Source organism: Juglans microcarpa x Juglans regia, chromosome 7S, assembly GCF_004785595.1.
Source record: "Juglans microcarpa x Juglans regia isolate MS1-56 chromosome 7S, Jm3101_v1.0, whole genome shotgun sequence".
Classification (NCBI taxonomy): Eukaryota; Viridiplantae; Streptophyta; class Magnoliopsida; order Fagales; family Juglandaceae; genus Juglans; species Juglans microcarpa x Juglans regia.
In genome coordinates, this window is record NC_054607.1 from 1,338,808 (window position 1) to 1,466,339 (window position 127,532).

General features: G+C 34.2%; 13 protein-coding genes and 1 non-coding gene across 20 annotated transcripts; 8 read left to right on the forward strand and 6 right to left on the reverse strand.

Moving 5' to 3' along the window:
- The first annotated feature begins 8,395 nt into the window (after nt 1–8,395).
- LOC121241431 (agamous-like MADS-box protein AGL80) lies at nt 8,396–9,196 on the forward strand. Its single transcript, XM_041139185.1, has one exon. The coding sequence runs from the start codon at nt 8,396–8,398 to the stop codon at nt 9,194–9,196; it is 801 nt and encodes a 266-aa protein (XP_040995119.1).
- Nucleotides 9,197–13,102: 3,906 nt separating this feature from the next.
- LOC121241381 (probable F-box protein At4g22030) lies at nt 13,103–14,496 on the reverse strand. Its single transcript, XM_041139129.1, has one exon. It carries the CDS (start codon nt 14,469–14,471, stop codon nt 13,221–13,223), a length of 1,251 nt encoding a protein of 416 aa, XP_040995063.1. The 5' UTR covers nt 14,472–14,496; the 3' UTR covers nt 13,103–13,220.
- Nucleotides 14,497–17,581: 3,085 nt separating this feature from the next.
- LOC121240248 (heavy metal-associated isoprenylated plant protein 4) lies at nt 17,582–19,812 on the forward strand. The gene is made up of 4 exons (XM_041137641.1): nt 17,582–17,912; nt 18,208–18,377; nt 18,936–19,023; nt 19,124–19,812. Exons 1-4 carry the CDS (start codon nt 17,759–17,761, stop codon nt 19,531–19,533), a joined length of 822 nt encoding a protein of 273 aa, XP_040993575.1. The 5' UTR covers nt 17,582–17,758; the 3' UTR covers nt 19,534–19,812.
- A 3,035-nt stretch (nt 19,813–22,847) lies between these two features.
- On the reverse strand, nt 22,848–24,153 carry LOC121241328 (AT-hook motif nuclear-localized protein 23-like). Its single transcript, XM_041139054.1, has one exon. It carries the CDS (start codon nt 23,904–23,906, stop codon nt 23,064–23,066), a length of 843 nt encoding a protein of 280 aa, XP_040994988.1. The 5' UTR covers nt 23,907–24,153; the 3' UTR covers nt 22,848–23,063.
- A 12,295-nt stretch (nt 24,154–36,448) lies between these two features.
- LOC121241589 (DNA replication ATP-dependent helicase/nuclease JHS1) lies at nt 36,449–48,691 on the forward strand. 2 transcript variants are annotated; one of them, XM_041139418.1, is made up of 34 exons: nt 36,453–37,133; nt 37,402–37,569; nt 37,642–37,878; nt 38,180–38,242; nt 38,488–38,697; nt 38,784–38,837; nt 38,921–38,982; nt 39,766–39,898; nt 39,973–40,083; nt 40,181–40,277; nt 40,512–40,594; nt 41,151–41,213; nt 41,396–41,551; nt 41,653–41,708; nt 41,814–41,871; nt 41,949–42,059; nt 42,149–42,205; nt 42,531–42,665; nt 42,756–43,010; nt 43,695–43,769; nt 43,912–44,033; nt 44,210–44,282; nt 44,382–44,486; nt 44,597–44,764; nt 45,295–45,364; nt 45,447–45,598; nt 46,535–46,612; nt 46,705–46,797; nt 46,952–47,089; nt 47,272–47,311; nt 47,412–47,485; nt 47,631–47,768; nt 48,046–48,165; nt 48,377–48,691. In XM_041139418.1, exons 1-34 carry the CDS (start codon nt 36,540–36,542, stop codon nt 48,533–48,535), a joined length of 4,308 nt encoding a protein of 1,435 aa, XP_040995352.1. In that variant the 5' UTR covers nt 36,453–36,539; the 3' UTR covers nt 48,536–48,691. The 2 variants fall into 2 exon arrangements, 1 of the variants encoding a protein (XP_040995352.1); XR_005935744.1 differs by lacking the exons at nt 47,272–47,311; nt 47,412–47,485; nt 47,631–47,768; nt 48,046–48,165; nt 48,377–48,691 and having other exon boundaries at nt 36,449–37,133; nt 46,712–46,797.
- A 614-nt stretch (nt 48,692–49,305) lies between these two features.
- On the reverse strand, nt 49,306–49,379 carry TRNAV-CAC. Its single transcript has one exon. It is a non-coding gene; the product is annotated as a tRNA-Val (tRNA).
- Nucleotides 49,380–50,858: 1,479 nt separating this feature from the next.
- LOC121241420 (WD-40 repeat-containing protein MSI1-like) lies at nt 50,859–55,183 on the forward strand. The gene is made up of 6 exons (XM_041139176.1): nt 50,859–51,416; nt 51,787–52,113; nt 52,543–52,695; nt 53,630–53,754; nt 53,954–54,049; nt 54,783–55,183. Exons 1-6 carry the CDS (start codon nt 51,072–51,074, stop codon nt 55,006–55,008), a joined length of 1,272 nt encoding a protein of 423 aa, XP_040995110.1. The 5' UTR covers nt 50,859–51,071; the 3' UTR covers nt 55,009–55,183.
- A 545-nt stretch (nt 55,184–55,728) lies between these two features.
- On the reverse strand, nt 55,729–59,670 carry LOC121241421 (ent-kaurenoic acid oxidase 1-like). The gene is made up of 8 exons (XM_041139177.1): nt 59,260–59,670; nt 57,419–57,896; nt 57,068–57,334; nt 56,894–56,983; nt 56,684–56,762; nt 56,439–56,545; nt 55,991–56,112; nt 55,729–55,853 (listed from the first exon to the last, which is right to left on the reverse strand). Exons 1-8 carry the CDS (start codon nt 59,511–59,513, stop codon nt 55,748–55,750), a joined length of 1,503 nt encoding a protein of 500 aa, XP_040995111.1. The 5' UTR covers nt 59,514–59,670; the 3' UTR covers nt 55,729–55,747.
- A 14,982-nt stretch (nt 59,671–74,652) lies between these two features.
- On the forward strand, nt 74,653–78,937 carry LOC121241405 (protein NRT1/ PTR FAMILY 7.3-like). The gene is made up of 5 exons (XM_041139163.1): nt 74,653–74,979; nt 76,374–76,500; nt 76,753–76,970; nt 77,084–77,649; nt 77,740–78,937. The coding sequence occupies exons 1-5, from the start codon at nt 74,947–74,949 to the stop codon at nt 78,617–78,619; spliced, it is 1,824 nt and encodes a 607-aa protein (XP_040995097.1). The 5' UTR covers nt 74,653–74,946; the 3' UTR covers nt 78,620–78,937.
- Nucleotides 78,938–81,765: 2,828 nt separating this feature from the next.
- LOC121241407 (NADH dehydrogenase [ubiquinone] 1 alpha subcomplex assembly factor 3-like) lies at nt 81,766–85,080 on the forward strand. Its single transcript, XM_041139164.1, has 5 exons — nt 81,766–82,025; nt 82,153–82,269; nt 83,538–83,572; nt 84,089–84,189; nt 84,855–85,080. Exons 1-5 carry the CDS (start codon nt 81,850–81,852, stop codon nt 84,939–84,941), a joined length of 516 nt encoding a protein of 171 aa, XP_040995098.1. The 5' UTR covers nt 81,766–81,849; the 3' UTR covers nt 84,942–85,080.
- A 1,070-nt stretch (nt 85,081–86,150) lies between these two features.
- LOC121241530 (ribose-phosphate pyrophosphokinase 1-like) lies at nt 86,151–93,147 on the forward strand. Its single transcript, XM_041139326.1, has 9 exons — nt 86,151–86,425; nt 86,592–86,774; nt 88,052–88,300; nt 88,989–89,132; nt 89,960–90,127; nt 90,610–90,679; nt 91,199–91,280; nt 92,264–92,423; nt 92,770–93,147. Exons 1-9 carry the CDS (start codon nt 86,300–86,302, stop codon nt 92,806–92,808), a joined length of 1,221 nt encoding a protein of 406 aa, XP_040995260.1. The 5' UTR covers nt 86,151–86,299; the 3' UTR covers nt 92,809–93,147.
- Nucleotides 93,148–93,286: 139 nt separating this feature from the next.
- LOC121241529 (protein PIN-LIKES 3-like) lies at nt 93,287–98,455 on the reverse strand. 4 transcript variants are annotated; one of them, XM_041139323.1, is made up of 12 exons: nt 98,119–98,401; nt 97,798–97,961; nt 97,472–97,651; nt 97,279–97,358; nt 97,057–97,181; nt 96,183–96,304; nt 95,672–95,911; nt 95,115–95,207; nt 94,613–94,713; nt 94,166–94,218; nt 93,845–94,033; nt 93,287–93,547 (listed from the first exon to the last, which is right to left on the reverse strand). In XM_041139323.1, the coding sequence occupies exons 3-12, from the start codon at nt 97,604–97,606 to the stop codon at nt 93,423–93,425; spliced, it is 1,263 nt and encodes a 420-aa protein (XP_040995257.1). In that variant the 5' UTR covers nt 97,607–97,651; nt 97,798–97,961; nt 98,119–98,401; the 3' UTR covers nt 93,287–93,422. The 4 variants fall into 4 exon arrangements, 3 of the variants coding, with proteins under 3 accessions (XP_040995257.1, XP_040995256.1, XP_040995258.1); XM_041139322.1 differs by lacking the exon at nt 97,798–97,961 and having other exon boundaries at nt 98,119–98,399; XR_005935732.1 differs by lacking the exon at nt 97,798–97,961 and having other exon boundaries at nt 93,315–93,547; nt 93,845–94,052; nt 98,119–98,455.
- Nucleotides 98,456–101,407: 2,952 nt separating this feature from the next.
- On the reverse strand, nt 101,408–106,922 carry LOC121241681 (protein PIN-LIKES 3-like). Of its 3 annotated transcripts, none has more exons than XM_041139555.1 (11): nt 106,728–106,922; nt 106,075–106,254; nt 105,756–105,835; nt 105,536–105,660; nt 104,814–104,935; nt 104,314–104,553; nt 103,749–103,841; nt 103,261–103,361; nt 102,375–102,427; nt 102,055–102,240; nt 101,408–101,617 (listed from the first exon to the last, which is right to left on the reverse strand). In XM_041139555.1, the coding sequence occupies exons 2-11, from the start codon at nt 106,207–106,209 to the stop codon at nt 101,493–101,495; spliced, it is 1,260 nt and encodes a 419-aa protein (XP_040995489.1). In that variant the 5' UTR covers nt 106,210–106,254; nt 106,728–106,922; the 3' UTR covers nt 101,408–101,492. The 3 variants fall into 3 exon arrangements, with proteins under 3 accessions (XP_040995489.1, XP_040995488.1, XP_040995490.1); XM_041139554.1 differs by lacking the exon at nt 106,728–106,922 and adding an exon at nt 106,514–106,711; XM_041139556.1 differs by lacking the exon at nt 106,728–106,922 and having other exon boundaries at nt 105,756–105,815; nt 106,075–106,216.
- Nucleotides 106,923–111,563: 4,641 nt separating this feature from the next.
- On the forward strand, nt 111,564–125,159 carry LOC121241312 (NAD-dependent malic enzyme 62 kDa isoform, mitochondrial-like). Its single transcript, XM_041139032.1, has 19 exons — nt 111,564–111,943; nt 112,489–112,585; nt 113,434–113,552; nt 114,123–114,290; nt 114,393–114,521; nt 115,395–115,455; nt 115,793–115,896; nt 116,005–116,088; nt 116,785–116,891; nt 118,109–118,220; nt 119,539–119,652; nt 120,255–120,320; nt 121,112–121,184; nt 121,286–121,372; nt 123,992–124,046; nt 124,125–124,196; nt 124,477–124,539; nt 124,649–124,763; nt 124,843–125,159. The coding sequence occupies exons 1-19, from the start codon at nt 111,752–111,754 to the stop codon at nt 124,915–124,917; spliced, it is 1,893 nt and encodes a 630-aa protein (XP_040994966.1). The 5' UTR covers nt 111,564–111,751; the 3' UTR covers nt 124,918–125,159.
- Nucleotides 125,160–127,532: the final 2,373 nt, after the last annotated feature.

Here is a 127,532-nt window from a genome sequence, read left to right on the forward strand (position 1 = left end):
TTATTATAATATTTATTAAGAATTTAAGGATGCCCGGTAATTAATTCATCTATTAATATATATAAGATACGGTTCATATATATATATATATATATAATATTATCTATTTGTTGGGTAATGCTAGATGCACTCATGAGTTGTGTAAACGTCGTGTATTCCTTTTGAAAAAATATGAGATCTACTATTAAAAAATTAATTTCTTCATGTAGATCCAAATTTACTTACTTTTTTCAAAAAGGGTGAGCGGCGCTTACGCGCCTTATAATTGCAAATATCATTTCCCATATTTGTCTCTTTGTATTAGGTCCTACATTTTTTTTTTTTTAAGTGAGACTCTAATAATCATATTGTGATTCATGTAAATGCTTAAAGTTATAATAATGTGAGGCAAGATTGCCTATACTTCCAAATCTAAAGGTGGGTGACCTATCCCGCCCGCCCAATCCAGTTATCTCATTAAGGGACAGGGGCAACCCACCTGCCCCAAGTGCAGTTGTATATGGGGTTAAAAGTGGGTCAAAATGTCGTAAGGGTTGGGTACCCGCCCACATGTATATTTCTAACTTGTATAAATTAAGAAACCATAGATCTAGATGTTACTCAGCCTCACAATCTCTCCTCTTCTTATCCCTCATTTCTTCTCATTATCTTCCTTCTCCTCCTCCTCCTCTTTCTCATTCTTTTTCTAGTCTCTTGAGAAAAGATCCACAACCATGGTCGCAGGTTTGTTGAAGACAAAAGAACCACAACCATGACTATGGGGTTTAGATATCAAATCTTTGATCAAATTTGGGATATTTACTCTCTTCTACGACACTTCACACTCCCAATCACGGGTTGGTTTTGCTTGATTTGTTTTCAAATCATTTTAAGTTAGTTTTGTTTTGTTCAGTGAGTCTTGATGTTGGATTAGAATGGTATAATATCCATTTGTCTAGCAATATGGGATGGGCATGGTTGAAAGAGGAGACAAGATAAAAAATTGACACCCCACCCTAGCGGGGAGGCAGGGAGTATTAGGGGAAAGGGCTAACTGACCAAGATAAGGTCATTTGGCTTACAATCATGCATCTACCAATTCTCTTGAATAAAGAAACAATTAATTGAAAATGCTGTCGTATTTTTCAAAGATTAGTTGTTCCAAGTTCAACACTGAATTATATATAGTTTCAACCGTTGAAGGAAATAATCATGATCATTAATTATAGTATCATGAGTACTATTGTTTCATGTTAAGAAAGAAGACAAGTCAAGCAATCATTCAGTCATACAAGAAGAAGAAATCACTAGTGCATGCACAGCAGAGGCACACTTCAAGTCGACTACACGCACAACAAAGGCAAGAGATGCACAATAGAGCAATGAAGAATCTTCTAGAATAAAAAATACATTTCTGGTAGGACAGGTGACAATTAATTCTACAATTGTGGAAAACAGTTAATTGTAAATTTCTCTATATAAGCAATGTAAAGGCACAGTAGAAATAAATAGAAAAAAGAGCAATTGAAAATTGTTTCATCCTTTGAGCATTCTGTCGAATACTTGATATACATTTTGAACAGCTATCACATTATGGTATTAAAAGCTCTTTGAAAGACTAACGTCTTCTTTTCCATTTTCCTGCACAACCAAATGGCGTCTGCAGATTCATCTCCCATGTCCTCTACACAAAATCCAATACCCATTGTCAACCCCACATTCTCAACTCTGCAAATCATTTCATCACAATCAAACTTTCCATTGATAATTTTTTATGGAAAGCCCAAATCGCTCCCTTCCTTAAGGGACACCAATTATTCGGTCATGTGGATGACACTTCTATAATGTCTCCCCTAATGTCTCCCCCCATGATCAACGATAATCCAAACCCTGATATTAGATCAGCTTGTCCTTTCGGCTCTTAACTCTTCTCTCTCTGACCAAATACTTGCACAGGTGCTCGACTTCTCCACTTCACAAGAAGTATGGACTACCTTGCAAAGCTTATTTGCTACGCAATCTTTGGCCCATGTGATGCAAATACAATATCAGTTAGCCACACTAAAAAAAGGTTCTGAGTTAATCACAAAGTATTTTCATAAAACCAAAACCTTAGTTTCATCTTTAGGAGCTGCCGGGCAACCTTTTTCTCTCTCTGAGTTTTTCATGTATCAACTTGCGGGACTAGGAACAAATTATGATTCCTTAGTTACCTCCATCACCGCATGAGCAAACCCACTTTCTCTTCATCAAATCTATAGCTATCTCCTCAACCACGAGTCCCGTCTTGCACATTAAACTCAAGCCCTTCTCAGTGAAAACCCTTTAGCCGCCCATGTAACTACCTCCAAATCCTCTTCCTCGTTCCCAACTTTCCATAGAGGCAAAGGTTCTCGACACTTTCCTGGTCGACGCAGAGAAGGTCGCACTAATTCGACTTCCTTTTTCACTCAACCAGATTCACGTCCATATTGTCAAGTCTATAATAAACCAGGGCATACTGCCCTTTCGTGTTATCATAGATTTAATCACAACTATCAGGCTTCAACTTCACCTTCCCTTTCAGCCAATATCACAGCTATAACCTCACCAACTTCTCATATAAACTCCTGGTTCCAAGATACTGCTGCCACTAACCATTTCACCTTTGATTTCAGTAACCTTAATCTAGAAGCTTCATCATACCAAGGCACAGATCAAGTGAGTATTGGAGATGGTTCCACTATGCCAATTCAGTACACGGGCTTTGCGCATCTTCACACCGCATCTAGCAAATTTCTGCTTTCTAAACTCCTTCAGGTCCCTTCGATTACACAGAATTTACTATATGTACGTCAATTTTTGTCATGATAATTCAATGTATTTTGAATTTTACTCTCATTATTTTTTTGTGAAAGATTTACAAACTCAAAAGGTTCTTCTTCAGGACACCATTAGAGATGGCCTATATGTCTTACCTGTAGATGTCACGACCTCACCCTCACTTTCGACTTCACCATAAGCTCTAATCGGTGAATGTACGTCATCCTTCCAGTGGCACCTACGACTTGGATATGCCACCCCTAGAATCACTATTTTTATTATTCGTAGTTTTAAGCTTCCAATTAACTCGAGCACACCGCTCGAGACTTGTTTACAAGCCAAGACCCATGTACTACCCCACCCATTATCACACTCTCGATCTCAACATCATTTTCAGTTACTTTTTCTAAATGTGTGGGGTCCAACCCCAGTGTTATCATCTAATAGTTGTAGGTTTTACCTTTCAATTATAGATGATCATTCCAAGTACATTTGGTTATTTCCAATTCAATCAAAATCGGATGTGTCCTCAATCTTAGTTGCCTTTTTGTGATATGTGAATAATTACTTTTCTACAAATGTTATGGCTGTCCAATCTGACTAAGGAGGTGAATTTCAACCTTTTAAATAAATTCTTCAATCTTGTGGAATTATTTATTGTATTACATGCCCTTACTCGCATGCACAAAATGAGACTGTTGAGTGTAATCATAGGCATATAGTTGAAACAGGTCTTTCTCTATTAGCACAAGCATCCATGCCTACTCAATACTAGTCAGAAGCATTTCAAACATCGGTTTTTTTAATAAATCAAATGCCTACTCCAGGTTTTGAAAAATAAGTCCCATTTTGAAATCCTTTTTCATAAAACTCCTGATTATAAATTTCTTCGCACTTTTGGCTCTGTTTGCTTGCCAAACTTACGTCCTTATAATCATAATAAAATGGATTTCCACTCCACCCTCTGTCTTTATGGGCTACAGCCCGGATTATAAGGGATACCAATGTCTTCATATCCCATCGGGCTGGACTTACATATCTAGGGATGTCACCTTTAACGAAGCTCATTTTCCATTTGACACTGAGCCCACCCAATTCTCTCGGCCTCACAAGCGGCCATTGTTCTACCACACATAATTTCCTCTGGGCCCTTCCCGACAACTCACATACACGACCCACTTCTTCATTTAAACACTCAGGTCGTTCACTTAATCTCTCAGCCCAGTAATTCACCTACTCGACATGTTCCCTCCAACACTCAGCCCGAATCTCCTTTCCCACAATCTGGCCCAAGCTCATCTTCCTTAAGCCTACAATCTAACTCGATATCCTCTTCCCCACATCACTCTCAGAACTTTACTCTTCCAGATTTTTCATCTCCACCAATCTCACTTCCTCTTGAGCCTTCAACTTCCTACCCCAGTAGATGTTGATCTAACTCACAACCTCCATCCAATGATCACTCGATCAAAGGTAAACACTAAACATACTCTCACTCGCATAGATGAGACTGCTCTTTGGCCTCAGAAGAAATCATCACTTTCACTCACCATCGCTGCTCGCACAGCCATTCCTGAAGAACCAACTTTTTACACAGAGGCCTTTAAATACCTAGAGTGGCGAGAAGCCATGAACACCAAATTTCATGCTCTTTTACACAATCGCACATGGGACTTGGTTCCCCCATCACCCTCCTTTAATGTTTTGGGACCTAAATAGATACTCAAAACAAAAAGGAAGGTTGATGGCACTCTGGAAAGATGTAACGTCTTGTAGCCAAAGGCTTTCATCAACAAACCGGTATAAACTACAATGAAACTTTCTGCCCATTAGTCAAACCCACTACAATTCGAATCCTTCTATCACTTGATGTCTCCTACAACTGGCCACTGTAACAATTAGACATATAGAATGAGTTTTTACATGATGACCTGGAGGAGGCAATGTATATGCAGCAACCCCTAGGGTTTGTGCATCCTGATTTCCCTTCTTATGTGTGTAAATTAAGAAAGGCCATTTATGGCCTAAAACAGGCCCCCTCAGACCTTGTTTTTTGAGCTAAGTATCAAGCTTTTTTTTCTTGGTTTTCAGGAATCAAAATCTAACACCTCTCTATTTATTTTTTGTAATATTTCTCATATGGTCGTTGTTTTCATATATGTTGATGACATTATTGTAACTGGGTCCAGTTCTCAATTAATTTCAGATTTCATTTCTCCACTTGGCATGTCTTTTCCTGTTAAAGACTTAGGTCAACTTCATTATTTCTTAGGCATAGAAATTTTCAGAAATAATCATAGTTTATACTTATGTCAATCAAAGTATATTTTCAACCTTCTTCATCATACCAACATGCATAATGCCAAATCGGTTTCCACTCCCATGTCTTCATTCTTTAAACTCACGACATTTGATGGAACCACATTTGAAGATCCTCACTTATATAGGAGTATTGTTGGTAGTTTACAATACTTAGCTTTTGCTCTCCCGGACATTTCCTTTATTGTTAATAAAGTGTGCCAATACATGCATAATCCTGAAATCCCTCATTGACAAGCTATCAAAAAAATTATTAGATATCTTAAACTCACTCCTAATTTTGGCCTTCATTTTTCTAAATCTTCCAAACTCTCTCTCTCTCTCTCTCGGCCTTTTCTGATACGGATTGGGCTGGTTGTCCTGATGACAGAAAATCTACAGGGGTTTTTGTGTATTTTTTGGATCACATCTTGTAACTTGGGGTTCCAAAAAAAGTCAACAATTGCAAGATTATCCACTGAAGCTGAGTACAAGACTGTTGTGAATACTACTTGTGAGATCTTATGGATTCAGTCATTCTTGATGGAACTTGGTATTTTTTTTATAGATCCACCAACTCTATGGTGTAATAACTTGGGTGCTACCTATCTGTCAATAAATTCAATTTTACACTCACGTACCAAACATGTGGAATTATATTATTATTTTGTAAGGGACCAAGTGGCTGCCAAGACACTCAATGTTTCCTTTGTGTCCAGTAAAAAACAATTGGCTGATATTCTCACAAAATTATTGTCAACACTCGATTTCAATTATTCCGATCAAGCCTTACCATTTCTCCAGTGCCGCTTGCATCGCGGGAGGCTATTAAGGAAAAAGATAAGTCAAGCAATCATCCAATCATACAAAAAGAAGAAAGTACAAGTGCATGCACAACAGAGACACACATCAAGTCAATTGGACGCACAATAGAGGCAAGAAATGCACAGCAAAGCAAAGAAGAATCTTCTAGAATGAAAATACATTTCTGGGTAGGACAAGTGGCAATTGATCCTAAAATTGTGGAAAACAATTGATTGTAAATTTCTCTATATAAGCAATGTAAAGGCACAATAGAAATAAATAGAAAACAGAGCAAATGAAAACTGTTCCTTCCTTTGAGCATTCTGTCAAATAGTACTCGATATGCATTCTGAGCAGCTATCACATTATTTCCAAGTATTATTTTGATATTCCCATTAATTTAATTCATAATTATTTGTGTTTTACTTAAATTTAACTTTATTAAAACAATAATATATATAAAATTGATATCTAGTCACTGTATCATCTTTCTTTTCTAATTACTTATAATTTTTATCGAGTTTCCACGTACGGTTTGTCTTATATCATCATGATCAATCGATCTTTTTATCAGGTAATATTCTATTTTATTTTGAATTTTGTCGTCTACAATCATCAATTACTTAAATGATTTCATAAATTGTCCCAAAAAACCTTTTTTTTTTTGTCTTAAAAATATTGTTATAGCAAATGTGACATTATTACATATCAACCTGCCGGAATAACGGAGATAATATTGAAGTTTATAATGAAAAACAAGATTTTTTCGTACCTTTTATTAATGGAGTTTAGAACTCTCCTCGCGAGTTCTTTTTGACGTGCAATTAATAATTAATACCATTGAAAGTAATATATATATATATATATAATTTGGATGTTAATTTCAACCTTGATATATCAATATATATATATATATATATATATATATATTCCAACAGAAAAGATGGATCGAGAAGATGATGATCTCTATATTAATTCTTAATTAGTCTTTTCCTTGTCATTATAATATGCATGGGATTAATTCCGTTCCCTTATAATAAAAAATACCGAGTGTTGAATGTTTCAAATTAGTTTTACAAAGAATTTTTCATAAAAAGAATCAATGAATCGGAGTTAACCATTTTGATCTGTTGCAATTAGTATGATCAGAAACAATTGAAGAAACGAAAGATTAACGAGTTTGCCAGCTAGAAACCCGAATTAATCCATCAGAAGAGCTTGTTATGGGAATTAGAAGTTGATTTTCTGGCGATCGAGTTCTCTGAGCTGCAACAAGCTTCCCGTTTTCTCTTAATTTTCTCCAAATCTCTTTCTTCAAGCGTACTGACTTCGATTGATTCGGCGGAAGAATTAATCCAGTGCAGTTTCTATACATCCAAGCACGATCCCAACTTGCCCACCATGCTCAAAAGCTAGCAGTACTAAACGAGCTGCAGTCACTGCAACTCTATATCGCTGGTTGTTATTTCATATTAAAAAAAAGTTACGCAACCAATTACATTAGTGAAATGTACAAAAAATACACAAAAGTGAAAACTGCACATAAAATTTTTGCTTTCATATATAGCATGTACTACATCATGTTAGAGAAGCAAATGCGCAAGATCGGTGCCATTGTAGCTTGATTGCCAAATATATATGGTGACTTTTAATTAATGACAACGTATATGTAATAATCCTCAATTTATTTAGCAAAATTAAATTGCTCGGCGCCAAGTCAGTCTCAGCTAGTATTTTCACTCATATTTCTTATTTAAGACAAAATAATAAAGTAAATAACTAATCAGTTTAGATTTTCTAGATTAATTTTATGGAAGGTTTATTACAATTCCAGCAGTAATTACTTTATAATTAGGCCATTCAGATTTTGCCACGTATTCTGCCTTCACATTAATTAACACTTGCAAACACTTCATTTTTCTTCAGTTTTTAGTATGTCACTTAATTTATAATTAATACTATAAATGAAATTTTAAACAAATTAGACTTCAAAAGAAGATAGACACAACATGTAGACACTGTATATTTGAATAATATAAATAACAGTTCGCATGAATCTCTATATATAATTTAATGTCTATAGACTCGGCAACTTAACATCATCAGATGGTCGCGCATTGTACGTCTGTCTCTTTCATAAAAATTAGAATGATGATATCGCGAGGATCCCGTCGTTTTGAGCCGGAATAAGATTTATTATTATTATATTATATTATAAATATTATTTATATTTATATTATATTTATTTATCCTCCAAACTCGACTTTATCCATGAAACTCAAAATAATACAAACATGTAGTTATAATGTCTAGAGAACATAATCAGAGACCCAAATACTTGTCCAATTATTTATGAGAATCTTGAAAAACAATAAATTGTCCAACCAATCTACCACATTAATACAGGCACCTTTTTCACTCTATATATACTATGCTTTTTTGGCGATAAAATTGTCAAACAATAACCCCATACATATTTTCCTTGAGAAATCATTTCCCTATAGATCTAACCATGACGAGAAAGAAAGTAAATTTTGCATACATAGCAAATGATAGTGCAAGGAAGGCCACTTTCAAGAAAAGGAAGAAGGGGCTGTTGAAGAAGATGAGTGAGCTGAGTACCCTCTGTGCAGTCCAAACATGTGCAATTATTTACAGTCCCTATGACCCAGAACCTGAGGTTTGGCCTTCCCCCTTGGGAGCACAAAGTGTGATTGCGAGGTTTAGGAGCATGCCTAACGCGGAACAAAGCAGAAAAATGGTGAACCAAGAAAGTTTCCTGGGACAAAGAATAACTAAATCCGAGGAGCTACTGATGAAGCAGCAAATAGAGAACCGAGAGAGTGAGATGACCCAAGTCATGTACAGGAGCTTGATTGGTGATCAAGGACTGCAGAATATGGGTGTTGTGGACTTGAAAGACTTGGAATGGCTCGTCAACAAAAGTGTAGAGGAGATTGACGAGCGAATCAAGTCGCTTCGAGAACAAATAATGCCTCCTCCCCAAGTCGTGACTGCAGGGAGGAGCAGCAGCCATGTTAATAGTACCGATGGGGAGAAATATGGTACTGAGGCCACAAAGAACAGAGCTGAGACGGAGATGGATGATGCTTATACCCCCAATCACCAGTCGTCAATGGATCAGAAAGCGGGTTATGGATTGAGGAACGAAGATATGGCAGTATCTCAGAATCCTCAACGGTTAGTGGAGTTGCTGAGGTCGAATGATCAGAACATGGGCGGTCATGGCAGGAATGAAGACATGCCTTTTGCATTTAACGGTAATAGTAGCAGTCTGTGGTCTTTCCCCTAAATAATCATGAAGAAATGCACATTATTCTGCCTCATCGTGCATGGGCAGATCATTTGAATAAAAGAAATATTACAAGGCAACTCAAGTACTAATACTTGCAGCAAATCCACAACAGGAATGAGTCAGACGCGTATGCCTTTCCTTTCACAGGATGATTTAGGATTTCCTATGGAGAAAATCTACTCATCAGCCTCCTCGACAGTACTTTTCTTTCTTTTTCTTAATTATTTTTTGTTTCTAATTAAAGTACTCTGAAATACTACAAGTTTCATATTTCCATTAGTACTATTTTATATTCATCTCGATGATATGATCATCCTTTGTTCCAAATTCATTAATATTCTTATTTTTTGTGATAATAATAAACCCTCTATTATATATATATATAACAACTCTTAATCCGACATATATATATATATATGAAATAGAAGATAATCAATGTCATCATATGGAAGTACAAATTGGCACCTTTCTATTTGTGCCTGACTCTTAGTTCATCATTTAATATATTAACTTTCCTATATACATGATCATGATGTATTCCTTAATTTATTAATTTCGTATAATTAGTTGTACTGTCAAAGCCAAGTCAATCTCAGCTAGTATTTTCATTCTTATTCCTTATATATGACAAAATAATAATGTAATTAATTAATCATGAGTTCGGATGAGTTGTCCTACATTAATTAATGACAACATGAATTAATTAATATTCCTCAACTTATTTCGTATAATTAATCCGCGTCTTACGTACGCCAAGTTAGTCTCAGATTTTACTCATATTTCTTATTTATGACAAAATAATTAATGAGTTTAGATTTTCCAGATTCATTTTTAAGGAAGGTTTATTACAATTTCAGCATTAATTAATTATTTCCAGAACGAATGAGAACGTACGTGCATGGGTCTTGGCAGGAACGAAGATCACATGCTTCCAATTTCATACCATAGTTATAATAACAGTACTTTGGGGTCTACTTTTGATCATTTCCCCTAAATGGTGAAAAAAAAAATGCAATTTCTGATTCAATATTGTGACACAATAATCTGAATAAAAGGAGGCAACACAAGTACTGGGACAGTCGAATGTGTATGCCTAGCTTTTTTTTTCTTTTTTTTTTTTTTCTAAGAAGAGGACGATATTTTATTGATAAACCCTCACTTGTGGCGGAGGAAAACCGTGGTTATAAACAGATACTTGAGGGTTACACATATGCCTAGCTCATTGGCTTTCCTTCAAAGAATTTCCTATTGATATTTTCGCAATTAATAATATTGATATCGTGCTGTCGAACCTTTAACAAAATTGATTGGGTTCTCTCCCTTTTATCATTTGCTACCAATCTCATGACTAATAATAATAATTGCAACAATGCACGTGATGTAACTCCGCCCATGCTTGGACCAGCCACCAAGTTGTCTCCTATATTTTTTGTTTAAATTTTAAGATTTATAGTAGAAAATAGATTAACAAAATAAATTCATCTAAACAACATTAACAAATATTATATGATACGGTTCATATATATGTGTTTGTATATATCTATCATGTATTAGGTCCTACATTTTTTTAAAAGAGTTAGTCTACAAGATACAGTCCCCAAGTGGGGACTACTCATGCAAGCTCATGTAATTATATTTAAAAAAAATTAAAATTACAATAATATCATTTTTAAAATGATAGTAATTTTTTTATTTTTACCATCATTCATCAATGGGACTACACACGTAATCTCTCATTCAAGACAGTAAATAGAATTTTGCTTTTAAAAATAAGAAGAGATACTTTAATAATCGTGTTGCAATTCATTTGAATGCTTAAATTTACAATAATGTGAGTCAAAATTCAAAACTTTCAAAACTAAGGGTGGATGATCTGTCCCACTAAGGGTGCACGGGGGGCAACCCACCACCCCAGTACTGTGCATGGTGTGGGTCTTTCTAAACATGCCGCAAGGGGCGGGTCCCTGCCCGCACATATATTTCTAAATGGTATATATAAGAAACCCTAGAGGCTAGATCTAGATGCTGCTGAAGTACTACATGCCCTCTCCTCTTCTTTTCCATCATTTCCTCTCATCGGTCCTTCATGATCTAGAGTCTCGAGAAAAGATCCACAACCATGCATGGCCGCAGGCCTGTTGAAGACAAAAGAACCACAACCATATACATTATATATGGTTGTGCATTGGTCCTGCAGATATATATCAAATCTTTGATCAAATTTGGGGTATTTAATTACTCTCTTCTTCAACATCACTACTTAATTGACATGCACACCCAATCACGGTACGTTGGTTTTGCTTGATTTGCTTTCAAATCATTTTAGGTAAGTTTTCATGTTTTTGGATTAGAATGATAGATTCAATTGTACGTTTGGCAATATGGTGAGATATAATCGATGGGCTACTCTATTTGCCGTATCGGCCACTAGGCCGATACAGGTACTATATATATTTCGTACGTACCGACCAATATTTCGGCCTGTACTGGCCTGTGTACCGGCCTGTACCGGTCGATATTTCGGTCTTAATTTTTTTTTTTCATTTTTTCACACTACAAGCTCAATTTTTTACCCCCAATTTAGACTAAGCTATTTATAATTTATATATATATTTATATATAATTTATTCATATATAGACTATTATTTTGAAATATAATTTATATACATATATTTATATATATAATTTATTCATATATCGACTATTCCGAAATGGTACCGGTATCGAAATATTTCATTCCAATGCCTTGACCGATACGGCATCCGGTATAGTATTCAAAACATTGCAATTAATTGAAAAAACTGCATACCATATTTTTCGAATATTATTAGTTGTTTTAAGTTCAACATGAATATTGAATAGTTTCAACGGCCAGTGAAGGAAATAATCATGATTAATTATATATACTATCAGTACTAGATATCGTTTCCAAGTATTATTTTGATATTCCCATTATTAATTCTAATCTAGCGCTACTAATTTCCACGGCTTGTCTTATATATATCATGATCAATCTTTTCTTTAAGTACTAATGTTGTGTTTCATTTTGAATTTTGCCGACTCCATTAATCATCAATTACTTAATTAATGACATCATAATTAATCGTCCCCAAGAATTTTTTTTTTTTTTTTTTGTTTCAAAAACATTGTCGTTGGGAACGTGACATATAATATATCAACTGGCGGAATAAATATAGCAGAGAATAATGAAGTTAATTATAATGATAAACAACATTTTTCGTATATACTTTCTTTTAGTCACGTTCCTCCAATTAGCATGCTGCAGGTTTTAACTTTTCTCCTCGTGATGATTAGTTATATTTGACGTACAATATCATTGAAAGTCATATTTGGACGTTAATTAATTTCAACATTGAAAGTCATTGAAACTCGCTTTCCAACAGAAAAGATGGAGAAGATCATGATCATCCCTATATTAACTCTTAGTTTATTTATATATATATATATATATATATATATATATATCTTGAAAACTGAAAGCGCATTCGATCTAATTGTGGTATTTTCCTTCTCGTTATATATATATGTACGTGTAAGTCTCGTGTTTTTTTTTTTTTTTAATAATTTTTTTATTTAGCTAGATTTTAGATTTAGACTGCATATATACCTAGAACTTGTATCGTTGATATATATATATAGGCTGGCGAAGAGTATTATATAGTCAACATTTCGGATAATCTAAGCCGTACATGAATTCGATCGGACCGACCATGCATGCATATATTTTTTTGGTCAGTCTGCCATGCACGTACATGTTCAGCCAATACCCGATCACGATTCATGAGTAACTTTCCCGTCAACTATATCCTCCAGGATTGTCTCTTTCAACGAGTGCAAGTTATAATAAAAACACTCAGTATTGAATGTTTCAACGTTTTACAAAGAATTTTTCATAAAAAGGATCAAAGAATCGGAGTTCAACACTTTATTTTACAATTAGTATGAACAGTAACAATCAAGGAAACGAAAGAACGAGTTGTTAGAAACCCGCTTAAATCCATCAGAAGAGCTTGCTTGCAAGTTCATCTACTTCAGTTCCATGGCTATGGGAAGAAGCTGATTTTCTGGCGAGTTCTCTGAGCTGCGACAAGCTTCTTCCCAGCTGCAAAGCCACCTTCATCTCAAGTACCTTTCCGTTTTCTCTTTTCTCCAAATCTCCTTCTTCAAGCGTGACTTCGATTGATTCTTCCAATCGGCGGAAAAATCCAGCGCAGTTTCTATACATCTCAAATACCATCCCAACTTGCCCACCATGCTCAAAAGTAGTAACCGTGCTTGCTAAAGCCCCAGCAGTCACTGCAACTATCGCTGCCCACGATCCATTGCCCACAAAAGCAGAGCCAACGGCAGCAATGCCGGTGAGTAATGGGCCTGAGACGGCTAAAATCTTGTTGATCTTCAAGGCCAAGTTGCCTAGCCTTACATAGTCCTCAATGTCTTTTGTCTTCACCACTTGGATAATTTCTCTCATTTCTACTTCCAGTTCCTCATTCCATCCATTCTTCTCCATCTTCATGGAATGCTTTTTGTGGCCTTCATTTGATTTGTTTTCCTCTCTGCACTGATTTTCAGGCCACCAAACGGCAGGTTCGAACGTTGCAGGAAATTTGTCAAGCATGGCTCCTAACAAGGGAAGTGGGTAGGCTTTGTCAAGCGCCAACACGTTTTCCATCACCTTTTTCACATCTTCCTGAGAAGGAGTGCGAAGAGCAAGCATTGTTTGGATTTGGGTCTGGAGCTGCCTGAACAATCTTGCAGCATTACGCTGTTCCTCAGCAAGCTGTGAAGGCTGGATTTTGTTCATTATAAGCAACATCCCGGTGGCTGCAGAATACAAGAGCGCGGACGATAACTTCAGAGCCAAAAGCGGCACTCCGGCGCCTCCCATCGCTGCAACACCGGCTAAGGTAGAAGCAGCTAGAGTTATCATATTGATGGAGTTCAAAAGAAGGGTGTTCCAGTTGTCACGTTGCTCCCCAACATTGCTGTGCATCTCCACTCTGTCTGATACGGCCTCTAAGACAGCATAGAGCTGGGAATTCACAGGACTACTACTACTACTACTACTGGAGCTGAACGATTTCAACTCGATAGGTCTTGCGTTCAGTTCCTCAACCAGATCTCTGGTTGGCATTTTTGGAACTGAGAAAGGAATTCTTGGAAGTTTTGGGACATGAATAGCAGCATTGATTTTATTTGAAGAGGAAGAAGATGAAGAGAATAGCAGAGTTGAAGTTTGTAGGGAAGCCATATGGATTGAGCTAGCTTTTCTGTTCTGTGTTGAGGGATGGAGGAAAGGTTGAGAATGGAGGTAGAGAGGATAGTACGTAGGGTTGTATTTATAGTGAAAAACTATAAGGAATAAAAAAATAAAAGAAAAGAAAGGGTCAGATGTGGAGAATATTGACTGGCTGAATGCATGGTTTGACTCCATGCCCATTGGCTGACCCATTCCCAAATTTCATAATTTTCAAGTTCAAAGTTCTCTGCCTTTGGGTCTCTCGATCGTAAAATATACTTTGTACTGTAATTCTAGGTTTCTCTCTGTAGTATTGCGTTCTGCAACAGCAATTTGACCAACTCCAAGAGGTCAATATCTTCAAGTCAAAGAACAAAACGGCAACTTTTACTGCATTCTCGCCGTGAACCTGACATAATTTGACCGTACTACCCTTAATCTCAAATTAATAATCAAGTATTTCTATCTTTTCTTTATTCATAATCGAAAGTCAATTCTATTTTATATTGAACAAAGATTTTTTCCCCACACTGTCATATATTATATTGGTACTTATCTTAGATGTGTATATTTTAATAACAAAATAATATTGGATAGTCTTAAAGTAGGTAGGTCTCGTGTATTTTTTTGTAAATATCATAATTTAAGCTCACCATTAAAAAGTTAGTTTTTCATATAAAAAATAATAGTTGCAATCGTGAATGCACAAGAGTCGTACAATCACTTTAAAAAAAATGAATAAATACGAGACTCACAAGAAAATTAATTAATTTTTTAATAATAAACCACACTATTTCTTAAAGCGACTGCACTAGAGGTGGACAGCGGGGCCCCACTCTAACTGCCCCACCCATCTTTCGCCCTGCCCCAGCATGGGCGGGCGGGCGGGCTACCCCTCTCCGCCCACACGAGGGCGGGGCCCCCCACCCCCATGGAGAAGGCCTAACGGGGGCAGGGGCGGGGGCGAGATGACCCCAAAAGGACCCTCCCGCCCCCCGCTCCACTCCATATATATATATAAAAAAATTATATATTTATATATATATATGTATATAGATATATACAAAAAAATTTGAAATTGTAATCAAGTCATTGGAATGCATTGACCTCCTAGGCCAACCATTATATAGGAGGCCAAGGCAATACGATAGTCATCCTTAAGTAATGACCTCCTATATAAAAATTGGCCTAGGATGTCAAGACAATCCAAAATCTAATTCTAATGAGTTTAAGTTATTTTTATAATTATAAATTTTAATTTATAATTTTAATTATATTATAATTTGGGTCTAAAAAAATATTTTTAGACCCAATGTTAGGCGGGGGGCGGAGCGGATGGGGTACCGGGGCGGGGGAAAAAACCCAACCCCCAAATGGTGCAGGGCGGGGTGCGGGAAAGGGTACCCCCGCCCCGCACCATGTGGGTATCAGCCCTAGACTGCACAACGTTTGTGCATTCCATAATTGTATGTAGTATTACTCTTTTCATATAGTTCTAGATTTACCTACTTTTTTCAACGAAAATCTAATAAACGTGCACATACTAAAACAAATAAATATAAACTATTTTTCTTAATAAAAAAACCCAAAACCGAACTAAGAAAATGAAAATCACGTTTTTAAGATTATTGCTCGGTTCATATATATGAAATCCCTCCTAAGAAAAATGATTTATTTTTATTTTTAACTCTTTTTTGTTTTTGTTTTTCTTGGTTAATTACAAGTTATTAGGTTAATCATGAGTAAATATTTTTCTCTCAAGATAATTTCAATACTTCCTATTATAATAAACATTATTGTTATTTTAGAATTATTTATTAAATTATCATAAAACTGCATCCTCGCTAATTATTTCATTCTTCAATATTTTAACAGTAGTACTGACGTTAATGTGAGATATTGGAACTTGTGGTTAATTAATTGTCGTTGCTGCCACCTCATCATGCATGTCATGCATAGCAAAGCACGTGGGGCGAATTGGCCCATACACGTACATATATATGTGGATTAATGGTGATGAATGAAACAGATAATAATTTGGAGTTGTTTGGGCCAGTCAGCGTTAATGTCCAATCCAAAGAGCCTGCCTATTTCAGCATAGAATAGTTTATATTAATTGTTTTGAACTTGACTTTTTATATTTTATTTTCCCTTTTTTTTATTTTTTATTTTTTATTTAAAAAAAAAAAAAACTTCTTTTTACAACAATTTTGTACACCAACCCAATTAAAGAAAATAGAAAATTAATTAAAAAAATTAATTTCAAAGTAAGACATTTGAACTGATCGTCGATGATGATCATTCTCATGTCAAGTTAATTGCCCTTAAAAGCAATGGAATCTGTCAAAAGGGGACTTGTAATTGGTCGACTCGGTCCTATCGGCCATGGTCGATAATATCAACCAAACTTTGGGACATCATGTACGACTACTACACCAGACATTAGAAGTTATGAATATTGTTGGTGTACGTGTGACAACAAACTTTAGATAATTTCATTTGAAAATTAATTATGGTTGAAGCTGTGTTTTATTATGACTACCATCGATAAAGAAATGCATGGTTGCTACTGAGTCAGTGTCGATAGATCAGTAGGCTGCCGTAGACGTCAGATTTAAAACTAACGTAGTAAAATGTTATAATTATGATCAGAGTTAAAGGTTTAACCAAATCAAAATTCAACAATTTTAATATTTTTAAATGGGATTTTTTAAGAGAATTATAAAAGATCCTCTTAATGGACGTTAGGGGTTGTGAAATCACCACCTATCCTAAAAATTTAAGCTGATAAGAAGAGGTAGATTTTATTATTTATTTTATATCTAGGGATAGTGACTGCATGGGATCGATTTTGTGGGAGATTATCTAATACGCCACGCTAAAATTAAAGAAATCACCTATTTCCTCTAATAATATTCCTACAAGTTAAGCTGCTTAATTGCTAGCTGGTGAAAGATAGTCATCTAATAATGTGCCAATCTGATCTACAAAGATCGAATTCATCCCTTTATTCCAAATATATAATCCTAGTTTTCTACATTCTGGTGAACTACTTTCAACAAATCCCACCAATATTATTAACGTGTATATGTAGCCTTTAAGCCTAATTATAAAGCATATGAAAACTTATCATTTATAGCTCTTTTTCTTGATCAGCTTTTGTACGTGCATTGAACATATATATCCGAGATGGTACTAATTATATATTGTGATCAATATATATAGTTTGATCGCGTTTGTTTAGATTCGCTCCGTTGTTTCCCAGTAAACTAGCTAGCTAGGGAGATTTTACAGCTAAAATGGCAGCGGAAGACGAAAAGAAGGAGAAAGAAAAAGATGGAAAGAAAGAGATCAAAGAAAAAGTGGAGGAAGTGATCAACGCTGTTTACAGAGTTAACCTACATTGCCAGCAATGTGCACGCGATATCAGTAAGCCTCTTATGCGCACACAAGGTACGGATGCATTCATTTCCTTCCTAATCGATCGTGTCCTTCTTGTACGTACGTAGCTAGCTAAGGTTTCAGTTTTCGATCGAGTTCTTATAAAATCGATCCATTAATTACCTTTGCTGGCCTACTTCCACGAAAGTGGGGGGAAATAGAGAAATTTTGGGACTGATGTGTATATATATATATGTGTACGTGATTTCAAAGTTTCCTTTCGGTTTTGTTTGGGAATGATCAAGCCCATATAAGGAGCCTAAAGCATGCAACAATATTATCATGAATGCATTTTCCTTGTGATTAGGAGTTCACGCTGTGGATGCTGACTTCGAGAAGGGTGAAATGAAGGTTAAAGGAGTGATCGACCCGATTAAAATGCAGAAACGAATAGAGAAACTGAGCAAGAAAAAGGTTGTGTTGGTATCACCCATAGTGAAGCCCAAGGAAAGTGTTACAATCGAGAAGAAGAAAGAAACTAAAGAAGTGAGTCATCATGTTGAATAATTAATTCTAAGTACTACTACTGCAATTAAATTCTTCTTTCTTCCTTGAATTTTTGAAAAAATGCATGCATGAACAATATTGGTTGTAACCAGATCAACTGGAATTCTAGCTAGAAACCAGCTTGGTCCAGCTTGGGGTCTTTTAATTTGATCTCACTGCAGCATGCATGGGATCGATCCAGATCTGGCCATTTTGCGTTCCAAGCACATGATTTGCCAGTTTCATTTCTGAAATCAACTTGCACGCATGTATTATCAAGCATATATGATCTAGACAACAGTACTTAATTCATATATAGCACCAAAATAGAAATATTATTCCAAACAACATGGAGGAGAAAAAGTAATGGAATCTGTGATTTATATATCATTAAACTGCATTGATCCATCTTGTGTTTCGCCAAAATAACACTACTCTACTCATCCAAATTAAGATACTAATGCATCCATTAAAAACACAGTAGTTTGATCTTCTGTTCTTATATACTGATGGAAATGTAAAATCTGGTCCTGTTTATTTGATTACAAGCCAATTATGCGCACAACATCGGTGAAAGTTCACATGCACTGCGACAAATGTGAGCAGGACTTGAAGAAGAGGCTGCTCATGCACAAAGGTAACAACTCATCATGAAATGAATCAAATAATTGAAAATCTAATATTCCATGATGTTGGGTTTTGAACCTTGTCACCCATATATGCACATTAATTTGCAGGTATTCACAGTGTTAAGACTGACATGAAAGCACAAACTCTGACAGTTGGAGGAACCATTGAGCCTGATAATCTACTATCCTACTTGAAAAAGAAGGTGAACAAACTTGCAGAAATTATAACCTCGAAACAAGCTGAGAAAAAGGAGGAGAAGAAAGAAAAGGATGATCAGAAACCCACCCAGAAAGCCGGTGATGGTAAACCCAAAGAGAAACCCACCGAGAAATCCGGTGATGGTAAACCCAGTAGTACTACTGAATCAACGAAGATTATAGAAGTTTTTAAGGAAGCTGATCAGACAAAGGTTGTGGAGGTTAAAGCCAAGGAGGGCAATGCTCCATATTTTATACATTATGTCTATGCTCCTCAATTGTTTAGTGATGAAAATCCAAATGCTTGTTCTGTAATGTAGATGGATAATGATGATCATACATATATATATATATATGTATATGTATATAGTGCTTGAAAGAGTACTTCTAACTGGGTGATATCGATACGTACTGTTGTTTTTGTCCGAAAAAGAGGGCTATATCCCGATTTTATATAATTTATACTCTCACTTGTAGATCAGGATGAAACCGAAACAGTACCTTCTTACAAAAGAGTTGGCCAATGATATTTAAAAGCTGTATAGTACTAGTACTGATCTAGCTTGTCACTTTATTGGGGATTCTTCCCAATATTAATTTCCGATGCAATTAATGAAATATGGAACAAGCACGTACAATATGCAACTTAGAAACAATATTCCAAGCATTATAAGCTGTGAATTAAAGATCATCATGAAACTAGCTACTATATATTTACATGTAATATTGTTAGAGGAGAGAGTTATATATAATACGGCCACGATCAAGCTGGTAGAGACCACATGAATATATATGATCAAAATGCAGGTTTATTTTTAAATGTTTGGACCCCAATGCAAAAATCCTAATCCAGTGTAGTATTTTGGCCCCAAAAAAACAATCTTTCTCCCCTGAATGATATTTATATCCTAGCTAGCTAGCTCCGCCAAATTCTTGGGAAAAAATGGAGGTCTGTGATAACAACGACGTGCAGCGCCCTCTCCCCGCCCCGGCGCAGAAACAAAATTAGTCAAATAGGTAGATTATATATATATATATATATATATATATAATATATAGTTTTGCTTCATGCAGGTCATATAAACTAATCGACGAAATATTGGGACAACAGGAAGTAGTATATAATTAAATAGAATATATATATATATATATATATATATATAATATAGAGAGGTGAAGAATATAATTTAGGAGTTGAAGTAAATTAAGCTAGGGTGAACGTACATTAATTATTTTGAAAGAACCTAAACGAAATATTTTGGTTATTTTCCTCTAAATAGATCATGTGCAGCTAGCAGCTTATATATATATATATATATATATATATATATACATATACATATATATATATATATAGAGAGAGAGAGAGAGAGAGGAGGCTCGATACATAGAATATATATACAATTAATTAATAATTATCGGGCCAGCTGATGATCAGTATAAGAAATTCGAACAGTGATCAATTGTTCATGATGACTATCAACGACACGTAGCATCATGCATGCATGTACATCATGTGTAATACTTGATGTTTTATGTAGAGCTAGCAGCTTATATAGTTAGCACGAAATATTAATTAGATCAATGATGATTTTAAGGATGTTCCTGATGAGATAATATAGATATATATATAAATATATATATATATATATATATATATTTATACCTGTAGCTGGCTTCTAGCTAGCTAGAAGTGTTCTAATTTAGCTCTCGTGTCTTTGTGCTTTGAAGTTTGAACTTAATTATATATTTTCGCAGGTCCATAAATTAGAATTAATTTGTTCTTTTGTTACTACACCATTAAATATTAGAATCTTGAAACCTTCTATATAATATATATATATATATATATATATATATCGGTTGACCGTGATAGATTGAAATTTGCACTCAGTACTATGATTCTATCATCAAAATAATTTGTGTTCATGATCCCTAATTAGGGCAACATTATTCTAGTTTTTCATATAACTAATTTGAATAATGTCAAAGATCCAATAGTACTAGCTAGCTATATGCCATTAATTACGATGGAAATTAAGTGATCATCGATATTCATGCATATTGATGATCATTGACATCGCAACGATGCCACAATGAATACTGTGGAAGTACGATTGAATGTATATATACACACAGTTAAAATTTATTATAAGAAAACTGTTTATTTGCTGTCAGTTATTTCATGCTAAATTAAAAATATTATTTCTTGTCAAAATGAGTTTATTTTCATCACAAATAGTTATTTCTTATAGTGAAATATATAATATACTAGATCACCTGCAACATTAATTTGGCTGATCATCTAAATGAATGTGGCTGATGATCATCATGACCTGCAGGTGATGAATGAATGTGGCTGATCATCTAAATGATCGCGAACATCAAAAGCAAGCAGCATTAATTAATTTATATTCATCACCTGCATCAATTCATTTTCTACCAAGCTAGCTAGATATATAGATAGATCGCCCCGAATTTGCTCCAGTGCTAGCTAGCTTAATTACTTCTAACAAGGAATTATGACTAGATGGTCAGAATGTAACCAAATAATTAAATTCACACTTCGATCTGGACAAGTACTAGTGTTAATTAATTTATCTACTAATTCCTTAAAGGTTTTTTTTTTTTTTTTTTTCTTTCAGATCAGATTGTGATCATTAGATCATCTAATGATTATAAAGAGATCTACTGCATGCAAGCGCAAGCTCTACAAATTTCAGTACCAAATTACAGTCTATAATATATATATATATATAGTATATACATGACTGATTTCTGATCACTTACATATATTTTCTTTATTATTAATTTCTTGTGCAAGAATAAAAGAGAAGTTAAACTGAGATATTCCATCCGAGTTATAATAATTTATAATTAAGTACTAGCTAGTACGTAGTTTATCAATTAAAGAATTAATCAACCGGCCATCAAGCTAGCTATAGTCATGATGCATGTCGAGAGAATTCAAATTATATATTAATTGATCTACGAGAATATATAATAGTATTATGATATTCCAACAGCAAACCCTAGCTACTAATTAAATTCTTGCCAAAAAAAGAAGGCTTAATTCCTATTAGTAATTAGCTTATAGCAACACATATAATATATATTAATAATTTATAACCTGCCTAGATTTGCTCTTGAAGCTGGATTTAAGAATAATAAAGATCGATCAGATAGAGATCATTAAAGCTGGTCGGCTATGTCATTTTATATATTATTCCAGTAACTTAATTGGAAGGACCACCAAAGATGATCACATGACAACATTTATATCGAGATCAGGAAACCAAATTTCTATATAATTAAAGTACTGATCTTTACCGATCAAGATGAGTTGATCATTAATCAAGATCATCACGGCCATGACCCTTAAATATATATATAAATGCTTCAAAGAATATAAAATTCTCTCCTTTTCCTCATCAACCCCATAAATTGAACTAGGAATTGAGCTTATTTCATATAGCTAGGTTAAGCCTATATAATTAATTCGTACTCTACTCGACTCCTTAAATCCTTAGTACGTACGCGTACTACATTAATATGGGGTTGTTTTAGGTTTATTTATACGTTTTATGTGTCTGTCTGTACATACATACATAGTACTCCTCCATATATATTAATTAATATGTCTGCAGGTTTCAAAAGCTACTGATCAAATGCTCGAATTACTACTTACGAGCGAAGAAAAGGAGTTCCATACAAATCAAGTACATCAGAAGAATATCAGAATTCAGAAGAACAAAGCTTACAACATTAGCAAACTTGAACAAGAAAGGAAGTGAGCAGAGATTTTGGAGTGTCTAAGAGGATGCCCTAACCTTTTCCGACCACAAAAAGGTCAATAAGGTGTCCTGCCAGTACCTGAGTTCCCAGCCCAACCATGATCAACAGGTAACTGCCCAGTCGCCATGTTCAGCGGCAGATTGAAGAAAGGAAGCCCCGAAGACGGGTCCGAGAACGGGTTGCTGGCTCCGCCTCCGCCGCCTCCACTACCACCACTGGACGACTCGTGAGAAACAGGCTGCTGCATCTGCAATGGTTCGTCCTCGTCCAAAGGCAATCTCTCGTACGCCACGTTTGTGAACGACGAGGCCATAACGATGACTGGACCAGATGCAATCAGAGCTCCCACGACGTTCCCTCCGACTACCTGCCCCTGCCCGCCTGCCAAAAATATGGTCAGGCTGGTCGCGCCTGGCGGGGCTGGGGGAGGAAGAAACGAGCCCGAAAGCGACAATATCTCGAAACGGCCGTGCAGGGTGACGACAGCACCCGCCGCTGAGGGCTGCCGCAAGGTCACGTTGGTGACGGTGCCGTTACCGCTCAACACACAGATCCCACGCTGACGCTTCCGCGCATACATGGCCACAGACTCAAACACGTCCGAGCCACTACTTACTTCCAAAATATGAGCCCGCAGCGTGTTGGCGCTCTCCCTGGTGATGATCACCGGCGGTTTAGGTTTATTCTTTGAACCGGCCGGCCGACCCCTTGGCCGGCGAGCCACGACAACTCCTGGACCCGGGTTAGGGTTGGCCAGGTCAAGCTCATGAGACACGTTATCGTCGTGGTTTGGGTTGTTGCCATGATCTTCGTCGGGTACTGGCCCCTGGAGGTGAAGGTCAGGGCGTTGAAGCTGTTGAAGAAAGCGAGAAGCTGAGCCCAAGTCTAAGCCAGCCATACACAGAGAGAGCTCAAAACAGAAAACAAAGAAAAATATTGTAAAATAAGCTGGGAAACTGCTACTGGTTCATTATTTTATGATTCTTTAAAGAAAGGGAAGACTCTAATAATTCAAACCCTCGAACGAATAGAAAACAAAATGGGGAATCGAGTGCAGAGAAAGAGATCAGAAGAGATGAAGGGAGAAGGAAAGAGACAAAAGTGGCAGATGCAGCAATTCTCTCAGCTCAACCAAAAAAGTAAAAACCTGTGGTTGTGGCCTATAAAAAAAAAATATATATGAAACTTGTGTATAGAATAATCAAAGATTACTTGTATTTTAATTGGTTTTAGTATTCTAATTATAAGCTTTTGAAAAAGTATAACAGGGTTTTATATTTCCAAGTCCATGGATCTATCATCCATGGCATAGTATTATTAATCCAAACCGGCCCCAACAACAAAGGAGAAAGTTAAAGATTATTATTTATTTATTTATTTATTTATTTATTTATTTATTTATTTATCTAACCCGACAGATCGAAAGAGACGATCGACCAGTTATCCTCGTTTTATGCTGTGTGTGTGTGTGTGTGTGTATATATATATATATATATATATATATATATAGATAGATATAATTTTGTTCTGAAAGACATGCATGCATTGAGGTGAAAGATGATTTTACTTTGTTTTGATTGGATCAGTAATTTATAAATGAATGAGTCTATATTTCTATTTCAAACATTGATCACTTCCTCTCCATTCTCTTCTTCACAAGATTCACCCTTACCTGTTTTTTCAACTTCTTTACCTCCTCCATGTCAGTCAGTGATTAATATAATACAACAGAGATATATAAATAATTCACTAATTCATGAGCACAAACCTGCAAAAGCACGTGTCCCTCTTGAGAAGTAGTTTGCAACCCATGCAATGTTGTTTTTATTATAACCATTAAATAGACGCGAGAGATGCTTTGATTACTAATAAATCTAATAAAAAAAAATTATATATTAACGTGATTTGATATAATATATCAAATTATAAAATTATTTTTATTATAAAATAGATCTTAACATATATATCACATAAAATCGTATCAATTTATATTATCTAAACTTTATATTAATTTAACAATCTACCTCATGTGTTCAAACTTGGGCGAGCTAGTAATTAACTAGCTTCATCATTTCTTCTACTCAGATAGATCATGATCTTATATATTAGAGCTGATCTCAAAAAATAATAATAATAATAATAAATGTTATCATGTTAATTGACGATCATGATGATTAATTAACACATGAAAGGTATCGTCAGAAAAAAAACACTAGAATATTCAAGCATGGTCGACCCCATTTCAGCAGCGTAGTACTGATCATCGATATTTGTTTATTAATTAAGCCGGATTATATATAGTCTCAGATTTGATGCCCGAAGATTTGGCTTTAATTTGGTTGGTTTAATGATATAGGTAGGTGCTGCTCGCATAAAGAAAAGTGACTTTGCGTTCTACTTTTATTAAACAAATAGCTCAAAAGACGCCCCAAACGACAAGCTAGCATCGAACAAGGTCAAGCCATCCACCATTAACGTTGCCCTAAAACAAAAATTTAAAAAAAATTAAAAAAACTCAGGAAAAAAAAAAATTTGAATGGACCAAGAAAGAGAAAAATATTTTAAAAAAAATATTGATGTGTCGCTGTTTAATTGCTCGACACACCCTCTTTTAAAATGATCGTACCTCCAATTTTATTAATATCTGTATTTATATTAATAAAGAGGTTTTTCAGAGAAAATTTATGAATATGTAGAAAATATGAATTTAATAGCTAAAGATGCATATAATAAAGAGATAAACAAAGTTGCTAATTTTTTATTTTTTATTTTTTATTTTTATCAAAGAAGATGCTAAGGGGAATACGACAGATTTTGAATTGGCCCCAAAAGAGATAACAGATCTATTGAGACTTGATAAGATAAGATTCATGCCAGTGTTAAGTTGTAAGTAATAGGCTATGATTTTATTACTACTTATAATTCATGCATGGTTATAAAGGGCTTTAACTTTATTATTTATTATCTTAGTTCACTTTACACTTTTGTTATTTTTTGTAAATGGTATTCCTCTGCTATAACTGAGAGCATCAATCAAATAGATGTAGTAATGATCTTGTCCTCTTCTTAAAAAATATCTTTATTCATATGGTTTTTTATATGCATATAGCAAAGCAAAACAAACTCATGAATAAGCAAATGGAAGTCCAATATTATCAAGAATAATCATGCATAGAATATATATATATATATATATATATATATATATATATTTTTTATGGAATACGATCTACACGATCGAGGAACATATAAAAATATACCTCGCTAGCTCATGGAGTACTAATAGAATTTATGTACATTGTTCATGTGACATACATGACATGGTAGATGCCAATTTAAAATTGTTTCTATTGTCTTAAAACATATATATGTCATAGGTTTTGTTGCAATAAAAATATATTTCATAGCTCTAATTACATCAGGTTTCTTATTAACATGTATATACATGCATGTTAATATATATAATGTGAAAACATCCGGCTAAAAAAGATCACTCCTGAAGTACCTTTAATTATTATAAGAGAGATCCAATTAAATTAATAATTAAATCCGGCCGTCTAATTAAAATTATCTTATTAATTAACATATATATATATATATAGTTGATCATATGGGATTAATATTCATGAATCCCTAATTAAAGCAAAAACTGCTTAATTAATCAAAACTAGTTATTCATGAGAAGTCCGGCCATGACCTCATTCATTGAAATATATTAATTAATTTGTTTAATTAAATACGTCATGTATTAATTTTACTGCACTTGTATTATAAAATACTATTTTTTGGCTCCAAAATAAATTTAAAGGAATCGACCACTGTCTATAATTAAAGTCAAATTAAAGGAATAGTTATAATTTATTATATATAGCTTCGTGGACGAATCATTCATAGCCTTTCCTCGTGGAAAGAGTAAACAATTGACGAACAATTATTAAATAAATGCCATTAATCTATGTTTAATATTTTTTTAGGACTTTCTGTTAATTAGTATGAATTATCAGATATTCATGTGAGCTACGGCCTCATGCACGAATTGCAGTACTGATCTTATATTGTATAACGCAATATCTTATCAACCCACGAAAATAAGATTTCCTAGGTTTAATTAGCCATGTCAAGTTTCAAAGGACATCCATAAATATATACATATATATATATACACACACACAAAAAAAAAACCAGGCAATCAAATAAATTAGATAAGTGTTACTGACTTACTGTCACAGATTTTTCATAAGAGTAAACTTATAATTCAACCCAACTTAATCATGTAATATGTTAATTAGATCTTCTTTACAGTAAAAAGAATGTATGTATAATCTGATCTACGAGATCAAATCATGTCAATTTGTAAATTTATTTTTGTGAAATTTTTTTATAATTAAAGCATTTTTCAATAAATTAATGGCTTAACAAAGATCATTATCGTAGATTCGTATGTGTTGTTATCTTTACTTCAACAATATGATTAGCAACATGATACTGTTCGATCGTATAGTTGGAAAAAATTGGGTTTTATCGTTGTATTTCTAATTAATGTGATTAAATGAGTAATGATATACGTACGTACATCATATTTTTATTTTATTTATTTTTATTATATATGTAAGATGTCATGTCATATTTATTATTATTTGATGATTAATAGTGATAAATATGTCACATTTTATATAGTAGTTAGGATGAAACACTACAAGAAAATGGCTCTATTGCAGTGATTTATGGTTTGCTGGAAAAAATATCGCCGCAATAAGTCATTATTCACGGCGAATTTCTTGGTCGACGCGGCTTCCAACCCGTGCATTTTATTTTTACCTTTTGCAGTGATTTTAAACACACTTATGGTACTAAATGTCCGCTGCAAATATTATTTTAACTTTTTTAGCGATTTTAATGATAATTATGGCGAATTAAATCGCCGGAAAAGGTCAAAACCTTATGCCGACGCACAATTTCACTGCAATTGTCATTTTAATGTAAACGGCACCAAAACCACAAGAAAATCAGATTTCCTCCCAAATCTCGATTTCACCTTCCTCTACAACTTCTTGATCTTCTCCATTTCTTTCTAGCGCCACATTAAGTCAAATCCACTCAAAATTTTCGCTATATCCCTTCCACCGAATGAAACCACTAACATCGGCACTGCTCCAGCCCAGTGATTATCGCGTAAGCATATTATTCTGCTCCACCCCACCGAAAACCCACTAATCGGCGTCTTCACTCGCAAAAGCTGAGGCCATACCAGTGAAATGGTAATGTAGTACTGTATAGAATTTTAATATTGTATATCTACGTAGGATTTTCAATAAAGGGAAACTGATCTCTACTTTAGACTACCGGATGTAAATTTAATAAAGGAATTAAAAATATAACAATTAATTAATATTTAATATTTTAAATTATCCAATGCTCGCCTATCGTTTTCATTTCAATAATAAAAAAAAGTACTTAATTTGTGAGAGATCAACAGATCAAAAGCAACTTAATTAAATTAACAAAGTTAATGGCCATAGTCAAATAATAAGGTTGTGGACTTTTTATCATGCGAAGATGTGAACAAATGTTGTTCGTGTGTGAGCTTATATATCTATCAATTGACAATTACATGGCTATCCCTGCCGCCTACGAACATTTCCTTGCAGTAGTACCTTTTCATGGGTAATCGCGATGATGATCTATAACCGGACTTTGCCTCTTCAGTACTACTGTGGCATTTGATGCTTACTTGACTTTTCAATGAATGAAATAATAATGTGTTGCGCGCGCGCGCTCATATATATATATATATATATAAAATGCTAGAGTCACCAATATCGGGTGCCGACGATTTTTATTTTTTATTTAGTAATTAAGGAAGTATTTTTAAATAATATTATAAATTTTTTTTAAAAAAAAATTAAGAATATAAAAAATGAATAAAAAAATTAAAAACTCTCTTTGTTCTTATCGATGGATGTAACACTACTCTATATATACTAGTAAGGATAACGTGCATTGCACGTATGCCTAGATGATAAAAATAAGAAAAAAAATATAAAAAATAGAAAGTAGTAAATGGAAATGTGAGAAAATAAATTTAAAGAAAAATTGAACAAAATATAATACAAAGTGAAGAAATAAACATTGACTTTACATACAAGTCAGCGTTCTATTTAAGTATATAATTACAACAGTGAGAAGTTTAACAAGAAAAGATTTTGAGTGCTTATGAAGTAACTTGATTTAAGGATGGGCGGAGAGCGCGTTGAGCTTATTCTGGCGCATTTATCTATGTTGATTCATTTATGCACGTAAGTACATAATCCATTCTTTTTCTAAATCTGTATTTGCAATATTTGATAAATATGGTAGGTGCTCATGTAACAATGAAAAAATATAAAAACATAATCCATTAATTTTTTTTTTAAATAAATTTATGAATATACATTTTATCTCGCTTGTGTGTTCGAATAGACCAACAATTAAAATTAATGAGAATATTAATATTGCCTAATTTTAACAATTATTATGCTATATTTATCATGTCAGATATGATCATTTAAAATGATGAGATAAAATGCTTACCGTGCTTGTGCAATTATAGCACATAAATTTTTCATTATAGTTATATCCAATTGCTTTATTACAATTTGCACAGAACATGTAGTAGAACGGTTGATGTAAATAGATTAATAAAAATTTTCCTTTAATTGAGAATGTTGATTTCAGCATTAAGAATGAAAAAATAAATGTATAATATGAATGTAGCAGTAAAGTAAATTTAAATAGAAAGAAGTAATTTAGTTTTAAAGAAGAAAATTATATCGTTTTAAAGAAAAAATAATTTAGTTTTAAGGGAGAAATAAATGGAATTGATAATCTCAACAATATAAGCACTTATGTAATCTAAAAAACATTTGAGAACAGACCAAAAATGTGAGTAGATATGTATATATAGGAACATATGATACATAACAAATATTATAAGCATTTATAACTAAAGCAAAAGAAGAAAACAATTAATTTCAAATAATTTCATACAGAGTATATTAAATGAACCAAATAAGATAGTATATCTTAGAATAGAGCAAATCTATTAAAATAAATTAATATGATAAGAAAAGGAAATATTCATACAACAAACATATAATGTCAACAAGTTATTTTGGCTATAGGTGCATTTATATAAATATAAAAAAAAAAATTACATTTTCTAGATGATATAAAAAAGAACGTACCAAAGAGTAGACAACAATTAAAAGAACGGTGAAAATTGAGGAAATTGACAACAACCAAATTGAAGAACAGTAAAGTAAGAACAAAAGTAGCAAATTTATAAAAAAATACATTAGAAAAAATAAACAGAAAAATTGTATAGTTATATTTGTTAAATAGGACTATATTAATATATTAACAATAATAACATATGAAATAAAAATTCGGTATTTATAGGGAAGAAATTTGGAAGGAAAGAAATAATGCAATAAATGAAATTTGTTATTAATACTGTTTTTTGTAAAACATATAAGAAAAAGAAAATAAAAGCAAATTTGTCTCCATTCCCCCCCCCCCCCCCCCATGCTCTCCTCAACCGGTTTCTCTCCATTTTTTGTCTCTCAATTTGTCTCCATTTTGTACAAAAAAGATTATAATCCTTTATTCTCAACCCCGCCTGCCTCTAATCACAAAGACCAAGAAGATGAACTCCTAAACCCCCATCCTCCACCCAAACGACAAACATAGGTGCCTCCAAAACAAGAACAGTGACATATCTTCCCAAAGGTGAGATTTTTTTCAACTTTTTTCTTATATTTTAAAGTTTTATAGAATGTTTGGATCTATTAATGTAGATCTAACTCCAAAAAGTTTTGATCTCTTCTTTGTTCTCTGTCTATTGAGGCGCTTGGTCTGGAGTTCTCTGTCTATTGAGGGAAATTTTATTTACATATGTGCACATGATTTATGTATATAAGCGCGATTTCCTTACTGAAGATCTACCCTACCGGTTATACCCAAGGCAACCCGCATGTATTAAACATTGTTTGGGTAAATTTTCTTTCCTTTTGTCTATATGCATATGATGTATCTTATAATAGTGTAAAAATTTACAGATGTTGGACTGATAGAAGAAATAATGGAAAGCATACCCAGGAAATGTGCAGACTGAGAAGCACGAAGAGCAATTCAAAAGGCACAATCCCCAGACCTTCATTGGAGGTTTGGAGTTCGATACCCCTCCCCTAATTTTTTTTTTCTTAAAAAAAAAAAGAAAAATCAAAAGACACGGACAATTTTGTGTGGAAAAGTTAGGAACAAATATTAAGGTCAATGAAAATCTTAAGGTCAATAGTTTCAATCGGTGGAAGCGATAACTTCGTAAATGTAAAAATACAATAATAGTTAGGCGACGAAGGAAAAGGAGAAACAAAAATGGTTGAATTTGCTTATAAAATGATAGATAAAATTGGAAAGAAATTAGTAGAGAAGGCAAATGTTAGAAATGTAAAAAGACCAAAAAAGTAGTCGGCAACAGAAGAGAAAAATACAATAGAACGATAGCGTGAAATACAAGCACAGGCAAAATCATAAAAGAAAATGTTAGACAAAAATATCGTTCATCCAACATTCACATTTTATATATATAGAATATATATATATATATATATATGGTATGAATTATGTGATCTCATTTGTTATTATGTAAAGGAAAATGATATATATTAAACTCATGTCACAATATTTAACACAAATGGAAAGGGAATTTTGTACCCGGCTTGGGCCCTCCCACACCTAAATTCAAGATTCATAGCAGGGTCAATTAGGTAATGTCAGAAAGGAGGGCATAGATAGGTCCAAGAAGGGGAAAACAACCGATTGTCTCTCCGGCCACAATGCATTAATAAGGGATAGACAATTCAAGATCATATCTTCTGCAAGATTGGCCACATTGAATGCAGTCAAGTGGCCAACCTCGAAGTCGAGCCCCTGTAGTTTACAGTAATAGCCATGTTAAATGTGACGCCATGTGGCCGAGGACAAGGTGTTCATTACAATGACAGAAAGATCTAATGAGGAATATGATATAAATAGAGAAAGACTAACAACAAGAAAGATGTTACACATTCGATCATTCTCTCTCTCTAGCTCTCTACTACATCTTACTTTATTTGCTCCACTTGAGAGAGTTTGACTTTGATATTGGAGGTGACACGACCACTACACAACCACCTTTTCTTCCACTCTAGTAGGTACAGGAGCATTGTCGCAATTGGTGACTACAAAACACACTTCAACAATAGCCATATTCTAAATGAGAAACATTTTTGAAAAGTAACATTGTTTTATATAAATATTCTCAATTTAAAATATAGTTGTATAAATAGATATAAAAATGGTTATATACGTATCATTACTCTTGTATAAAATCTATTTTGTTTTCTAATATATAGTAATTAGTAATTTTGCCACTCCATTTAACATTTTGCACCTACTTTTTGTCCACCTCAATTTAAAAGAATGATTTTTTTATTATAATCTTTGTCATCTAATAATGTGACATATTTCAAGTAAATATTATTTAGGTAATCGATGATATGAACTGCTTGAAATATGATGCATGAAGATGTATAATTAGGAGAGACAAGACTAAGGTGTGTTTGGATGTTGAGAAGATCTCAGATAATTTGAGTTGATCTATAAATACTAGTGTTTTGTGAGTTCTATTGAGATACGTTTGAATATAAATAGGTTGAGATATGTGTTTGAATGTATAAATTAGATTGAGATATGCTTTTTATGGAAAGTTGAAAAGTAGTGGATCCCATCAATAATTGGTTTAAGATAGATTGAGTTGATTTCAACAACCAAATATAACCTTAGATTCTTAAGCATAAATGTAAGTCCAATGTTAGATTAAGGCCTGATTTGGATAGCAATAGCCTCTCACTTAATTTCATCTCATCTCAATATCTAAACACCATAAATACAAACACTTTTCAATTTCAAATATTCAACTTTTTTTATATAATCAGTATCTAATCATTATAACTTTCTCAAACTTTCAAACAAAATACAAAAAATAATTCAATTTTTTCAAATTCTAAAACAAAAATAATATTAAAAAATAATATTCTAAAAATATTTTAATTTTATAATATTTTTATTCAACTTTTTCTTTATTATTTCCAAAAATCTCATAAAATATTTTAGCTCAAACTATTTTACTATTCACAAATCATCTCATTTCATCTTACTATCCAAACGAGGTCTAAATGGTTGATTGGTTACTTGGATTGGCCCAAGATGTGGCCATGTCCACTATCTATATTTTTTAGAAACAATATTTGTAGTCACAATATGTATTAGTTTTATGTACTTCGTTTAAAAAAATGGATAAATCTGAAATTCACATAAAAAATAATTTTTTAATAATTTATCTCATTTTTTTTCAAAAAAATTGCATAAATTTACACACGATATAACTGAATCTAATGTTACTTTTTTTGTGGGGGTGTAAAAAAAAAGAATTGAAAAACCAATTTTATCAAACCGGACCAAACCGAATCGGTGAGTTTGGTCTCATTTTTAAGTGGTCTAGTGCAATATCGGTTCTTAAAAACCAAAACCGGTTCTAAACTGGTGTGGTATCGGTTTTTATATTTAGAAAATTGGTTTGAACCGAATTGGACTAGTATATATATTTATAAAATTTTATATTATATTATATTGTATTATCTGCTAAATTACTAATTAATATGGACAAATCTTTGCATGAGCCTCTGTATATTAGGCACACCCTACACCTAAGGTGGCAAACCAGGTTCACTAACAAGTGAACTGGTTCCCACTGAATCGCCCATTTCCCCCACATGAATCAAGACGAGGAGTGAGGAGTAGGATTGGCGGCGGGCGAGCTTGAAAGTGGGGAGGAGGATACTAATATCAACGCAGACGCCGTAGGAGAGGAGGAAGCTCTGGCAGAGGTTTCTGATGGCGTTTGCCATGTACGAAGGCTCTTTGGCGGCATGGTCGCAGGGTGGGCAATGCTGATGGTGTTGGTGACGATGAGGGCCGAGCGCGGCCACGGGCCTTGCGCTGGCGTCGCTGGAGCTCCTCGATGGCTTCGCAGAGGTGGTTTTCGGCCTTTCGGAGCCGCCTGTCAGCGTTGGTGTTGTCTTGTAGCGGCGGCGATGGCGAAGACGTTGATGCCATTTTAGTCCGAGAGAGTAGGAGGGACAAAATCAAAACGCACGTTTTGTTGAAAAAAAAAAAATTAGAAGCCACATAGAATGTGCGTTGTGTGCACTGCAACAATGGCTGCTCTATAGTTTTACTCAATTAATATAATGTGAAATTATAATCTTATAACATAAAATTAATATAATATGTGATATAACATAAAAATTATCTTATAATTCTTAATATAACATTTGATATAAGGTATAAATTTTAATCTTATAATATAAAATTAATATAACATAAATTTTAATTTTAAATATAAACATTAATATTAAGTTATTAATATAAACTTACTTATCCTCCTTATACCTTATACTTAAAAGCCGCTATAAACATGAACAGTAACGTGAGCAGTGTAGACTCTGTCTTCCACTTATGTCCCTTGATCTCAAGCTCACAACCTCACGGCAATCACAGCAACCACTATCCAAACTCACCATAAATCATCTCAAAATTACCATAGGATGATCACAAACTTACCGTAAATCATTATATTTTTACAAATCACAAAATCACAAAATTTATAAATTCACAAAATGGGAGAGGTAACAGCTCGGCTGGTGGTGGTGTCGTGGGCTGTAGGCGGCCGATCTAGGCCGTCGTGGTGGTGCAGTGGCGTGGGTTGGCTAACGGCAGCGCTACGGGGAGAAACTCGTGTGTGTAGAGGCACTACGTGGGTGGGCTACAGAGGAGCTACTGTGGTGGGTTCCATGGAAGTGATCCATAGCATTAGGAGAACTCTGTGGTGGTGCTTGGTGGAGCTAGAGCTAAGCCGAGGTGGCGCAAGGGTGGAGAACCCGTGCGTTGAGACCTATTTTCGAGTTGCTTGCGTGTGGCTAAGGGAGGAGCTGCGGAAGGGCTTCGACAGTGGGGTTTGGTCGCCAGCATGAGGGGAAGCCGGTGAAGTGGTCGGTGACGCACGGTGGCACTGGGCTGCTTGAAGGAGGAGATCAGGTGAGAGTGCGAAGACGGGGCTCTGAAACGGAAGGAGAGAGAGAGGGAGAAAGGGGAAGTGAGCCGAAAAGGGAAAGTTTTGAGATTTAAATCTCATCCCTTCATTTTAAATCATTAGATTTGATCTAACAATAGAAATTTAAACACTGATTTAAACTAATTTAAAATTTAAATAATTTAAATATAAATAGCATATCATACATAAACTATCAAATTTAATTTATTAAATACTAATATTTCACCATTAAATAAATGATAAAATTTTATTAAATATTTTTAAGAAATTAAAACCATATAAATAATCAGAGTTTTAACATAATTTAAGTATGATAATATTCTTAATTAACTAAATAAACAACATATCATAAATAATCTATCAAATTTAATTTATAAAATACTAATCTTCCATCATTAAATAAATAATGAAATTTTACTAAATATTTTTAAGAAATTAAAACCATATAAATAAAGATAATTTTAATATAATTTAAATATGATAATATTCTTAATTAACTAAATTAGGCAAACAGTCCCTTGGACGTCACTTTATTGCTAGTATATATATATATCAAAGATACAGTTTTGGCATAATAAATTATACTATATATATATTTTTATAAATACATTTTTACACATTTGATCGTATATACTCATGTAAAAAGTTTAGAACTTATATAAACTATATTTAAATTCAATACTATACTAGTATGTATTAATTATTATAAAATAATATATTTATATTATAATATAAATAGACTAATAATTTAGTATATATAAACATTATATTATAACTAACATAGATAATTCGTAAAACTGAAAAAATCAAATAGGATCTGACCGAAATCGAAAAAACCAAAAGTTTTGATTTTGATAGTGAAATGATCCAAAATCGATTCTTAAAATGTATATACCAATTTATTTCTAAAAATTGTACAAAAAGGGACCAGATACATCCGTACTTTTTTGTTCCATTCAGCCGAGACAGAATTTTCAATTACAACGATATTTGAATTTTTGAATTAAAAAAAAAAATCAATCCAATTCGGTGGAAAAACTGCTATAGATATAAAGAAATTAAATAAAAAAAATTTATAAATTAACATAATTTTATAAGTCCATTAAATTTATTTTATAATATAATTATTACATCGGCCACATTAGTTATAATTTAGTTTTATGAATAAATTATTTCCATTCGGTTATATCTCTGTCCCTTAATTTTGGGCGGGAGAGCGCAAATCACAAATTAAAAAGAAATAAAACCTCAAGTTCTCCTGTCTCTCTCTATCTGACTGCAGGATTGAATGCTGATGAAGTGAAAAACCCTAGTCCTAAGCTTCCACGTACCAGAAAAATGCCTCCGAGGAAAAAACCCAATCCTTCTTCTTCATCATCTTCTTCGTCCAAGAAGTCCAACCCAAGCAACAACCAACAGCAGCCCTGCAAGTTTGGCATCCAGCATTTCTTCGAGCGCCACACTCAGAACGCCCTCTTAGCCTCCCAGAATCCTAACAATGTCACCGCTTCCAACGCCGGTGTTTCGTCCTCTCCCAATGCCAATCCCGTCGCCGTTTCGAGCTCCCGAAACCCCGCGGATGGTCCGAGTTCGGGGCCGGTTGATCTCGAGAAATCGGTGTTACCTGTTCAAAACGCGATAAATGATTCTAATTCTGGACGTATTGGTCCTAATAATGATGTTTTGACCTCGAGAAACCGTAAAAATGTACCGAATTTGCAAAATGTAGATCCCAATCTTGAGGTTTTGGCATCTCGGGAACCTAGAAACAGGTCGGATTCACGAACGAGTAATCTAAATAATGCGTCGCAGAATACGCCGCCTGCTAATTTGGACACGATGGGTGTTAATGCAGACAAGGACCTGTCCGAAGTGTCCCCAGAGATTTCCAAGTCTGTGTCCCACAAGCGCTTCAAGTTCTCGCCTGGAATGGTAAATGTCAGGCAATTTTTTTGTTTAAATTTTCCTGGAAAACCTATTGTAGTAGCCTTTAGTGTTAATGGGTTTCTTTTAGGGAGTAGTGATTGAATTATGCCAATTGTGTTTGTAGTATTTTAGGTTGTATTTTGTAAAATATATTTTACCAGGAAACACTTAATGCATGCGTGGATGCTATTGGATTGTTATTTTAATTTTTTTATGCGAATACTTCCGGTATAACAATCACAGTAATTTATATTAAACATGGTCGTGGCGGTAGTTGATAAAGCAGAGCCAGGACGATGGAGGTGATGAAGTGACATGGAAGATATCTCCGGTGAATGAAAGACTCCAGGCAGTTTCAAAACGCATACCAGAGATGATGAGAGTGTTGGCCGACTCTTCAAGGCTCAATGCTTCGCACCTTCAGCAATGCTCACTGAACAAGGCATGTCTATTGGTTAAATTTGGCGTCTGTTTACAAATTGGTTATGGTTTTGATCGCATGGTAAATTTTTAGGGTATGGTACGGACTTCTCCTAGTAAAGCTGACCAGGTTGAAAAGTGGCTTTCGTCACCAACAAAAAAGGCTGCTGAAAAATCTTTGGTAGCCACTAACAGAGTTGGTTTAAAAAGGGTTAACCCGGATCAGGATACTGGTTCATGTGGAAATAGAAGTGAATTGACCAGCGCTGGAGCTGCTAGTAGGCAGAGTCCGTTCCGAACTCCGCCATCTCTATCATATTGCCATGATAAGGTAATTTTGTGTTCAATCGGCTGAGAGTAGGTATGAATTGTTCAGTTCTGTTTGTATTCTAGGAAGATGGAGGACAAAGTGAAAAATATTTCATTGAAATGTCTGGGTACCAAGAGAAGACACCAAATTATAGAATCCCTTCTAATAAGTTTAATATTTTATATTCATGAACTTGGTTCATTTTGTTTTCTTGGCAGTAAATGCCAGAAAAATTACTAGACCGAGAATTTTCTGACTTCTCATCTGTCAACTTGAAGTTTGCACTTTTTTATTTCTGATTTGTGCTGGAACTGAATTTCAGATAGCTAATGGTGTTGTATGTAATGGAGCATCTGATCTGCATGGTTTAAGACAGCACAAAAAGGTATAATTGTACTATGTTATTTTACTTATGCCAATTACTTATCAAAAAAAAAATTTTACTTATGCCGATCATTTTTTTCATACTTCTTCTCCAATTGAAGTATTTGATTATCTCATGAACATAAAGTGCAAGTTTATAATTGCTGAGTTGAAAGTTTACACGATTTATTTGGCAGGAGTAAAAGACGTTTTCTCCTAATCTAGTCATAAGTAACATGATATCTATTTGTATGCATCTTTTTTTAGGCATTGCTTGAACTTCTGGATCAAGTAGAAGATGTCATTTCTGTTGAAGACTCATTATCTAGTGACATGGAAGCATATTCAACCAAAGTTCATAACAGAGATGGTGATGGAATATCTGTCAAACTTGATCGTGCAGTAGAAAGAATGGCAATGAATTTACCAGCAGAGGTCAATGGGGCTTCTTCCCATTGTAATTTTCTAGTATTAGAGGTATGCTTTACTTTTGCCAAACTTATCTTGTTGTGTTGGGGGTATGCTTTTGAAGATTGATAATATGCAACTCATTTCTGCTGCAGGTGTCTGAGAGGCCTAGACCTGCTGTCTCATCTGGTGCTGAGGGCCCATATAAGGTTTTCATTATGCCTTATACCCAAACCACTTCATTACTTCAATTGAGCTAGGAACTGTACTAAGTTGATCACTTGCTTTCTAGGTTCTTCGTCTACTGAATGAGCATAGCGGAGAAGAGTGTGCTGTGTATTTGTGGGAAGAGTGGTAAGTTGACTTGTAATATTTTTCTGAAGCATTTTTTATCCTCTCCACTATTTCATAAAGAACTTTTTCCCCTAATGTAAAATTTCACTTTGTGCATATCATTTGGAGATTGATCACCACTTAATACGTGGCACCTTTTACATCTTCTCCACTTGTTAACAGTTCTAGTGATGGAACTGTTGTACTATTGATGACTCAGGACAGAAGCATGACTTCATGGCTTCAAGTGCTGTAGTCATCATCATTGTACGATCACATTTACAGAATAATTTAAGTTGCATTACCAACCATTTTAACCTTTTGATTTATGGGGTCAACCTATGTTGTTTGATCTGATTGGGAATTCAAGTCCAGCTGCATTTTAATTTATATAAACACAACCCCTTTGGGGAATTGGAGTTGTTTTCATTTATATTTCTACAGCATGAATAACTATTGGCTATTAACCCTGTTGTCTTGATGGCCTGGTATTTTTCATCATTGTTGTTCTTGGCAATTGAAGTTTCCTCTGATACTGATTGGTATATAATTGCCTTATTGTTGCCAAGAACTCAATATGCATTGATCCTGTTTGCTTACTTAATCCCGATATATTTGAATCTCGGATGGACTCTGTTTATTTCCGTCCTTAGAAGTTACACAAAGTGCCTATGATCTTCTACTGAGAATCATATCATTGAGAATATTTGCTGATCCGAATCGGTTATTATATGGGGTCATCAATGGCTGTCGGGGAAATTATGGTTAGTGTTTCTCAAACTGTCTTTCTCCATTTCTTGTCAGGTATTATGGTGTAGTTGCACCTGGAGATACTGTGAATGTCATTGGTAACTTTGATGAGCAAGGAAAGTGTGACATAGATCGTGACAGCAATTTTATAATCGTTCATCCCGATATATTGCTGTCTGGAACCCGGGTAATAATCACTTGCTTTTGAATATTATATTTCTCTATATCCATCTCTTCCTTATAACTAGAAAAATCTTTTAGGTTGCTGCTAGTTTCAGTTGCCCAAGGCGAACAATTCTAGATGAGAGGCTAAAGTGCAATGAGTATTCAACGGCAGCATTAATTGGTACCTTGCTGCACCAAATTTTTCAGGTTTCAGAGTTTTCACTAGTACCTTGTACAATGGTTTGATAAAAATTAATTTTTTCCCAATTGTGAGCTACATATGTGAGATTTCTTCCCTTTTCAGGCTGGACTTATTAAGGAAAGTCCTACTATAAAATTCTTGGAGGAATATGCTGGAGTTGTGCTCCAGAAAAACATGGAAAGCTTATATGCATGTGGAGGTGGGAACTTATATAATTTTCAATTAAGTACAATTTCTAATTTCTTATTTTCAATCTCCCCCCATGCTTGGTGGGCTCAAAACCTTAAGAATTCGCATCAGTTCAAGGGACCATATCTTTTTAAATTTTACTCAAATGTGAATTGAACTTCAAATCCCAAATGAAAGTCACTAATTACCACTATGGATCATCTTGTGTGAAAGTCTTAATCTCTCCGGTATGTGGGATTTGCAGTAAATGAAAATGATATACGGAAAACCTTGATTGAGGCTGTACCAAAATTATTGAATTGGATCATCACGTTCAAAGATCCACAGGTATGCCTGTGTAGAACTCACAATGCTGTTACTCTGTTCTTGATTATCTTTTCGCTCTAGAATGGATATGGTTCATTATTGCCAAAGCTAACCTCATCTCAACTGGTTTGATTGTGAAATACTTAAATTCTTGTATGGAGCCTATTCATTTATTTGTTAACTTGTTTTTTATTGGAGTGCAAGGCAGTTTTGTATTTTGAAACTTTATGCACACTTACTCGTGTTACATCAATATCTGTAATGTTCCAGTACCCTGTAAGCCCAATTAGATTAGTCATCTGTGCAAATTACTGGGAATTGGATGCATGAACCCACCCTATGGCCATCCCAAAGCTGTTCACACCTTTAGGTGATTTTTATATCATCTACAGCATACATTTCGTATCTATCCTTTTTTCTTCCGATATAATTCTTTTTGCATTGTTAGACATCTCATCCCTGAGTTAAAAAAAGGTATGCCTTTTTAGATACATCACTTCTCATTTTCTTGGAGGTTTGTTTGCTTGGAATGTTGTAGACATACATTTTACATTGTTTATAATTCTTTTGTCGGCAGGATTCAAAAGCTCATGTTGATTTTGGATCCGATGACGGGCTGAAAAAAGTTAACCTATCCGAGGCAAGGCTTTCACCTTTTTTTTTCTTGCATGATTTTTATTTCCAATTTTGCATCTACACACATGCATTTCTGGGTATATACGAAATTTGAGATTGTAAAATGAAGTGCTGCCTTCTCCTTGTCATTCACTTCAGTATAACAACGTTTACATTATATTTACAAAACTTCTGTTGTACATATAGGTAATTGATATTGAGGAGATGGCGTGGGCCCCTAAATATGGTTTGAAAGGGATGATTGATGCTTCTGTCAGAGTCAGTGTGAAATCAAACAGAAATGAAGCTAATGAGAAGATTATGCCTTTAGAGTTTAAAACTGGAAAAGTACCCAATGGCCAGGCAAGTCTATAGTCTATCTGAAATACTAGAAAAATTGAAGTCTGAAATGCTTAAATCACCTTTTTTTTGGTGTTACCCTTCTTTTGATGTGATTTCTGCAGTCATCTATGGAACACTCTGCACAAGTAATCTTATACACTCTCCTCATGTCTGAGAGGTGTGCACTTATCCTTTCTGTCTTTTGGTGGGGACATCGCGTTTCTGTCATGGAGGAAATTTAAGAAAGCATACTTCTATTTACTCTGATTTGGCTTTTATTCAGGTACCAGAAGCATATTGATTGTGGTCTTTTATACTATCTTCAGTCAGATCAGACACAGGTAAATTCAGATACAGCTTTGAGCAATCATTCTGTCAGAATCTTGAATTTATTCAGTGGAATTGACCATCTGTAAAGGGAATTGCGGTTCGAAGATCTGACTTGGTTGGGCTTGTTATGCGTCGTAATGAACTTGCAAGTCATATTCTCAAGGCATCAACAATGCAACAATTACCCCCTATGTTACAGGTATGGCTATTGCGGAATTGTTACGTGCAGTGTGTTTTGGACAAGTGCCTTTCTGTATTGCCATTTGAAATTTTCTCAATTTTCTACAGAGTCTGAGCATGTGTAATGGTTGTCGCCATCTTAATGTCTGTAGTATCTATCATAAGGTAATCTTTTTATCTTTACTAGGTTGAATGACAGTAAAAAGTTGTGCATATTAATTAATCTGCTTCTGTTTGGTGGGTATGGCAATGGGGTAATGGGAAGTTTCATTCACAAAATAGCCATTCAAATATTTGGTCCTTGTAAAATTCTTTATCATTGCATTGACAATGGCCCTGATATCCCATAGCTATGAACTGTGAGAAATCCATTCCCACCAGGGGGGTTCTAATCTGATACTTCAAAAACCATTTATTGTCATTTGGCCTTGAGAGGCTATTTAGTTCCCTGTTTGTTGGTGTATGCAGCCGTAATGTGTTATTGATGCAGGCGCATGGTGGAAGCACTGAAAGTAGTGGATTAGGTGATCTGTTTGATTCAAATACTAGCCACCTAACTGTAGCTCATGGCAAGTTCCTTCGGCATTGGGATTGGTTGATTGACTTAGAAGCTAAAGAGATTGAGGTGCATCTTTGAAGCAGTTTTACAATTTTATTTATGCGAAACTCCAAAATAGTCTCCCTAATTATTGGAAATGTGTTTTTTCCTTCTCAGCTTGCGAAGAAAAAGATCTGGTGTCCTCGTAGTTTGAAGCATGATAAGTCCACTAGTTTCCTTTCTTCTCTTGTTCTTGATGCTTCAGAGGAACTTCCGCATCATGAGCCTCTTAAAGACAAGCGGTTCATTTATCGTTTTGTGCATCAAGATCTACCAGCATTCAATATGAAAGCATCTGATGGAGATTCTTTATGTGTTGCCTCTTCTCCGAGAAATTATATGGACAGCATGCTTAGAAGTGGAGACTATGTGGTAATTTTTTTTTTCACATATTAGATTTGTGCAGGATGTGGTTTTTGTTGAGTTTACATAAAATAGAATCGACTTTTATGACGTGTTTGACATGAGCTGCTCTTAACTTTTTAATATTCGGATGCTTATCTTGTTCTTTACCTATCAAAGTTGATCTTATTGATGCTTCACAAAATAGTCTGCACTTTGCTTTCTTAAGCAAATGCAGTATACGAAATTACAAAGTGGCCTTTTGAGTTAAGGCAATTATGATTCCGCCAATTTCTAACCCCTAGGAGTTGGCTCAAGTGGTAAAGGCCTTGGGTTTGAGGGTATGCTCCCCTCAGTCTAAGGTTCAAATTCCCTTGGGTGCAAACAATCTTTAGGGGCCATCGGAGTGGAGGATTTTCCTCTTGAATTACCTGAGGTGCACTTGCGGGAAACTCCTTGCCGAGAGCCTGTGCACCTCCGAGATTAGTCGGGACGTTGTTCTTGGACACTCGGTGCCAATAAAAAAAAAATGATTCCGCCAATTTCTTCTGCCAACAAATGACAATTTATGAGCTTCATATTCATTGGACAGAATAACTTCCATATCATGTGAATTATCAGAAAAAAGAAAAACTTCCATATCATGTGGCATATTTTACCTTTAATTTTTCATCTAATCTTTAGTTTTGTATTTTCTCCCCTTGTTATGTTTAGATACTTAGCACTGAACCTGGCCGTATAACTATCGCAAATGGGGTCATTACAGAGATAAGTCGCTTTCATGTTTCTGTAAGTACTACATTTGCTATTCCAACTCCTTTATAAATTTGCTTGGACGTATTATGGAAAATGGTTGTTTCTGACTTTCTGCTCTTGCACTGCAATGTCTTCATTAATTAACCAGTTTCAAATTGACTTCTATATATTCTAGGTTTCTTTTTCCAAGTGTCTCCGGCTTCCTGGGAGCAATCCTTCTTCAGAGGCACATGATCTTTTTGAAGAGGTTTGGCGGATTGACAAGGATGAAATTATGACTTCATTTGCAGTTATGAGGTAATTAATTTTTCTAAACTATTATGAGATATATGCTCTCCAAACCAACAACCCCTCCCTCTCTCCCCCCAAAAAAAAAATGAAGTTCCTGAACTTGTAGCATTAGAGATTGCGAAAGAAATAAATAGTGTAATATGTATCTGCTCTGAATCCATGCTTGATGTTATTATTTGAAGGCTTAACCTTGTACAACTTTTTCTACGAAGTGCAAAAAGTACCCATCTACGGAAGATGATCGTTGATCTTGAGGTGAATGTTTGTTGCTAACTTGTTCTCCCCTTGATGTCTGTGTTTTTGCTAATCTTGTGATGACATTTTGCATGGTTTTGGCTATGTGCATCCTTGTAGGCTCCTAAATTTGACAATGGATGTATATTCAGCCAAGATCCAGCAATATCTTATGTCTGGTCCGAAAGGAATTTGAATGATGATCAGCGTCGGGCTATTCTTAAGGTTTTCTCTACAGAAAGCTTATGTCCCAATTTGTTGACCAATTACTAGTCGAAGCTATTCTGACCAATTATATTTGGGTTGCACTGTTTTACTTATTATCCATTATTCAGATACTTACAGCAAAGGATTACGCTCTAATACTAGGAATGCCTGGAACCGGCAAGACTTCTACAATGGTGCATGCTGTAAAAGCCTTGTTGATGAGAGGGACATCCATCTTGCTGACATCCTATACAAACTCCGCTGTTGATAATTTGCTTATAAAATTAAAAGCTCAGGTTCTTTCTATCCTCCATTCATCTTGTGTTACTTGATGCCCTGTATAATGTAGCCCAAGTCAATGAAAGCCATGGGCCCCTCTTCCCCCTTTTTTGTAAGTGGTAAACATGTTTGATTGTGACACGATGTCTGACATTCAAGCAACATGCCCGTACTGCCTTAAATGCAGTTTCACGGTGCCTGATTGATAAATTTTCCTTTGCTATTCTATGTTAACTGTGCACCTAACTACGATTCTATTATTCATCCGTTGGTAATTAAGCTTAGTCTTTCCACATCAGTCAATGTTTCTTTTGCTGTTTCCTCTAACATTAGGAATGCCAGAATGCTTAGTTAGAAGGAATTAAAAGTTTTCGGTCTTAGGGTCTGCAGATCTTACCCAGTCTTCAACCACCAATGGAAGTGGACTTCCACACAAGTCATTCTTCTTATTGTATTTATAATTGTATGATGATCAGTGCACCTTGTATCGTCATGTTAATTTACTCATTAGTTTTTCTTGCATGTCATGGAAAATTAAACTTAACAGGGCATCGATTTTGTACGTATTGGAAGACCTGAAGCTGTGCATGAAGAAGTTCGGGGAAATTGTTTTTCAGGTCAGATTATAGTTAAGTGGATTCCTTGTGGCATAATCAGTTTCATTTATTCTCCATCTTGTAACAAAGATTTCTATGGCAGCAATGAACATACACAGTGTTGAAGATGTCAAAATAAGATTAGACCAAGTCAAAGTTGTTGCAGTTACTTGTCTTGGAATTACCAGTCCTTTGCTTTCCAACAAGAGATTTGATGTATGCATCATGGATGAAGCTGGACAGACTAGCCTTCCAGTATGTTGTCTTTCTTGTTTGTGTTTTACTGTAGCTTTAAGTTCGTTGTATCTTCTCAAAATGCAACTACACTATAATGTCACTCTATAAAGTGATGGGAATTCATGGATTTTGTTGTAGAATCGTCAATCTCATATCTTGACATTAGTAAAACCAAAAGTCTTTTTTTGATCAGTGACACTAGTAAAACCAAAAGTAAAAAATGGTAGTCTGAAATTTGATGGCTAAAGAGATTTTTAAAAGTGAATCCTCTCTCTCCCTCTCTATCAACAAGCACATACACAATATGCACTCTCACAAATATGCATATATATTTTTCCTAACCACTTATTCAAGTGGTAATAAATATATCCTTCCATAGAATAAGTATGGATGGATAACATTCGTGGCTGCCCTTTGTTCTAATTGATTAACAACTATGAAAGTTGAAATTTTGAAACATAGAGTAAAAGAAGCATGCATTGGGTTGACAATGTTTGGTAATAATTGTGAAACATAGTTGTGAGTTTATATTTAGATGGGTGTGAGTAAGATAAAAATTGAGAAATTGGAAATGATTGTGATGCAGAAGTGGAAAAGGGGGCTAGCTAGCTGCTATTTTTTATGTGATCTCCAATTTTTGCCATTTAGGTTTTTACTGTTTGGGGCACCAGCATAAAATTGATGCTGTTTTCAAAACTTAATATGTCCACTTTATAGTTTGTAGATTTTATTCTCGTATGGCTTTTCTGTGTCGGCGTATATATTGTGAAAACATCTTGCATTTAGTTGAAAACAAAATTTGTTTGTTAAGTACCTAGTTTATTGTTCTGCAAATTTGAGACTGTTTTTAGTGTTTATAACTTAAATAGGTGTGGTTGTGCCGTTTAAGCAGACTTGTTGATGAAGAGATTATGTTGAACTCTCTGATTGATTCTTGGGTCTTTTTCGTATCAGGTATCACTGGGACCCTTGATGTTTGCTTCAACATTTGTCCTTGTTGGTGATCATTATCAACTACCTCCTCTTGTCCAGGTGATATGTCTCATCTGTTTAGTTCTATTTGCTTTACTTTTGCTGTATCAACTCTTTAAGCTCATTAAAAATGTGTGCAAATCAATGTCTAGAGTACAGAGGCTCGGGAGAATGGGATGGGAGTAAGCCTGTTTTGCAGGCTATCAGAAGCACATCCTCAGGCAATTTCAGCACTGCAGAGCCAGGTTACTTGAATTCGAAGAATTTTTTTCTTCTTCTTGATAAATAATAGTTACATATGGGGGAATACAAAGGACAAAGAAATTGGTCATGGAGGGGTGTATTTCATTTGCTACTTTTTCTTTACCAGGTCTACTTACTAAGTTGATCTGTGTGCAGTATCGAATGTGTCAAGGCATTATGGAACTATCAAATACCTTAATATATGGTGACAGATTACGTTGTGGTTCTTCTGAAATAGCTAATGCCAGACTTGGGCTTTCTGGTTTGAAATCTTGTTCATCATGGCTAGAGGAGGTCAGAGCATTCTATCACAATGTCGTTCCATTATGATCTATTGTCTTCTTGCCTTTAGCTGATGTGTATCTGTAGTTGAAAATCTTGCAATTTTCTGTGGTTTTAAAGTTCCTGATATTAAATTTCCGTATTACTTATCAAAAATATATTTAATACATGTAGTAGATGATTCATGATTGCAGGTTTTAAACCCAACAAATCCAGTCATATTTATTGATACAGGTCAATAAGCATACAATCATTTATACTCTTGTTAACATTTCCTTTGATGAATTATTTGTTATTTGGCTTGGTTTCTTACATATAATTTTTTACAACTCAGATATTTTACCTGCTTTTGAGGAGAGAGATCAAAAGACTCTGAATAATCCTATTGAAGCTTACATAATTGCAGAGGTATGACTAAATATTTCTTGTTACTTATAAAAATAAATGATTAAATAGATCTTGTTGCTTAAGACCAAGAACGTATTTCATTTTGAAATCCGTTTCATGGTGCAAGCCCTTTAGGTATTTGTTCCTCATCGTGCTCATTATATAGATCACAGAGAAGTTGGTTGAGAATGGAATTGAAGGGGAGGATATTGGCATCATTACGCCTTATAATTCTCAGGCAAATCTTATCCGCCGCTCTGTATGCATAACCTCTGTGGAGATACATACTATTGATAAATACCAGGTTAGGGTGAAGTATGGCTGTTGTCTCTCTTTTTTGTTCAGACATGGTCTTATACCAAGGATGTAACATATTTTAGGGTCCTTTGCTTGATTTTGTCCGAGTGGATTGTGATACATGGCTTAAACTAATAATAGCCAGTTTTTTGGGTGAACAGGATCATCACTCAACCTCTTTTTGGTTTTGGAATTTGGTTTTGTAGTTACTTTTAGTTAAATTTGAAGCTATGCCACAGCGATTTATAACCTTCCCCCCCCCCTCCTTTTTCCCTTTGGTCTAGGGAAGAGACAAGGACTGCATACTGGTGTCATTTGTTAGGTCAAGTGAAAATCCAAGGGATTGCTCTGGCTCACTTCTTGGTGACTGGCATAGGATTAATGTGGCTCTCACCCGAGCAAAGGTAGGCATCGAAAGTTCTTTCGTCGTATAAAAATGACTCTTGACTTCAAATTTCTAGTTTATTTGAAAGGTTTTGCTTGCTTGCTATCATAAATCTTCTTTTTGTGCTTATTGAGTTGATTAAATAGGAAATAATCGAGTGGTAAAAAAAAAAAGAAAAAATCATCTCAAGTAGATACATACAATTTCTTGATTCATTTATGTTTGAACAGAAAAAGTTGATAATGGTGGGGTCATGCAAAACCCTATCAAAGGTTCCACTACTGAAGCTTATGATCGGGAAAGTTGATGAGCAATCAGGCATCCTTAGTGTGTCCAAGAAAGATATCAATTACAAGGGAGAGCTGAAGAGATGCTCTCAGTTCAGATAAGATTTTTCTTCCCATTTTTGTCACTGTAGATAAAAAATAAAATTTTGATTCATCTCTTTCCATTTCCCAATATAAAATATTATGTATACAAGGGAGAGCTGAAGACACGGAATTGTAAATGAATGTTTCTTGAATTGAAATCCACGTTTTCTCGTATGTGCCATGAGCCGCAGCAATTGTCTAGCCCCTAGTTTCACACTCACAAACATGGCTGGAACTTGAACTGGAACGTGTCTCCATTATGAGATTTTCATTTTCAGAACCAAGAAGGCTGCTAGTACTTGTTTTTATTTATTTATTTACTTATATTTTGGGAAAAGTTATTTTTTTCATTGTCCAACAAATGCCACTCCGTATTAACAAAATAAAAAATGCTAGTCACCGAATGTTGGGTTCCGATAATTTTTTTTTACTTAATGATTAAGGAAGTGTTTTATAGTAATATTGTAAGTTTTTTTAAAAAACAAATGAATGAAAAATAAAAAATAAAAAAAACAATTTTGTTCTTATCGGGCGGATCTCGTGCTACATCTGCTCTAACAAAAAATTAACACGTTGTACGTGCACCATCTAACGTGTCTTCATTTGAAATTTAATACCAAAAAATAAATTATTTTTATTTGGGGAAAATATGAAGTAATTACCCTCTGAATTAACAAACATTAAAACTTAAAACATTGCACACTATCTCTATCTACCGGGGGGAATGGATTCCATAGTATATATTAGCAAGGAAATGGAACTCCTCAACTCGAAAAAAGAATTAAATGTGTCTGAGCCCGGGTTCGAACCGGGGACCTCTAGTGTGTGAGACTAGCGTGATAACCAACTACACCACCCAGACAATTGCTGTTGTTTGATCATAAGGTCTTTTCTTTTTCTATATATATATATTTACACAAAGCTATACAACTTTGTAGCTTTTGGAAGTTCACCCCCAAATTATTTTTACAATATATCATCAAGTCAGGATCCTTTAGATATTCGTAAGAGTGATTCTATTATGGAATTATTAAAATCTTAATTTACTGGTTTAAATTAAAAGGAAAGAAAGGTCGTCATAGGCAACCTCAAAAGTGTGATAGCAAAAAGCCCAATGTGTTCGAGAGTACAAAAATATTGGTTTGAGAGTCCAATTAGAATGATGGATAAATAATAATAGGGTTACTACCTTATTACTCCTATTTTTATATTTGATTTTTTTTTAATTTTTTTTTACTTAATGATTAAGGAATTGAGTATTAATAAATTTATATTTTTTTTAATTTTTTCTTAATGATTAAAGATGTTAAAAAAATACTTTAAAAAAATAATAAAAAAATAAAAAACTTTGAAATATATTTGAATAGTCTATGAATAGTAATATAGTAGTAAATCTATCACTATCTATGATGTATACAACTTTTAATAGATTTGTGTTTTGTAAAGTATAAAACCCAACCCAAATGTATTTCAGGGCTCGATGACTACCACACCGCACAATGGTGGGCCTTCTGGCCCGGCTGGCTTGCCCAACTTTCATACCTGAAGGCTGCAGGGTCGGCCCATCATTTCTATCATTGACTTGTTGTACAGTTAGTATGAGTGGATGTGTTGTTTAAAGCCCAATCATTGTTTCTTGCTTGAGTTGTTGATGATTTCTTTTAGAACATCCATGGTATGAGTGGATGTGTTGTAAAGCTTAATCATCGTTTCTTTTAGAAAAGCTAATAGGTGGATGCCAAAATATAGTCTATTTAAAAAAATGAATTTATGCTCTTTTAAATACTTATTTGATGTAATAAACCAAAAAAGGAGTTTTATTTTCTTAATCAGATCATCATTTAATCCACTTAGAACTTTTTATTCTTCTTCTTCTTTTTTAAATTTCTAATCAAGCAGTTTTATATAAAAATAAAAAAAATATAAGAGTTTAAGGTGGAGCTTTTCCACTATCAATATACAATAAGTAACTAAGAATTTTATCTAAAAATAAGTTTCCAAAAACTAGATTGATAACTGCCTATTACACAACCGAATGCGTATATCAATACAAAACAAACTCGATATATAATATTTAAAATTAGACAAATTTTGTCATGATCCATAAATTTGATACGAAATTAATTACAAAACTAACATAGAATTGAAAGTCTGAATGTACGAATAATTCTACATACTACACTCGTATTTAATTTAATTTTCATTTGACTGTATAAAATGTAATATTTTATTATTTTTAAATCCTCATTTATTTTTGTTAAAGAAAAAACTCAGAAATTGATGTGCAATAGTAATTAGAATTTTTATTAATAATATTGATGAAAATAAAATTGACATTGGTAGGACCAAAATGACCTTAGTAGTTGCCGCCGTTCTCGCACTCTGTATTCAGCTTTAGGGTTTCACAACCCTCAGTCCCCCAAATCTTGGCGGGAACGTCCTTGTTAGAAAATAACTAAATTAATAAAGATAATCCGAGCAAGTGCCCACTGAGAAACCTCGAGAAAGCGAGAGAAAATCCAATCCGAGCAGTAGCAGCAGCAACCGGAAGAAGATGGGAAAAGACGAGGAGGAGATGAGAGGGGAGATAGAGGAGAGGCTAATAAACGAGGAGTACAAGATCTGGAAGAAGAACACCCCGTTCCTCTACGATCTGGTCATCACCCACGCCCTTGAGTGGCCTTCTCTCACTGTCGAGTGGCTGCCGGACCGGGAGGAGCCTCCCGGCAAGGATTATTCCGTCCAGAAGATGATCCTAGGCACCCACACCTCCGAGAATGAGCCCAATTACCTCATGCTCGCCCAGGTCCAACTCCCTCTCGAGGACGCAGAGAACGACGCACGCCAATACGACGACGACCGCACCGATGTCGGTGGCTTCGGCTGCGCCAATGGAAAGGTTCGTAATTTTCTTCCACCTCTCGTGCTCTTTCTCTGGCTTTGTAGTTTCATTGGTGGCTGAGAAATTGTTTTTATCGTTTATGCTGTTGTTCGACTCTAGAAAATTGCTATAAACGATACTTCATGTCAAAGATGATATAAATAAAATCAAAATTTCCCCTTTCCTCCTGGTGGAGATCAAATGAAAAAAATGAAAATTGTTGTGATATAATTTTCATGAAGAGCCTAGTGTGTGTCTCGACGAACGTTATAGTATTCAATTTCATCGGAACAATCTATTGGTGCGTTTTCTTCGTAATTATCGATTTATTCGATCAAGAGTCTATTTTTTTTATCGGCTCCTTAATACTTGGGTTATTTCCTTGCAGGTGCAAATAATCCAGCAAATAAATCATGATGGAGAGGTCAATCGTGCTCGTTATATGCCTCAAAACCCGTTTATTATTGCCACTAAGACAGTTAGTGCTGAAGTTTATGTTTTCGATTATAGCAAACACCCGTCTAAGCCTCCTCTAGATGGTGCATGCAGCCCTGACTTACGGTTGAGGGGCCACAGCACTGAAGGATATGGTTTATCGTGGAGTAAATTTAAGCAGGGCCATTTGCTGAGTGGCTCTGATGATGCTCAGATATGCTTGTGGGATATTAGTGCAACTCCAAAGAACAAGAGCCTCGATGCCATGCAAATTTTTAAGGTAGACTTTTACTAGCTAAGCCTACGTGCACTCATGTCTTTGTTTAGATAAAATACCCTTCATGTAAGACCGAAATATTCAAGACATGCTTTGCGTGTTAAAAAGTGGCTGATCATGTGAAACTGATGCTGTCATTGAACTTGTTCTATGTTTTCAAGAAGTTCATTGTACAATTTGTAAGCATCTTATAACTGGAATGAATGTGATGGCTACAAAAGACCTGTTTTTGGTATGTTGAACTCAGATAGCTTCTTACACGGGCAATATGTATCTTTTCATCTTATTTTATTTTATTATGGGCAACGATCTCTGTACTTTTAATTCATTTCCGAGTTAATCAATCAAACTCTCTTATAAAAATTTAATGGCTGCTCCTATCTGATTCGAATATTGACCGTGATTTGGATTCATTACTATTTACCATGATAGGTTCATGAAGGTGTTGTAGAAGATGTAGCATGGCATCTGAGGCATGAATACTTATTTGGTTCAGTAGGTGATGATCAGCACCTGCTAATATGGGATCTCCGGACTCCATCAGTTAGCAAGCCTGTCCACTCTGTTATTGCTCATCAAAGTGAGGTTGGTGTTAAGAATATTCTCTCTCTCTCTCTCTCTCTCTCACTCACACACACACACATGCATATGGGAAAATTGCTACAGATACTTGAGTTACAACACTCAGTTTCCTAAATCAATTCCGATGCTTCAAAGTCAAAGGCAAAACTATGCCCTTGTAGATCCATTGCCTACCTCACATATATTTGTAGTATCCTACTCGTAAAAAAAAAATTGTATAATTGTAGTACCTAGGAACATAAGCATTTTTCCTATATTTGTTTCTTCGATTTGATTTCACTGCCCTTTCCAGTGCATAGGAAATTCTGCCCAATCCACATTGTCTTTCATGTTGTAGAGGATGGTATGGAGCGGATGGGTAGGTCTAATTAATGCAAGCTAACAAGAGAAAACCTTATTAGTCTTTTAGTCTTATCCTGTGTTATGGATCTCAATATCATGGTGATACTTTAAAAAATCTACTTTTATCTTTTTGGATGACATGTTAATATTAATTATGACTCAAATACACTTGCACATTAAAATTCGATTTTTGATCTTGTACAAACTGTGTGGGTTGTTATTGTCCACGTGGCTTGATGCATTTAATCACTTCTTTCTCTACTGGAAATATATGCATTGGTACATATGAGTTGTGAATATAAATAAATGAATTTTCAACAACTATTGTCGATTTCTTGATTGGCTCCTACCCTGATTAATGGTCGGGCTGGTGGTGATAATTAATTTAGGTATAATTAATTCATCATTGCCATGTAAATGATTTAAACTCATCAAAATCCCTCCTTTGTACTCCGAATGCTTTCAATGCTTAAAGTTTGATATTTTTATTTATGCACACTGTATCTTTGCTATTGTCTAGATGTGGTGAATATGGTGTTTTTCCCCCTTTTTCTTGGTCAGTTCTAATCCAATCTTTTTCATGACGTCGTGCTAGGTAAACTGCTTAGCTTTCAATCCCTTTAATGAATGGGTTGTTGCAACGGGCTCTACTGATAAAACTGTGAAGTTGTTCGATCTACGCAAGATCAGCACTGCACTCCACACCTTTGATTGTCACAAGTAAGAATTCTCTTCTGGATTTAATAGGCTATATAGATTTATCTTTTGGACTTAGTTGTCTAGGTACGTCTTTTGCACCTTGCAAACAAAAATCTAGGTGTCTTGCACTTTTTTTTTTTTTGGGGGGGGGGGGGGGGGGGGGTTGTATTTGATTGTTGATGGCTATTTCTCAACTCGTTTTTGCCCTTATGTACAACAGGGAGGAGGTTTTCCAAGTTGGCTGGAATCCAAAAAACGAGACTATCTTAGCTTCTTGTTGTCTTGGTAGGAGACTCATGGTGTGGGATCTTAGCAGGTATTTGCTGGACCAACCATTTCTTCTATTTGTTAAGGCTTATGAATGAATAATTTAAGCCACATTGAGATAGCACATCTAATTGAACTAATACATTTTATGAGATTTAAATTGTTCATTATACTATTTTTGGCTCAAGAACAAAATGTGATTTTGCATGGAAATCATTAAAGTTTTGGGACTATTTTAGTGGTTTGTCTGAGAAGGTATTACCAAACAAGCCATGCTAAGAGAATCAAGTTTAAATTTAGCTGTTAATTCATGATTGGCTAAAGTTAGCATAGAAGATATATATATGCCACCACTTGAAGAGAAGGGGTTAGCCTCTCTAATGATTGCTTAAATTTGGTAGAGATGATGGTAGGGGAATTGGGATAGTTTTACAATGTATTGTACGTTTGAGTCATATATCTGCAATGTTTAGAATTATCAATCCGGGGAAGAAACTGGGAGCAGGGCTATCCAAAACAAGGGTGAAAAGAGTTAAAAAGGAAACTGGGAAGTGGGGAAATACTAATATGGCTAGGTTGGATTGAAGCTTCAGAGATTAGAATGACCCCTCTGTGAACGGGAATAGAGCCACATAATTGGAATACTAGTGGTGTAAGGTTTATTTCACCCGAATTTGTATGATGATTTTGAACAGTGCTCTTTTCTTCTATCCAATATATTTGCAAGTAAGAACAAAGACATTGCCTGAAATGAATTCTTTTTGGCTTTTGGTTTTTTGTAGGATTGATGAAGAGCAAACACCAGAGGATGCTGAAGATGGACCGCCGGAGTTACTTTTTATTCATGGTGGTCACACGAGTAAAATATCTGATTTTTCCTGGAACCCAAGTGAAGACTGGGTTGTCGCTAGTGTAGCTGAAGATAACATACTTCAAATCTGGCAGATGGCCGAGAACATCTACCATGATGAAGATGATTTGCCGGAAGAATCTACAAAGGCAACCTAGTATGATTTTTCTAGCTAGATTTGACAGACAGGTAGCCAGAAAATTAGAGAATGTGCAACTTTAGGTGTTCTCCCCAAGTAAATGTGAAATAATTGTGTTTTTGTTGTGTCGAACTGACTTGTATTGTATCCCCAATGCACAGTTCTCTCGTAATTATTTTGCCAGAAGTAGCTTTTGATGGGGACAGCATTTGGGATTATTTTCATGAGTAGTGATACACTAACAACCCATTTACAATTTATCTACTACTTCCTTATAAAATATAATTTTTTCAAATTTTAGATACATCAAATCAAAATCAAAAAGCAAAATCAAATTTAAAAAAATATTATTTTATTCAATAGTAGTTTAAGAGTAGTAAATTAGTTGGTGGTTTATCATTTGTCTATTTTCATCACTTATGATTATAATGAAAATTTTTATGATTCAGCAGCAAGAGAATGTGTATATACGTCAAGTTTGAAGGCATTCATGCATGCACAGGAGTTATTTGTAGAAAATCAAGGAGGTTCTTATTTTCTCCAAGATCTCTTTTCTTTCTACTTGCCAACAGCCTTAAAGCTTCTTTCTACTTGCAGACAATACCATGCTTTGTTCAATTAACTAGATAACTGCAAATGTTCACATTCTTTTAACAGGCCTATTAAATTTTGATATCATGAACAGACATGAGAACGAAGATAAACTTGAAGTAGTGAGAATGTGCTGGCTTTATTTTTGCTTCCACTTCCTTTCTCCTTTATGCAGATGAAGTGGGGCATTTCTTGAGTCTTGCCAAGCAATTATCAATGGGCCTGGTATGTGGCAAGTACATCACTGGGCTTCCCGGGTTAACCCGTTCCAGCCTGTACCAAGAAAAGAAAATAAATATATATATATATATATATATTAGAGGAAGAGAACATTGAGTTGGCAAATGCTTGTATATATTTTCTCTATCTGAAGTATTAGAGAAAAAAAAAATGTTGAAAGATAAACTCACTGATAATGAAGGAGAAAATGGTGAAGGAAAATGGAGATTTCCAGCTTAGCAAGATCATTTCCAGGGCACAACCTGCTTCCTGCTCCAAAGGGAAGGAAGGTTCCAGCTTTGGGTGTATAATTCTGCCACAAAGTAAACCAAATCAACATAATACTAATCACATAGCACAGACTTAATGAACTGTTATCATGTATTGATGATGCAAAGCTGCAAAAATAATGTACATTGATCTAGAAAAAGAAAGAAAGATGCTATTTTGAGAAATATGTACAATATTCATTTTGAAAAAGTGAGTAAATATGGAATTCGTATGAAAAAATAATTTTTTAACGGTGGATCCTTATTTTTTTCAAAAAGAATGCATGGTATTTACACAATCATGACTGTATCCAACTATTTTACTTGCATCCCATCTGCAAAGAGAAAAAAATAAAAAAAAAATACTTACCTCCCATCTGGAAGGATTAAATTCCATTGGATTCTCGTAAGTTTCAGGATCCAGGTGAACACTTCTAAACCAGACAAGGACTTTCCAACCTTTGGGAATGGTATAACCTGAAAGTTAAAGCAAGAAACTTCTAATAAATCATAAGCAGAGCTACATTGCATGAATTGTTTTAGATAAACCCATTGTTTTCAGTACTAATCATTACAGAAAACTAAAAAGAATGAAAATCCTGAACATAAACTGACCACTTATGTTGACGTCAGTTTTTGCCTCTCGGAAAACAGTCGGTGCAAATGTTATCACGCGAAGGGTTTCGTCGATCACCTACGTAAAGCAGTTTAAAAGCATAAGATCGATGTTAAAGAGAATAAAAAGAAAAAGAAAAGAGTCATGTCAAATTGACCAAGGACAGGTCGAGCGAAGATATGAATTTTAGCACATAGACCATGCTGTACCTTGGAAAGATACTTCATTTCTCTAATTTCTTTCAGAGTCAACCCACTCTGCCCCGGTGGCCTCCTCTTTACGATTTCCTCTTGCTCTGCCTGCAGTTTTGTTGCAATAGAATTCAATAACCAACAAATTAAAAGTTGAAACTTAATGAGAAATATATTAAATTATACTAGCACCTTAGCTTTTTGAAGAAATTCTGGGCGCTGTTCCAGGAAAATGGCTGCCCACATTGCTGTATGTCCTGAAGATTCATGACCTGCATTCAAGTACATCAACATAATATCTATGATTTCCTCGTCGGATAATTTTCTGCCATTTTCATCTGCAACATCCAGCAAAGCATCCATCATATCTTTCTTCTTTGGCAAGACATGAAACTCCTTCCTTTGATTTCTCCTCTCATCAACAACAGATTGAAATGTAGCCACGAGCTTCTTCCGAGCCTGAAACAACATCGATTATTTTGGTAAACAAAATTAAATCCTGAAAACAAAGCTGAGAAAATACAACTAAGACACTCGTGTCACCTTGAGTGCTTTATGGTAAGCAAATCCTGGAAGATTAATTGCCATGGCTCGAATTCCATAGTTAAGAGTTGTGTATTGCCTCTCCAAAGCATCCATCACAGGCTCACTCTCAGAGCTAAGAAAAATGTACACAATTATCCTAAAAGTAAGCTTCCGAAGCTGGGTCAGAAACTCAATTTCTCCCATTGTTGTCCACTTGTTCAAGGAAGACACGACATTTTCTTCGATATATTTAGCATACGTGGACAATGCCTCATAGCCATTGACCGAAGCAGCTGTTAACCGCCGGAGACGCTTATGTTCTTCATAGGAAATTCCGATAAATGACTTGTTTCCAATGAGTTGAACGGTGGATTGAGGCCAACCTGGCTTAAAGCAAACATCATCTGTCAAAACTCTCCTGCATGCTTCAGGTGTTGTAACTATCACGCTGGGTCTCCCAAACATGAAAGCCTTGTACATACCAGTACGTCCAAATCTGCATTGTAATTTGTAGAAAGAAAACTTAACGTGCATGGCTTTATTAATTATATATTTAGAGACTGTTAAACCTAATTTCATGCATGCAAAACTCAGATCCATACAGTACCATGATTATAATCATTCATTTTAGATTTTCCTGTCACATAATAATTATGAGAACCATATACACCACATTCAGCGGCCATAATTCACTTTTGTTGTTCCTGAAAAAAGAAAAAGACAAGGTACGTACGGCCTACAGGACAAGGCGCTGTTATGGAATGGCATTAATTTCTAAGGTCCCATAAAGATATCAAGAAGGATATTATACCCAGCCCAGTGCAGATCTCATGCATACATTTAGATATATATATAGCTAGCACTAGAGTACCTATATATATATATATATGATCATGATTCATAACCCCTAGCTGTGAAAAGATAGATTCCCTCTGTGGCACTTAAAACTGGTATAAATCATGAGATATTTTGATCATTTGATCACATTAATTATTATATCGACAAATGAAATGAGTACTTATAATAAGTAGTACATACTCCATATTTTACACAAAATTAATGAATATTTGAAATGGAGAGAATTATTATCTAAAGTTTCTTTGAATTCATTCAAGAACGACTTTCAACTCTAACTAGCTATATATAGTCTTTGGTGCTCAACTTGACACAGCAGCCAACACTGCAAGATTTGAGTACTCTAGATGATCATGTGTAGTAGTACGTGTTCTTTTTATGTTAGTGGATTTCCCAGCTTTTAACAAGCCAACGAAGTGTTATATTTGCCAATCGTCTTGTTGAATAGACAGGGTTGAGGGGGAGGGGAACGGGGGAGTAAAAGGAAGAAAAAAAAATCGGAGTGGTATAATGGTAACGTGTCACATCAGTTTGTGAGATTTCTTTATATTTTTCCAAATATCAAACCAAATCATGTGGCATGATCTGTTTATTTGAAGTGTCACGTACTCGTGAATGTCACTTGCACACAGTAAGCATGCTGTCTAATTATGTTTTCATTAATTTGATCTTTTGTATTTAACGTAAAAACAAAATTAGTTGAAAGAAAATTTGAAACTTAATTAGGAAAAAAAGCTAAAAATAAAAAATGTTGACAAATCTATCGTTGTATGCAAAATGATGACGTGGACATAAAAAAGCTGAACAATGCAAGGATGCGGTTTGGATTTAGCGGCCCAAAAACAAAAGTAGATCTGTCAATTTTGCACCGCAAGGGACGGTGATGTTTGGAGCATTTCCATGGTCGATGATGCCTCTGCTCCGCATCATGCATGCACTGAAATACCCTCGTAACTTAATATGCATGTAGAGAGAGAGAGAGAGAGAGAGAGAGAGAGAGAGACCTGGAAACATAGGAGGAGATGAAGGACTCAGGATGGTTGGACTTGAAGGAGCGGAGGAAGGAGGGCATGTTGCCGAGGAAAGGCCAACCCAAATCACCAGGTGGAAGAGAGTACTGTTTCTCCCCCAACTGGGTCTCGTGGAGCCACTTATTTACATTCTTGAGCACCCATTTCACTGCCACGAATACAGCACAAAAGCTGCACATGAACACCATCACCAACCACAATATCCAACCAAACTCCATAGTTTTCATATATATATCTATCACTACTGCTGCTGCTGCTTCCCCTACACCCCTCGCAGTCTCCCTTTATAACTAATGAGAGGGGGGGTGTGGTTGCTTAGTTTTGGGAAGGATATATATTGATGTTGTTCAAATTGAGGCAAGTTTGTGAATGTTGTTGGGGGTATTTATAACGTACGGGGCTTTGAATGCTAAAACAACGAGACGGAGCTCATGACCCGCCCCCTTTTGAGCTCTCTCTCTCTCTCTCTCTCTCTCTCTCTCTGTTAACGTTGAGGCCGACATAATCCATATATATATCTAATGTAAGGAGGAAAAAGAAAAGGTGACAAAGCTCATGATCTCATCATGAGCTGCTTAATTAATTAGTTTTCAGTGCATGACTGATTACAATATTCGGATTTCGAGCTTGATATTGATATAAATCCATGCATCTAAATCACAGCGCATTCATGACGAATAAATCTACACAATCACAGCATTAATTATTGCAGCACATAAATTAATTAAGCTGGTTGTATTTGGATAAAAAAACAAAAAAAAGAGGTGGATTAGGATTTGGGTTTTAAAGAAAGAGATTCAATTTATAAATGAGTTGGATAGGGTTCAGAATTGGATAGATTTTATAAATACATATTTAAATATATATATATATATATATATTTAAATTTCTTTCTATAAATGTCTTGATTCTATATTCATTAATGTGACTTTTTGGATTTGATCCAAATCCAAATTTAATTTTTTTCCTAAAAGGGAGATTCAGAGCCGGTTTGAGATCACTACTATTCACAAATTTTAACTTATAAATTTTATTACTATTCACAAACCATTTCAACCCATCTCATCTCATATTTAAATCCAAACATACAAATAAAAGCTCAAATCTAAACCTTCATTCTCAAATTCATTTATTTAAATAATGCATCGAAAGATAATTCTTTCAAGCATTTTTTTTTTATATTTGCTGCTATTTAATCTAATAGATATATATGTGTCGTCCAAATTAAAGATATGATACTTAAAATTAAGGGAAATGATATTCTCACCGAGGGAACCCACCGACAAAACCCACCGATTCGGTATTTTTTTAACTTAAAGGTTAAGTGTTTTTTAATGAGTTTTTGTTTTCTTTTTAAATGTTTAAGGGGTTTAAAAAATGTTTGGAAAAAAAAAATTGACCGGTGGAAATTGTCGGTGGCTCCCCTCGGTGCATGTGGCAACACCCTAAAATTAAAGGTATGAAAGTTTTGTGTGATGCCAAGGTTGTATATATAGAGTTAGTTTATATATAGTCTCTAAATGGAGACTGTTCATATAAATCTATACAATTATATTTAAAAAAAAATTAAAATTATAATAATATTTTTTTTAAAATAATATTTTTTTTCATTTTATCCTCATTCATCAATATTTTGGACTATAAATAGAACTTCTTAAAATTAAATGGGGTTAAATTTAGAGTAAGGTTTTGAAAATTTTTTTGCTTTGATACGTTTTATATGAAATTATCAATTATTTGAAAATTTTTAATTAATAAAAAGAGATAGATTTTATTATTTAGTATATACTTTTAACACATTGCATGCATTGCATTACATCCTTCCACTCAGGATCAAGGCTAAAGGTGGAAAAGGGTGAGGGGGTCGAGCTTGAAGGCTTTGACCTAATATGGTATATATATATATATATATATATATATTATAAAATTTCACATTGACTGGATAGTTGACTATGCAGCATGCATTAATTGTGTTACTTAAAAACTTTTAAATGTATGACGTTATTCCTATACATTATTCAACAAAATATAAAACTTAATTTATAGTACTTTACATATATACTAGTAGTAGGTAATGTCCAAGGGACGTTTGCCTAATTTAGTTAATTAAGTTATTTAATTTAACATATATATTAGGGTCGTTTGCCTAATATACCATAAATAATTTAATATATTTAAATAATGTTAAAACTCTAATTATTTATATAATTTTACTTTTTTAAAATATTGAACAAAATTTCATCATTTATTTAATGGTAAAATATTAGTATTTTATAAATTAAATTTGATAATTTATTTATGATATGATATTTATATGTTGATTATCTATTTTAAATTAACTTAAATCAGTATTTAAATTTTTACACAAATATAATTTCACGTTTGGTTACACAAATTATCTCATCTCATCTAATCATTAAAATTTTTTCAAACTCTCAAACAAAATACAATAAACAATTTAACTTTTTCAAATCTTAAAATAAAAATTATATTATAAAATTATATTCTAACAATATTTTATTTAATTTTAACTTTCATCTCATCTCATCTGTATAACTAAACAAGCTGGCTAATGGTCTTTGGGTTACTCCCAAGTGTTGACATGTAAGAGGTTCTACACTGGAGTATGAAATATAGATTCACCTTAGACTACTATCAATATTATCTACCTAAAATTTTATTCAATTGAGGATGATATATATATATATATATATATATAAGCGCTTATATATATAGAGAGAGGAATGATAGATATCAGCTACTATTCATTCTCATGTCTTACACCTATAGCTATTCATTCTCATATATATCTATTACTATTATATAAGTGGCTATCAAACGGTCGCTAAACGGAAATTCTTGTTTTAACTGAGCGGAAAGTCTTATTTTAACGGCTATCAAACGGAATGTGCATTCTCTCGAAGCTTCTCCCCACCCACTCTCTCGCTCTCTCTCAATCCTCTGTATATTCCCCCCGACCTACTCTCTCTCACCCTCGATCCTCCTCAAACTCACTCTGTCCTCACGATTCTTCAATCGTGTCTCTCAAATATCTCAAATCTCCTCTCTACAAACGTTTCCCGTGTTTGGTCTCAAAGAAAATGAAGAAAACTGCAGCTAGGTCAGCCAACGAAGAACACGGTTCTTCACTGAAAAGGTGGAGTTTTTTTATTTTCTTCTTCTGATCTTTTTTTTTTTTATTATTTACGGCAGCCTACTCCACGGGAATATGCTCAAACACTTTCGATTCTTCACATTGTGGTTCTTCCCTCCCTCTCATTCTTCCCCTAGAGCTTCCGATTCTCATAGCTTGTCTCAGTTAAGTCTCCGTTGGCAGCCCCATTCTCCCTGAACAAAACCACTTTTGCACCCTCCAAACCACAAAAGGCAAAGCAAAACCATCAAAACTGCTTCCTTCTATTTTTCTTATTCTATTTTCTAAGTCATCTTTCTTTAATTTAGATCTCCAAGTTGATTTTTTGAAAGATTTTTTTTTTGGTGTTATAGTTTTTTTGCCGTTTTAGTGAATGTCTCGGCGTTTTTAGCAAGTTGAGTGCTTCGGTGTTTGTGTTCCTGTTAGATCTGCAACTGGAAAACCATAAAAAGAAGATCACTGTTGGATTGACTCCATTTCGTGTTATCTTTACTTTATCTTTGGGTTTTCAAAGTCTCTACCTTCTATTTTTCTTTCGATCTTTCCGGCTTTCTTTCGCTCTCACTTGTAAAGCCTGAATTTTTCCTTTCGTGTTTTTTGTTTTGTTGAAGAAATCTAAGAAATATCCAATCTTAGTTTACTGTTTGGTATACACTGCTTTAAGTTTCTTTATAAGAAGTGGGAAGATGTGATTCAAGTTTCAAGTTTCTTTTCAAGTGTTTCAAGTTTCAAGTGTGCGAATCCAGTGTTTGGCCCCGCCTGGTTAACTTCGTTTTCTTTTTCTGGTTTGGAACTGGGATCTGCAGAAAGTGAAGATTTAGTCAACGTATGGAGGCAGTGACGGAAGGGAACTAGGTATTTGTTTTCCAGAACAAGTTTTTATTATTATTATTATTATTATTATTATTATTATATATATTTCATTTTCTAGATTTTTTTTGATTATGTCTTATTGAAGGCTTGTTCATGATTGGTTATTGTGTTGTCAATATCTTGTTATATTTTGCGGTAACGTCTTTGCAATCTTATTGGAAAATGAGGTGTTTTTTTTTTAAATATATTGGAGAGGAGGTAAAAGGCCGAGAAAACTTAGATACTACCAACGAGGTTTATTTTCTCGATGTTAATTCTCATGAACTTTTACAAGGCATATATAGGTTCAAACAATCACCGAAAGTCGAGATCTGAAACAAAAAACATTAAAGATTGAGCTTGCGACAGGGTGTTTTCATCTAAGACCCAAAAATTTTTAGAATCATTTGTTTTTCGTGAACCTTTTCAATGCAAAGCAAGGTAATTTGTTAACTCAAAGGTGGCCCTCTGAAAGTCTTTGATGCAAGCCAGTTGAATAATTCAAGCCAACCAATTATCCAGTACTATTGTTTTAATAGAATATTTAGTACTAGCAAGTTTTTTGTTGTAATATTGGCGTTTGTAATTGTGAGACTTTAAGGTGTTATTTGTAGATACATAAAGTCGGTCGAGTGCAATAATTATTGTGAAAAATGTAAGACTGCATTTTTTCTATTTTGTTCTGATCTTAAATAAAATGGATGGGATCTATCAGGAGCTTGAAGCGTGACCTGATCCAGTGGGGCATACCTGCCAGAAGAAGGTAAAGCACTTATCTAATACCAAATTTGGTCTCTATTAAGTTTTTCTGTGCATATTATGTTGAATAATCCAACATCTTACTTTGATTTATAAGAGAAAACCGAATCAGAACCAGTGGATTTGGGTTTATAATTTGATACAGGAGAAAGAATACAAAGAAGCTCTTGAGGCTTTCAATGAGAAGAACAAGGAAAAAGTACAACTTATATCCAGGTTAATGGAGGTTAGTATCATAACTTTTTGCTTAAAATAAAAGTATATGAATCATGACACATTGTCACCTGCCCCTAGGACTTTCATTAACACGTTACCTGATTGGAGCATGCTTCTTGGCGCTATCACCACAATCTTCTTGGCTACTGAGAAGCAGTGGATGATACTTGATTGGAAACCTAGGCAGCCTGACATGCTCATTGACCCTTTTGGTCTTGGGAGAATTATTCAGGATGGTTTTGTGTTCCGGTAGAATTTTTCTATTAGATCATATGAAGTAGGTGCCGATCATACAGCTTCTATAGGGACATTGATGAATCATTTGCAGGTACAATTAATTCTTCAAATTTTATACCACTTCTTTAAAAACCAAAATTACATCCTTTAACAGGCCGTTCTGTTTTTCTTGAATAACATGTGTTTGAGATTTTTTTTCATGAGCTATTGCCTTATTCCTCCTGCTTTTGGTTCCAGGAAACAGCCCTTAATCATGTTAAGAGTGCTGGACTTCTTGATGTGCAAAAAGAACCTGATATGGGTGGTTACACGAATGCAGGTGGTGGTAGATCGCTATCCTACTTGGTAAGCCCACCACTTCATGTATATGGTTTGGCTTCTTTATCTGCAGTTGTTTTTTGTCATTTATGTTTATATTTCATTTTTTGTTTATCCATTTTCCATATACGGATTTGATGATTTTATCCTACATTGCTACCATCCCCTGTACTTTGCAGGACTGACTGTGTAACAAAGAATTTGCTCCATGCTTAGCTCTATTTACTTGTTTTTGTACTTAATTGTTCTAAACATTTACTAATTTGTGGGGAGGACACCTATACAGGGTCACAATTTTATATCTAAAAACTAATACACTATTTGTTTCTTTGTGGGACGATTTATTTCTCGAGCCCATTAGTGTAGGGGAAATGTTAGCCCAAGTAGTCATTAGCAAAAGCATATTAAAGGAAGAGAAACAAAATGGGTTCACATTCTGATGTTCCCTGTCTTTAGAAAATTGTATGGGAGAATGGACCAAGTTTGAAGATTTAGGTGAGGTCACTGTGGGAAGTCCTCCTGTAATCAGTAATCAACTGTTATAATAAAAGAAGTCGTGTAGTATTGGCGTGTCTTTGGAGATTGAAGTGTAAAAGGGTTTGAGGAATTGCTTTGTTAGAGAGAGTACTACTCTTAGTTGACAAAACTACTATCCTTGAAAGTCTTTTGCTACAACCTCTCTGAAAAGAAAGCATTCGGATTGGAGACTTGGGTTAGCAATATGGTTAATGACAGAACATCATGATATTCATGTAGGTTTGATATTATATCATTGGGTTTTGGGTACATGGATTGTTTTCAACTATGTATGTGACTGCTGAAATATGAGCCATATATTGCATTTTTTATGGGTAAAGTATGAGCCATGTCGTATTGTAGCATAGAGGTTTTTGCATTTATTTTTTAGTGTGAGATTCTTATTGTTATAGATTCAGTTATTGCTTTCCAATTTTGCACGTGACTATGGAATTTAATTCATGCATTCCATAGTGTTATTAGAGGAAACAGAATGGTGGTTTTATTACTATTTTTTCATTCTCAGGTTTATGAAGTTCTGAAGTTTCTGAATGAGCTCTACCTACTACAGCTAGAGATCAAGATGCTCAACAAGTGTTGGATAAGGAATTCCGTTTTAGTTAATTCCCCCAGTCTTTTGCAAAAATTCGGAATTGATATACTTCCCTTGTTGATCCAGGTTGGTTTTGTGGTATATAGCAGTAAATTGATTTTTTTCCTTATATGGCTTTGTAATGTTGCCTTCACCCCTTGCACAAGTAGTTAATTCTGGTGCAAATTTATATTTTTGCTATGGCTTCCTTTCTATTATCAACAAGTTAGTTTATTTCAGCAAATCTGACATGAATTACTTAAGAATACCAACATTTCAAGGTGAACCAGGCTATCTTGTGTTTACAGTATTAATCCTGATAATATTTCTCTTGAACTGAAGATTTTTTTTTTCTAATCAGCAATTTTTTGGCTGGAGTGTTCACTCAAAAGGATCAGCATGTGCTCTTAGTAGCTCTACATATTGGTGAGATGATCCTGCAAAAGCTTTCTGATATTTTCCTGAGTTCATTTATCAAGGAAGGTGTCCTTTTTGCTATTGATGCATTGTCATTTAAGTAACTATTACGGTTCCTTCTTTCCTTTTATTTGTCTATTTGTTTAATGAAGAAAATAGAAACTATCTATTCAAGACCTAGAAAATAAATATTCTAGAGTGTTGATATTGAAAATCATTTGTCGTATGGTGTCACATGTTTTCATGTGTTATGCTTTGACCCTACTTCAACACAAAAATGTGTGCTTTGAACTCGATATAATTGTCCGAAATGGTTTTTTAGATGGATTGATATTTTTCTTGCTTATGTTGGCATAGATGGATTGCTTTTGTGAAAAATCAAATTTTTTTTTATTAAAAATCTTGTCTCACCTAACTAGGTAAACGTGCTTTGCACGTTGTCCTGACCTAGTATATATATATATATATCTATAGTTGTGGAGTCACGTGCAATGCACGTTTTCCTAGTTAGGAGAAAAAAATTAGAGATGACTAATATTCACAAAATGTAAAAATAATGTGATTTTTTAAATAAAATTAATTAGTCAATAATATAATGCATAGAGCAAAAAAAAAAAATTTTTAACAAGCATCAATAACCAAAACGTTATAATAATATGAGTAATATGAAAATTATTAGATTTAATTTGGATATCCTAGCAATAGTTTTCTTAGCAAAATATATGAATTGTAGAATTAATTCACACTTCTTGATGACCCAGGGAGCACTGAAAAAATACAGTTTTTTATTTTTATATTGCTCTCACGTTTTTTCATCATTAAAGTAAGTCTCTTTTATTTTGAAAACTCTAAAAATGTTATTATGGTAGAGAATCATTTTATCTAAATGATTTTAGTTAATTAAGAATATTATGAGATTTAAATTATATTAAAAATTCTAATTATTTATATGGTTTTACTTTCTTAAAAATATTTAACAAAACTCTATCATTTATTTAATGCTGAAAGATTAATATTTTATAAATTAAAGTTGAATTTATATTTTAATTATTTATTTTAAGTTAGTTTATTTTTAATATTTTAACTTCCACAGTTGGATCAATTTTGGAGATTCAAGATGAAAGGTTAGGATTTAAACCCCAAACCCTTACTTTTTTTTTATCACTTTTCCCTCTTCCCTCTCTCTCCTCCTTCCCTCCAGCCGCATGCCCCCCTATCTCGATCTCTCTTCTCCTCGGCTCCTCCCATCGCCGTCGACCGCTGTTATCGTTCCACCACCAAGCCCAGTCACCGGTGGCCCCAAACCCTAACTTTTCTCACTTTTCCCTCTTTCCTCTCTCTCCTCCCTCCCTCCCTCCCTCCATCCAGCCGCACGCCTCTCTCTCTCTCTCTCTCTCTCTCTTCTCCTCGGCTCCTCTCAACTCCGCTAGCCGCTGTTACCGCGCCACCACCAAGCCCAGTCACCAACGACCTTCCTCGCGTCGATCTCCTCCCCACAAACCTCTCTCTCTCTCTCCCCCCGCAACAGGCCGAAGCCAGTAGTCCTTTCCATCTCCCTTTGATTTCAGCATGATAAAGATGAAGCATGGAAGAAAATTTTGGTGTTCTCCGTATTTTGAGTGATCACTAACTTAATTGATTCGGTGTTCTCTCTTTGATTTCCTTTGATTTTATATGTAAATAATAGCCTGTGTAGTGATTTTGTGATTTGTGTGGCGATTTTGTAGTATTTTGTAGCTATTTTGTGGCTGCAATTTTGCTAGATTTTACTGTGAGGAAGTAGAGAGGAACGTAAGGAGAAGAAGAAAACGTAAAACAAAGTTTACTGTTTATTAGCGATATACGCTTTTAAGTATAAGGAGATATATATATATATATATTATCTCATTTTTTTTTAATTCTTATATATATATATATATATATATATATATATATATAGATTGTTTTCATAGTTCAACCATCTCTTCTCTTAATTACAACATATCATCAAAAGTTTAGATGTAAAATTAATAATATTCATGAAAGAATGTAAGTTTGAAATTTAATTTTTTTCTTTCTTTTTTTTTTTACTCAATTAACTCTTTTATCAATTTGTTAAAGAGATTGTTCCTTAAAATTTTCAATTCAACTATTTGTTATATATAGACCTAAAAGTATCCGGCGGCCTCTCCAAACTTATAATAATCCCAGCTTCATCCATACTTCCATTGACTTAAAAAGAGCTTTAAGACGTTTCACTCACTAGCTAAAATGCCTTCACCTTTGCTCTCACCACCTTTGTTAATGTCACTGGTTTGGATGGAGCTTATCAAAGCATGTACTGCAGATATATAAGGACATAATTAATAAAGCTTTGAGCTTTCAGATTATCACGGCTGTCTCGTTTGATTTCGCAGATGAGATGAATTAAGATAAAAATTAAAAATTAAATAAAATATTATTAGAATATATTTTTTTAATATTATTATTGTTTTAAGATTTGAAAAAGTTAATTGTTTATTTTATTTTGTGTGAGAATTTGAAAAAATTATAATGATTAGATAAAATGAGATGAAATATGTTGTGAAAACAAACGAGGCCTTATATTGATCAAACTTTATTTCTAAAAAATGCCCTAAATATAATATTGACAGCACTCTTCAGGTAATATTGTCATTGAACAACGTTGTTTCGAACAGAAATTAGTCAACTTCGGTTTTTTTTTTTTTTTTTTTTTCACCTTTTTGGGCTTCGAGGTCCATGACTGCTCTGGGCTCCGTGTGGAAAGGGAAGAATGAGTAGGTAAATGATCAGTATGCGACCAGTACAGACAGAACCCATGTGGGCCAGTATATGTAGAGTCCAATTAAGAGACCTTAGGCCCAGTAGTCAGACCTTTGCTCAAAATTTGTTGGGCCCATCTCAATAAACCCATACAAAGCTTTGCGTTGGTCTACAATTAAGCAAAATAATAAAAGCTTTATATATATATATATATATAAATATTAAATAAAGACGAGTCATTATGTGTACGGTTCAAATTTTAAAATTTATCTTTTAAATCAGATTATATTATATAAAAACTTTACTAGATACATTCTACACATCGACTTGAGAATATATATAAATTTTCTAATGTATGCATTACAATTTCCTATGCTTCTTGAAAAATATTTTATACTACATTTCTAGCTCACTTCCATTCATTTATATTGACGTGGCACTGCCTTTTTCTTTTTAATTTTATATATATAATGTGCCAAAAAGAAACCCACTTTCATGGAACAGTACTAGATCATCATCATCATGACCAACTTCCAACAGTAACATCATCATGACCAAGTTGGGCACAAAACTCTTTGATTTAATGTTTTGCAATTAGTCTAAATTCACATATTATAATTAAAAAAACACATGAAGGACGTTATACACTTGATTAAAGCAATTAAACTAATTAAAAATTGATATTAATGTATCAGTACCTACCAGAGATCATTAAAATCTGAAATACATTCCCTTTAGGCCACAAAATCCTATATATCATCAAATTAAATATATAGTTTATTTTTATATGGGCGGCTTAATGATTCAAGTACTATATATACATTATCATGTAGAGGTTTGGGATATATGAATCCCTCGGGCCAAATCTGTTGACACAGATACCTTAAAATTGAGAAAGAAAGTGTTATTTCTCTCCTAGCTAGCTAGGTATGAAAAGAAAGATACAGTACTTTCCTTTAAAATAGATTAAAAAAAAAAAATCTCTATAAACCAGTCTATTAAATTAACTTGTCTTCTTTAAACATGTGAGAAGTACCCTAGCTATGATATATCGATCAATTTGCCATTCCTCTTCAAGATCTAAAGGTTAATTTTATTCCTTGTTAAAAAAAAAAAAAAACATGTATCTATCACATATAGTTTTTTATATAATGTTATATACAGTCTAATTATTAGAATGTGTAAATTCTGTGCATAATTCACTTTGAAAAAAAGTAAAATCTACCTTTAAAAAAATATTTTTTTTAATGTAGATCTCAAATTTACTTTCTTTTACTAAAAGAGAAAATATATTTGTAATCGTGAATTGTACAACTACCGCGTAATCGCTTTGAAAAAAGTGAATAAAACATGAGAATCACATGAAAAGAATTAATTTTTTAATAGTGGACTTAACTCTTTTTCAAAATAATTATGCGACGTTTACGCATTTTACAGTTATATGTAAAATTATTAAAAAAAAATTCGAAATTTATAAAACTTAAGACGGCAAATATCTTTCCTAGATTTATTTTCTATTTAAGAAATTGATTTAATAGGATTTAAAAAATGTATGAAGCAATGGCCTCTTGGAGAGTTTTAAGAGTTCACGGCTTCTTCTTTAATTTATTAATTAAATGGTGAGCCGGCTCCTTATTCTGTATTAATGTAATAGTTTTGGTTAGAAAAGCTAGCCCCAAGTCCAGATCAACAAAAGTCATATGGATTCTTAAATTAATATATGAAAGGAAAAGGACAGGAACCACGTTTGAAAATTTTGCAACTTGCTCACATACACATCATGATCAGCAGCCGCCGGATGATCAAGAAGATCAAGATAAGCAAGCTAGCAGCTTTTGGAGGAGATAGTTCTTTCTGCTTATTGCTATGTAAATGTGCGTTACAGATCATAAGCAGTACTGTTTTAATATATATAATTATTAATGTCATGATCAGATCAGAAGTGATAAGCATTAACCTGAACCACTATCATGTGGTTGTATATATAAATCGTGAGCAAATCGAATACGAGCTGTTGCTTTTCCTGATTGACGATGACCCTCGGATCTTTTATTACCTACTGCATGTTTGGAATTACTTGGAATTTTGTAAAACGTACAAATTAGTCGACCAGATTACAGACAGATTTTCTTTAATCTTGAGTCTTGACTCTATCCTTTCGTTGTCTTCTCCCGGCAGGGAATCTATACTTTTATATCCTAATTCAGTACTGTGTGTTTGTTTTCGGGGCCGCCGACGGGTTGCCACCGGCCAGCTAGCTTTGGACGACTCAAATCGAGTTATTTACGAGATGCGCGCTCTTTTTGCTGACCACATGATTCTTTGGGTGGGTGGCTAGCAAGGTTGATTACGTACCCACGAGTGCCGCCGCATGCATGCATGATTCACAAGCTGCTACCTAGTGTCACTACATTAACAGTGCTATATGTTTCACAAATCTTTAATTATCTAACTACTAAATTCATTTTTAATGAGACGACTCACGATTTTCACCAAATTTTATATATAAAATATCAGTTTTCAAGATAATTTTTCTATATCAAATAATATTTAAAATATTTAATTAAATAACATAGAGTGGTACGTACGTACCGTAAAGTCAGAGTTCGAACTCATGCATGACTATTGTGTAATTTTAGTTTTACCATTGTTGGGGAATTAGACACTTCTATGAAACAATACTGTAATTGGTTATTAATTAAGCATGCAACAAAAACAGGTTTTCTCCAATACCTATAGCCCCACTTCATCAGGTTGATCTAATTAATTAATTTGGAATCCTAAGTCTTCACGTCAACGCAAAGATATTTGCAATAAAGGAAATTGTAGCTAATTATAATATATATAATATATTTATATATAGCTAGCGTCTGTGGTCTCTGCCTTCGTCCACAAAATGAGCATCGGTTGCTTATACTGATAAAAACAACGACTCTGTCGACGTTGCATGCTTAATTTTTCTATCAACATTAATTGCTTGACGTGTAAACTGGACGTGATGCGTTGGATATTGTTTATATATAAATTTCATGTGCTTATGTTTGACATCCATAATTTTGCGGTCCATGTCTTAATGAGCTAGCCTTATTAATTAGACTATGCTTGCAAAACTTGTCAAATTACTTCTATGTTTTTCATTTTTGTTAAATATTGTACGTTAAGATTAATATAATATAAATAATTACATTTATATATAATTTTTGTCTCTTTAAACTTTCGAGATAAATGGTGCATGTTTTTGCAGGATATTAACTAGTTCGTGATTTTATATAGTATCAAAATAGAGGTAGTACTATTGAGTTCGAATGACATTAATAACTCTACATGCAATACTTTTACCCTATTAAATTTAAATTCATATTGATTTCATAACTTAAAACTTTTTAGATAAGTGGTGGCCGTGATTTTATAAAGTGTAAAATACATGATCAATCATGGAGATCATGACTATAATTATCTACTTCTATATATAATTAACATCCTACGTACCGATCATGGAGATCATCATGATCATGATGATCAGCGCCTATATATATATGATCTGATGGAGATCGAATCCAAAATGAAAAATGCCTCTGGGATCGATATTACAGAGGATCGATCAAAAGAAATCCAAAATCGACCAGGGCAGCTTCATGATAATGCTGGGACGGTACGATATAATATTCATCATGTGATGAACTTGGGGGGTGGTTTTTTATTGCTTGTTGATCTAGGCATGAATGCATGCATGTATTGATCGAGATGCATAGCTAGCTAGCTCTGATCTCTAGCTTAGTCCCAGCTAGCTAGCTTGTGGAGATCAAATAAAACTTGGTTTTTGGTACGTGTATCCACGTCCGTATAATACGAAGCCTAGCCATCTAGCGGCCTTTGCATGTTTCGTACGTATACGTAGTGCATGTTTTAAGTGGCGAAAGTAACGATAGATGATCACCATTTTGTAGCATATATTAATTTGAGACGTAAAACCAATCAGCTCAAATATTAACTTATTTTGGCTAATTAAACTGATCATGATGATTATCATCAATTAGCTCATGATGATGTGATTCTGTTTTAATTTGTGCACGAATTGCATGCGGCCATTTGAGAAATCGATGGGCTTGAATTAATTAATTACTACAAGGCAATGGAGCTAATTTCTTATTTAATTACGACTATGGTCATGATGTGAGAGGTTAACAGCTTCTATATATATATATATATATATATATATATATATATAAATAATATTGAATTTGATCTCTGCAAGATGGCTTACATATCCAAATTACTAACTAAGCAAATGCTGCAAGTTGTTATATATATACAAGCTAGTTAATTAAAAATATGGAATAATTAATATATATTCATGATAAGGACTAGCTTTCCTTGTAACTCGATCGAACAACTTAAGGCTGGCATATATATACATGCTAAACACATAATTCAGAAGGAAAATGTTTAACTTATAATTACACGACATTAAATATTGATTTGACTTATTTTTTAATTTCAACGATACATCAGTTTGTAAAATTTATTTAAGAAAGTATTTAATATCTTTAAACATATTATTTAGTTAATTGAAAATATGAACATATATATAAATAAGTATATCGATCGATCTAGACTCGGCCACCATGGAGTTGCCGAGGAAGGTGCCAAGTAGGGGAAAAGAAACCTCATGAAGACAATGGCTACTCCACGGGAAAATATTGGACAAGGAAACAGAAAAAATTTAGTGCATGGATTTTCTCAATTTTGTATCTTTTTGTCGAGATAGTGGATGCATGTTCTGAGACAGTGCATATAAAAACTAATATCAAACTCTTCATGATTGATACTTGCACTAAGTTCTAATTAAAAAGCTCCAGACTATAATATATATACACACACATTTTGGCAGATCATAAAAGCATAAACAAATAATCAAGGTCATGCGTATGACAATAGAATTACTTAGCATTTAATAATATTTATAGAGAAGTTATTATATCATCAAATCGGAATAGATCAAGGAACACCGTTGTACTATTAATATGATAAGATTTGATTTGTAAAATAATTTAAATAATTTGCAACTATAAGAACTTGTAACCATAGATTATATGCAACAATTAAGATGAGGATCGATGAAGCCTAATTAGTTTTAATTTAAATTTTTAAATATTAATAATACTATATATAATAACAATAATCATAATAATAGCCTGATCGTACATGAACTCCATCAAAAAGGCATGGAGTCAAGATGAAAATGAAAAAGTTAAACACATGCTTGATTTAATTTATTAGTCATTCAACTCATTGGGTGGAAGACCACTTATAAAGGGAACTCGAAGGCAAACAAAGAAAATTAAAAAAAAAAAATTGGCACAAAAAAAATAGAAAAATAATAAGAAGTACACAGAAAGCAGCCCACCAAAGCAAAAAGACATATTTCAAACATGTCGATATCAAGACAGCTCTGAATTACGGCCACCCTAATTAAGTGAAAAAGAGGGTCATCCTAGTCATCGTCATGCCGATATCTGCGTGACTGTATCCAACATTGTCACGTTCTTCCTTGCTTTCCACATTCTCTCCTCGGAATCTGGGTCTGACGTCCCTCACATGAAATCTCTGCCGTCTGCTGAATCATTCTGATCCCTATATATACGTATCCCACTCCCCACTTCCCCTTCACAGCTCTGATCTAGCCTTTTCATTTCTTCTTCTTAATCAATTCCTCCTCATCAGATCTCTCTACTCTTCATTACCTCTCTATATATACAGCAACGGTTCTTTCTTTGTGCTATATATCTTGGTTTGCATTTTATATAATAGTTCCAGTACTGCAGAAAGTTCATCGATGATCATGGCTTGCTTAAATGTCTGCAACAAGGTTAGTGTCGTGTAACTACTGATATGTACACTTTCCATAGAAATGCATCCCTAATTAAGGGTTTGCTTAAATATATATTTTCGGCAAGAGGATAGTGCATGGAACATATATATACATATATATATATATATATCGATCCTTTCCATATTTAAAATGTATACAGAAACAAGAACGTCCGGTCTTTTTGGTCTAGTTCTGTTAATATCTTGGATTCACAAGCTCTTCACCAGAGTTCAAACGGCGCATACACACACAAGTGTGTGTGTGTGTGTGATACTGATTAATATCAGATCCAATCAGTTTGTTTTCATTTTGATGCATGAAGTTATTGTTCTGGGGTTATAACTTCTCTGGTCAGCTTCATATCTCATTTTATGGGTCCTCATTTTGAACTAATGGAGGTCCTTGGTGAAAGGAAGAAAAAAGAAGAAGAATTGCATAATATATATATATATATATATATATATATATATATATATATATATACCTAATTAAGTTCCCTAGCTAGAAAGTGTTGAAAATGGCATATATAACCCCAATACGTACTAATTAAAGTAGGGTTGGTTAATGATCCAACACACAAAATGAATCCTGGCGTGTTAATTAATTAACGTCTGGTTTTTGTTTCCAGTGATCAGACGAAAAAAAAAAAAAAAACAACGCACAGTATTTATTATCTTTTATTATTTGCCTTGTCCTTTCGACTTTCGAGCATGGCCAAAATTCACGTCCAAATTCATGGCCAAAATGATCTTTGTTGTCGTGACTTCATCTCTAGCTAGACTCACGTCCAAATTAAATAAATGCATATATAATTAGTAGAGGTTCATACATAATTGCCATTCTTTGATCTACTACTTTCTTATGGACCAAATTATATAGAGAATCATCTACATAATATTAATTAATATTTAGGTGGGATTCAGACTACTCGAAAATCCTATAATTAAGACATTAATAACATTAAATGCTATATAGAGACTACATATATGATATATAATTAATAAATTAGACTATCCCAAAATTTAATCAGTCAATTAAAGAACATATCTTGGTTAATAGAATGAACCTTGCACGGCTTAAAGTCATCAGCCCTATCTATATTAATTGGTTTGCCTGGCAATCTCTGCTTGATAATGGTCATCATCATCAGTAAGCTTTCAAGATTAATAGATCAAAATATATTATAAATATATATATCTCCAGCTTGTTCCATTTTGGTACGATGATATTTAATGCTCCATGCATATATGCAGTACTTTGCGCTTCAATACGTTCAAGTACTAACTCATTTTTAGGTTGTTTGAGATAACAATTAATATTCCTCGTTCTATTTTTTGGTTGGAATGTTAATTACTTGAGATTCAGCGTCGCTGAACCGTTAGAACTTTCAGGGTGCCGTGGAAGGAAAGGTCAAACGGGGGCAAGAAGTTTGTACACTTGATGGAACCGTTGATCGGCACGGCCGCCCTGCAGTCCGAGAGAGAACTGGTACTTGGGTTGCTGGAAGTTTGATCCTAGGTATACTTATTTTTCTATATATATAGATATATATGCTAGAGTTATAGCATCATAATTATCTAATTTTCCTCGAAAGATAAACAGCTAGCTCAACATCCCTCCTTAATTGTCAACGGTACTATCTTTTCTGGCACCAATAATCGCCGGAAATAACCTACAATATTGCCGCATTTAATCATTTTCAGCAATTTTTATTGCGCCGAACCGTCGTCGCAATTGTTTACTAAATTATATTGGAATTAAATCTTTCAGTGAATCAAGGGCTGGCTACATTGGCATTCTTTGGAGTAGGAGTGAACCTGGTTTTGTTTTTGACGAGGGTGTTGGATCAAGACAACGCTGATGCAGCTAACAATGTCAGCAAATGGACAGGAACTGTTTACCTTTTCTCTCTTGTTGGGGCCTTCCTCAGCGACTCTTACTTGGGAAGGTACAAGACTTGTGTCATCTTCCAAACCATCTTTGTCCTTGTAAGTTGCCACCGTTTGATAAAGGCTCTCTATCCCATTAGCACAAGCACTCAAAGCACATAAATTTTATACCTTGAACTACTGTTCAAATATTCTTATCTGTTATGTGGCAGGGGCTTGTTTCACTATCACTATCAACATACTTATTCTTACTCAAGCCTAGTGGCTGTGGTAATGAACAATCTCCTTGTGGATCCCATTCAGGCTTCCATATGGCTCTGTTCTACCTCTCAATATACTTGATTGCCCTAGGAAACGGAGGTTACCAACCTAACATAGCCACATTTGGGGCAGATCAGTTTGATGAAGAGGACCCTAATGAAGGGAACTCCAAAATAGCCTTCTTTAGCTACTTCTACTTGGCTTTGAACTTGGGTTCTCTCTTTTCAAACACTGTTTTGGGCTATTTTGAGGATGAAGGAATATGGGCATTAGGATTTTGGGCATCAGCTGGCTCTGCTACTCTTGCATTGGTCTTGTTTCTGTCGGGCACCCCATGGTACAGGCATTTCAAACCTAGAGGCAACCCTCTCTCCAGGTGTTGCCAAGTGGTGGTAGCTGCCACAAGAAAATGGAAGGTTGACCTGACGCCAAGGGAAGAAGATTTGTTTGAATTAGAAGGAAATGATCAATCTTCCAAGAATGGGGATAGAAAGATACTCCACACTCAAGGCTTCAAGTAAGTTCATATCCTTAATTTTTATGCATTAGTACTTACTAATGATGAAAACTTTTTTGGGATTAATAATGCTTTGAATATTTTGATCAGGTTCTTAGATAGAGCAGCAATTATCACTTCAGAGAACATCCACCAGATGGACAAAGAAACTTATAATCCATGGTATCTTTGCACTGTGTCACAAGTTGAAGAGTTGAAATGCGTTTTAAGACTGCTTCCAATATGGCTATGCACGATTCTCTATTCGGTAGTTTTCACTCAAATGGCATCTCTATTCGTGGAACAAGGTGCTGCCATGAAAACCACCCTTTCGGGCTTCCACGTTCCTCCAGCAAGCATGTCTAGTTTTGACATCCTCAGTGTAGCAGCTTTCATATTCATCTACAGGCGGGTTCTCGAACCTCTTTTTGCCATGAGGAAGCGCAATGGTAAAGGGTTAACCGAGCTTCAGAGGATGGGAATTGGCCTTGTCATAGCAATATTAGCAATGGTTGCAGCTGGGGTTGTAGAGTGTTTCAGATTAAACAACGCAACGACAGATTGCAGCAACTGTGAAGGCTCAAGCTCAATGAGCATCTTTTGGCAAACTCCCCAATATGTGCTTGTAGGAGCATCTGAGGTTTTCATGTATGTGGGGCAGCTAGAGTTCTTCAATGGGCAGGCTCCTGATGGATTGAAGAGCTTTGGAAGTGCTCTCTGCATGACATCCATATCACTAGGCAACTATGTGAGCAGTTTGCTGGTGACAATTGTCATGAAAATCTCAACCAGAGATGACATGCCTGGTTGGATCCCAGGTAACCTTAACAGAGGACATTTAGACCTGTTCTTCTTCCTCTTAGCAGCTTTGACAACAGCTGATCTCATGATCTACATTGTCTGTGCAAAGTGGTATAAGTATATCAAGTTTGAAGGAAAGAATGGAGACAACATTAAGGCCTACAAGCAAGCTGAGCTTGGAGTGGTATAGGATATGGTGATTGCCATGTTTTGGTGAATGCTTTGTAATAATTCCAAGTCATAAAGATGAAGAACTGGGCAAGAGAGTGACTTTTGCAATGAAACTAGAGAAATTTAGAAATAATTTCTAATTTCTCTTCAGTTGAGCGAAGGGTGTGGTTTTTGTAAGAAGTAGAGTGCTTCTGTAATGTACAAATTCTCAAGCTAAGCATTGATGCAACTCCCCATGTGTGATGAAGGACCCTTGTCACTGCACTGCATCTTTTATCCTTTTTTGTAAACTTCCATGTACTTGCATAATATTTGTAAGAAAAGTAATTTTGAATTTTGTTATTTTTAATCATATTTTATTGTTGTGAAATATTTTAAATAAAATTTTATATTAAATAATTAAATATAAATTCATCATTAAGTTTTATTAGGGTCGGGGAAAATCGTGTGCCTAGCCCGACCTGACCTGTTTAAGTGTAAAAATGGAAATGAAATATCCGATTATTATTTTTTTAAAACGAGTAATACCCGATACCCGATTTTAGTCTAAAACAAGGTCTTTTTTGGCCTTTCACAGAATCACATCTCAGCCCTCAAGTTTCCTCTCCTTTCTCCCGCTCGACACTCACTCTTTCCCTCGCAGCTCTCATGACTCTCTCTCTCTCGCAACTCAGAATCAAGGTTAGCACATAGGTTTGTCGATTTTTCATGATTAGAACAAAATATTGCCATTTGGTTTGAATCTAAAACTCGAAATCAAAGTTTTTCTTCTTTGCATGATTTAGGTTGGTTATTCATGGGTGTTCTGGTGGCTGAATAGGCTACATTTTCTTACTCGTTTGCTCTTCATGTTTTATGATCGCCCACTCTCTGTTTATGCTCTGCTATTTTATTATTATTATGATTATTATTATTATTATTATTTGGTTAGGATCTCAAGTTGGAAAACAGAATCTTGCTCTCTTGTTTGAGATTAGTTTGTGAGTTTGCTATTCGTGCGTTTATGGGTGCTTGGGTGGTTGAATAGGCTATATATTGCTTGCTTGTTTGTGCTTGATGGTTTATACTCTCCTATTCTTTGTTTATGATGTGCTATTCTCAGTTTGCTCTCTACTATTCATGGGTCTCTGTGTAAAAATATTGTTCTCTATTGTGTAGAACTATGTTCTCAATAAAGTAAATGATGTTGGTTGTCTGAATTGCATCAATTGTCTATTGTTCTTGACAATTGTTTTGGTGATTTGTAAAAAACAACAAATATCTGTTAAGCATTAGGCCATGTGTTGTGTTGTGTTTTGTTTTGTAAAGCATGTATGCAATTTTCAAGTAATTAATTACATACATGCTTTTCTAGCTTGACCCTTTTTTTACTTGGAACAAAATAAGATTACTAAATTTTCAATTAGATATCCGATCATTGTCAATATAGTTCGAGATGTGTTAGCTATTTCAATATCTATTGTTGCTTCTGAGTCGACATTTAGCGTTGGAGGTCATATCTTAAATTCATTTCTTAGCTCATTGGCCTCGACAATAGTTGAAGCTCTTATCTATACACAAAACTGGTTGATGACTCTATTAATTATGACTCCCAAAATGTAATGGAAGATGCTGAAAGCTACAAGTTAGAAACCGGTAAGATTCATATTTAAAGAATATTTTTTTAAAGTCATTTCAATTAATTATATTTTAACATTTTTTTCTATGTAAAGATAACTTTGAAGAATATTTTCAATGTGGTCGATTGAAGATTACTTGCAGCTATAGCACTAAAGGGCATAGGAGGAATCCTCCTTATATCTAGTAGCTCTTTTGGGGTCTATCTTCTGGTTGGCATTTCTACCTTGGTTTGAGGACGCTTAACTCAAGCTACATCTTGGTGCTGTCTTTTTGGATTATTCACAAGTGTTTATATAATATAACTTATATAAAGTGGACGCTCTCATGCATGCATGAAGTTTCCAACTTAGTACAAATTAATTGTTTAAATTAATTTGTTCTATCTTTTTTGGTATTGACTACATGGATAGGTACTTTGTAATAGTCCACAATGATGAGATTGGAGAATCTTTTGCTAATCCAAAGTTAAAAACATTGTTTTCGTCGTTCATATTTTTTTTTTTTTAATAAGAGATCATATTTTGTTAGACCATTAATTTTCTCTTTTTATTTCGCGAGGTATATTATTTATAATGGACTATGAACTTTTGCTCTTGTGCTATGGAGTAACTTTCTATGCAAAAGATGACCATTTTAAGGAAGGTTTTGTGCATAAACCTCTTGCATTTGAGGTGAAGGGAGAACTCTATTGCTCAGTCCTAGCCAATTGTTAGAGGTCTATGCAAAAAGAGGACTCCATCTTCCATTTGATTATCCTCACTCACATATGTTTGACGTGATACATTTGAAGTGGCTACCTTTATGAATTACTTAAATGAAAATCACTAAAAATGTGCTACATAGTAGGCATGATAAAGGATGACAAATTCTAGAAAAAAGAAAAGTATTAATCATGCAAAAACAAACAGATTTTTTTGTCCGAAACTATTCGAAGTGTATAGAGCGGGTGCTGTCTTCCAAGTGTTGTTTTACTATCAAGTAGTAGACCTTGAGGTATTAATACCACCTTATCTGAGGGAGGATAAAGAACAAACTGGAGTTTTGGTGAGTTTTGTTACCTGGTGCTTCCCAAAGTAAAAATAAAGCTCATTTTGGTCCTACCAATTAGCAAGTAAATTAGTGCACGATCACAACTTTCTGTACAAAAGAGTATTAGAACGAACCATTTCAAATATTTTATATAGAATAGTAAAATTTTTCTAATATATATATAGATTATCCTCCATTCCCCCCCCCCCTCTCCCAACCCAAAAAGTCGGAATATCTGTTTTTTCTGAAACTATTTTTGAGTCGGATAATCGACTAAATGGAATGAGTCAGTTTTAGGTCGGGTCGGAGAGCAGTCCTAATTTTTATGATAACACAGTTGGATATAATTAATATTTGTAAGAAAAATCATCTTGAACTTGTTATTTTTAATCATAATTTATTTATTGATGTGAAATATTTTAAATAAAATTTTATATTAACTAATTAAATATAAATTCATTCTTATTTTTCATTGTCGTATCAATCAGAACTTGGGTCGGTTGGTTCGGTTAAGTCCGGGCCGTCACGTTTCCAATTCGGAAAGAATAAGACCCGATAGTGATATTTACACGACTGGGCCATTCCATTCAAGAGAGAGCGATGGCGGTGAGACACAGAGCAGTCGCAACGCTGCCTAACCTCATTCGGAGCCTCCGAAAGGAGTGTCCAAAGCCAGCGAGCCAAGCGGCGTTGCCGTCGCTGAGACGCGCTTTCTCTCTATACGATCAGATCAATCTCATCGACAACGTCCCCGAAGACCAGCTTCGCTTTCAACGGTACACCTTTATCGTTTCTGTAACTTCGCTTAAGATTGCGAGCCATTATGTTTTCGAGACGGCTTTTGTGCTTTTTGGGTTCTAATTTGATTCGAAGCAGTGATTAGGGTTTCTTCTTTAAGCTCAGGTATACGGAGACAGGCTTCACCGTAAATGGAGTGGATTATGAAGGTAGCTTGCTTTGCGTTGGGAACTTGCTAATGTCTTGGGCTCCTAAGAAATTCCCACAGATCACTCCAGATAGGTATGTGCGATAGATTTTGTTTTTTTGTTTCTCCCTTCTTTTAAATTGATAAATTTGGTTTTTTTTTTCTGTTGTTTTTTCTTGGCAAGCTTCATGCCCGTATGTCTGTATTTATTTATTTATGTTTTGGGTGGTTGGAATGATATCTTCACTTCCCTGATAATCTCTACTGGTCAAGTGCTATATGAATTTCCGGACTTCGTATGCAACATGCACAGGCAATTAACAGCTAGTTCTGCCAGGAAATTACTAAGACGTAATATATCATTAAATGATAACTCTACTGTTGATTGCCCAAATGATAACTCAATTTGAGTACAAATTCACACTCTAACATGAACCTTCCCATTTATCATGTTATTCATTAGAGTATTCTCAATGGCTTATATACAAGAAATGTAAATTATTTGAAGAATTGTTCAAAAAAAGAGTTCCATCCGATTATGTAAAAGAAAATCTAAACTACATTTTTGCCACAGTAACCCGCTACATGTAACGGTACTGTTCATCCTGTAAACAATTTTTTTTAATTATTTATATTTCATTTACTCTCTCATTTTCTATTACTTTGATTTTCACCATGTAAGCAAATTCTTTTTATTGTTCATCATTTAAAAAACCTCTATTTCATTTTCTTCGAACAAATATATTGGAAATATTTTTTATCCATTTTTTTCATATTTTGATTTTATTTTTAATTTTTATTTGGCTTATATATTTTTATTTTGTATGTATAGGACTGAATTATATTACATTGTATATAAAAATATATTGCAAAAATAAAAAAATATATGGATTTTGCAAATTTATTGGTAGAAAGGAAATATTTAAAAAGAATAAAAAAAGATTATTTAAATTATATGAAGAAAAAATAGATAAGCTGATGTATGATATATTGTAAAAGTCAGTATACAAAATAGAAAAAGTGAGGTTTGGTGATGTATTTTAAAGGATTAGATCAAGAAACCATTGTGAATGCTTAGGCAAGAGTTCTGATTATAGAAATGTTTTAACTCTCAGACTATTTTTGTCGGTTTTTTTCCAAATCCAAAAGGAATATATTGAACTGCTAAATTAAAATGGAATACATCATTTAAGTAGTTAGTTGAAGTTTGTAATAGTCAGTCATGGATTGGGCTGGAAAACATGATTTTATGTTACGGAGATGATTAAAAGATTGGAAAATAATGTTTTGAATATTGTTCTCGGCTCTAGCTACCCTCACGCTCCAATATTTGACATTTCTTCTTTCTTATACTATCGTGCAGCTTATCTATCTTCCGAACAGTGCGGCCAATACCAGGTATGAATTCGAATGGTGATATTGTCCTGCAGCAATGTTTGCCCCTTATTTTTACTTCTCACATGCTCCTTTTCCTGTATTATGACCCAATTGTTATCTGAAACATGGGCACCCTGGCAATGACCAATATTGCACACATCAAACAGTTATGTAATATACCATCATGGAGAATGAAATATTGAAGAAATACTGAAAAGCATACGTCTACACTGTTTTAAAACAAAAAAAGCTCCAAATGTACTTGTGGTGGCAGCCAAACATGATTCATCTACATGCATTTGTAATTTTATGTCCTGTGTTTGACAATATCTAGAATCGCAATGGATATGCATCCTGTTACAAGTAATGTCACTGTAACTCGTATATATGATGAAGTTTTCTATTTATGTAACTATATGTTTGTATGCATGTATTGATGTTGGGTAATTATGCCAGTTTAAAGGTACTGGTTGTTATTAGCAGCTACTGATCTGCTGCTTATTTTTTGTTGACCATCCACTTGATAACTTTTGTCAGAGATTTTGATACTTGGATGTGGGCGGCACATTGAGCCAGTGGGTCCTGAACTTCGGCGCTTTGTTCGGTCTACTGGCATGAAGTTAGAAGTCCTTGACTCGGTATCTTAGCTTCCCCCCTTTTCTGGGCTTGGCTTCTTTCTCTTCTGTTATACCACTTATGGCTTTTCAAAGCAAAGTCAACATTGTGACCATATTCCTCTTCAGCTGAATAAAAATGAAAGATAAAGGAAGAAAAGAGAGTAATGTACCATATGAAGTGCCACGCCACAAAGGGATCCCACAAAAGCAAATCCACAAATTGACATAACTTCATATGATACGTTAGATTTACTTTACAATAAAAGTAGCTTTACAATCCAACATACAATATGAAGCCATGTCAATTCAAGGGTTTGCTTTTGTTGGATTTCTTTGTGGTTAAAGCATTTAGTATTTCTCCTTGAGAATTGCCTCAACCTTTTAAGGAACAAGAAGGAAGGCTTTACTGTTTGGAAAATGTATGAGAGGTTCAGCTGCAAGTTAGTAGTAATTATGGCACAACCTGTCATTGAATTTACCTGGCCCAAGCATAAGGCTTGGAGAGGGTGAGTCTGTGTGCTCTAACTCTATTTACAGAGGAAGAGCTAATTCAGTAATGGGCATCTGTAAAGCCTTTACATGGTCGCAAACATAAATGTAAAATAGAGTACTCGATGCCCTCCTTTCCAGTTTTGAACAAGTGATAAACATGGGATCTTCCTGATCATTATCCTCGTTTGTTGCAGAGAAATGCTACATCAACTTACAACATACTGAATGAGGAGGGTAGGATTGTGGCTGCTGCACTTCTCCCATATGGGATTTCTTCTTGATGCCCATCCAACATTTGATATGCTTTTCATTTTTTGGATTATACGAGTTGCATTTCAATTAACCTATTGATAATGCCCTTGCCTTGTAACCAGCACCGTTTGTGATTTATAAAGAAGATAAACTTTTGTTTTATGTAAATAAGGTGGATTTCCAAAAGGGATGAATTGGACGTACCTGCTGATGTGGGTTGCTATTTTTTCATTTTTTTTTCCTCATTAGGGTGTGGTGAAGAGCTGCTGAGTATAATTTGTCTTGGACATAAAATGACAACTCCAAGGATTTAGCTAAGTTGCGTTTGGATGTTGAGATGATTTGAATTATGAATAATAATATTTTGTGGGTCCTATTGAGATGAGTTTAATTTTTTTATGAAAAATTAAAAAAGTAATGGGTGTCATTAATTATTGGTTTGAGATTAGTTGAGATGAGTTGAGTTGGGTTCATATTTCAAACATAGCCAAATTAAGGCTTTGTTTGATTCTTAAACTTATCTCAACTCATCATTATAATTTTTTCAAATTTCAATATAAAATATAATAAATAATTTAATTCTTTTCAAATTTTAAAATAATAATAATATTAAAAAATAATATTCTAATAATATTTTATAATCTCAACTTAATTCAGTTCAACATCCAAACGCAGCTTAAAATTCATTTTTCAAATTACATCTTTTAGAGCTTTTTTTAACTTTTATTTTAAAATTATATGGTTCAAATTTTCGTAAATTTTAGAGATGTTTTCTTTACATTTTAAAAGTTTTATAAAAAAATACTTATAGATATAAATGACTTGATAATTGATATGAAGTATTTTACATAATTTAAATTCTTGGAAAATTAAAAAAAAAACCAAGAGGATGGAGATTAACAAAATTTTCTATATTTGAGTTTATATTCTTTTATTATATTATTTATTCGACACATTTTAAAAAAAATATATCACTTAATTATATAAGGAATTATTTAAAATAAACATCATAAAATCAATTAACAGTTATTTTTCTGTTGATAATAAATAAGGAAAATGCTTCTCTCACGGATGGCCACCGATTGCATTTTTTAATTTTTATTTTTTTTACTTAAGTAATTATTTTAAAATGAATTTATATTTTTTATTTTTTTTAAAAAAATATTTAATGAATTTAAAAAAATATTTAAAAAAAAAAAAGACAAAATTGTTTTGCCTATTCGGTGGCTGTTTCGGTGGACTCCGGAGTAGCACCGTCCAATAAGTAAACCGACGGTCCGTCCGACGAGCTTGATCTTGACTACACTTGTTAAGCCCTCCTCCTTCGTCTCTCTCTCTCTCTCTCTCTCTCTCTCTCTGATAAAGGAAACAAGAAAGGAAAAAGAAAATGTCTTCTCTGCTTTACTCGTATTCTTTACCATCCATCCCTACGTCACTCCCTTCTCCTTTCTCTCGGAGTTCGACCTCCATTTTCTTCCCCCGCCCTCGCATCCCTGCCTTCCGAAACGGCATCGTAACTCTCTCTCTCTCCCTCCCCCCCCCCCCCCCCCCCCCTCTCTTTCTTGCTGTTCCTTTTCTTTTTCAGTGCATGGTTTTGGGATTCGGTTTCCTCGTTTTCCTTTCTCCTCGGAGATGGGTTTCGGATTGATTAGAGAAATTCCCGTTAATTCTTTTTTCAGAAATGTGCTTGGGAGGAGCCGTTGAAGTACGATAACGGCAAGCCCTCCATTCCAATTCTTGGCACTGAAAAACCTATTCCGGGTCGTTTGGCTTCCGACACGGTCCATTTGAAAGATGAGCTTGACAAGAATAACACTATGCTTCGGATCTTTTCCGGCACGGCCAATCCCGCACTTTCTCAGGTCTTCTTTGCGCTTCTTGTAGCATAATCTCGTTTCTTTTTGTAATATCTTTTCTTTTTGTGAGTTTTTTAGCTTTCTCATCCTATATAGACATATAGATATCCCCTGTTGTCAACGCTGCATCGTGGATTTTCCGTTACGGTTCGATACAGAATGGTTTAGGTTTTGGGCGATTATCCATTGGATAGAAATGTTTTTTGGGAATACAATTACAGAAATGGTATCATAAATTTTGAAACGAAACATAACAATTTGATCGGCTCATGTTTCGTGGGCCAGGCGGCAAATTTAAGAAACCTCAAGCTGAAAATTTGGGGTCCTTAATTGTCACTCTTTCGCCACTACCATGGTGGTCGAATCTTTCAGTCATCATATAAAAATTGAATAATGCACATCGTTTAAATCTTTCTTTATAGGTACACATCATTTAAATCTTTGCAAGCACACAGGCACATCTGCTATTGCAATGCAGGATAGAATCCACTGAATTGTATATTTCACAATAACTGGTTGGTTTTATTAAAACCAAAAATCATGTAAGTAATGTATGGAGGCAATCTTTGCGATTGTGATTAAAGAAAATTTTCCTGGTAGTATATGGCAGGGTTACATGAATGAATAATGTTAGATACAGTCATGGGTTGTGCAAACGCTGCGTACTCCTTTTGAAAAAGTGGAATCCACCATTAAAAAATTAATTTTTTTCATATGAGTCTCATATTTACTCACTTTTTTTAATAGGAATGCGCGGCGCTTCGCACTACTACAAATATCATTTCTCAAGCGTATGCTTATTTACATTTTATTGTTTACTTAGGAGAGCTTAAGAAATGAGATGAGATGAAAATTTTGTAGATAGTAGTAAGATGTTTTGTGAATAGTGGTAAGATAGTTTGAATTAAGTATTTATTGGGTTTTAGAAAAGGAGAGAGAAAAAGTTGAATAAAAAATATTATAAAATTAAAATATTGTTAGAATATAGTTTTTTTAATATTAATTTTTTTTTGGATTTGAAAAAGTTGAATTACTTTTTGTTTTATGTTTAGAAATTTGGAAAAGTTGTAACGATTTTTGAAAAAGTTGTAATGATTAGTTTGAAAGTATTTGTATTTGAATGATGTTTGGGAATGAAATGAAATGAGATGAAATGAGATGAGATGGATGGGATGGGATGAGATTTGATTCCAAACATCCCCTAGTTTTTCTTGAACCTTTATCAGTGTTATATGAAGATTTTTGCTATGCACGTGTCTGATGCAGCAGCGTGTATTCAATAGGAAATTGCATGCAACATGGGTCTGGAGCTTGGAAAAATTAAGATTAAACGTTTTGCCGATGGTGAGATATATGTTCAGTTGCAAGAGAGTGTCAGAGGGTGTGATGTTTATCTTGTGCAACCCACATGTCCTCCTGCAAATGAAAATCTTATGGAGCTTCTGATCATGATTGATGCTTGTCGAAGGGCATCGGCCAAGAATATTACTGCAGTGATTCCATATTTTGGATATGCCAGGGCTGATAGAAAGGTAACTTTGCTTAATTAGAAAAGCAACTCGAAAATGAATGTGGCTTGAGGGTCAAACGTGGAGACACTCCTTTTGGTGGATGTATCACTTTCTAGTTGAAACTGTTCATCCATATAAATTGATGCCAGGGCTATTGCACTGTACTTCTGACCTGGAATTGGCATGTTCTTCCTATAGTAGATTAGGGCCTTAGAACCCTATGAACTGTATAGTTTTGGTTTCATTATATTCATAATTTATTACGTGCCAGTTATTAACCCTATTGCCGGTTTATTTATGCTTTTAAGCATCCATTCCCAAAATATAATACTAATTGAAACAAATATTGGTATAAAGAAAAGACAATTTTCATACTAAATAGGAAATCTTAAAGGCACAAATTGTTAAAATAAGTTTAAGATAATTGGCATTTTTACCAATAAAAAAAAGAAGATAATTGGTAGTTTCTGAATATGCATTTTATAGAAGTTCTGCCTAAGCTGGCTGTGGTCAATGTTAATATTTAAGGTTACTCTTGTGTATACTTCCTGCGTACTTGGGTTATGCCTATCTACTTGCATTAATAAATTTCTTATTACTTATCAAAAATATTTAAGGTTACTCTTTATTAAGTTCAAGTTTATTTTACTCATTATCTTATTAAGTTCAAGTTTATTTTACTCATTATCTCTGAATGCTGTTCTTTCAGTCTCAAGGGCGTGAATCAATTGCGGCCAAACTTGTAGCAAATTTGATTACGGAAGCAGGTGCAAACCGTGTTCTTGCTTGTGATCTTCATTCAGGGCAGTCCATGGGCTATTTTGATATTCCAGTAGATCATGTATATGGTCAGGTAAGAAACCCAGGCCACTTGCATTTATTCTATATTATTAAACGTATGCAAGGGTGCCTGAGTTTGACAAGGATGTCCTTTCTCTGAAATAGCTACCTGAAGTTAGTCAAATCAAGAAAGAGTTTGGCTTTGATGAAAAAGCTAACAAGAATACTAAATTCCTTCCTCCAGTCAAATGAAAAAAGAGTTTGGCCTATTTGGGATATAGCGGGTTATGCCTTCCCAATTAGTTAATCTCCTAGCATATTGAAAAAGACAGTTTAAGAGCCACATAAGGGAGCACTATTATGCATTTGAAGGGAATGAAATGAGTGTAGTTTTGAAGATTGCGAAAAATGGTGTTGGAGCTCTAGTCATCCTTTCTTAATATTCTGTATCATTAGATAGTGGTCCACAAGAGTCTAGCGTCTTCTGTCTATACTTTTTTTTTTTTTTTTCTAATTTTCTATCACTTTTTTTTTTTCCTAAAAGTGAAGATTGTGAAAGCTAAAACAGAATATTAGGTTCCCTTGGAATGTTTTCTAGTTATGTTAGTAAACTACATGATTTAGCTTCAAAATAGGTGGACTCCATATGTTTTTTTTTATATATAAGTAAGGGGTAAGTTTTATTGATACAAATGAAATAGGCATAGCCCGTGTACACAGGAGGTAAATTTTTTGAGAGCCTTCGTTGATATTAGATTGACATATACCTGAGTTCTTTGGCATTCTCTACTGCATCAGACTCACTGCATACTTGCATGTTTCATCTATAGAAACGTTTCTTAGTAACACTTCCTTTTCAGTTGGTTGATCAAATGGTGTTTGTTTCTTTTGCCCCACCAGCCTGTGATTCTTGATTACCTTGCCAGCAAGTCTATATGTTTTGATGATCTGGTAGTGGTCTCACCAGATGTTGGTGGTGTTGCTAGAGCCCGTTCTTTTGCCAAGAAGTTATCTGATGCACCTCTTGCCATTGTGGATAAAAGGCGTCATGGACATAATGTGGCAGCGGTAGGATCTTCTAAAATTCAAATTGACTGTGTGTCTCTCCTTATATATGGATTGATTTACACTTTTTGATCTCTTGTTGCTGAATTCCTAAAGCTCATGTGTTTTATGTTGACTCAATGAAGTGTGAAATTATGAAAAAAAAGTGATTTCCTGTATCCAGTTTATTGCATTCTCATCCCTTCAAGTCTTTTTATAAATGCAGTTTGCCAATCTTTATTATAAATCACAGTTACGAACTTAAAATTAAAACATTGCTATCGCTGTTTAAGCTTTTCTAATTTCAGCTTCCAAATTGTACCCAGAGTTATGCCTTAGACTTATAATTTGAATAGATTAAAATCAAATATTGATAAAAATATCATAGCAAAAATTGTATGCATACAATTTTAGCATACAATTTTTGCTATGTTATTTTCTTTGATTCCTTTCTGAAACAGAAATTCTCAGACCCTCATACGCATATCAATATTGTCATCTTGCAGGTGATAAATCTGATTGGCGATGTGAAGGGGAAAGTAGCAGTAATGGTGGATGACATGATCGACACAGCTGGTGTGTCTCTGTGCTCTCACTTGTCTCTATTGGTTAGAAAATGGTCTCTGATGTAAATTTAAGTAAACGATTAGATGTAGCAGTCTTTAATGTTTTTCTCACTTGTATTGCAAATGGAAGCCGAACATGATTTTGTTTCCATTTTTAAATAAAGGTTTAAAAAAGAAACATGATTTATTATGAAGGTCATTTAAGGTATATCATGATGCTTTTTATTTTTGGGGATTTTGGCATGGCTTTTGCCAATTATTGGGATGCTTCTCTTGGGCTTGCAGTACTAGGTGATTTTGTGGCTACAAGTCTTCTGGGTATGATCAACTTGAATTGTGCTTTAGACAGCACGTGGTTGGCATTTGAATATCTTGCAATTCATAGCCAAATTAGTATGTTCACTGTTACTAGTGCACTACTGATTTTGATCTTTTTAAATGATCAAACGGACTGCTCATTCTTTCTTAGTTCATAGTTATTGTTATTTTCCTTTGTTGTTAGTGTAACTAGTTTTCTGGTGGGTTGCAGGGACGATTTCCAAAGGTGCATCTCTTTTGCACCAAGAGGGGGCAAGGGAAGTCTATGCATGCAGTACACATGCTGTTTTTAGGTATCTTTTTTTTTTTATAAGTAAGAGATAAATTTTATTGATATGAATGAAATAGGCATGACCCATGTACACAAGAAGTATACAAAAGAACACCTAGATACATTCTAAGATCGATGAACTAAAGACAAGAAATCATGATCCTGTTTTTAGGTATCTGAATCCTTCTTACATGAGTATTCTCTTTTATTCATTCTGGCATATATTAAAAAAAATGTCATCTGAAGCAGCAAATTGACTTGTATAATGTACATAATTGGAAGGTGCAATGGGAGCCAATAGCAGTTGCTTCTATCTTATTTTAGGATAAAAAAGTAGGTGGCAGAGACAGTTCTTTCTTCTGAAGTACCATATGCGTCCATATTTAGTTCATTTTTGAGTATTTTGTAGTTGGATTGTAAATCTAGTACATTGCTTTAAGTGGTTTTGAATCCTGTGATTCGTTTGAATATTCTAATTTTGTTAACTTCCAATTCCTTTGATTACTCATTGTTTATTAGCTTGTGGAAATACTTTTCCATCTTCAATATTTGGGCCCAAGCTAAGGAATTATTCTTTATAAATTCTGGTTTGGCTGCAACTGTGGACCTATTATTTAATGATTCTGGTTGTAGCCTTCATAACTTTTGGATGATCTTGTATATTTCTAGGCTCTGGGTATTGTTCAAACAAGACTTTTAGCATGGGAAAGTCTCCAGGGGGAAATACCCTCACATGCACGTAATGGGTTGAAAATAACTTTTGGATTATCATTTCTATATATGTCTTAGATCCCTGTTTCTTTTGAGGTACTTACATATATGATTTAAGGACACAAAAAAATCTTCTGCTTTTGATAGATAAATTCCTCAAAGGGACTGATTTTATAACTACTGGCACTATGCACTATCCATGTTGGATTTGTTCCTCTCTTTGTGAAATAATTTTCTTTTTAATGGATCATGAATTCTTCTGCTAGCCTTATTGCATTGCTTTTCTGTTTGCAGTCCTCCTGCGATTGAGACATTATCAAGCGGTTTGTTTCAAGAGGTAATCGTAACAAATACCATTCCGGTGTTGGAGCAAAACTATTTTCCTCAGCTAACAGTATTGTCAGTTGCAAACCTCCTTGGGGAGACCATATGGCGTGTTCATGTTGACTGCTCTGTAAGTAGCATACCTCACAAAAATTGTTTAAAGACAACTCGCCAGAAATTTGAATTTTGAAAAGTCTGAAGCTACTTTAGAGTACCCAAGTTACTGACCAAAAAAAAAAAAGAAAAGAAAAGAAAAGAAGACGGCGTGTATGCCATTCCATATCTTTTATAAGATTTCCTTGCTGCCATGTTGTTTCCTAACTTAATTTGAGGATATTAATGTCCATACCGAAATGAAGGTTTTTTAATGGTCAGAGCAATTTAACATTGTTTATTTTAGTTTTTTTTTTTTTTTTTTTGGGTGATCTATAGTGGTGGGATTAATTTCATTTTAATTTTTGTTTTTATATTGTCAGGGTGGCTTTGAACATTATTCCAGCTTGGGTATTGACTGACGATTTACACCGGATGTTCCCTGCTTCCATTTCTGTCACTGGCTGCCTTGTTGTATAATGGAATTGATGGTAAAACTAAAATGTATTAGTGAGAGGATATCTTCTTTTCAGCTTGTTTTCAAAGCCTTGTACAGTTAGAGATTTACGGATTGATTCTTTCCATTTGGTTGAGTTTTAAGATTTTTGCAGGCCTCCATAGCTTCAAACCCTACTATTCCTTATTTTCCTTTTTTTTTTTTTTTCTTTGGGCCAATAATGCATTGTATTCATATAATAGATAATGCATTGTATTCGTATAATCGATAATTCAATGAATTTTGGTTGATTCGTTTGTTGTCATGAAGTTGGCTATGATATGTTTCAATTTGATGTTTTATAGAATTCCTCTCAAGAATTTATGGCACAGGTGCAACAAATGGTAAATTGAGTTATGTTTTATTAGATCAACTATTAGCTAGGGTTGATATAGATAATATTACACCAACACAATAGATAGCTGATAGGACTGAGATGAAGATGTAGTATCTAGCAATTTTTCTTTTTATGCGAAAACAAAGTTGATAGGACTGAGTTGAAGATGATTTCAGGCCATCAAACGAATCAATTAATCCAGATTAAAAAACAAGCCACATGAAGATGGTCGACCATAGTGTCAGAGAGAATGTTGCCACAGCATAAGTCCATAGCATAATGACAGAGCATTCACTTTCTCCTGTCTCAAGCAATTGAGAAATGGTACCTGCAGCAAGTCCATGACACATTAGCATCGGTTACTCAAATATTTCATTCATTGGCCAAGCAAACTTCACCAATCGAGATTCAAATCAATCCATACTCAAGCAATTCGTTTAGATTTGATAATTTCTTGAAGAAGATAATTTCATGGGCTTTGAGTTGGTCAGTAAAACAGTTTATGCTAAGAGACCTATATTTCTACCTTTGTCTAGAAATATAAAAATGAAATCAAAATGGGAGGTTTCAAGCATAATATATTCATACATTTAAACCAAAATGAGAAAGTAGTAAGCATACATACCTACACTCATTGCAGGTGGAAGAGCATACTGAAGCATAAGTGTAAACTGATATAATGAATCTGATCCCACCATGCCAAAATGGTTTGCAGCCTTAACAATACCAATACCCAGTGAAGGCATGATGATGATGTACCGAATTGCGATAATCCCTACAATGAGTGATGGACTTACTCTGGCACCTTTTAGACCTGTAAATGAAAATGATGTCTATAATTTATAAAAATATCAGAAACCTTCATGGAAATTCATGAAGAAACTATAGCGAAGTCAAGCCAACACAAGACACTCAAAATAAATAGCAGATCAGTATTAAAAGCTACCTCCAAGAAGGTTTGCTCCAATTATCAGTGTCATAGATGGTATTGTTGCTTCCCTGGAGAAGAGAGAGCAAGCTAAAGCGAATTAATGCAAATTTCCAGATCAGTGTCACAGGGTTTCATCATCATGTAAACATAGTTGCTCAAAAGAAAGAGTCTGCTGCTCTTAGTAGTCGACAGAGAGACTTTTTGCTAACATATATGTAGTTTACTTGAGTAAATGAATGATAGAACTGATACATTGGTCTTCTCACGGGAGTGATTCAAACATGCTTTCCACTAAAAAGTTCAAATTATTAAAAGTTCACATAAATATTAACACTACTTCAAGTTGCAAATATAGAAATTTCGGAGTTTAGAAGTTTGAGCAAAAACTTGAACCCCAAATCAATCAAAGGCTCAAGGAGTAGGAGCTCTACTGAGCCAGTAGTAGGATTCATAATTTCATACCCTAACAAACTCGCAGAGTTGTAGATGGCACGAAGAGGAGCATCATCACCAATCAGTACCTTTCGAATTGGGGAGACTATTCCGATGATAAACCCAAAAATCTACAAAGGAAAAACACAATAATTTTAGAGATCCCTCTGTGGCATATACACATTAACTAAGAAATTAATTTGGGAAAAAACAAATGCAACTATGCAAAGCATTTGAAATGATTGTGGCAGTGTGTTAGTTTTCATTAGTTCTGAATTATCTCATTCCCCTTTATGTGCAGGATTATATTCAAGTTTCCAAGAAACATAACACTTCTATTTCTGGAATGAAGATGATTTTGATTTATCCTAATTTTGCCAACTCAAGGGCGAGATGGAGTATATTGCCAAGATCATCTACTTTTTCTTTGATATTAGAACTATCCCCTTCAGGATTACATAGGATAAAAGGGATGATTGATAACAGCTCAAAGAAAAAGCTTTTGCTGAATAAACAAGCATTATGAGCATACTGCTGCAATTGTAGACGGCGCAAACAATTTTTTGAGGTCCACAAGCCCAGTAAGCTTCTTAAGGTGCAGCATAGTCTTTCCCAGAAACATTACCTACCAGAAAAATCTTTAAAAGGTTATTTCATTCAAGGAGACACAAGAAGGAGAAAAAACTAAGTTGCCTTAACTAGCAAAGATATTAGGTAGAAAACAGACTAATAACAATGGATATTAGTGAATGAAAAATGTGTTAACTAATGCATTGGTATTTAACCTTACAGGGAAGATGTTAAATTGCTTAACAAAAAGATGTACTTCTTCTTTTACCGAAGACATGCCAACCATTATTCTGATAAAATGGTGAATGGTTTCGTATGTTGAGATTGCAGTTTCTTACAGACAAAAACAGTCCCCTCATCTTAATATTTCATTTAACTGTTTAGTATAATGTTCGATTTTAGGTATAGTGTTCTTTAGTTCCCATTGATTGTATTGATCATGTTGAGTGGAAATCAAACTTTGAGGGAAGAAAGCTTTTGAACATTATAAAAAGGAAACCACAACATACTAGAAGAAACCTTTGCTTTTCCTTTGGATCCAGGCGAATGGACTTCAACTTGATCCATACACTCCTCTGAGCTTGGGCAACCCTCTGAAGGAAGGAGCGGTTCTGTGCCAATCTCTGAATGTAAATACGAGGTTTCTCCTGAAATGTTATCCCTTGTCGTAGAGCCATGTGTGCCAGTGTCTTTAGTTGCCTTGTTTGCATATATCATCATGATAGGATACACATAAGACCATATATATATTGCACCTAACTGCATAATCAAAACAGAAACAACAAAAAGATTCAAATTCATTCAGAGATATTTTTGGAAATGTAAGACTTACAAAAGGCAGCCCAGTTCTGAAGTGCCTGTGCCATTGATAATTTGATGTAGTTCATGGTTGACATCTCAATCAAGAGGTGGTGGCTATAGGAGATATGGTAATGGAAGTACTGGAAATATCTTATCACTACATCAAGCTGGTCTTACTGTGACATTTGTTGATTTTTGTGATTTTAGAGTAAGAAAAATGGACTATTACCGCCATAGAAAGAACAGCATAAGCCTCTGCATCAGTAGAGCACACAGAAGAATCTCCAAACGTACTATCATCCTCCTCACAGACTGCCGGGAGGATAATCAGAAGCAAGTTCCCTAAATTTCCTGCAAAAAACAAACTCTCCCCAAATTATGGTGGACAAGTGCCTTTCACTTATCCATGTAAAACTTGTGGCACAAGTAGTTATTCATGTACTTCAGGAGGGCTGAACATTGGCAGGCAATAATTTTCTCTTACTTTCCTACAACCCTATCCAGTGTTGATCGTATTTTATTTTTATTTTTTAATTTTAGGTTTGGTAACGTATTCTTTCAAAGAAGTTTGCAAAAAACTTCTGGCATTTGGAAACAAGATATAATAGATATACCAACTTTAAGTACTAAGCTTTTCTATATTTATTACAAATACAAGATTTATCTAAGAGAAATGATAGTTGCAATCATGAGTGTGTAAGCGTCGTGCAATCACTTTGAAAAAAGTGAATAAATACGGGACCCACATTAAAAAAAAAAAAATAATAGTGGACCCCACTCTTTTTCAAAGTTACTGCATGGCGCTTGCGTACTCCGCGACTGCATGTAGCATTACTCTTTACCCAATACTACTACAACTAACTAAGGTAGACATAGTCAGTTTTAAGTCTTTTTTGCTTTAGACTGAATTTTAAAACGAGTTTGTATTATCCCAATTACAAATCATGCTGAAGATATGAATCCCATAATCCTTCAGGCTGCATGATATGATCCACAATGAAATTTTTATGGTGCAATACATATTGCAATAAGTCATCAGAATTCTATATACCCTATATCAGGGTATTCTTAATGAATCCTAAAAAATTCGGATTTTTGTCTACCTGCAGCACAACAACCAATGATAAGGCTTTGCAGATGTTGAGGAGCTCCTGTGATTTTTATGAGTATCCATGCAAGTGCAGAACCAATAAGGAATGTAATAAGGACATTCACTAGCATGAACCATCTACAGATCAATCAAAAGTTACTCGGTGATGAAAAGAAAAATTAAAAGAGGCAGAGGCCAAAGACTTTAGACGTATGTATGACAGAGCTGAACTCACAAGGTTCCCAAACTGCTTACTGTAATTGAATCGGCTAGGTCGCTGACGATCAGTGAAGGAGTGAACACAAAAAATACTAGCTACATATAAAAAAGTTATGTTGTTATTCCTCAATTTGCAGGTATTGGGAAGGTAAACTAAACCAAGAAAATAGTACAGCATCGTCAAAAAATTAATAATAAAATTAACTGACTTTATTCAAAGACTGCCTGGAAATTGCCCCCAAAAGATTTATACGCTCCATTCCAAGAAATAGACCAACAGCCGTAACTAAGAGTGTCTCTAGAACTGGCATCAATGCTACAATGAATAGAGCCAGAAAGTCCATTGCAAACTTCGTTCACTGAACTCGAGTGGAAGTTTTCTAGCACGCCTACCCAAAACAAATGACAAATGATGACTACTCAGACACAACTTTAGGGAAGACTCCAAATCCAATAACAGGGCTGGCAGAGGGTGAAAGATACTGTTACACTACTCTAGTTTTTTTGCTCTCAAAGTTTTTCAGTAGGATCTTGCTCGTTTGATCTACCAAAAAAACAAGAGCAAGAACTTCAAGGAAACATGTAATGCTCAGATTCCAGAAGTTCATTTATAAAACAACACCCAATCCCAGTTTAGAGTCTTTAGACAATCTCCGACTACGTGCCCAAAAATTTTCATTCCTGTATTTGGCCTCCTCTCTTTAACAAAGAAGCATGGTTACATATACATCAGTTTGGATGAATGTTCATCTTTCATAACCAATATAATTGCTTGGAAAAAAAAAAAAAAAAATGAAGAGTTGCTGCTGCAAAGAGCTTAGTAAATGTGATTTTCCTTTCTCTACGAACGACTAACCTTGAACTGTGAACTTCAAGAAAACGAACAGCTGCTACTGATGCTCTCAAACTTTCATGGATGCCAAGAAAATTATGAGACTCCTTATTGGATATTTCTAACTGTGTCTGTGTGTCGGTCAGTCAGCGATCCCAAAAATCTATCAGTCGATGAGATTACTGTAGTTGAACAGTTACTCATTGGATACTTAAAGAGGCTGATAGAATGTTAAGATATTGTCTTTTTCTGATTATTTTCGTGTGGTCACCATTTTTGGTCTAATTTAAGCTCAAAAATGTAATCTCAGAGCATTATAAATCTTCATGATAATTTAAGCATGCATGCAAATCTGTTTTTTTTCCGTTAATTAAGTAAATTGTTCTACAAAGTTCGTCCAAATCAAGCTTGATACCACATTGGCTGATAGTTAAGAATGCTGTCCCCCCATTTCAGCGGGCTTCCCACGCAGGATTAATGAGCTTTTCAATTTTTTCTTTTCATTAAAAAAATTATTTAAATATTATTTCTTAATATTATTTTTATTTTAAAATTTGTAAAATTTATATTAATTTTTGTATTTGAATAATAATTAAATAAATAAATTAAAAATTAAAAAATATTTTATATTTAATTGATATTTGGATATGTGTTGTTCCTTTCTTTTTCTTCCCCATCACTTTCATGGAACTCCTTTGCAGCCAAGATATTTTGCTTTTTATTGTAGTATTGTTCTGACTTTCCCTTTGTTTTGTTCCATTCTTTTTCTCCCATCACTTCGATGGAATTCCTTTCTAGCCTTGATTTTTTTTTTTTTTTTGAAAAATTCTATTTCCATTTTTTGCTTGAGGATTGTATGTACAAATTCTTTATTAAATGAAAAAAATATATCATTTTAAGAGAGATAATTTTATACTTTTAAAAAATTTTAAAGATAAAATTGTCTAAACTTATATTGTAATTTTTAAATAGAGATTGTACCTAACATTACTTTTTTTTAATAAAAAAAGACGATACCTCAATTTTATTGATTACCTTTACTTATAACAGAAAAATACCGTGATAACAAAAATACATTTGAAATTTACAAAATAACCAAAAAAACCATCCCAAATATCAAAACCAATTAAAAACAAAAAACAAAAAACAAACCTATACAATCCACTGACTGACCAATGCAAACTGTAAAAGAAAATAAATCAATACACCTCAAACTTTAAAATCTTTAAACGTGACTCTTGCACCGAATGGAAGGAAGTCCCCATTTATCTACTCTGATTAAGCCCCGCAACAAAGGAGGCAGATTACGCACGGAACTCCATTCCTCATCTCCTTCCCTTGCACCCAGTCTAGCTAACCAGTCTGCAACAGGATTTCCTTCTCTTCCAGCCTCGATATATAGAGTCAAAACTGATCGAGTTTTGGAGTACTAGTCCTCGAGGCTGCTTTGTAGTACGAGGTCACTGTCGACTCACTGACATATTATTATTATTATTCTTTTGTTTTTATTTGGCCCAATAAATGGAGTGAATAGGACCTTTAAATTTGCCAACTAGCCATGACAAAGAACCCATAAAAAAGCTTTGAATACACAACCAATGCAGGCATGATCTCAAGGATAGTAATTTTGCATCTACTACTTTTTTTATTTTTGGGCCCGCTCTCAATTCACACCCAAAACTGCCAATTCAGAATCGCAACCATCAGATCAGATCGTTGTGGCTGCACGGAGACAGGCGCGTGGAACTCATGCGCTATTATAGATTTCAGTGTCTATCAGAATTGATTCAAACTATAATCTGTCAATATTCACCTCTATTTTACTGCTTTATTTAAACTGATGGGATACACTTAAATCCAAAAAATTTAATAAAAAATTGGTACCTATCACCACCCCCTCTATAATCCTTTGGCTTTCTCTTTCCGCCACAATTCATGAGTCTCACTTTTTTTTTACTTTTTCCCCCGACGCAAGAATCGTATATATTCCCTTACGAGAATGTAGAGTCTTGCGATGATGTATAACGCGATGGAATTAGAATTTTTTTATCTAACTTTTTATTATAAGAGTTGCCCTATTTTGCCATAAGATCGTGAAGACGAGGCAGGGAACTTCCCCAATTGCCACTTTGTGCAGCTCTATCTTAGCGGAAAAAGGTATAAAATGCTTATTTATTTTGAGTGCCTATTTCTTTTTCTAGTGTTGCACTAGTTAAGAAATGATGTTTGTTGGGATCTCCCTATCCCTTATTCATGTATGTATTTTTATATCTTTTAATTATAATATATCAAGCTTGTTTAGAAGAAAAAAGAATCTGAGATAGTCATGCTCGCTAATTAAAGAGTCTTTGAAAATTTTTCTACTCCCACTCTAAACGTCTTTGCTTCAAAATAATCTCAACCATCAAAATATATTACGTTGATCTTCTAAAGAATTAAAAACTAGAACAACTTCTCATCACATTTTTAGTCCCATATATACATTTCAATATATCACAATAAAAAGTTCTCTAAAACAAATAAAAAGCTTTAGAACAAGAGTAGTGCAAAATATACTTACAATTTAACTTCCAAAAACTCATTTTTTCAGGTTTATTTTGATATTCAAATCTTGAATTTTAGATTTTATAATTTTCAGATTATCAATAGCTAACACGTGAAAAAGTAAGTTTTTCTCAAGTATAGTTACAATTTTTCTTAGAACAAATATAACACTCAAATATCCACTAAAATGGGAATCGGGGCATGTTTGGGTAATGAGCTGGGATAAGAAATTCTCAAAACTTTTCAAATCCAATAAAACTTTTCTTCTAACATTTCCCAAAATCCAATAAAACATCGTAATTCAAACTATTTCACTATTATTTACAGAATTTTGAGATACTAAAGCATGCTTGGATAATGAGATGAGAATTTTGTAAAGTGAAATGATTTGTGAATAGTAGTGAATTAGTTTAAGTTAAGATGTTTTATTAGATTTTGGAGAATGAGAAAGAAAAAGTTGAATAAAAATAGAGTAAAAATATTATAAAATTTAAATATTGTTTAAATATAATTTTTGTTTTAAAACTTGAAAAAGTTGTATTGTTTTTGTATTCTGTTTGAAAGTTTGGAAAAGTTGTAATAATTAGGTAATGATTAAATGAAAAAGTTGAATACAAAGTATTATCTTATAGGAATACAAAGTTGACAGGACTGAGACTAGCACTTTTTTTTTTCCTTTACTCATTTTTGCAAATAATCTATGAGGAGGAATATGTGGATGTTGGTTTGCTTCAGGGCAATAAGAACATGTTAAATGCTGATACAGAAATGATAAAGAACTAGGTCTCTGTTCGGATGTTTTTATGCCGTCTAAAAAATTATTTCAGACCATCAAACGAATCAAGTAATCCAGATTAAGAAACAAGCCACATGAAGATGGTCGACCATAGTGTCAGAGAGAATGTTGCCAGAGCATAAGTCCATAGCATAATGACAGAACATTCACTCTCTCCTGTCTCAAGCAGTTGAGAAATGGTACCTGCGCAAGTCCATGACATTAGTATTGGTTACTCAAATATTGCATTCATTGGACAACCAAACTTCGCCAATTGAGATTCAAATCAATCCATACTCTCCATTTCAGAATCCAAAACCGTGTGTCTGTAGATGAGTCGAGCCAAGTCGACTCGAGAACTAAATTCGCTTAAAACCAAGCTTAATTTTGATGTTCAAATTTGATTTGATAATTACTTGAAAAAGCTAACTTCATGAGCTTTGAGTTGGTGAGTAAAAGAGCTTATGCTTAAAGACCTATGTTTCTACCTTTGTCAATGCTCCATATTTAAAAATTTAGTAAACATTTCTAGAAGCATCAACTGCATATCCTCCACGTTTAATGAAAACAAAATGGGAGGTTTTAAGCATGAATATATTTATATATTTAAATGAAAATGAGAAAGTAGTAAGCATACATACCTACATTCATTGCAGGTGGAAGAGCATACTGAAGCATAAGTGTAAACTGATATAATGAATCTGATCCCACCATGCCAAAATAGTTTGCAGCCTTAACAATACCAATACCCAGTGAAGGCATGATGATGTACCGAATTGCGATAATCCCTACAATGAGTGATGGACTTACTCTGGCACCTTTTAGACCTGTAAATGGAAATGATGTCAATAATTTATACAAATATTAGAAACTCTTCATGGAAAATTCATGAAGAAACTATAACGAAGTCAAGCCAACACAAGACACTCAAAATAAATAGCAGATCAGTATTAAAAGCTACCTCTAAGAAGGTTTGCTCCAATTATCAGTGTCATAGATGGTATTGTCGCTTCCCTGGAGAAGAAAGAGGAAGCTAAAAGGAATTAATGCAAATTTCCAGATCAGTGTCAAAGGGTTTCTTCATCATTTAAACATAGTTGCTCAAAAGAGAGAGTCTGCTGCTCTTAGAAGTCAATTTTAGGCTGTGTTATTTTTTTTTCCTCTGGGTGTTAGTCAGGCAGTGTTGACTTAGCCTCGTTTGTTTTACAAGTATTCTCAACTCATCCTATCCCATCTCATCTAATCATTACAACTTTCTCAAATTCTCACACAAAATAAAATAAACAATTCAACTTTTTTAAATCTCAAAGCAAAAATGATATTAAAAAATTATATTCTAATAATATTTTATTCAATTTTCAACTTTTATCTCAACTGATCTCATCTCATCTGCAAAAACAAACCAAGAACATGGGAATTATATCTACTTATTCTACTCCTGCTGACATTATTTATGTCCCATATATCTACTTATTCTACTCCTGCTGACATTATTTATGACTATCTTATACAACTAAGGAAGAACTACTGCAGCCAATCCTGTTTTTTAATATAATTTGAATACTTTGGCAGAGAGAGAGAGAGAGAGAGTTTTTGCTAAACATATATGTAGTTTACTTGAGTACATGAATGATGAAACTGATGCATTAGTCTTCTCTTGGGTGTGATTCACACATGCTTTTCACTAAAAAGTTCAACTTATTATAAGTTCACATGAATATTAACACTACTTCAAGTTGTGAATATAGAAATTTCGGAGTTTAGAAGTTTGAGCAAAAACTTGAACACCAAATCAAACAAAGGCTCAAGGAGTATGAGCTCTACTGAGCCAGTGGTAGGATTCATACCCTAACAAACTCACAGAGTTGTAGATGGCACGAAGAGGAGCATCATCACCAATCAATACCTTTCGAATTGGAGAGACTATTCCAATGACAAACCCAAAAATCTACAAAGGAAAAACACATTAATGTTTGAGATCCCTATGTGGCATATACACAATAACTAAGAGATTAATTTGGGGAAAAAACGAATGCAACTATGTAAAGTATTTGGAATGATTGTGGCAGTTTGTATGTTTTCATTATTTCTGAAATATCTCATTCCCCCTTATGTGCAGGCTTATATTCAAGTTTCCAAGAAAGATAACACTTCTATTTTTGGAATGAAGTTGATTTTAATTTATCCTAATTTTGCCAACTCGAGGGCAAGATGGAGCATATTGCCAGGATCATCTACTTTTTCTTTGATATTAGAACTATATCCTTTATAGGGATTATTGATAACAGCTCAAAGAAAAAGCTTTTGCTGAATAGAACAAGAATTATGAGCATACCGCTGCAATTGTAGATGGCGCAAACAATTTTTTGAGGTCCACAAGCCCAGTAAGCTTCTTAAGGTGCAGCATAGTCTTTTCCAGAAACATTACCTATCAGAAGAATCTTTAAAAGGTTATTTCATTCAAGGAAACACAAGAAGGAGAAAACAGACTAATAACAATGGATTTTAGTGAATGAAAAATGTGTTAACCCATGCATTGGCATTTAACCTTACAGGGAATATTTCATTTCACAATGTTTACTTAACCATTGTTAATTTGCTTAGCAAAAAGATGTACTTCTTTGTTTACCGAAGACATCCCAACCATTATTCTGATAAAATGGTGAATGGTTTCATATGTTGAGATGCAGTTTCTTACAGACAAAAACATGCGATACCCTGCTTCTTCATGTCTCCTCATCTTAATATTGCATTTAACTGTATAGTATAATGTTTGATTTTAGGTATAGTGTTCTTTAGTTCCCATTGATTGTGTTGGTCATGTTGAGAGGAAATCAAACTTTGAGGGAAGAAAGCTTCTGAAAATTATAAAAAGGAAACCACTACATACTAGAAGAAACCTTTGCTTTTCCTTCGGATCCAGTAGAATGGATTTCAACTTGATCCATACACTCCTCTGAGCTTGGGCAACCCTCTGAAGGAAGGAGCGGTTCTGTGCCAATCTCTGAATGTAAATACGAGGTTTCTCCTGAAATGTTATCCCTTGTCGTAGAGCCATGTGTGCCAGTGTCTTTAGTTGCCTTGTTTGCATATATCCGCATGATAGGATACACATAAGACCATATATATATTGCACCTAACTGCGTAATCAAAACAGAAACAACAAAATGATTCAAATTCATCCAGAGATATTTTTGGAAATGTAAGACCAACAAAAGGCAGCCCAATTCTGCCACTGATAATTTGATGTGGTTCATGACTGACATCTCAATCAAGAGTTGGTGGCTATTGGAGATATGGTAATGGAAGTACTGGAAATATCTTATCACTACATCAAGCTGGTCTTACTGTGACATTTGTTGATTTTTGTGATTTTAGAGTAAGAAAAATGGACTATTACCGCCATAGAAAGAGCAGCATAAGCCTCTGCATCAGTAGAGCAAACAGAAGAATCTCCAAACGGACTATCATCCTCCTCACAGACTGCCGGGAGGATAATCAGAAGCAAGTTCCCTAAATTTCCTGCACAAAACAATCTCTCCCTAAATATTATGATGGACAAGTACCTTTCACTTATTTAGAAAATGGGTGCAAAAGACGGTAAAAAGATGCAGTTGTAAAACATGTGGCACAATTAGTTACTCATGTACTTCAGGAGGGTTGAACATTGGCAGGCAATAGTTTTCTCCTACTTTCCTACTACACTATCCAGTGTTGATCGTAGTTTTTTAGTTATTTTAGGTTAGACAACGTTTTCTTTGAAAGAAGTGTGCAAAAAACTTCTGGCATTTGGAAACCAGATCTAACAGACATATCAACTTTAAGTACTAAGCTCTTCTGTATTTATTGCAAATACAAGAGAAACCCAATACTACAACTACTAAGGTAGACATAGTTTCAACTTTCAAGTCTTTTTTTGCTTTAGACTGAATTTTAAAACGAGTTTGTATTATCCCAACTATAAATCATGCTGAAGATAAGAATCCCATAATTTTTTGGCCTGCATGATATGATCCACATTGAAGTTTGTATGATGCAATACACATTGCAATATAAATCATCACCCACTATCAGAGTATTCTTAGTGACTCCTAAAAAGAGTCTATTCAGATTTTTGTCTACCTGCAGCACAACAACCAATGATAAGGCTGTGCAGATGTTGAGGAGCTCTTGTGATTTTTACGAGTATCCATGCAAGTGCAGAACCAATAAGGAATGTGATAAGGACATTCACTACCATGAACCATCTACAGATCAATCAAAAGTTACTCAGTGATGAAAAGAAAAATTAAAAGAGGCAGAGGCCAAAGACTTTAGAAGTATGACAGAGCTGATCACTCACAAGGTTCCCAAACTGTCTAGTGTAATTGTATCGGCCAGGTTGCTGACGATCAGTGAAGGACTGAACACAAAAAATACTAGCTATATAAAGAAGTAATGTTGTTATTCCTCAATTTGCAGGTATTGGGAAGGTAAACGGAAACAATAGAAAATTATACCAAGCCATCCCTTAGAAAATTCACTTGTGAAATGACATCATTCTAACATGTGCTGGTTTCTATGAATAAATCTTAGTAGCCAACAAGCTTGACATAGGCCAAAGAACTAAACCAAGAAAATAATACAGCACTGTAAAAAAAATGATAATAAAATTAACTGACCTTATTCAAAGACGGCCTGGAAATTGCCCCCAAGAGATTTATACGCTCCGTTCCAAGAAATAGACCAAAAGCGGTAATTAAGAGTATCTGCAGAACTGGCATCAATGCCACAATGAATAGAGCCAGAAACTCCATTGCGAACTTTGTTCACTGAACTCGAGTGGAAGTTTTTTAGCACGCCTAGCCAAAACAAATGACAAATGATGAGTACTCAGACACAACTGCAGGGAAGACTCCAAATCCAATAACAGGGCTGACAGAGGGTTAAAGATACTGTTACACTACTCTAGTTTTTATGCTCTCAAAAGTTTTTCAGAAGGATCTTGCTCATTTAATCTACCAAAAAACAAGAACAAAAACAAAAACTTAAAGGAAACATATGATGGCCAGACTCCAGAAGTTCATTTAGACAACAACACCCAATCCCAGTTTAGACAACCTCCGAGTGCGTGCTCACAAATTTTCGTTCCTGCGTTTGGCGGCCTCCTCTCTTTAGCAAAGAAGCGTGGTTACATGTACGTCAGTTTGGATGAATGTTCGTCTTTCATAACCAATATAATTGCTTGAAAAAGCTTGTAACTACAAGAAAATAATGAGTTGCTGCTGCAAAAGGCTTAGTAAATGCGTTTTTCCTTTCTCTACGATTGACTAACCTTGATGAACAGCTGCTGCTGATGCTCTCAAGCTTTCATGGATGCCAAGAAACTGATGAGACTTCTTCTACACGTTTTTTTTTTTTTTTTTGTTTCACGTTTAATATTGTACTTCACTGGCGCCTGGCGGCATGCATAAATATACTCCGCCTGCCATTCTTTAATTTCCACTTGCCTTAGTCTTATTGCTCTTCACCGGCGCCATGCATTTTACTTCACCTGCCATTCTTTTCCAAATTCCAACTAACTACAAATGTGGCTAAAACTGTTGCGTGATATCTCTGAATTCTTTTATAAGGTATGGCAATTTACGACTAAAATTGTCTTTAAGGTTTTAAATTATTCAGGCACCGCCGGCATATAAAGACAAAGACAGCCCTTATTTCTAGCTGTATGTCTGTCAGCCAGCGATCCCAAAAATTTAGGTTGCGTTTAGATTTTTGCTGATAAAATATTATTAGATTATTAATTTTTAATATTATTATTATTTAAAAATTTAAAAAAATTAAAATATTTATTATATTTTATGTTAAGATTTAAAAAAATTATAATGATGAATTGAAATGAATTTAGATTCCAAAAGAAGCTTAAGTTTGATAAATTGTTAATTAAGATAGTCTTTTTCTGATTATTTTCTTGTGTTTACTATTTTTTGTCTAATTTAACCTAAAAATAAGGTCAAATCATTTTATTGTTATTCCCTGATCATCTCATTATTATTTACAAATTTCTTATCTCATCTCAATTTCTATTAAATATTTGTTTGATGATTGAAAATAATTGTACCTAAGAATTATATCACTTTCAAAATTTGGTAAATAGAAATAAAATAGTTTGAATGAAGATATTTTATTAAGTTTTGAAAAATGAGAGATAACAAATCTAATAAAAATGTTTTAAAGTTAAAAAACTTGTTTGAATGTAATTTTTAATGTAATTTTTTTAATATTAATTTTATTTTGAAGTCTCTAAAAGATATACTAGTTTTTGTATTTATATATTGATTAGTTAACGATTATATAAAAAATTAAAAAAAATATATTTTATTATTTAAATAATGATTGACAACGAAATTTAAAAAAAAAAAAAACTTAAAATTACTCGTAATGTCCCAACATACCATAATTCTGACTACGATAGATTAATTTGTCTTGTTCCATTCTTTTTCCTGCCCATCACTTTCATGGAACTCCTCTGTAACCCAGATGCTATATAATAAAAAGTTAAAAAAAATTAAATAAAAATAAAAATAAATAAGTAATAGGAAAATAATCCATCGTATTTCATTATATTATATAAGGACGTTGCTATATAGGGACGTTGCCACCTCCACAAAAATTCTCTACCGAACACTCAAATATTATTATTTTTTTTATATTTTTTCTTTCGTCATTTTTTAAACTATTTAAATATTTTTTAAAAATAAAAAAATCATATATTCATTTAAAAACATTTATTTAATCATTAAATTAAAAAATAAAATAAAAATTCGGTAGAAAAATCTTCTTAGGGAATAGTGTTTTCCATTATATGGGGTCAAAACTGATCGAGTTTTAACTTTTTCGTCTTGTCTTGGAGCGGTGCTTTGCTGTACTGTCCCACATATATTATTATTTGACCCAATCGATGGAGTGAATAGAATCCTGGTACGTTTGTTGAAGTATTTGAATTGAGTTGAATTGGTATAATAAAATATTATTAAAATATTATTTTTTAATATTATTATTATTTTAAGATTTAAAAAAATTGAATTATTTATTATATTTTGTATTAAAATTTAAAAAAATTATAATGATGAGTTGAAGATCCAAACTAAGCCTATTTGCCTGCTAGCCATGAGTCATGACAGAGAATCCATAAAAGCTTTTGAACCAATGTTTTGAATACCGTACCGGATAGCGTACCGGTCAAGGCACTGGAACGAAATATTTCGGTACCGGTATCGTTTCGGGATAGCGTTTCGGGATAACGTTTCGGGATAGTCGATCTATAAATAAATTATATATAAAAATTATATTCTAAAATAATAGTCTATATATAAATAAATTATATACAAATACATATATATATAAATTATAAATAGTCTAGTCTGAATTGAGGGTTAAAAAATAAGTTTGTAGTTTGAAAAAACGAAAAAAACGAAAAAAAAAAAAAACACACAGGTCGAAATATCGGCCGGTACCGGCAGAAATATAGGCCGGTACAGGCCGAAATTGAGGCCGGTATGACCGGTACCGGCCGGTACGGTCGGTATTTTGGCTGGTACGGAACAGATATAGTACCTGTACCGGCCGGACGGCCGAAACGAAAAATTTCGGCCGTACCGGCCGGTACGGTACGAAATTTAAAACTTTGTTTTGAACACAACCAAAACTGCCAATTCAGAATCTGAGATAGTCATACTTAGATCATCAGTATTGGTCTATGCATATACATATATAAAATCATCTCTTTTACATATTCACTTTATCATTGAAGTAAAATTTTCACATTGACTTATGTATATTTGAGACAAAACGATAATTATTTTATTATCATTAATTTTTTGCTAAAATCAATTTTTTTTTATATATATTTTGCAATTAGCATCCACTACATACATTTGACATTAATAATACAAATCTAATAATAAAAAATATAATTTTTTTTATATATTATATTAAAAATATAATAAAATGAAAAAAAAAATATATAATATATTATAATAATAAAATAAATGTGCAAGTGAAGGTTTGTTGCGTTGTTGAAGGTGGGAAAAAATGAAAGTATTGTGAGAGAGAGAATAGGAGGAGAGAGAAATAATGATTAAAATATGATTTGTAGGGTGAATAGTGATTATCTAAATTTGGATAAATATTGTTCATAGGTAGTTAAATATTTAGATATGCATAAGCCAATGTAGAAAATTTTAGGGCCATATTATGCAAATATGACTTTATATATGCATATGCATAGACCGATACTAATGCTCTAATCCCATACATATTTTAATGATTTTTGCTCTACATATGTTAGTTTGTTAGAGCATTTTCATCTGGTTCTTTAAATTTTTTCTTAAATTTTAGTTAAAAAGGACACTCTCTATAATTTTATCTTAAATTTTACTCATTTTTAAAAAACCTTATGCATCTCATTCCCTATCATCTCTCTATTCTATTAAAATAATATTTTTCTATTCTTTCTTTATTATTTTTTTCTCTCACTTACATTTACAAACTTAACTACTTAATATTTTTTTCTTATGTTTTGAACTATTACTATAGTGAATATTTTAAACAAAAAATTAAATTATTTTTCTATGGGTATGATAATATTTTTAAAATTATTTTTTTATATTTTAGTAATTATTTAAATTATTTTTAAAATTATTATTTAAAACTATAATAAATATGAGTATAAGAGAAATTATAGTTGATTGGAAGAAAAATTTATTTTATTTATTAGAATAAAATATTAATAAAAGATTATTTAGGGGATGAATAATAATTCCCTATATTTAGAAAACTATTGTTCATCTCCTAAATCAAAATCTTAAAATAGGGAATGGGATGGGATGGAGTTTTTGAGCTTTTTCCTAAATTCTTTCCTATAATTTAAGGATAATAGTGATATAAGGCATGAAATGAGAATGTTCTTAGTACATTGCTTATAATGTGATCCATTATAAATTAAAAATAAAAATATCAATCAGTTATTAGCATAGTTAATGTGAAAAGTCTTCACATTAGAAACTATTTATCATGTTTTAGGCCTATTATTTAATATTACATTAAAAAAATATTAAAAACGTGATAATAAAAAAGATAGTAGATTTTTTCGACATTCAAATCTGCTCTAAAGTCTCACTTTGAAATCTCACCCCAGGACGTCTCCCATCAATTCATATGTCATTAAAATTATTAATTTTTAATGATATAATATTTTAAAATAAAACGGAATACGGCGCATCTATATTTTAAAGAGTAGCGTTAGACCTACTAACAATTTTACGTTATCAAGTGGCAGTCAGTATTTTTTTATTTTAATTTTACTTTTAAATTTTAAAGTCGTCATCATTTTTAATGACTGACGTATCAGCTCGTATAATTATATAAGTAAAATTATAAATATAAATAATACGGTACAATTGCAATATGTCTAGAATTACAAGTTTCAAAATCACTTACACAGACAAAATAAAATCATATAAGATTTATACGTTATGGGATTTATTATAGTCACAAAAAGATTATATAAAGATAAATTTAAAAATTAATATAATTTTATAAGATCTGTTAGATTTAATTTATATTAAAATAATTTTATAATATGATATATCATATCACGTATAAATTTATAAATTTATTTTTATATAATATTTTTTTAATAGAGTATTTCTCATTATTATGTTTCGCCCATCTCTTTCGTATCATACGTCACAAAATCTAAATGCGTCCGAACGGATGGACCAGTGTGGGCTGATGAATGACCCAATACCATGAATGGCAAAGGAAATAGAATTTAAATAATTTTTAAATTTAAAATATAAATTTAGTAAGAGTCTGCTAGACGATCATTGAGGACTGCGTTTGTTCTTTGATTCAGTCGAGTTAATTTAATTTTAAATTAAATTTAATATCTAAATATTTAATTTTTAAATTATTAAATTCATCTTAATTTAAAATTTTTTTATATATAAAATTCATAATTTTTTTTTAATTTAAAATATCTTTACTCGTAAAATACATATTTTTTTTAAAATTTTTATAAAAAATATTAAATTTATTTTAATATTTAAACACACTTTAAATTTAATTTAAATAAATTTTAATACTTTCTCTACAATTCAACTTACCGCTGTTCATAAACAAAGGTCAACAATCAACATCCCGCAGAAAGCATTTCCTAACAGAGAATATTTCCCTTCAAACTGAACTCCTCCCTTCAGCTCTGTCTCTTGCCATTTCACGTTCTGCTTCTTCTTCTACTGTCTCGACGAAGGCTCGAGCCACTGAATCTTTAAAAGCAATCTTAGGAATCCAATAATGTCTAACTTTTCCAATCAGATCAGAGCGTCCTCCGCCCTGATCACTCGCCTGAAACGTCTGAGAGAATTTCAATTTTGTAGTAATCCCGTGCTTATGCGCTCCAGATCCTTCACTACAACCGAGGGCCACCGTCCCACCATCGTCCACAAGCGCAGCCTCGACATTCTCCACGATCCTTGGTTCAATAAAGTATATATATACTACGCTTAACTCTCCGTCTTTCTTCTTTTATTTTCTCTTCATCCTGTACTTCTTATTCCTGATTCTTCGTAGTTCCGGAAATAACCGCGTTTGATTTTGCCACTTTGAAATTAAGAAGTGCTTTTATTATCTTTATTTGTTTAGTTTCTACCTCAATGTTGTTGTTTGAGGGTGTTTCAGTGCGTAAGTTTTCTTTTTTCTTTTTCCTTAGACAATGATGTTGGAGTGAATGTGTTTTTATTTTTATTTTCTAATTATCAGTTCATTGAACTTGATTTCGGCTCTGGTAAGTGAGTTTGATCTTATATGCACTTTTCTAGTTTTTACATTGCTCTGGTTTTTAAGTTACAGCTATTGAGTTTTGCTATATACAAGTGCCGCGGGGTCAGAGAAGTCTTGAAAAAAATGAAAATCGAATATTTTTTATGCTAGACGTGACAGGATTCCAAGTCAGCAATGTATCTGGTGTGACAAACTCGCAAGTAGAAGTTTTCTACGGCAATTGATGCTTCTTAAATTTGTTTTTCAATTAGGGAACGGCTTTTTCCTTTACCGAACGGGATCGTCTTGATCTTCGAGGACTCCTACCTCCAAATGTTATGTCTACTGAGCAGCAAATTGAACGCTTCAGTAAGTCTTTATTTTTATTTTTTTTTGCCCAGGGCTCTGGCTCTCAAACTCATTTTTGTCTATACCTTGGTAGAATTTATCTGCCAATTCCTGCTGACCAAGAGCCTTTGTGGGCAGGGAACAGAAGTAATTGTTTTTGGTTCTCTTTTTTTGTGGGAGTTTTTGATTTCTTGAATCGCTGTATTCCTCAAGTTACTTGAAGCCAATTACAATCGATCACAAGGTTCTTTAGAAAACAATTAGGTGTTGATAGAGGTATATCGTTCAAGGTGTGTTGGATATGTAGCTAATCGGAGAAAGTGCTGGCCACATACGCCTAATAACCCCTTAAATGACTAGTCAATTTGAAACTTCCATATAATCACTTAGAAAGCCTAGTTTCACCTAGTAAGTAGCCAATGTGAGATTTAGTGCTCATGACTTGAATCATGTGAATTTCTTTTCTCAATGTGGGACTGAGGTGTTACTAAATCTCCTTCTTAAATTCATGATGATTTCATCAAAGTCATAGCAATAGAGTGCTTTAGAATCGCATGGCTGGCCTCACTGAGTTGTTCTAATAACAGATATAACAATCTAGGGAAAGCGCTAGCCATATCAATGTTATAACCTCAAAAAGGCTGGTAAATATTTTAGAATCACTTATAAACCCAGTTTCACTTAACAAGTAGCCAATGTATGCCTTAGCACTCATGACTACTCTTTTAAATTACACTATGTGAGTCATTCCATTTCCCACAGGTTCAGAATGCTTCAATAAAGTTAAAGATCTTCAAATAAACTTTTTATATCCATGTTTTTATTCTTTTCTTTTACCAATACTACTGGTAATATTTGTTAATGAACAGTCGTTGACCTGAAAAGGCTTGAAGTAAATGCAAGAGATGGACCATCTGAGCCAAATGCACTGGCAAAATGGCGGATACTTAACCGTTTGCATGATAGAAATGAGACTATGTACTACAAGGTGGGTTGAAAATTTTATTCCTTTATATATAGTCTACTTTGGCTCTCATTTATCATTCCAAATTAGTATTTCCCTCTTTGCTTAAGTGATTACCTGAACTAATTGCTAAATTTACTGTGAGGAGTTCATTTAACATCTTGCAATTTTTAGGTCTTTTCAATCAGGTTTGCAAGTCAGCATTGGTTGCGTCTCTCTCATATTTTTTTTCAATTACAAAACTTTATGAATGATCTCTTTTTCTGTGACTGTGTAACCCTTCCCCCCATATTGTCCTTCTCATGAATGTTGAAAAGGCTGAACTCGAATTTCAGTTCATGAAGAGATTACTCATCACCATCATAACACTGCCATCCATTGCCAGTCTTCTTTGTATGAGTATATCAGTCTTCATGACTACTCAATTTCATCTGCATTTGATATCCACATATATTCTTGCACACTTTCAACCAATATCAATTTATATTATTATTTTATTCATGCCAGTTGGTCATTGAAATCATTCTATACAGATAAGCTTATGGATCTCATCTTTGACAATTCAAACCATAACATCATTTCTGAAATCTACAGGTCTTAATAGCCAATATTGAGGAATATGCTCCTATAGTTTATACTCCAACTGTAGGTCAAGTTTGCCAGAATTACAGTGGTTTATTTCGAAGGCCAAGGGGAATGTATTTCAGCGCAGCGGATCGTGGAGAAATGATGTCTATGGTTTATAACTGGCCAGCCGATCAGGTCTTTCTGTTAATGATACGAGCAACTAGGATTTTATTTTTTTCCTTTTATCTTCTTAGTCTGCTGATAATTTTTTCAAGTATTAAAAACCTTTATTTGCAGGTTGATATGATTGTTGTCACAGATGGAAGCAGAATACTGGGTCTTGGAGACCTTGGGGTTCAGGGAATTGGAATTGCAATTGGTAAGCTGGATCTATATGTTGCTGCTGCAGGGATAAACCCTCAAAGGGTACTTCTTTCTTTATGCATCATATTTTTCTGTTTCAATTTTTTCATTCATTTATAGGAATATACACATGGAAACAACAAAAAATGTTTTACTTACTTAAACATGATTGTTAAGGATGTTGTCAAATATGCATAAATAAACCTCTTCAAGTTGCATGAATAGAAAGTAAATGTATTTTAAGTTAGTCTTATCCTCTTTGTAATACGGTTTGACAAACCTGCTCTGCTGCCGAATGGTTAAAGATGACTCCTACCTAGTGAAAATAATTTAAGTTTGGTTAGAAGCACTCGTAGCTTGAGGTCCTCATCTAATTTCAAAATTTTTTAATGGTGTTGCAGTTGATTTGTGGCTGTGCATGCTTGTGTGTGTGTGTGTGTGAGAGAGAGAGAGAGAGAGAGAGAGCAGCAGCAGCAGCAGTCGGTAAATTGCTGTGTCAAGGAAGGTGTTCCAGCCTAGAAAAAAAGGTGTTTCAGTGACATCACTAAGGTGTAAATTTAAATAATGAACTTTTATGTCCAGATACTTGAATCTGATGTGCAGTATTGAAGTTAAGTATTTGGTATAATCTGTGATAATTTCTGATAAGCTGTGTGATGGTTCTATTTATCTTCAGCAGAGTTCCTAGTTGATTGTGTACAGCTGGATCACAGTACTTAAATTCCTTACAATCAGTAATAAAAATGTTTTCATTATTGTTCAGTGCTGAGATCATTTTCTATTTTCACTCGATACATAATGTGTTTTTCACTATACATTCTTGACCTCTATTCTCCTTTTGATTCTTTAATGATCAACTCAACTCAACTAAGCATGAAGCCCAAGTAATTGATTTGTTACTTATTAATTTTTTCCTTTTTTGTATTCCATCAATAGGTACTTCCTGTGATGATTGATGTTGGAACTAATAATGAGAAGCTGCTAAAAGACCCCTTGTGTAAGTCTTTTTCATCCATTTGTGGTGATGATATTGTAGTTGCGCCATATATTTTTTCCCCCATAAAAGCAGTTGTTCACCATCAACCATGCTAACTTTAAGTTAGTTCAAGAAAAGAGACTTGCTAGCCATGTTTCTTAAAAAAATGCATGCCCCCATTTTTTAAGAAAAAAACGATTTTTAATCATGGTTATGTCTATTTACCCTGCTTTGTATTGCATATTAACTGCACTTGCATCTATAAATTCACCTGCATCGCCCCTCCCCTCTTTTCTGATCATCATCATGAATGCATGAGTCCCTTCTAATAGATGATCAATTTATCCTTTATTTCCAGATTTGGGTCTTCAAGAACATCGTCTTGATGGTGATGAGTATGTTGCTGTCATCGATGAATTCATGAATGCAGTTTTTACTCGTTGGCCAAATGTGATTGTGCAGGTAAGTATTGAATATGCTTACTTAATGCAACTAGACTGCATGCATGATGACACTAAAAAAAAATGCAAAACAAAGAGATAGAGAGTAAGAAAACTTGGGTATGTGCAGTTTGAAGATTTTCAAAGCAAGTGGGCCTTTAAGTTGTTGCAGCGTTATAGATGTACCTACAGAATGTTTAATGATGATGTCCAGGTAATTGAATTTCTTGTTTGCCTTAATTATCTTATTATTTTCTTCACAGTAATATTCATCTACATAATTTAATCTTGTCTCATGAATTATCTTACTATTTTCTTCACTGTAATATTCATCTACATAATTTAATCTTGCCTCAGTCTTTCATGATAATTTGACAGCAATTTTTAGCTTACTATTTTAAGCTTTGAGGATAAGCATATTTTAAATTTAGAGTACCATGTATCCATGAAACCTTTTTTTTATAGGTGATAGTATGTATTCACGAAACTTATTGCCAACACTCCCAAATGGTCTGAGTGTCGCTATAATTAAGATGGTAACCTCCAGTCTTTAACTGATCATATACGTCATGAAGATAATTCTTGATTCAGTATTATCATATGGATCTTTTATTCTAGAAACACCTTTTGGGACTTGCAATACATCTTGTGTCAATTGTCATCGAGTTCTGCCAAATTGATTCTTTTTCTTTCACTGTTTATTTATTTATTTTATACTTGCAATACCCTTTTTGTGGATATGTATTGTATTGTATTATTTCAATCATTAAAAGTATATGTTTTTAAAAAATTTCCTAATTTAAAGATCTTAGATCTAGTACGCAGTTGATGCCAATTTTTTATTTGATTTCAACATTTGGGAATTTAACTGGCTGTTACTAGCATGCTTTAATGTCAATTCACCTTACAGGGAACAGCGGGAGTTGCAATTGCTGGACTTTTAGGAGCTGTTAGAGCACAAGGAAGGCCAATGATAGACTTTCCAAAGCAAAAGATTGTTGTTGCTGGTGCTGGAAGGTTAGGCGTTTCTTTTATATGGAGGAGAAGATTTTTTTTTTGTTTTGTTTGAATGAGAAGAAAATTTGCAATGGAACATAACCCCAATAATTAATGTTCACCCTGGAAGTCAGACTGCTCTTTACATTTCAAAGTCTCCGCTCTTCGAAGAATTACATTCAGATAAAAGGAAGCAAATTATTATCACCTTTTAATAAAGGAGGTTAGTTTTATTCACATAAAAAAAGTTCAGGCTTTATGATAATGTAGACTGGCCAATAACGGCATGCACAACGCATGCATGTGTGGATGTTAAAATGGAGCACGATATAGGAAAGGGGTATATCAGCAATGCAAGTTGGAAGAAACTGGGCTGAGATGCTTGGCAATGTTTCTCCTGCTTTGCAGGTTTTGTTGAATATATTTTGTCTGTATTGCTTTCAGGGATTCCTTTCATTTGAATACTTGCTCTATACTTAGGTTTATCCTTTTATCAATAAGATTTTCATTTGTTAAAAAAGTGACTCAGATGTTTAATTGTCTCTAATGAAGTCTACATACCGTAATAGAAAGTCTCTGCACTATGCTTGGTCATGGTGTCAGAAAGACCTGATGAGGCCAAATCATTGAGGGTATAGGGAACTACATGATGGCTAGTGACATAAATGAATGAATAGCTCTAAATTGAGAGTGGGTTGTTGGCTAATGAGATGTGGGAGGGGATGATTGGGGTGAGTTTTCGTCAATAAAATTTATCTCGGTTTTGCTTGGCACTTTTGTTTTGCATAGCAGTTACTGCAAGTTTAGCGCATACATGGTCACAGCTAGTAAAAGCATATCCATACTTGTTTCCTCTAGCCATCAAATGAATTTTCAGTCCTTGGCCTTGCTACAGAATCAATATTGGGTCTCCTTTTCTGTCAAAAAGCTGTGGATTCCAGGTTTTGTTTCTTGATGGTTTAAACCATCTTATTTAACAATGTCCCTTCATTATTATGGTTCAGGATTTTAATTTATTGTGGGACTGTTTCCTTTCCTGCCCCCCATACCCATCTATCATATTGCAACCTGCCGATCATGTGGCTGGGAGGCTTTTTCGTTACGCTTGTGCTTCTTCAGCATATAATTCATCTGCAAAAAATCTTATGTTTTGTATGATCAAGAGTAAAGGTCCTGCATGATTAGCCCAAAATATCAAACTTTGAAGGTTTCTTTGCTTAACCTTTTTACCATTGCAGTGCAGGGATAGGGGTTCTTAACTCCGCATGGAAAACAATGGCAAGGATGTTAGGAAATAATGAATCTGCTTTTGAGAGTGCTCTGAGTCAGTTCTGGGTAGTTGATGCCAAGGTCAGTAGTCACACCCAAATTTTGCAGTCAGTTACTGTGCTATGAGTTGATGAGTCCAATCTCGATGACTGATACAGTTACATAGAGCAATGACAATGACCTGGTCAATTTGGATACACATACCATCTGCAACTGATAGGTTTGCACTGAACAGGACTGCAGGGCCCTAACAAATATTGATAATTTATAAATAATGGCTAATTATTGTGTCACTTTTATATTCTTGAGAACCCGAGTCTAGCAAAATAATGATATTTTATGATTTCCATCAACTGTTGCAATTTATGGCATTTATTTTTTCTGAAGATGACCAAGAATGATATAAAGTAAACAATGTGAAAACTGAATTGGTGTTCCAGATTGAATATAGATCATGCCTACAGGTAAAGTCTAAAACTTTCCCTCTTGCTCGTGCTTCCTATTGTCATCCATGGATCATTTAAATGGGTGGAAATGCGAAACTAAAACCCAAGACACTAATGGATTGATTCTCTTTGTTCAATGATATGTTAAATTAGTTTTTACTTGTTTTTCTTTCTGGATTTATCTTGACTTGCCTACTCGTTTGTGCATGCATCGGTCTTTCATATGGATCACGCAAATTATTATTTTCTTAAGCAGACAATCCCCTGGTTGCAGTGCCAGTCCATCTTAGAACTTAATTTAAATATCAGACCAATTAAGTTGTTTCATCTTAGCCACTTAATCTTCAAGATTCTTAAATGTAGTGCCAATATGCTGGGTGAAAGTCATTGGCTAATAGCATGTGTACTAAAAGCAGTGTATACTGGTTGTACCACCAGTGATCTGGCATTGCCATAATTCTAACACTGGATTAATTTATAAATTGGGAACCATTGTTGTATCAAAGAGTATGATGTATGTATTTCTTTCACTTTCTTCTAGTGGTAGTACATGTTAGTCCTAGTGGCTAGCAATTATATTTGTTCATAGTCAATGATGTCAACCATATTACATTATGAAAGTCCCCTCCTAGCAGAATCTGTTTTGTTGTATCCCCTACTTGTTAGTTACATAATATGAATTTTGTAGGTATCAATGTATCATACAGTGATGTTTGTAATGTCGAGAGTTTGTTCTCGGAAAGCCGGTGCCAATTAAAAAAAAATGTCAGGCTTTATTCTGTAGCCCTATATATGGTGGCTATGAGGTCTTCTTTCTTGTAATGTTGGTTTCTATGCTAATGCTGGATGTAGTTTTCTACAATATCTTGTCATGTACCCACATCGCACATTGAAGGAATTTTTTCCTCATGGAGTGGGTATGATTCTTAAATGTGTTGTTTTGTAATGTTTAGGGCCTGATCACAGAGGAGCGTGAATATATTGATCCAGATGCACTTCCATTTGCAAGAAGGGCCAAAGAAGTTAACCGCCAGGGCTTAAGAGAAGGCGCAAGTCTTGTTGAAGTGGTACGTGAAATTTTCACTTATTTTGGGTATTTGCATCATTGTAGATGTTATTTGAAACTCTGTACAATTTCCATTTTTCTTTTAGTGTATTGTTTCTATGTTAGATAATTGAAAATCCGTAAAGGCAACTCGGTTTGAACCAAGCTTTCCCATATGTACTTAATGTTCATATGGTTGGTATATTTCCTTACAAAAACCAAGTTTTCGTGGTCATGAGTTTCTGTAACTAGCCAACGGGAAAGTAGTAATACAGAAGCTCCTTTTTGTTTTTACATAATTTGTTTTTTTATCTATTTTAAGCTACTTATAACCAAATGAAAGGATTGGAGAGGGTATAACAATGAAATTGTGTGCTGTACAAGTTTAGTTGAATTAAAAAATATGTGGTTAGTATTTTAAGATGATACACTTACAATCCAAAACTGTTGCCATTCATCAATTAAATAAAGTTTGCTGTTGATACTATGGATGTACATGTAATTAAAGGAAGACGAGATTTTTATGAATTTGAACTATAGTCTGATTGTGGATAGTTGAAATTGTCTGGTTTATCATTCTTTTCTGCAGTACTTATCACCTCTTGGGTTATCTTTGCTAATCAGGTTCGGGAAGTGAAGCCTGATGTGCTTCTTGGATTATCTGCAGTTGGGAGCTTGTTCTCAAAAGAGGTACCCAGCAAGGATTCATATGGTTTGTTAGTGAAGTTCTTGGTCCTGCTTTTACTTTTGATCCAACAATATTTGAAGGCTATTAAACAACTTAAAAAAAAATATCCAAATGCTAAAAGCTGAATGAGGATCAACAGGTCTATGAATAAATAATCCAACTACTTAAAATTAATCTTCCTTAAACAATTTAAAAACTGCCAACAATCGATTTTATACAAAAAAATATTTATCAAAGAAAACAATTGGTACCACGGTTGCTAAGCATAAATTCAGTTGCCGTTGCAGTTTCAAAAACAAGCTGTAATACTTATTTAAAAACTCCATAGTTAACATGTTTGATCAGAAAAAAGATTTTGTTAATTTACTTGATTAAAGTTAGTGCCTTTAGGGTGATTGGTGTATAATAATTTTTCAATTTAAGAGAGGTAGGTCTCTAATTAAAAGCAGGTGGGGAGTATGGTTTTCTCAAACCCAGAGAGGCTGCATCATTATTTTTTCTTATTACTTCTTATGATGCAATTCACAAAATGAAGCTTTTTGTGTAAAAGGTGACCATGCATGTCTCCCACAGAGAGCTTAGGCACATGATAGTGTAAGCAGTGTCAAAAGGCAAATGCTAAGTTCACAAGGATACTATCTCTCTCTATGGAATTGTAGCTTGTCAAGTATTTCTGTTATTTGCATGTATAGAAATGGAATTTTTGACATGCAAGGACCTTATCTAATTTGACTGAGTACTCTGCCAGCTGGTTTTTTCTTGCAAAATTGATATGATGCAGTTACAATTCTAGGTATTAGATGCCCTTAGAGGTTCAACATCGACAAGACCAGCCATCTTTGCAATGTCAAACCCAACAAAAAATGGTATAGATTTTTCATGTTGCCTCCTTGTGGTAGATAAAATTGTGGTAAATCAACTTTTTTTTACAACTTTGACCTTCACTTCTTTATCTTCCTTTTTTCAGCTGAATGCACCCCCGAAGAAGCATTTTCCATTGTGGGCGACAATATTATATTTGCAAGTGGAAGCCCCTTCAAAGATGTGGATCTTGGTATGTATTAAGACCATTAGGTTGACTGTATCCCACATACAGGCAATTAATGTAGTCTAGTTTCAAGGTCCCTTCATGAGGTTCAAATTGTTAAAACAGTGAGTTTGCATGTGTAGTAAGTAGAAGTGCAGCAACTGTCTCAAATGCATGGCCTAGTGTTTTAGAACATGTTAGTATAATGCACTGATTGTTACTTGTGGAACTTTTAAATCCCCTTGTCGATTCTTAGATGTAGGAAGTGTATATATGCCTTCCCTGCCGAATTTGATAAGAGTTTATAATGGAAAGTCTCTTCAAATTATGTTTATATGATATCACATCCGTAAGTATTTCTGATCTGGCCCATTAGTCTTGTGAACGGGATGTACAAGATTCAAATTATGTTTAAAGTGGGGTCTAGGGATGTGAGGGATTATCGCCCCATTAGTCTTGTGAGCGGCATGTACAAGATTCTATCCAAAGTGTTAGCAAATAAACTAAGCTCGGTGGTGGAAAAACTAATCTCGAAGCCGCAAAATGCGTTTGTCAAAGGTAGACAAATTCTTGACTCGGTTCTTATCGCAAATGAAGTATTGGATGGTCGATTAAAGTCTAGAGAGTCTGGCCTACTTTGCAAGTTAGACATGGAGAAAGCTTATGATCATGTTAACTGGAAGTTCCTTCTTTATTTACTTGGAAGATGTGGTTTTGGGGGGGAAATGGCAGAAATGGGTAGAATTTTGTATCTCTTCAGCTCGTTTCTCTATCTTGGTAAATGGCTCTCCAGTGGGTTTCTTCAACTCCTCTTGTGGCCTGAGACAGGGAGATCCGCTCTCTCGTCTATTTTTCTTATTTGTCATGGAAGTTCTCAACAAGATGATTGAGGGGCTGGTGGATGGTGGGTTACTCCATGGTTTTTCGGTGGGGAATGGCGATCTTAACATTTCTCACTTGTTATTTGCTGATGACATGCTTATCTTTTGTGGTGCACACCTCGGTCAAGTCCAAGACTTGAGGGCACTACTCTTTTGTTTTGTTGTTGTGTCAGGGTTGAGTATTAACCTCGCTAAGTCGGAAATAGTGCCAGTGAGGGCCGCCCCCGATGTGGAGATTTTGGCTACTACCTTGGGATGCAAGATATCTTCGTTTTCTATGAAGTATATTGGCTTGCCGTTGGGTGCCTCTTTTAAATCTGAAAGGATTTGGAATGATGTAGTCGAAAGGGTGGAGCGCAGATTGGCTGCTTGGAAGAGGCTTTACTTGTCTAAAAGTGGTAGGTTGACTTTGATTAAAATCACTCTTTCTAACTTACCCACCTATTTCTTGTCTTTGTTCTCGCTTCCCACAAAGGTGACTAACCGCATTGAGAAGCTACAAAGGGATTTCTTATGAAGTGGATTGGGGGAAGAGTTCAAATTCCACCTGGCTAATTGGACTACAGTTTGTACCCCAATATCTGGGGGAGGTTTGAGGATTCGCCACTTGCTGAAATTCAATTAAGCTCTTTTGGGTAAGTGGTTGTGGAGTTATCAAAATAAAAAGGAGGCCTTTTGGAGGTTAGTTATAGATTCTCAGTTTGGGGAAGTTTGGGGAGGATGGTGCTCGAATGAGGTACGAGGCACTTATGGAGTGGGTTTGTGGAAAAACATTAGGAGCCTCTGGGGGACCTTCCGAGAACATGAACATTTTGTTGTAGGCGATGGTTCACGTGTCCCTTTTTGGTTTGATATATGGTGTGGTAACCACTGTCTACGAGATACCTTCCCTGCCATCTTTGCGTTTGCAAGAGTAAAGGAGGCATCGATTGCCGATCTTCATTCTACAGTAAATGGCACCCCTCAATGGAATATTGACTTCATTAGGGCAGCCCATGATTGGGAGTTGGAGTCTATTACGGAGTTCTTTGCGGCATTATATTCTGCAAGTATTCCAGGGGCTCTGGAGACAAGTTGCATTGGAATCATTCTAAGAAAGGTACCTTCTCGGTCAGTTCTTATTATCAAAAGCTCACGAACTCCGGTTTGTCTATGTTCCCTTAGAAGAGCATATGAAAGACGAAAGCTCATTCAAAAGAAGTTTTCTTTGTCTGGACAGCGTCTTTGGACAAGATTCTCACCATAGATAATTTGAGGAAACGACGAGTCATTGTCCTAGATTGGTGTTGTATGTGTAAGAAGCATGGAGAGTCTGTTGATCATCTGCTTTTACACTGCGAGGTGGCTAAGGCCAAATGGGATGATTTCTTCTCAAGAGTCGGATTGTCTTGGGTTATGTCTTAGAGATTGGTGGATTTCCTCGCAAGCTGGACAGGACTACACGAAGATTATTAGGTAGCGGCAATTTGGAGATTGATACCAATATGCGTGTGTTGGTGCATTTGGAGAGAGAGAAATGCTAGATGTTTTGATGATCAAGAGAGAACAATGGACGAGCTTAAAGTTTTCTTTTTTAAGACATTGTTCCTATGGGCGGGGGCTATAGTTTGTAACGGATGTAGTGTCCATGATCTTCTTCTTTCTATTGTATCCTCTAGCTAGGCGTGTTTTCATGTATACTTCCTCTGTACCTGGGCTTTGCCTATTTCTATGAATATATTATCTTTGATTACCTATCAAAAAAAAGTATTTCTGAATTCCACAGGAAATGATCATATTGGCCACTGCAACCAGGGAAACAACATGTACCTCTTTCCAGGGTTAGTTTTATTAAAGCAAAATCAATCTGAGCTTCACTAATATGATTTTTAATATCATCAACTTGTCTGTTGATGCAGCATCGGACTCGGTACTCTTCTATCTGGCTCCAGGATCATTTCCGATGGCATGTTACAGGCTGCAGCAGAGTGGTACTTATCACATCTCCTTTCTGAATTGATTTCAGTTACATACCTCCAAAAAGCTGTCCATATCCCTCCCTGCATGTAATCCCCCAAATTTTATTTAAGAAAATGAAAAAATAATTCGTCGTCAGGTAATCTATTTTTGGATTTTATGATCAACAAGAACTTGCAATCTTATACATATAGAGCCAAAATTATTCGATTGTGTAGACTGTGTTCCCCAGTGCGTGATAATCTGCTTTACTGACTGACACTGGTTATTCTCTAAATCAATTGCAATCTACAGCCTAGCTGCATATATGACTGAAGAGGAGGTTCTCAATGGGATTATATACCCTTCAATATCTAGGTGCATTATTGAGCCTGTTCCTTTCATTTTTTATTTTATTTTTATTGGAGTTTGGCAGCTTTTATTTCTAGTCCTTGTGCATATTTGCTGACCTCACTGATATTTCCAGCATACGGGATATTACGAAGGAGGTAGCTGCAGCTGTGATAAAGGAAGCTATAGAAGAAGATCTAGCAGAAGGATACCGTGACATGGATGCCCGAGAACTGCGGAAACTTAGTCAGGTATAGCTCCGAACAGAAGAATTTGGACGTTTTCATAGTTTTATAACTATAATCTAATCTAACTGCAAGTGATTTGCAGGAAGAGATTATAGATTTTGTGAAGAATAACATGTGGAGTCCACACTACCCGACATTGGTTTACAAGAACGATTAAACCCCGCCGCATCCCCCATTACCATGATGCAAGAACAGAATAACATATTTGAAGGGCTTATTTTGGAGCTAAGCTTTAAAGCAAATGGCAATATGCTCTTTATCTATGTAGGATGTGTGCAAGTAGGTTTTTAATAGCTTTGTCAAAAGCAAAAATGAGCCAAATTTTCCGATCGAATACTTAGTAAAAATCTCCACAACTTAGTTTCTTCAAATAAATTATAAGAGTATACCGATTCAGAAGATGATGCTCTCAAGTCTCAAATTTCATTTGAGGTGGATAGTATTCATGCAAAATATGGGGATTGAATAGTGCATTTGTTACTATTTGATTACTTAGTACTCATAAATTTTGCATTTATCAGATAGGGAATTTGAAGGGGAAAGAAAAGATAATTTCCCTGTTATGCAACATATAGGCCCAATGAACCTAATGGGGTGGGATGGATTTAACAATAACAATAAGAAAATTTTGATATTGCTTAAACTGTAAAAAATAAAATTAATTGTGATAATGGCTGATGTATGAGTAAAGAAATTATATTCTTTTTTATTGGCACCGGGTGTTCAAGAACTTAGTCTCGACTAATCTTGGGGTTGCATAGGTCCTTGGTAAAGAGTTTTCTATAAGTGCAATTCGATTAATTCAAGTGGAAGTATTCCCAATTTGATAGTCCTTAGAAATTGTTTGCACTCAAGAAAATTTAAACCTTGAACTTGGAATGAGCATATATAATTCCCATGATTATATAGTTTACTCATACTTTCAAGATAAGTTCTATTTCTAACTTAAGATTTTTTACAGTATTTAATTAATATTTTGGTTACTATTTTTACGAAAAAATGTAAAAAGTTAAATAGGATTATGAATCATTGACAAATAAAATTCAATGTTTTTTTGGTTACGTGTATCTTTTATCATTTTTTATATAACTTGTGAATTTGAAGAATATGAAAAAGACACGATGAATATATTTTACAATAAAAATAGTTTGGCAATCTAACGTACTATGTCGAGTGTCTTTTCCCCTTTTACACCCTCCAGTTAAATTGCGACACGTAATAGTCTTATGGAAGTTATTGTGGGTGTGAGTCAAACATTTGCTTTCCCTTTCTCTTCTCTCTCTTCCTGTCCTCCCTCTTCGTTCTTCTCCCCTAAAACTCTCCCTCTTTTCTCCTCTCTTCGAATCCAGTATTGTCTCCATCTCTCATCTCCAATATTGTCGAAAACCTATGTAATGGACCTCTTTATCTTTTACAAGAATTGATGTAATTCGAAGACATCACCCTCTAGAATTCTCCAAGAACTAGAGAAAGAGAGAGAGAGAGATAGAAATCAATTGTGACTTGAATACCTAAGTTGGCCTCTTTTCCAACCCACGGCTCCTTTTATGGACGAATCAGTGTAACTACAAGAATCTTATAGCAATTCTAATTGTTCATGAATTAAACGATATAGCAAAAAAGACAACGTCTTATTTAAATCGAGTCCTACTTAAACAACAATAACCCAATCTGTTAACTCCATCCTAACTATCATTTAAAGTAAAACGATGACGTATTGAGCTCAAATGCTATTCCTCTCAGAACATTGCTTTCAGAACAACGAACTCCATTGCTTCAACTTACTCGATCCCAGATCTCGTGTCCTATAATAGGCCCTTACAACCTCTCTCTCCTCTTCATTCGTCCTGTCGTCTGAAACGTCTCCCCCTTCTGTCAAACCCATCCCATATTCGTCGAACCCATCCCATCTTTAAAACTACTCGAACCTGGATCTACTCGTATATATGATATATTGTATGGGTTTGTATTGTGTTTGTATTATTTAGCATATATGTAAAGCTTGGTTTGTATTGAATAATTTTATGGTACTAATGGGAAAAATTGGTAGATATGACATTTTTGTAGGACAATGGAGAGCGAGTTGGTTCCGGTTGTGTTTGATTTTTTTTTTTTTTTTTGGTCTATATTGGTCCATCTTGCACAAATGGATGCAAAATCATACTTTTTACAGTGGCCTAAGAGATTATTTGGATGTCAAAGCTGTACAGAATTTGGAAAGTGACTGAGGGAGAGCGATTGAGTGGCGAGACGTTCGAAGTAAAGAGAGTATCTTAGTTAGAGAGAGAATATTTTAGGCTAAGTTTAGATTTAGAAATACTCTCGATTCATTTTATCTTATCTTATTTTATCATTATAATTTTTACATAAAATATAATAAACAAATTAAACTTTTTTAAATTCTAAATAGAGTAATACTACATATAGTCGTGGAATGCATAAGTGTCGTGCAGTCCCTTTGAAAAATAGTGAATCTATTATTAAAAAATTAATTTTCTTTTCATGTGGATTCCATATTTATTCATTTTTTTTAAAGTAATTGTACGACACTTGCACATTTACGACTGCAACTATCATTTCTTTTTTTATATTATTGGAATTTCTACATGTCTTAGGACAAGTTTGAGGAGTGTAATGAGATGTGAATTTTGTACATAGTAGTAAGATAGTTTGTGAATAGTAATGAGATAATTTGTGTAATGTTTTATGGGATTTTGGAAAATAAAAGAAAAACAGTTGAATAAAAAATATTATAAAGTTAAAATATTATTA

Bases quoted from the DNA above. Each gene is read 5' to 3' on its own strand.
- LOC121241328 (XM_041139054.1), bottom strand. From the start codon at position 23,906: ATGGCTGGCTTAGACTTGGGCTCAGCTTCTCGCTTTCTTCAACAGCTT.
- LOC121241681 (XM_041139555.1), bottom strand. From the start codon at position 106,209: ATGGAGTTTCTGGCTCTATTCATTGTGGCATTGATGCCAGTTCTGCAG. The intron at 104,936-105,535 runs GTAGACAAAAAT...TGTTTTGTGCAG, and splicing joins CATTGGTTGTTGTGCTGCAG to GAAATTTAGGGAACTTGCTT. The intron at 103,842-104,313 runs GTTTCTTCTAGT...TTCTTCTGATAG, and splicing joins GATCCGAAGGAAAAGCAAAG to GTAATGTTTCTGGAAAAGAC.
- LOC121241421 (XM_041139177.1), bottom strand. From the start codon at position 59,513: ATGAAAACTATGGAGTTTGGTTGGATATTGTGGTTGGTGATGGTGTTC. The intron at 57,335-57,418 runs GTGACACGAGTG...ATGTTGTTTCAG, and splicing joins CTTACCATAAAGCACTCAAG to GCTCGGAAGAAGCTCGTGGC. The intron at 56,546-56,683 runs GTCAGTTTATGT...TTTAACTTTCAG, and splicing joins AACTGACGTCAACATAAGTG to GTTATACCATTCCCAAAGGT.
- LOC121241589 (XM_041139418.1), top strand. From the start codon at position 36,540: ATGCCTCCGAGGAAAAAACCCAATCCTTCTTCTTCATCATCTTCTTCG. The intron at 38,243-38,487 runs GTATAATTGTAC...ATCTTTTTTTAG, and splicing joins GTTTAAGACAGCACAAAAAG to GCATTGCTTGAACTTCTGGA. The intron at 41,872-41,948 runs GTAAATTCAGAT...CCATCTGTAAAG, and splicing joins TTCAGTCAGATCAGACACAG to GGAATTGCGGTTCGAAGATC.
- LOC121241530 (XM_041139326.1), top strand. From the start codon at position 86,300: ATGTCTTCTCTGCTTTACTCGTATTCTTTACCATCCATCCCTACGTCA. The intron at 86,426-86,591 runs GTAACTCTCTCT...TTCTTTTTTCAG, and splicing joins CTGCCTTCCGAAACGGCATC to AAATGTGCTTGGGAGGAGCC. The intron at 89,133-89,959 runs GTAAGAAACCCA...TTGCCCCACCAG, and splicing joins TAGATCATGTATATGGTCAG to CCTGTGATTCTTGATTACCT.
- LOC121240248 (XM_041137641.1), top strand. From the start codon at position 17,759: ATGGCAGCGGAAGACGAAAAGAAGGAGAAAGAAAAAGATGGAAAGAAA. The intron at 17,913-18,207 runs GTACGGATGCAT...CCTTGTGATTAG, and splicing joins GCCTCTTATGCGCACACAAG to GAGTTCACGCTGTGGATGCT. The intron at 19,024-19,123 runs GTAACAACTCAT...ATTAATTTGCAG, and splicing joins GAGGCTGCTCATGCACAAAG to GTATTCACAGTGTTAAGACT.
- LOC121241381 (XM_041139129.1), bottom strand. From the start codon at position 14,471: ATGGCTTCCCTACAAACTTCAACTCTGCTATTCTCTTCATCTTCTTCC.
- LOC121241407 (XM_041139164.1), top strand. From the start codon at position 81,850: ATGGCGGTGAGACACAGAGCAGTCGCAACGCTGCCTAACCTCATTCGG. The intron at 82,270-83,537 runs GTATGTGCGATA...ACTATCGTGCAG, and splicing joins CCACAGATCACTCCAGATAG to CTTATCTATCTTCCGAACAG. The intron at 84,190-84,854 runs GTATCTTAGCTT...CGTTTGTTGCAG, and splicing joins AGTTAGAAGTCCTTGACTCG to AGAAATGCTACATCAACTTA.
- LOC121241405 (XM_041139163.1), top strand. From the start codon at position 74,947: ATGATCATGGCTTGCTTAAATGTCTGCAACAAG. The intron at 74,980-76,373 runs GTTAGTGTCGTG...TAGAACTTTCAG, and splicing joins GCTTAAATGTCTGCAACAAG to GGTGCCGTGGAAGGAAAGGT. The intron at 77,650-77,739 runs GTAAGTTCATAT...TATTTTGATCAG, and splicing joins CTCCACACTCAAGGCTTCAA to GTTCTTAGATAGAGCAGCAA.
- LOC121241529 (XM_041139323.1), bottom strand. From the start codon at position 97,606: ATGGACTTTCTGGCTCTATTCATTGTAGCATTGATGCCAGTTCTAGAG. The intron at 97,359-97,471 runs GTCAGTTAATTT...TTTTATATGTAG, and splicing joins CCAGGCAGTCTTTGAATAAA to CTAGTATTTTTTGTGTTCAC. The intron at 95,208-95,671 runs GTTTCTTCTAGT...TTTTTCTGGTAG, and splicing joins GATCCAAAGGAAAAGCAAAG to GTAATGTTTCTGGGAAAGAC.
- LOC121241420 (XM_041139176.1), top strand. From the start codon at position 51,072: ATGGGAAAAGACGAGGAGGAGATGAGAGGGGAGATAGAGGAGAGGCTA. The intron at 51,417-51,786 runs GTTCGTAATTTT...ATTTCCTTGCAG, and splicing joins TCGGCTGCGCCAATGGAAAG to GTGCAAATAATCCAGCAAAT. The intron at 52,696-53,629 runs GTTGGTGTTAAG...ACGTCGTGCTAG, and splicing joins TTATTGCTCATCAAAGTGAG to GTAAACTGCTTAGCTTTCAA.
- LOC121241312 (XM_041139032.1), top strand. From the start codon at position 111,752: ATGTCTAACTTTTCCAATCAGATCAGAGCGTCCTCCGCCCTGATCACT. The intron at 112,586-113,433 runs GTAAGTCTTTAT...GTTAATGAACAG, and splicing joins GCAGCAAATTGAACGCTTCA to TCGTTGACCTGAAAAGGCTT. The intron at 116,089-116,784 runs GTAATTGAATTT...TTCACCTTACAG, and splicing joins TGTTTAATGATGATGTCCAG to GGAACAGCGGGAGTTGCAAT.
- LOC121241431 (XM_041139185.1), top strand. From the start codon at position 8,396: ATGACGAGAAAGAAAGTAAATTTTGCATACATAGCAAATGATAGTGCA.